Below are 123,601 nucleotides of genomic sequence, written 5' to 3'. Positions count from 1 at the left end.
AAAATAATTGGTAAATTGAATGTTTACAATATTTTTTTTGTTTAATTGTTTTGTTTGACTTTTATCAATAATTAATTAATATTTTTCTATCTCTAATTTATCGATAATTTACTTTTTTTTTCAAAAATTTTAGGAAAAACTTATAAATTATTTACGATTACGAGTAAAAACTAAATTTATAACTAAAACTTAATTATTTTATTATTAAAAGTTTAAACTATAAATAGAAAATTAGTTAAACGAGTATCATTTTATTAAAATGATTATTTTTATAAAATTTTTTTTTTCTCCTATTGTGTTTTTTTTAAGAATTTATTTGAAGATTAAATTACACCATAAGAGTTCTAGAGTAGATAGCAACAATATATATCTAATCAATATATTAATCAAAGTAAATTCATCTTTTACTTTTTTTCTTGAATTATTCATATGCTTGCATGTGGGGAGAAATATGTTTGTATGTGACTTTTTTTGGTTTAAGATAAATTTCCACTTGTCATTGCTCATTATAATGCATTAACATCTTTGATGTGATTTTTTTATGTACATAGAACATACAAAGAGTTTAAATATGTGGATCTCAATAGAGATAAAAGTCTAGGTAAAAGAAATTAGTTATTTTGTTATTCTTTTGAAAAAAAATTGGCTAATTTTAGTTGTGTAAATGAATTTGTCAGAATGTACGATAAATTAACAAATTAACGTTATTTGAAATTGACATGTTGACTATTATATTAATTTTAAGTTGATATGATGAATTAAACGATTATATGTGATTGAGATTTGTTGTTTAAATTTTGATATATGGGATATTTGAGTTATTACATGAGTATAAATCTTTGAGAAATATTAATTGAATCAATTGGTTCTAATTGTGGTAAATTTTGACAATAAAAAATAAGTAAAATCATACGAATAGACAAAATATCAACTAATATATACGTGAGATTTCTACAATTATGTAGGAAGAGTTCTATGCGATAAGATAAGTACGTTAGTTTAAAACTATTTGGATTAAGATAACTTATTTTAGATCTAGATTATACTTTTTGTAAATGATTTAGAATAAGGTGACTTATTTTAGATATGGATTATTGAATTTACGTGGAAAAATATATTTAGATGGTTCGAATTAATGAAGATTATTTAGAAGAGCCATATAAAAAATGATTTTATCTCATTGACAGAATTAATTTATAAGAAATAATAAAAAATAGCAAAATTTCAGGATTATGTAATTAAATTTTTTTTTAATAAAGTAACCTTATAACATTATCCAATTTTTTATTTTTTTTTTCACACTGAATTTTTAATGGATTGCTCTAAAATGTGTAATCAATCATCTGAAGATGCACGTGGTCTCAAACAATGACAGCAAGAAAAGCTGAACATCCACAATAAAATAATAGCAAAAGTCACTCTGAAGATAAGCGGAACAAAACAACATTTCTTAGTTTTTTTTCTTTTAAAAAATAGAGCAAAACTGAGATACGTTGTTAGTTTCACCTTTCATCACTACTAGGTTATGATTATAGAAAAAATTATTTACAGTGAAGTAAATTGCAAAAATAATAAATTAGTAATAATCAAATCCTATATTTAAGTATATAAAGATGAGAGTTTTACATTAAGGAGAAATAAGTAAATAAGATGCACCATGTATAACACAAAAAACCATATCAATTTGACTGAAGCTAGAAAAAAAAAACGCAAAGGTATTTATTTGCGTGTGAAAAACAAAAGAATTTTAATATTATCTTTTCCAGAAAGGTGATTGAGATGAGGTTGACGCTAAGAGAATTTGTGTGACGATGGATCATTATTTTTTTATTCATATAACCTCTATATAGATAAATCTTACAAATAATACGTTGGAGACAAATCAAGTAACGTGTGTGTCTATATCTCTTTATATCTCTATATATTATTTTATTTATTTATTTAAGTTTTAAATTTATCATAAATTTATATATTTTTTATAAGTCCTTTTAATTTATTAAATATTTTATGTTTTTATACTTTTTATTTGAGTTTCAATTTTTTATTAACTGAATAATGTGATTTTTATTTTATTTATTACTTTTTTTACTGTTTTCCCGAATTAAAATATATAAGATTTTGTTATTAATATAAAAAAAGTATCATAGTTAATGTAAAATAATTAGAAACTTTAGTATTTTTATTAGGAAATCCTTACGTACATCAAAGTTGTGATGAGAGTCTCTTAACTATTATAGATAATAATATAAAAGTTGAAACTTACTAAGAGTATGACAATTTCGTATTCATTTAACTAAAGTTATTTATTTCTTTTATCAATCAAAATCTTATTCTATATTAATTATAAAATCTAACATTTGTAATACATTGAGATTAGTAATAAGAAAAATGTCAAAACAAAATAATAAATGATGTTTGGAACTCAAATCCAAATTTACTTTGCATTGAAAGTCACAAATGATGTTCGACAAATTTTTGTTTTGTTTTATTGAGCTTCAAAGGTGGGTTGCTTTCAAAGCAAAACCATAAGGTTTCTCCATTGAATGAAATATTCAGTTTTATTCACTCAACTTTAATTTCTCTAACTACAATTCAAATACATCCCATGGTGAGTATAAAACTAATTTTCATTTTGTCAAAGAGGTTTTCTTCAATGCTCTAACACTACTAAAAATTCTCATATTACATAGTAATTTTCTTACAAATTTGTTAAAAAAATTTGCAAGAAAAGACTTTTTCCTGCTATTTTTTATAGGAATCTTGACTGGCAGGTAATTCTTTCGTAGATAATTATTTCCTGCAAAATTATAAAATTCACAAGTATTTCCTACAAAATTTGTTGTGAAAAGCGTTTTATACAAAATATTTTGCAAAAAAATTGACAGCAATTTCCTACAATTTTTTTTCATAACAAAATTTATAAATATTTTCTACAAAAAAAAACAAAAAATTAGCAAGAAATATGAGTTTTTTTAGTAGTGTAATATGAAACTCAAGTTTTTTCTCCCAAATTTTTGTTTCAAAATTAACTTTCCTTACTTTGTGTTTGGATGAAGGATTTCAACCATTTCAAGAAATTGAAATACTTAATAATTGAATTACATGCTTTTGAATTCTCTTCATTTCTTAAATAATCTAACTTCACTTAATTTGACCTTCAATTCGGTATGATTAGCTTGACTTTTGGTTCAAGTCGACATTCGGTGCGACTCGACTTTTGATATGGACAAATCCATCTTTTGGTTCAAGAAAAAATATATCTAGTGTTGGTTAATTGATCAATTTCATAATCGTATTATAATACTTGAGTTGTTATGCTCTTAAATAGAAAATTATATATTGATTATTAGTTATTAGTTTTGGTCTAGTTGTAAGAACTAAATCTAACAATTGGTATTAGAATCAAGATTGCAACTTTAATTCCTAATGGGGCATCCTAATGAGATAGTTTACTACACACTTTTTATTTTTTAATTTCTTCTTATTATTTGGCTTGTCATGAAGTTAATTCGTATTTCTAAAATATTTTTCGTCTTATCACAACTTTTATGCAATTATGTTCAAATGATGTATGTCAATTAAATATTTTTTTGTCTCATATTTGAATATTTCTACTATTTTTTAATATTTTTATTTATTGTACATCTTCTTTCCACATGAGAATGTTTAAGAGTCTCAATTTAAGTATTTAATAACATAAACATTTCATTTACTAGGAAATATAAAAAAGTTATCTTCTTTATTATATTATTATTAATTTTTGTTTCTTTTTGAAAACTCATTTGTTTCACTAAAACACTTTAGTTATCTCTTAACTATCGACTAAGTTGATATTTGAAAAGTTTGCTTATATCTATACGATATTTTTCATCTTATCATGTCCTTAATTATACATTTATTTTTCTTTGTGCGATTTCAATCTCAAATTGTTTTTAAGACACATATTTGATAATTTTTTGTAATATTTTTATTTGTTGTTTATTTTTATCCAATAGAATAGTATTTTTTAAATTTTTTTAACTATTTTTATTTTCTAACTTATCATACGTGTAACTTCATCACTACATTTGTATAAATAAATTATATTTTTTTTTATCCATCACATTGGTCTTGGTTTCTATTTGCTCTATACTTCCATAAATTTCTGCACTACTGATTTAAACTGATATTGCAATACTTAATTGCTGATTTGATTTATGGCTGTCTGCACTCTGATGTTAACCTGTGCTACTGATTTCACCTGCTGTGTTGTTAGTATTGTCATACTTTGTATGCCTACTGTGTTCAAATTGTGTAGCTGCTTGCCTAACCTTGGCCTTAATCCATTATCGTGTTCTGTCTAAAGCTTAGTCTATGTTAAGTTCTGCATCACATAGTTGCTACTTAATTTCTCAAAAGGAGCCCGCTAATCCATTATGCGAAATTGTTATGCATTCTGGTTGTTATCCTGGTTGTTATGCATTATCTCCTGCTGCATCTCTTACATTGCTGCGCTGTTTAGATACAATTTTCCTGTTGTCCTGTATTGCATCCTAAATCTGTCTGATTTTTTTTGCTAATGTCCAAAAAGGGGGAGAATTTGATATATTGTTGGTTTATTGGTAGGGGGAGTATGTAATGAAAATGATATATGTTATATGCCTATGTTGTTGTTTGTTTTGTGTGCTTGTACTGCTGTTGTTGTTTGCTTAATGTGCTGCAGGCAGGCCTATCACAGTCCATGTTTTGGACATCATCAAAAAGAGGGAGATTGTTGGTAGGGGGAGCTATTTCACCTATGAATGAAGAATGATTTTGATGATGTCTACTGGTTTAGAATAAAACATAGCTTGGTCTAGTTAGGATATGCATTAGGCATGTTGTGTAATCTTGCATATGATTAGTTTTTTAACTAATGGATTAGCTGTGAGTATGGCACAAAGGAAGTGAAAATATACTCACGATAATCGATTAGGTAAATTGCTAATCAATTAGTGACAACAGAAAACTCTGTATAAAAGCTGTTTTTAGAATCTGTTTGGAGGCAAGAGAAAATTGATAAATCACGCAGTTTTTCCTTCTGAGAGAGAATCTTCTGATAGTCACAGAGAGATTGAATAGTCTGGAAGATCACTCAAGTGCAGATCCAAGAAGATTGATGGTTGATTCTACCATGATGGGTCTTGCTTGAATCAAGGAGCTTTTTGTCAAATCTGCACAACATAGGTGTATTCGTTTCTTGATTTTGTTTACTGTATTTCTGATTACAGTTGCTTCAGTGTTTGAAGTGTGGACCTAGGTGCAATTGTGTGGATGCATTGCTCCTAGGGGGAGTTCTTGATTGATAGATCAAGTTCTTGGGTTTTTAGGGTCTAGAATTATATAGGTGTGCTTATAATTCTTGAATCCTATCTGTTTAGTGAAATCCTCCTAAGTGTGTTACTTAGGAGAAGACTGGATGTAGATTCGCCCTGAATCGAACCAGTATAAATTGTGTGTCTTGCTTCTTTCTTCTCTCTCATAATCTTTCTTGATTGATTTAAACAGTCCATTAACCCAGAACTGTGAAATTGATTAATTGAGCTTTAAAACCTAAAGATTCATTCAAGATTCATCTTAAACCAAATAAAAGTCTATTAATCAATTCAGATCCCTTTGTGGTTAAGATAATTAGACAGATCTGATTTTAACATATTGAAGTTCAGAAGATGAAAGATCTATGTTAAAATTCTATTATTATTATTATTATTATTATTATTATTATTATTATTATTATTATTAGTTAATCTTTATTTTTTTTGTGATTTTGATCAAGTGATTTATTACAACTTTTATTAGTGTATAAACAAAGATATTTTCATTATAATTTAAAAAAAGTTAAAGTAAATAGAAATTGAAAATATTTTTTTAATTTGAATTTTTTTTTCCTTTTATATTTTTTGAAAATATTTTAAAATTTTATCAACTAAGTTTCATTAACGTTTGCAAATTTAATAAATATTTTGACTCTTATGAAATTTTATTTGGTATTCTAATTTGAAATATACACAATTATAATTTCATTTTAAATATTTGATATTGAAGAAACAACACTCCTTTTAATATTGAATATTTGATAATATTATGATTTCTTTACCATAATTTTTTATTATTTTATACAAATTAATTTATTGATATTCAAACAGTAAAAAAATGAGTATAGATACGAGTATATACTCGTTATTTAGTGAAAATATGAATAAGACAAAAATTTGATATTTGTTGAATTTGAATACGAGAATAAGAATAAATTTCTTATTATGGGATAATAGTTATTATCTCTGTTCATGTGCAATATTTAGGTAAGAAAGGAGAACTCATCTTCTTTGTCTAACTCTACAATATTTAATGAATATCTCGTTTAGTTAAGTGCCTAATTATGTTTTAGGTTGATTAGTATAAGAAACTTGATTTTTTTTTGTATGAATTAAAGATCAAACACACACACACACACACATATATATATATATATATATATATATATATATATATATATATATATATATATATATATATATATATATATATATATATATATATATAATTGAACACAAAATTAATTCATAAGATTAAGTAAGTGTAAAAGCTTGCATATAAGAATAAAACAAGAATAAGGATACAATACTCGTAAGTTTGCCACTAGACACAAATCTAACCATTGACCTTTAGTAGTTGGATGAAATTTGTACAGGTCCTTGGAGAAAAAAATAATAATTCAAATTCAACTAAAAGAATTAAAAGAAATTCCTCCATTGGTCCTAAATTGAGAATATGTTTCTCATGTTTTAAGTTCATCCTTCCTTCTTTATTTCCTACTATATTCCCACCCTCTTAACTTATTTGGGCTTAGTAAGCCCAATTAAGAAAATTGCTAATTGTACCTATTTTCCAAAGAAATAAAATAAAAGTAAATTTTTAATTTCTAAAAATTTTAAACAAAATACTACTCTAATTTATAAACATTTATTTATTTAAAAATATTTTAAATTCCTCCATATTCACGCACTCATCATAATCAGTCTTTTGCATTGAAGGCTTTGAGAAATAGAGACTTCTTGTGCTTCAGAACATTCACTGGCCAATCAACTTGTTTTTCTTCTACTGGGACATGTTGAAGTTCTATCTCCTGAATTTTGAGGTCACCTCTTTTAGGGTAACATTGTCTAGGTTTTTTTGAGGCATGTGAAATTCTCACCTAAGTTCTCCAATTTTGAGAATCAGGCCAAATTAATAGTAGTTATCATAATTTCTATTTAGAGAGAGAATAGTCCATTAACGTTATGTATAATAAAAATATATATTTATTGTAAATTTTAATAAAAAAAAAATGTATCCGATATGTTTGTGATATAGCAAATGCATATATGAATCCAGAATACTGCATGGATTGACCGAAACATCATGCACAGATAGATGGTGGCAGAGTCGTTAGATTTCCAATCACAAAAAACAGCAGTTCTCGACTTTTTCTTGTCTAATTACATGAAAATTCGACGAATCCTAGGTTTAGAATAATCTTTATTTGCTAAAAGAGAATCACACCAACTCTGTTTATAATTGGGTAGAGAGAACCCTTCTCACTAGTTAAATAATTCAACAAAACATATACTTTTCTTTTGAAATAGTAAATTATTGGTTTGAACTTAAGTATAATCTCTTATATCAATTACGCAAAAACTAGTCATTACGTGAATATAATACATACGCATGAATTCAGAGTTCTTGAGATTCTTTTTTAACCAAATTAGCCAATTCCGTGCGTAATTTATTCAATTAATTCAGTTCCAAACTCTTAAAATTCTTCCATCACCAATCCAATTTCACACAGATTCGAAAGCAGCCTATAAACGATAACCACAAGGAACAATTACTAAATAATTAAGTTTAACATATACATCATTGTCAAACAAGTACGCGAATTAAGGAAACAAATAATCACTACCTTAAAGTATCCAATTTCCCTTCCACAATATACAAGGTATTTTCCTATAGTAGTTGGTATTTCTGGTTTCATATATATGCATATTTATGATCAGAAAATAAAACCATCATTGGTTTTCTGCAACAATAATAATAATAATAATAATTCAGCAAACGTAGCATCTTCTGCACAATTTAGCAGTAGGTCGATTCTCCATGAATGTAGTCAAGAACTGCGATGACTCCAAAAACAAAGGCTTGATCCATCCCAGGTTTCACCACCACATTGTACAGATCCTTGCTTTCCATCAATTTCTCCACTTCTTTATTCACCCCAACCTTTGTATAAACGAACCAAACACATTAACAACTTATACTATAATGTCATGTTAACATGTTCCAGTTTCTGAAAGAGAAAAAAATGAGACTTGAAAAATTGCGTACCTGGGCAATAACGTTGCCCCTAATGTCAACAATGCTACAATTCCTATCAGGGAAGTAACCCCTGATCTCAAAGTCCCAACCTTTATTACCTGCAGCTCTGGGCTCAATGGAGATTCTAATCCCATTGTTCTTCACAAAACAAGAATTGGGTTCTTTCAAGCTGAAAACCAGGGTCTGTGATCCTTCATAGTTCAAGCTATATCCTTTCCACTTCTTGTAAATGCTAAGCGCCTCAACCATGCCTCCCTGAACATCACACAAAGTTATAACTTCATGTTCATAGCAAATCAATCACAGAGAATATATACGTTGCATGCACAGTATATATGAGAAACTTGATAAAGATTAGGATTAAATTTTCCCACACAATATATATACCTTTCGACGCATGAGAAGTAAAGCATCTCCTTCACCATCTCGTAGAATTAACTGATCCTTTGTGCCATGAATTCCACAGCCATCAACCTTGAAAACAACCCTCTGGGCACTACAATCCGTGACTACAAATCCCCCTCCATTCACCACATGTGGCCTTCTTCTGACCCCAAGCACCTTCTGAGAAGATGAACAGTACATTTTGCTAATAACAGGCATCATCTTCCAATTTTCTTTGTGTGTTTTTGTGAGTAAAATACCGTAAAATTCTGAGCTCTATTATTCTACGTCCTTACACTCTTGTTGGGTTTCCTGAAAGACCACCCGTTTAGCTTTTATAGATACACAAAGCATTGGGGTCTATCATTGCGAGAAATAGTATATATTAATGAGTGAGTAATGAAAACAAGGTTTTTCTCACTTGTGTGACTAGACTTCTCTGGCTTACCCTTTATAGGTTTGGCAAGTTTTGACGTATAGGAGATAGAAGAATCTTACAAGGCATTATTGATTTAGGTTATTAGTTGCTTGTGGATGAGATTTTGAAGCTTGAGTATGTTCACACACATCAGGATCATTGCTTAAAAGTTAAAACCCTTCTCTCTCTCTCTCTCTTCTCTTTGTGATAAATTATTAGCTCATTTCACAGCATGCGTTGGCGTGTTAGAACTGCTCTTTTGGTTATGGCAGATTGAATTTCCATAAGGGGTTTTCAAAATGCCAAAACCTTCAGATTTTCAAAGTCTCAGGGCAATGCTGACAAAAAATGAGGTAGGTTAGATGGTAGTTTTCAAAATACTGTTCGCAAGGTTTTGAATTTCGGTAGAGCTATGTTTGAAACCTGAAATTCAAAGAGGAATATTTGAAATTTTGAAATTTTGAAATTTACACATACGAATCTTATGCTTTTTGATGGAGAAAACCCATAAATAAAAGCACGTTGGATACCTGGATAATTATGATTCGATGCTTCACCAAAAGTTTATTAATTTTGCTGCATGGATAATCGTTATACTACAATATCTCCGACAAAGCATTGGTTAACTCTAAAAGCTTGTTTTAACAAAAGGCTTACATAACGATATATATATATATATATATATATATATATATATATATATATATATATATATATATATATATATATATATATATTTATTAATTTCTCAATAATAAATTACTTAAATATAAACTAAATAATCTTCAGATAATATTTTTGAGTGACGCTAATATACAAAAGTAATATAAAAGACCTATCAAATTTTGAACAAGTATCTCAAGAATGATCTCAAAACCAAAGAGTTTAATGGATTTGGTTTAGGTAGAATAAGGTAATTAATGAAGTATTAATAGAAATTTGGCATGAGGTGATAAACCTAAATGTTGCTTGATAAAATTTAATTATGTAATAGTATTTGGTTGACTTTAGTACCCATATACAAGAGTGTAGCATCGTACGACATAGTTGTCTATTTGCTGTCGTGACACGTGGTGGGCAGAGGACGAGACTCGTGGAGACGCGGCCAATAGTAATTGTTTTCAAACATTTGTAGAAGTTTAGAGAATACGTATGTGGCTGTAGATTTCTCATCTTACCAATTTATTCATACAAGCCAAAATACAGACTTTTTACGTACATATTTGTTTACATGTTCTAACATTGGAAAAAAATAGTATTATTAAATATTATAATTAAAAGTTATAAGAAATAAAAATAACTTCTTTAAAATATGTTAACAATTTGTCTTCTTTATTTATTAGATGTAGAAGTGCTTTCGAAATGCTAATTCTTTAAATTGAAAGTAAACCGCTATACGTTCCTTTTATTTGAGTTAATAATGATAAATCACTTTGAATATGTTGAATTTCTTAAACAATGATTAAAATCGTGTCAACAAATATATATTATATCAAAGCACTCAATTTCTAAAATCAAATTAAATAACATGTTTTATTAACTTCATTTATTATTTTTATAAGGATACGAAAATCTTTAAGTATTAAAGTTTTTCACAAAACCAAATTTGTACTAATAATAATTTAGATTTCAAATCAATTTCATTCTTTCAAAAAATTTCTTAAATACAAGATTATAAAGAGAAAAAAAAAAGTACAACAATGAAACAAGTACTATAAAAAACAAGTAGATATTAAAATTTGCTAAAACATTCAAAATAGACAAGCAAGAAAGTCAATCTATTTGAAAACCAAGTGAAAGACAAATTTTTTTTTCTAAATATTTTATAAGTATAGTAAAACATTACCACTACTTCAACCTATTTAGCCTTACACATCCTACAAATGGTATATTTCCAACTAGAATACCTTTCTGTTTGAATACAAAACAGTTTCGCCTCTCCAAATATGTGTAAAAGAAAAAAGGTTGTTTGACACCATTTGACAACCATCTGACAACTTGTATAAGGTTGAAATAGTCTTAACAAAAGTTAACTTTTATGTTTTTAGAAGAAAGAGAAAGTAAATAATTATGAGAGATAGTGTCAAATTGTAGTAAAAAAAATAGTGTGAAGATACTAGTGTCCTTTGTAAAGCTATTGTTGTGTCAGTTTCATGTGTAGTATTACACCTTCAATCAAACATATATTCCTCAGCCGAGTTTGTTTTCTACAATTGAGGTTCTATATTGCATTATGTCATCCAAATTCATCAAATTTGCTTCGTTGTGCCATCACTGAAAGCATTTTAGGGATTGTGGCAAATAGAATGTTTCATTTATAGACGTCCATGATTGTGAATTTGAGAGTTAGACAATCAAGTATAAACCTAACCTTGTTGAAATATTTATAAAGTGAAATGTTTATAGGAGAATATGATTTCATTAAGCTATCAAATAAGCATGTGATTTTAAAAAGGAGAGAGAATAGTGGAGCTTTGATATTAGACTTGAGTTTTATAAAAGTTACACTATTTAAGAATTTTATGGATATTTGGATTTTATTTAGTGAATGTAAGAAATAATAATAATTTTGACTACAATAATTCAAAACACAATCTCCAACACAAAATACTATGTAGCATGTGTGGACTTAGACGTAGTGAACATACTCTAAGCTTTTGACTAGTTATAAGGACTAAAATATATTAAATGACTAAGAAAAAAAAAGTTATTTTGTAATATGATAAAAAAAAATGTCTTTTAGTTAGAAGAGTAAAAACACATCTAGTTCTAAAAGTTTTAATTTACTCGTTGGTAAAGAAAAAAATTAAGGGCACTGATAGTTTGAAAAATAAAGTTTGAGGACAGAAAAGTAAGAGGGATAATGAAAGAGATCATTACACATGACTTTGGCAAACACAGCATCACCAAAAATCAATTAACCTCGCAAAGCTTTTTGAGCTCATTGCCTCCTTCATCGATTTGAATGTTCAAAGAATTCTTACTAAAATCCCTTTTGAACTCAGGAATATTACCCTCTTTTTTCCACGCCATAACCCCTGCAACAGAGATGATGCAGAAATGTGATCGTCATGTCCTATCCTTATTATTTGCAACTGTCAATCAGACATAAAGTGTCTTTTCCTTTCAGACCCTAAATTTCCTCAAGGACTCAAAATGGTTACCACACATTTTTAAATAACAAGACACAACTTGTACTGTGGTCGAAGAACTAGATAATGCCTTCACTCGTCTGATTAATTCCCACCCATGTAGAAGATAGTGATAAGATTTTCCATTTTTCCAAAATTAGCGATTCAAATTTAGAAAATGAAGAACCAGATAATAGGTTTTTTGTCTGCATAAAAATTGAATATGTTTAATACTCCTTATATTTAAAAAAGACAAGCTAGGTTATATATTTAGTAAACTAGGTTGGACCAAAAGGAAAAAGGAAAAGAAGATGAAAATTTATGAATTTGACTCTATTGTACTTTATGAAAAACAGAAGGCTGAAATTTTGGGAGTGAACTGAAGTCTGATTCTTAAGGATAATTGGCGTAGCCAGTGTTTACTTTTTATACAGAATCACCAACGCACAAACTTAACATCAGTTTTACTTGGTACACACACAACTAAACCATCTCAACTCTGTTTTTTGTCTCACGAGAAAAAAATACACAACCTTCTAACTGAACTGAAATGTCCAACTAAATAATGTTACAGTGTTGGCTGAAATCAACGAATGCCTTACTCAGCAGCATTTATGATTTTTGTTGGGGTTGAAACAATGGTTGTGCTGACGAGAAGAGACTCACAAGAGAGTCCAAGAAAAGGCAACTGGGCTTCTCACTTGGTGCTGCGCGTTGCTCCACATGATGCTTCCGAACCCATACTTGCCGGAATCACCGCCACTCTTCTTCGACACAAAGGTCACCGTATACCTCCGTCTTTCCCCCACCTTCCCAAACACAAGCCTTGCGGGCTTCACCCTCACCTCCACCGTCGAGGGGGCGTCAACGGTCACATCGTAAATGGAGCCAGCCTCGCCCACGTTGGTCAGGGTGCGCGTGTACCTCACCACCCTCTTGCCTCCGAAGAGGATGGAGAAGGAGGGGTAGTTCAGTTGGCCGGGGTCAGAGAATTTTCTGGTGCAATTAACGGCGTGGCGCTTAACTATGAGTTGAATGTGGTCGGGGGTGTAGTCCAAGGAGCAGAGGAACTTTATGTAGTCACTGGTGGAGGCGTCGTAGACAAGCCCGGGAGAAAGGGCACGGTGTGGGTTAACGTGGCCCGCACCGTGAGCCCACGGCGTGGAAAAGGCACCACCTGCGGCGTCGCGAATTGGGGACTTAGTGTTGTCGTGAACGTACGCTGTGGTCATGAGTGCAGATTTTATCGCGCTGGGACTCCATTCTGGATGCGCCGCTTTCAGCAACGCAGCCAACCCACTTATGTGTGGACAAGACATCGACGTACCTGTGATGCACACGACACAACACAACAATGTTATGTTACAACAATCGCACCCAATCCCAAACATACATTGGTAGTGAAACACCACATACCTGACATGATGTTGAACTGCGTCTTGCGCGTGTCATCCGTCAACCCAGAGGGCCCAATAGCATCGGACCACCCGGCTAAGATGTTAACCCCAGGCCCAATAACATCCGGTTTCAGAATCTGTCGGGTCACCATGTTGGGCCCTCTCGAACTAAACGCTGCCACCACTGGTGAAGGTCTAACGTTCAAAACCGTTCCACGGAAACCGAGAACTGCCGTTGGATTAGGATCTGACGAAGCGTATTTCCTGATCTGGTCCCCCACGATTCTCCCCACCGCCACGGCCGGTAGAAGGTGGCTGTCCGCTACTAACTCCTCCCCACTCGCCTCCGTGTTCGCCAGAATCATCCCCACCCCACCTGCGTCACGCACCACCTTGCCCTTCTCCACGCGCGCGTTAATCCCTCTATCGCAAACCACCACTTTCCCACGAACCAAACCTGGGTCGAGCGAACCGGGCATGCACACGCTTCCGGACTGGTTCAACCCTTTATTATAAACCAGCCCCACCGGTTCGGTCCCCATTCCGGTTCCGCTGTAAAGCGAAACACCGGAGTACCGTTTTTTGTCACCGAGCACGGCGAAGGCGGGGAAATCACGGTCCAACGTCCCAGCACCAACAGTCATTATCCAGGGTGCTACATTTGCAAGGGATGCCTTCTCGGGGCCGCTGTTCCCAGCGGAGCAGGAGACGAAGATCCCCCTTGCCACCGCTGCGAACGCGCCGACAGCAATTGTGTCGCGAAAGTACGGCGCGGAACCGCCGCCGAGGGAAAGCGAGAGCACGTCGACGCCATCCTGGATGGCGCGGTCCATTCCGGCGAGAATGTCTGACGCAAAGCAGCCGTCGGTCCAGCAGACTTTGTAAACCGCAACACGCGCGGTCGGCGCCATCCCACGTGCGGTTCCGCTCGCGTACCCGAGGAGGCTGGCGTTGGCCACGTGCGACCCAGCCGCTGTGCTCGCGGTGTGGGTGCCGTGGCCGTCCCTGTCGCGTGCCGACGCCGGCTCCTTCTCCCGGGCCCCAACCCCAGAGGCCATGTGGAACCCTCGCGAGAAGCTTCTCGCGCCGATGAGTTTCCTGTTACACACACTCGGCGAGAAATCTGGCCCGGTCTCGCACTCCCCGCGCCACCGCGCCGGAATCGCAGGCATACCAGCGTCAGTAAAGCTTGGAGATTCGGGCCACACTCCCGTGTCTAGCACCCCCACGATAACGTCGTGCGAGGCTTGGTTGAGGTCCTGCGCGGTGTGACCCTCCCACAGCCCCGTCTCTCTCTCGAGCCCCAAAAACTGCGGCGTGCGCGTGGTGTGCAGTTGGTACACAGTCTCCTCGTACACTCCAAGAACATCCTCGGATCTGAGCAGCTGCTGCGCCTGGTCCTCGGCCAGCGACGCCGCAAAGCCGTTGTAGGCATCAGTGTAGGAGTAAAGCAATGGATCGGAATCAGTGGTTAAAGATTGAAGATTTGCGGTGTACCAGTCGGTGTGAGTGGGGTAGATTGAAGGCTTGTTGTGGTGTTTCATGTGAACTATGTATGTCTTCTTGGGCAATGTTAGACACCAGCAGCATTGTGCCACAAGCAAGAGAGAGAAAACGAAGGTGAAAAGGGAAGCCATGAACTGAGTGAAGGTTTCTAATTTAGTGTCAGAGAAATTGTGGAACTGATGTTGGGTTTATAATAACGTTGGGCGTTGCTAAATACGACTTTCTTTTCCACTTCATTTACCTTTCTGCCATTCCCTCTTTTTTCTTTCGTTTTCTTCGTTTTCTTCTCTCACTCGTCTTCCCTACCGTTACCTGTCTTTCTCCACATTGGACTTCAAATTACATCCATATAATATTAATAATTTTATCTCTTATTATTCCTTCCATCAAAGTTATATTCTTTTATATGAAAATTCATATTTCTAATGTAGGGAGATGTGAAGCTTTGATGTTTTACTTTTCCAATAGTTTCTGCAAACTACTTACTTTATTTAATTATAATTATTTGTTTATATAAGAAAAAAAAACATGAAATGTGTCTTTTCCAACACAGTGATATTAAGCAGAACAGCATCCAAGAAATTATGCACTATGCCCATCCTTCACTATCTTAAAAGAAGTATATTCTAACTATTAAACAGTATTTGTTTAGAAAAGGTACTATATGCCAAATATAAAGATCCATGATATAAACTTCGATTTTGGTTACATATTTTTCTCTTATAATTATTTATATCCGGTATTCTAAAATATTTTATCATACTTATTAATAAAATATTTAATTTATAAAACTAATATTTTTATCACGATAACAATTTATAGTTTATTATATTAATATTTTTAATATATATAATTTAAATTTACACTAATAATTATATATTTTTAAGAATCACTATATAGTAAAAATATATATTACTTATAATCTCTTATTATTTCTAAAATAAATGTATTGATATATTGGATATATGTCTTGTCAAATATTAGTGTTAGATGTTTAAATGTTTGAATTATATCGATGTTTTTTTAGATAAAATATAGATTAAATATGTTTTTAGTCTTTAATTTTTAATAAATTTTAGAATTAATTTATTTCAAAATTTTAAATTAATTTAATTTTTTATTTTTTTAAAATATATAAATTTAGTCCTTTTATAATAAGTAAATTTTAAAATACCTAAACCCTAAATTTAGTCTTTTGAATCGATGTTAACTATGGTCGGTTTTGTTGATTAGTTTTTACATTTTGGAAGTTAGAGAAAAGATAAAAAGAAGTTTGAGAAAGCCTAAATAGGTGGCTACAGGGAATGGTAAAGGTCCACTACTCTGCCCTTTTGTGTGGATGAAAGAGGATATCATGGACCAACTTCTTTTCTATATATTAATATATTATATAACTAAACATAATAATAGGTTCATATTTGAGGTTAAATAATCTGTTTTATTTTTAATTTTTCCGTTAACGTAATTATATCACATATTACTTAAGAGTTTATTTTAATAATATTTAAATTATATATAGTATCTTGCTTGTTGTGTTTAAAATTTCAAAATAATAAATAAAACTAAAATAGTTTGTATATATCTAAATGTTATATATTATATTTATTTAGGAACTTCCAAGTATTTTATACAAAGTTATTTAATATGTAATTAGTGTGTGTCCTTTCCAATAAAAAAAATGATCATTCTCAACTACCCAATCAAATCTTCTTTTCTAGATGAGCATGGTGCAGTGCCAGAAACTGGTATAGTATTTTGAGTGCATGTACTAATTGAATATTTTAATCTCCACCCACAAAAAAAAATATCACTTTTATATTTATAAGCATCAGATATTTTCAACACAACATAAAAGCATAATGCATGAAAATAATTACTTTATGTTGGGGGTGAATGGACAAAATCATTAGATATTTCTTTCAAAAAAAAGTTGGCTGCATTCTTTTGAAGTGTTCTTCATAGTTTCTTCATCTTTACATCAAAGGTTCAATAATCATGTTTATTGATAAAATATTTCATCTCCTTATAATAGCAAATGATAAGGGTTTAGTTTAGTGGAGTTTTGAAGTTGCATTCAATTTTCATGTGCTAAAAACAAGTGTACTTATGTTTTAATTGGATCAACAAGAACATTCATAGATCCTCACAAAAAGTTCTATGTAATGGAATCCATATCTTGATCGAATCATTGTTAACAATATTAACAAGAAGTGGGTTTTTAGCTCAAGGTTAGGTTTCATGTAAAGAATATTTTATTATGTTCTTAAGTGGTATTGGAATAAAAGATTGTCAAGAATAAAAAATTCTGAACTTAGCAGGTAAGAATCAATTTTTTGGAATAATTAAATGTAAAGTTAATTGCCACTGAATATATTGTTCTTAAAAAATATATTAAATAGTAAGGGAGTATTAAACACATTTTACAAACTTTTAGTTGTTGAGAAAGTTGCCTAGTCGACAATATATAGAAGATTCTCAACACCAAAAGTAGCATGCATTGTTTATTTAGTATTTTAATTAAATTATTTTAATGATAATGTGCTCTTATTAACTTAAATTACTTTTAAGTTAACTAAAACTTATTTGTTTAACATAATATTTTATAGTGTACAAAGTATTTATTTTTAATACTGTGATTATAAATATTATTAAACGACTAATTTTAGTGTCTAATGTTTAAAGTCTATTTTTTAATTAGAAATTTATTTAAAATCAATTTTTTTATAGTTAAGATCTTGATAATTAATAATTTATAATAAAAATTATTATAGTTATCAATTTAAAAATTAATTATAATTTTTGAAACTATTTTATTTATTAATAATTTTTAATTTATAAATTAGTATTTAAATTAATTATTATACGAATTAATTATTTTTTATTATTAAAATTAATTATTATTAAATATTTCTTATAATGGTAAACCTTTCCCTATGACTAAAAAATATTGTTAATTGTAAAGTAGAAAAACATTTTCTATATACTAAAGAAGAATTCTCCTAGGTATAAATTATGTATCGTTAAAAAAATATATTTTATAACTTGATTAAATTATTAAAATAAAATAAAATAAATAATTTATATATATATATATATGAAATATGAGAATTCTCATTATATTATTATTATTATTATTATATTGTAAATTAGAGACAATTGTCTTAGTTTTTAAACGTGACAATGATAAAAAAAAATTGTTTACTTTAAAAATAAACTAATTTTGTTTTGTTTTTCAAAGATAGGAGAGTCGGTTTATTTTGTAAAAGGAAGTTAGAAAAGCATCAACTGGGCTTAAGAACGTGTTTTACTTCATATTTGGGATACATTATTTCGCATATTTTAAATATCATTTCATAATATATTTTAGATATTAACTATCTCTAAAACAGAAAGTCCATTAAAAAACATTAATTAAGAAAAAATAAGTTTGCAGAATACTTGGGAACTAAAATAGCAGCATGTTTTCGAGAAATTTATAACTAAAGTTTAAACTTGGGAACTAAAATAACAGCACTGTTAACTATTAAATGTGTCTTTATTAAAATCTTAAATATCGTCCTTTTCTTTACACTTTAAAATCTTAAATACAGTCAGATTGATATGATTTTTAACATTCATACTAATATTTGATACCATAATTTTCACCGCTAAAAATTGAGATTTGAATAGAAATCAAAACTTCTAATTAATAATAGTTTAAAATTATTTGTTTGGATTATTGTTTTTAAAGATAGACTTCTCATAACATAAATCGTGGTGTAATGACACTACAACAAAAGTACTAAATAAATTAATTTAGAAAGTTAACAATTAATTAATTAATTCATTATTATTATTATTATTATTATTATTATTATTATGTCAATACATAAACTAAAAATTAGATATATCTAACGTAATCTTTATTATAAATAAAAATTATAATTAATTTAAATCTTACTTTTTTAATAGTTAAAATGTTGTAGTTAGTGTTAGAGATAATTTAAATTTTAATGAATAAATTCATCATAATTTTTTATTCATAATATTAGAAACTATTTTAAATATGATAATTTTTAGTTTTTAAATTAATATATAAATTGGCAATTACATTAACTAATTATTATTAATTTCTAAATTTTTTTGTTATTTAATAGTTTTCTTGTAATGTCAATATAGTTAATTATCAGAATATTGGCTCATACAATATGATGATAAATATCATCATGCTTGGAAATATTCTATTATAACGACTGTTGTTTCTAGTTTTTTTTTATTTTATTTATATTTTATGGGGTTTACTTCATTTAATCAACATGTATATACCAAAAATTAATTTTAGGAATATAAAAGATAAAAACAATATTTTATATAAATATTGTAAATGTCAAAAATTATAAAAAAAAATACTAAAAGAATTAAGAATTAAGAATTCTAAAACTAATATAATATGTCATCTACTCTAATGTGTTATAAATAATAATAAGATAGGTAGTTTATATCAATATACTTAAGAAATTATTTCAATTATTCTAACTCTTTTACGTATAATATGATTAAATATATTTTAGTTAATGTTTATAATTAGATCACTTTTATTTACGTATTACAAAATTTGTCTTATGAGATTAACTCATATATAGGGTTGAGTACATTTTGAAGGATTCATGAATGAATATATGATAAATAAACAATAGAGAGATCATAAATGCATGTATATACAATGTAGTATTTTTAATACTTCAAATGATTGGGAACAATTAAATCACACACATATATATTTATATCTAATGCGACATTTGGACTAAATTTGCATTCTAAGACAACTATTGCACCTTTTTTGCCATTATGGAAAAATGGTCAAAGTTGGTAATGGATTGTACTTTTAATAGAGTCTTTAATTTGTAATTAATGTCACATTCTTTCACGAAATTGGTAAATAAATATTGTGTAGTTTACCCTAAGTATTATATCATGTATCTTATAATAATTAGGTTTGGAGCAATACATTTATGGTAACAACACTAAGTAAATACATTTATTTATAACAAATATTAACTCATGTTAATTTGAAGAAAAAGAAATGATGAAAAGGGAAAGAATAAGAATGTGTGAGTGAGGTAGATGATAGGTGGCATGCATAATGCATGGTGAAAGTAGAGAAAGAAGAATAAAAGTGCAAAAAAGGTTCTGTGGTGGGGGCCGCAGGAGAATAATGTTATCTTTTAAAAAAAGTGATTAATTGGCTGCTGAAATTACGCCATTATAAGCGCTTTTCTTAGGTCACCTACCCAACCCTACCATGCTAATTGCAACCTCATATTCTCACTTGTGAACAAGAGACATGGAATTAATTCTATGTTTTTAATAATATTCATATAAGGGTTAAATATGTTTTTTATCCCTTTCCTTTCAACGAATTTTGGAATTACTTTATTTTGAAACTTTATATCAATTAAATCTTTCATTTTTCAAAACATATGAATTTAGTCATTTTAATCCAATTTTATTAGGTTTATTTGATGATTCATACGTATTTCAAGATTGTATTTAAGTTGTTTAGACTGATTGACACATTGTTGTTTTAATGTTAAGTCAAATAAACTTAATAAATTTTGATTAAAAAAGACTAAATCTATATATTTTGAAAAATGAAAAACTAAATTTGTTTAAAATTTCGAAATAGATTAATTTTAAAATCCACTGAATATTAGAGAACCAAAAACATATTTAACCGTTTATATAATAAATAAATGATTTATGATCTCACTGTCATTGCCATTGTAAAAGTGAGTCATTTAAAAACTACAGTTAAAGTTATGAAAGAAAAATAATAACAATAATTATAGGAGATATAACAAAGTATATATATATATATACACTAGTGTAAACACAGGCGCTATCGCGCCTGCGTGTACACATTTTTCGAATTATATTTATAATTGATGATATTGTAATGTTATTAAGTTAATGAACAAAATAAAAGTATATTTATAAAAATTAAAGTGAAATGTATGGAGAAAATATGAAAAAAATAATTGTTGATGAATAATATGAGAAAAAAGAAAAAGGAGATAAATAAATAGTTTTATAAAAACTTGTAAAATTAACCGTTAATTTTTAAAAATTTAATAAATAATTAAATTGTAAAGGGTAAAATTGGAATTATGAAATGTGGACACAAAAGAGGGAATCCCCTTTATATATAGTTATAGATATATATATATATATATATATATATATATATATATATATATATATATATAAAAGTTATGGATACATTATTGTACTCTTTTTTTTTTTCTCTTTAGCGTACATTCAGATCATATCCATACATACGGTAAATACTACACATTTAATTTTTAGATTCATTAATAAAATGTATTTATAATTAGTTTTCATAAATGACATAAAAGTTTAATATGTGGCCCTCTCGAGAAAAATTAAATAAAACTTAGGTTTTATTCATTGTTTGACGGCCTTTGATCCCTTGTTAAAAGGAAATCAGTGAAAAAACAAGCTTTTAATTAATTATATAAAGTTTAATTATTTTTTGAGTACATGATAAATTTTTAAAAATTTAATTGAATTCTTAATAAATTTTTATGATATGTTGAGTATTCAAAAATTTTCAATAAGTCTTTACAGTTAAATATGGTAGTTAATATTTTAATATAACAGTTATTTTGTACGATCATTTTTCAAAAATATCAGTCACATAATATTTTATTATAAGAGAATATGATAAGAAGATTTTACATTTTTTACCTTATCTAAATATATTTTGAATAAATAATCAAAATAGAATTTCCAAAATAACTTATGTAAAATCTATTAGTAATAGTGAAATTCCAAATATGAAGGATAAAGGGTGTTGGTCATCATTTAATTTGAAAATAAAAAGTCATGCAAAAGTAACTAATTGCTCTTAAGACTTGATTGTGCATGCACAATTGGAACCTTCATATCTCAAATATCTCAACCAATTCAATAAATGACTAGCTCATTCAACTAATTATTTAGTCTATGTTTGACTTAATTTATTTCAAACTTTTTTTTAATAAGGAAAGTTGTACTAAATATGTGATTATTCGAAAAAAAAGGCATTATTCTCATAAAAATAATATGTATGTCCATCTGTTTTCATAATCGGTTTTGGAGCTGTTTGGGCAAATATTTGTATATAGAAAAAACTCTAATTACTTTATTTTTCTTTACTTTTGGTAGATTTCAAATAATTTCTTTTTTCGAAATATCATTATCCTATTTATTAATACAAGTCTAATTATCATGCTCAAAGTACAAATGAAAGGTACGTAAACGAAAACAATGATAGAAAGAAAAGAAAATAAAAAAAGAAGATTATTTAAGTGCATAATGAACTTTGACTGAAGTTGAGAGTGATTGATGGCATGCAAAGTTACATCATTGTCAAATATGCTATAAATGATTGTGTAACCAAAAAATATCTACCCGTTAGATTCCTTAAATTGCGTACGCTGATGTTGTGAAAATAATGTTATGATTTAATTGTTACAAAAAAAAAAGCATTCCTAATCTATAACTACATTTTTATATATAATTTAAATTAAAATTAGAATTTTGAGAGTCACTATGGCGTTCCTATATTATCATATTTAAACTAAATAGAAGAAATAGAATGAAAAAAAATAAAAATCATACATTGTGCTGGCACCATGTATTTAAAAATCTGACTGGAATTTGGATTCTCTGTTTTATCTTTATTATGTGGGCAAAATATAGCAATTACTATGTTTATGTGTGCAATAAGTGTATTTTCACTTCATTTTGATTCATGACATTTGCATTATTACAATTTTCCTCTAACATTTCCTTTATTGCTTTAGGAGTCGCCTATTTATCTTTTGTTTGTGTTTTTTAGAAAAAAAAAAAACTTTTAGTCGTTATAATTTTATATTAAATTTGATATTGGATCTTTTTATTTTAAATTGATAAATTTATCCTCTACTTTTTTGATAAATATAAATTCAGTTGTAATTATTATAAATATCATTACTTATATATGTACACAGTTAATTATTTAATTTTTATTAACTCACATAATATATATATATATATATATATATATATATATATATAATTTTTCACTTGTTGAAAAGTTTTGGTAATTGAATTTTTGGTCAAGTGCAATTAGTGACGAATTTTTTCTTAATGACGGAACTTTTGCTGTAGTGATAAATTTTTGCTATACTAATGGAATTTTCGTTTCAGCGATGAAATTTTACCGTAACAAAAATAAAGTAAAACTAATGATTAGTGTCTATAATCTACTATGATTTGTTAAGTACAATTTGAATTTATTGTGGTGAGTTATGTTACAACAAATTCAATGAGATTTTATGTTCTGTGGTATTCAATAACATAAACTAAGGTATTAAGTAGTGATGATATCATGAAAAATATTAGAGACAGGTTTTGAGGTAACAATAAGGTTGACCAAATTAAAATAAGATTAATGGAAGTTTTACTTTGGTAAAAATCCAAAAACACTTACCCAATTGAATTATTTTTCATTCTAAAAATAAATCAAATAATAAAATGTTTTTTACTTTATTTTTACTCAAACTCTCACTGAAGCAAAAATTTTCAAAGTTATTTTTTTAAGTTTATCTAAAGCTGTCGTTAGAAACAATCACCGTTACAATTCTGTCTTTAAAAAAAGTTTAGAAAGGTGAAGGAAGAAAAAAATATTTAAACTTTATTTGACATCGACTCCTAAATAATGAGACTTATTAGGTATACCAAAAAATTTTTTTGCTGTCAAAGCAAATATTTGTCACTAAAACTAATTATCCCTAATTTCACTTCAACATAAACTTATAGCGGCAGAAATTTTATCTGAAAAGAAAAAACTCATTACCTTAAATCACATCAACAACCACAGTTTTGGTTGAACAAAAATTACATTACTTTAAATCAAAAATTACATTACTTTATACACATTGCTTGAGCGAAAAAGTTAGGTAAATAACGATGAATAAGCTTGTTTTTATAAAATATTCTGAAAATAGAGGCTGCTAGTTTGCGTAATAATGCAGGTGTTAGATAAGCTAAAATATTGTGAATTTAATGTGAGTGGAAAGTTGGCATAAAAAATTGAAAGCGAAGCCTGAAGCAATGAGAGTTGATATTAATTGGTGTTGATTATAGAAAATTATACATAAACCAATTGCAGCTGAAGAAAACAGAGTAAAGTTTTAATATATATTATATTATATACATTCCTTAACTTTTGCCTGGAAAGTAGCAACACAGTATGGCCAAAATTCAAAACTGTTTCTTCCACATTTTCTTGGGAATCACTAGTTTATCTAGATTCAATCATTTTATTCAAGTGCCATTTTTTTTATTACTTTAAAGTTTTTACTTAATCAATCAATTGGAATTTATATTTTAATGGATTTGCTTATTCTTTTTATTTCTATTTTCCTTTTACAAACTGATCTCACTGGTATATTGTGTCTGATGAAATTTATACACAGTAAGAATTAACGCAGTTCTTATTGTCCGGGGTTCAGTAATTTATTATTTTATCATCATAATTAAAATATAATAAAAAAAATAGTGGTAATAACTTATTATTATTCTTATCATAACGATTATAATGAAAATATTAGCGAATTTTACTGTTAAGTATATTTAATTAATAATTTAATTTTTATTTACCTTTCTTTTTATATTTGTTTTATTTAATTGGGTTCAACTTTCAACCGTTCTTCTGTCAAATTCACCTTTACAGAATAAAGATGAACACGAGTAAATCTAATAAAATATTCAATTAATAATTTGGCTTTTATATTTTTTTTTACTCAATTGAAATTTATATTGGCCATTTATAATAATTAAACTTGTTATTAGATTGATACATACTAATCTTTCAAACTATATTAACCTCAATTTAAGAGAAAGACACATTGAATTTATTTAAAAAAATATTTTTAATTGAGTTAAAAATAACAAATAAAAAAGTTTAATATAGAAACCATATTATTAATTAAGTCTACTGACTGATTATTCTTAAATTTGTGTTAAAAAGAAATTACATGATGAAGAAATTAAAACATCTGTAATTATTTTTAGTAGAGAGATGACATATATTTATTTATTTATTCTTTTAAAAGTTATTAAATTATATATTTAAGATAGTTATAGAGCTGAAGATATTGTAATTTAAAAATGAAATAAAAGTATAAAAATAAAGAAATAGTTAGAAGAAAGTACATAAGTAAAAATTTGGAAGGTGTGAATGAGAGAATGGGTGGGGTGAGGAAATGATGGTGTGTGTCTGCTAATTTGAAGGCGTGATAAAGGATTGAATTGGTTGAATGAGTGAAGTTGAAAATAAAATAAGCACTTTAAAGAATAAAGAGAAGTTGATTCACAAACTTCTCTGCTTCTCCTCCTTTTAACTGTTTCCTCTCTTAGCTGCATTGCACATGCCCACAAATAAAACTCTTTTTCCTGTCCCTTCTCTCTACTGTCATACTTTTTTTTTTTAAATATATATTTTTTTCTCTCAAGTGTAGATGAAGTTTAGAATTACTTTTTTTTTTAACTTTATATCAATTTAATCTTTTATTTTTAAAAATACGTAAATTTAGTTTTTTTTATCAAATTTTGTTAAGTTTATTTGACATTTAAACGTATTTTATGATTATATTTGGTTAACATTGAAGCGAAAATATATCAAACGGGGTAAACAATTCAAATACTATCCTGAAATGTACTTAAATAAACTTAATAAAATTTGGTTAAAAGATTAAATGTATATTTTTTTAAAAATAAATAACTAAATTGATCAATAATTTTAGAAAGAGACTAATCTAAATTTCACCACAACTTGAGATACAAAATTATATTTAACCCTATTTTTTTTAACTAATTCATTAATGTTAGCGTACTAACTGATGTAACTGCATAAAATAAAAATATCAACATAAATTAACAAAACTACAACACTGTGTTACTTTAAATTTTTATATTAGGATATATTTAAGAGAGTTACCTGAACTATGAGTTGTATTTAAGAATAGATCCATGTTTGTAATTTTTTAATATGTTCCCGTATTAACGTAGAATCTCATATTTGTTTCCGTATTTAATAATATTTTAATATTAAATATTTAACAATATTAAATATTTTTTATAATACACATATTTTTATAAAATTAAATTAATAATAAGAAAACAGATATAAATGTTGCATGGATATATAGTTATTCGATCAAGACGGAAATGAAACAAACACTTTATATCGGAAATGTTGTATGAATATGAATTATTGTTTTTTTTAGATGAAAATAAGATAATGAAATTAACTTTTTCTTTATTATCATCTTTAACTGTAATTATGAAAAGAAAACTGACTTCACCATGAAAATAAAGTTTAAGATTCATGATGTGTTTGTTTGAGGTAGAGTGGCAAAGCAAAGATGAATTATGAAGTTAATTTTATGTTCGTTTGGTAGGTTTTAAGAAAAAGGAATAGGAGTGATCAGCAGGATAGAGCAGGAATGCAATCTCCTTACTTATGCGTTGATTTGAATGGATTTACCGGCTTAATGACAATTTTACCCATCCATAGTGTGAAGAAGCTGAACGTGGAGAGTTGAGTGTGTTTAAACAAGGGATTCGATCCCACAAGAAATCTATGTTAAGAGAGAAAGTAAGAGATCTGATCCCCATTTGAATGGATGAGATCTAAGGTTTGAGGGATTCAATCCCATTTTGAATGGATTGGATCTGGGGCGAGAGATTCAATCCCATATCATAGAATGGATCTGTTGGTTGGTTAAAGTTGAGAGATTCGATCCACGTGCTTGGTTTCTGAACAATAATTTTTCTTTATTAATACAAATATATACTACTTATTAAATTAAGGACAAAATGGTAATCTCATCTATAATTTTATGAAAACATATTTTTTATTAAATCACATCAATCAAATTTTTCACAAACTTTCACAAAAATTACTTCTAAATTTTTTCGCAATCATTTTTAAATTCCTTAAAAAAAATAACACATAATTCACTCTTAAATCTACTTAAACATATCTACTCACTCTCTCTCAAATACTCTCCCTCAACTAAATACAATGTTAATGTTGGTATATCTTTGATTCAATATAAAACTTTAAACTTATATTAAAATTCTCAAAATGAGTTTGCTTCCACTTATTCTATGTTCATACAAAATAAATAGTGTAGAAAACGGACCATTTGGCTCATTTGAAAAAAAAATGAAGAAAAAGTTGTGAGATCCACGATTCTTTACTTTTTCCAAAGTAGTGTAAAAAAACCTGGAATAATAGATTGGCTTTTGCAAATGTCATTATTGTGTTTGTATTATTATTATTTGCAGTGGTGCAGCTATTATTCATGAAAGTATTTAATACTCTGATACAACACAACTTAGTAGATGTGACCCAAAAGCCAACTCTATTACATTTTCAACCTTCTTCCCTTGCATTTTTATTATAATAATTATGCTGAATACATCGGTGTATCCTGGTTCTAAAAGTTGAAGGTAAAAATAATATATTTAAAATTTATATATTTTTTAAATATTTAATACGAAATTCTTCTTTTATAATTATAATTCTTTGAATTTTAAAAAAAGTTTTCTCTAGTTCAAAATTAAAATTTATATATCTTCCTAAAAATTAATACAAAATTCCTCTCTTACAACTATAATTATTTAAATTCTAAGAAAGGTTATTTCTAATTAAAAAATTGAATCTTTAGTATACTATCTCTGAACGTACGTGAAAAACAAAAAATGTGAAGTAAAATCTATTTTATTTTCATCTCTATAGATATCTTCTCTTATCATTCCTAAACAATAATCTATTTTTTTATTGTTCATCTATATACTTATCTAAAAAAATAAAAATAAAAATTATGATAATCACGTCACAAAACAAGTTATGAAAAAACATAGTACATCACTTTTTATTCTATATTCATAAAAAAATACATAAAAAATTCATAAAATAGAAAATATTATTTATTGAACTAATATTTTTCTATCAATAGACAAAAGAGAGTTACCTTTTCTATTATAATATGTGATAAATCAGACTACAAAGGATGAGTTTGTATCTGTTTAACTTTCTACTCTTTTTTTTTCATAAACAAAAAAATATAGAATAGAAAATAAACACAGTATGTGACAAATCATAATGAGAGAAAATATACAAAAATATTTTAATAAATTTGTTTATTTTTTATTGCTTAATTTTATATTTTATTATTTATTAACTTTAAATATTATAATTCATAAAAAATAAAAATATATATAATTTAATTTTTATAAATAAAATATATTGCATATAATTTAAAAATAAATAATTTTTTTGGGGACTACGGATCAACTGAGATCCGCCTCTGGCTAAATAAATATAATTTAATTTTAACTAGTCATTTTACTTTTTACATACATCTTATTTTTTATATACAGTCAACAAGCATGGAACTAAATTCCTTAATATTACTAATTATAAACAATCATTTACCTATATATGCCTTAGAGTAAACAATTTCAACTCGATCCAAAATATACTATTTTATTAACACCTATCCAATCAATTATATAATTTGGATTTATAAATCTGCATAGTTTAGCACTTAGCAAACCTCTCTCTATAATACAAAGTCCAAATAATTCTTTCACTCTAAAGCGATTTTCATATTTAAAAATTAAAAAAAAAAAAAATCGACCGCCTCACGAATTGCTTTTCTGCAATGCCAAGAATCGCAGGTGCAAGGAAAAAAAAATAACAATAATAATATAACGAGCCCAATTATAAAACTTTCGTGGCAGTAAAATAATAAATAACCCAATATCATGCTCTCAGAAGCCATTTAAGGGCTATAAAAAAGTATCAACATCACTATTCTATACCTACTTCATTTTATAAGTCAACTTGATAAAATTAAATTAAAAATTTATTTTTTAAGATAACTCATATTAGAGTTATTCATACTGAAAAAAATTTCACACCAATTATTTAATAAATCCGTATAAAAAATTAAGCTTTAGAAAGTGAATTTGTGTGTTTTTTTTTTCTCCTGTGTTGTTCACATTATTAGTTTTTACATAATGTGAAACTCCAAGTTATCATTGAATATCCCTAAGTAACAAAATGTGTGATTCTCCTTATCTTACCCAAACTTACGCATGAATTCTGAAAAAGATGTAACTTTTGTAAATACTAGTTTTTGGTCCCTTAATTTTATCTACATGAAAAAAAAAGTTAAATATGTTTTTGGTCATTTAATTTTTAGTGAATTTTGAAATTAGTTAATTTTGAAACTTTGGACCAATTTAATCTTTCATCTTTCGAAATACGTGAATTTAGTTATTTTAATCAAAATTTGTTAAGTTTATTTGACATTTCAAACACGTTTTATAATAGTATTTGACCTAACATTGAAGAAAAAATGTGTCAAACAGTATAAACAACTCAAATACAATCCTAAAATGCGTACGAAACATTAAATACACCTAACAAAATTTGATTAAAAAGATTAAATTCACGTATTTTGAAAGTTAGATGACTAAATTGGTTTAAAGTTTTGAAATAGACTAATTTCAAAATTCACTAAAATTTAAGAGACAAAAACATATTTAATTCAAAAAATAAACTAAATATAGGTGTATAAAAAAATAATTAAAAGAGTGTGGATTGATTATTGGGTGTAATCCGTTTGTTTGAAGTTAGCATGAGTTATGGTGCAATATAGGTGCGAAACACCTAAGATTTTGGAATAGATCACATTATCACTCATTAATTTGCATTACGTGTATCTTGTTTTATAAGAAAAATACCGTTTGTTGTCTCTTGTGAGATATACACAAAAACTCTACCTTTTCTGTCTCTCATATGCTTCCAGCACAACCTCACCTAAATAGATATTATATCTTCTCATTCATCCACTCTTGCAATATGGAAAACGCGTCTAAGATTTCAATAATGTTACAAATTTTAATATCAATTTTACATTAATTAAAAAAATAATAAAATTTATCAAACATATAAAAAAAATAATTTATACAAACTATTTATTATTTTCAAGTTTTAAATTAAAAATAATATTGCAATATTCAATTCATGACTCGTTAATATTGAATATTTTCAATTATAGGTAAATTTGTATAATTTTGTAATCATGCTATGAAAAAAAATTAAACAATATATATAAAAATCACTAATGAGACCATGACCAGCTCAGCACCTGCTAACCCAACCCAGGTCTTCAAGAGAGTAATCAAAAGCATGGAGTTCTTTCTCTTTTCTATATCACAGGAGGTGTAAATAGCAAGTAAAGGGTTGTCATTAGCCTAGGAGTCCAAGAGCCGTAAGTAACACACAACCAGCTACCTTAGCCAATAGAGAGGATATACAAATGACTTGGAGAGCAAGGAAGGAAGAGTAAGTCTTTAATTTAAGTGGCATCTCTTCATCACATATCTTGGATAATCATGTTAGTTTTTGATTCTAAGTGTTTCTAATAATTTGAATGATTTTTTCATAAATAATCGCATTAGACAAAAGTATTTAATTCAAGTGACAACTCTTCGTAACTTATCTTGAATTATCATGATTGTTTTTGGTTCTAAGTGTTTCTAATTATTTGAATGAACTTAATAATCTATAATCTTAACAAGTCTAATTTATTATGAGCTGGATTAACTTAATATAGCAATGCATCCTTCTATTAAAATCATACTTGTCGGCGTCCATTCAAATTCAACTTGTATCACATATACATATCAGTGTGGGACTAGACATTAATTGATGGTTCAATAGTAGCTTGATAGTAAATGACATAATAGACCTAACAAATAACAAATATTTTGTAACGGTAACACAATAACCAATAGACAACACATCTTACTATAATAGATTTCAAATTAGTATAATATCATGTTAAGTAGTTAACTTTAAATCTAATTCAACTTAAAAAAAGTATTGTAAAATGATTTTTACACTCAGTTATATATTATACTATTAATTTGTCTTATTTAATCAATATGAAATCTCCAACAACGGTTTAAATCAATAATTTTTCAAAGAAAGAAGGCGAGAAGCATGGATTGACCTAAATTGAATGTTTTTGTTGTTTAGGACGAGTGATAAAAGGGTATGACCATTATGAATGGGACTTGTGTGAATACGTTAAAAACTAATCTCTAAACCTCGATAAAGAAAAAATGCATTAGTTATTATTGTGGAGTTTGAAGTTGATGACATAACTTAGCATGATCTCATCTTTGGCATGTTAAAGATCCAAGAGAAACGGCGAAAGAGGATACAATAATTTTTTGGAATCTTTTGATTGTGCTAGTTTTCAGAAATCACCACTGCATCATGTGTGCTACCAGCTATGGCGGAACTATATGTACTATTATGTATTACAATAGAACCAAAATAAAAAATAATAAAATTATTTTCTATTACAGAAAAATGCAATTTTTATATAAAAAAAATTATACCGGTGTAATGATATATATTATATATATTTATTTATTTATTTGGTTGTATAGTGTTTAAATGAATGAATATCTGATTGCTTAATCACTTTCTGTATGAACATAATTTCTTCTGATAATGTTTGTGTGAACAACTGAAGCTAACACACAGCATTGAGCTGAATGGAAGCAATTATCTCAAATCATCACATGCGATAAATAAATTATGCATTTGCTTACAGCTCACAGGCTCATTCCACAAATCATTTGTTGGTTATGATCTATTTCAATACTTGCAATATTAAATAATCAAAACCATATGTTTATAATGATAGTTAGTAATAAAAGAAAGTTAATTAATAAAATAAAAAACTATACATTAATTAAAAGAGAATTGTACTATCCTATCGTAGAAGACTAACTCATACTCAAAGATGGATAGAATACCAATTTAAACATATAAATATCAACTTAGACAAGAGAATATGAAAATACAACAAAATTTTTAAATTCATAAATTTGACCCAAGTTTTGTACAAGGTTTTGATTTAATTAATATATCCTATAATATAGAAAAATAACTTTAGTTGATATTAACCTAAATACTTATTGTTAATATTAATCCAAAAACAATTTCAATTAACCTCAATCAAGAAAAAACTTAATCAATATTAGTTCATTTTTTACGAGCTTTAATGTAAAAATAACATCGTACAAGAAGTCAAAATAAACTAACAATGTTATCAATATTAATAATTTAAATTAAATATTTAAAAAATGAAATAATTTTAATAGGTTATATGAAATTCATTTTAAATATAAATTAGTTAATTTAAACCTGCATCTAGTCTTTGGGTTTAGTGATCTATTAGATGCGAGGCTCCTTTTTCTCTGCACCTCCCTATTTTCTTCCTGGACCCCATAAAATTGAAAATTTCGACTTTACCCTTAACCTAAAAAAAATCTGTTGGTTTCTCATGTCCAAATTCTTTTTAATCACAAATCACTTAAGGTAGCTTATTCTTGTACCTCCGCCAATTTCTTTTGTTTATATAATCTGAATATAAATTTTGTATTTAAAAACGTATAATTCAATATATATTTTTTATCTTATATTATGTAATATATAATCTTAGATATAATTTTGTATATTTCAAAAATACAATTCTAAATAAAAATTTATTTCAAATTATATAATCCAAAATATATTTAGATTTTAGATGATGCAGTTTAAAATATATTTTTTATTTTATATTTTAGAATATACAATCTAAAATATACAAAATTATATTTTGGGTTATATTTTCTAAAATACAAAACTTTATGAAGTTACATGTTGAAATTATAGAGGACCAGGAAAAAAGGCCTGGATATTAAGAACAAATTTTCAACCCAATATTTTATATCCAATCCATCAGAGTACATTTACGGTTGTTATTTACCACAAGGCCTGGTTTTTTTGCGTTGGCCGAACTAATTAAAGAAGCATGCATAATGATTTGCCTATCCTGTGTAAAAAAAAAAAATTTAAGGTCAATTTTATCTGACTAAAAATATATTTTATATAAAAATAAACATTTGTTTCATAAAAGATATTGTAAATTTTCCTTTTAAGTTGTTGAAATCAATGAAATAATTTTTGCACAATTATATTCCATTTTCTAACAACCCTGTAACACAAGAGAGATATATTTATTTAGAATATATTTTTAGTCCTTTAACTTTGACCTAAACTTAGAATTCGTCCTTGTCCGAATGAATATAGTCATTTCAACCTAATTACGTTTTTTTTTATGTGTCGAACCTTTTTAGGTTAGTATTGTAGTTGTTTACACTGTTTGACACATTCTCGGTTCAATATTGGTTAGAAAATACATTCGACACCTAAACAAAAGTTAACATAATTGGGTTAAAAGGACTATGCTCATTTATTCTTATTGTTTAGAGATCAAAATGTATTAAAGTTTCAGATATGGACAAATTTCAATTTTGGATTAAAGTTCAAAGATTAAAAATATACTTAATCCATTTATTTATCTCTTTCTCTTTCTATCTCAAGAAAAGAAAAATACATTTAAACATCTAAGAAAAAAAAATATTACTCTGTATGAAAAAAAAATCTTTACTATAGTTCCTCTCCCTTATTCATTTTTAGAGGAAGAAAATAAATCATCACCTTTTTCAAATAAAAATACACATTTTATCTAACTTACATTTTTCTACCAAAACCGCACTTCACCTTTTGTTTCTCCATTTATGATAAGGCTATATTATGAGATAAAAGATGAAAAACAAAATTAAGGATAATACGATGATTCCAAGAAGGAAGAAACAAAAGCCAAGCACTTGACTATGGTGGCTGAGTGCTATATTTCCACCATCGTTGTTTCTTCTTCTGCCACCACGTCTTCGAAGTTTCACTGCTTTATCTATGCTTTTGTCTCGGTTCATTCTTTTTCCTTCAACAAAGGAAAAATCCTATGATTTTGTTGTTGTTGTGAACACTACAAAACCCTAATGAAACTCCTACGTAGGTTTTCTAGCTTCTATATATGGAGACATAGATGATCACGAAGACCATTTAATGGGGCAAAACCCTAGGTGGGTGACAACAACGTAAGAAATTCCACCAAGTCATTAAAAAAAATCTTAGTTTATTTATTTTTATTTTTATTTTGCGTAACCCCATTTTGGTTTCATAGCTTTTTCTTGGGTTTTGGTTCCAACATAGTACGACTCGTGCTTTTATTTATTTGGGGTTAATCCTCGAATGTTTGAGACTATTTTTTAGAAATTTTGTTATTGGTATAATTTAGACCAATTTAATAGAATTTTCCCTCTTAATTAATACTTTATTATTCACAAACCTTAAACCGGAGACACTAGGGAGTAATAAAATTAGAAAAAAAGGTAATCAACCACTGATTATAATTTAAATTTTTATGTAATTTAATCGTATATTTTTAATGTCTATATAGATAATAAATAGTGTATAACATAAAACTAAGACTTACAGGTCCAAAACCACTTGAAAATGTATTATGGTAGAATTTAATAGGTATGGAACGAAATGTTGACAATTTCAAAAGGAAAAACAAAAAATAATTGACCATAGTCATTGTGTGACCAACATATTTCTAAGTACTTGCTTGCAAGAAGAGCACTTTAGTTTTATGCCTTTTAATTTTCGTTCTTAGTAAAAAAAAATTCAATTAAAAAGTGTGTATAAAATATGTTGTATATGTTTATATAAATAGTTTCTAAAATAAAGAGAAAACAACAAATATGTTATAAAATAAAAGGGAGAGAAGGATAATAGAGAGTAAAAACTGATTTTCTGTGATATAAAAGTTAATCCAAGAGATACAACTAATGGTTATAATACTAAAGATAACATCAATAGCAATTAATTATAGGTAATTACTAACAAACCAATGGACAACTATAAATTTCATAACAAAATATATGTTTCTTAAAACCTTCATTAATGTTTTCTTGTTTGATTAATTTCTTTTGCAATGGCCAATTGAGCCTATGTATAAGTGACATAATTGATACGTGTAAAAAATTAAAATTTAAACTAATATCTTTTTGCAAAAGTATTTTTTACTTTTATTCTGATATTCTTATTTCTTTCTAATTGATATTCGTTGGAGAAATTGATTTAGACCCCCTTAATTTGGTTTAGAAAATGACTAACTTTGAAGTTACATTAGTATTATGCTTAGATCCAAAATTGGAATTAGTTTTTTTCTAAACTTTAATACATATTAAGTTTACAACAAATATAATTTCTTTAATCTAATATTAATTCTTTTAGACTTGTATTGGTTTGCTTTGGTGTTGAGCTGTTTTAATTTTCCTGCTTGCACGTGTATCATCTCACACACAATCGCCTTTGTTATTGGGCTAGACCTTTGTTTTATTATTTTGCAACTCTTTTTTCATTATTCACACTTCCACCCTTTTTATTTAGTTAGATTCCCTACTTTCAAATATGCATAATCTTTTTAATATCAAAAACACATTTTATATAATAATAGTAAAAATAATATTTCTTTTAAAATAACTTTTATTAATAAAAAATTAAAAATTTAAAAATAATTTTCTGTGTCTTTTATATGAGTACTCGTGTGATCATTCGCGTCGTCCTAATATTTAATATTTTTCTTTTCAAATAATTGAATTCTTTTTAAAGGTATGAGTAGTCCTATGACTATGTGCAGTACTTGATACTTTTCTTTTATTAAATAATTCAAAAATACATTATTCTTTTAGATATCTGTATGACCATTTGCATCTTCTGATATCTCTAAAATAAATATATACAATATATACTTACTTGTTTGATCTTTGTGTCGTCCTAGTACCAAGTACATCTCCTTTTTTTCCAAAAATATAAAAAATACAAAACTTTAAATATAGCAACATTTTTTAAAAAATGGTTTCTCATTAGAAATATGTGATCCCTAATTGATTTTTCATTGCGAATGGAGATATGTAGAGCGAGGTTAGTTCTTGCCGAGTTCACTATTCTTGTCAAACCAAAAAACTTAAAAAATATTGTTGTTTATGTTGAGTATTATTTTCGAGAAAAATTAAACATTTTAAAAATTACATCAATCTTGTACATTTAATCAAAGGTATCAACTTCAGACGGACTTTGTACGGTACTAACACCTCCCTTACGCATATTTCCAAATTCAAAATACAATTTTCGTAAACCTTATTTTATCTTTACTATTTTCAATAGTTTATTTAGGATAAACTATGATAACGATTCTAATTTATATTTTTTAAATTATCTTATTTTGACCTAGTTAAATCATGTAAAATAAAAATTAAATCTCTATTAACCTATTTTGACCTCTTGTCCTTTTCATAATCTTTTTACTGTTTTTTTAAGACTATTCAACACAAAGGATAATCTTAAATTGTATTTAGTAGCCAGCGTTTTTTTTTTTCCAAAAGATTTTTTTTTTTCAAATTAATACATATGTTTTTTTCTTTTTATTTTTCAAGTTAGTTTTACTTTATCATTTATTATTATTATTGTCTTGAAAAAATTTGATGTTGACACTACCTAAAATTTTATTTCTCTATTTTTTCAACAATAATATATGTAACAAGCGATCATGGAACAATTGTTGTCACCAACAACATTTTTCATATCTATTTTAATAATAGTATTATTATTCAATATGACTAAAAAGAATTCGAATATTTATGAAATTGATTTGTTTTAAAAATTTATTATTGTCGTCAACAACTGTTAAAAAACGAGAAAAACTTTTTAAAGCTAAAACTAACAAAAAAAAATATTAAATAATTCCTTTCTGAACTCTTATCATTTTATAAATAAATATTGACAGGGACTCGTGGCTGAACATGATGCTCAATCTAGAAGGAGTCTGTTGTCAAAATCAATATAAATATTATATCACATGATTTCATCATGCTATAAACAATTCATTAAATATTTCTTTCATATTTTTCATTTAAAAGAATAGTTTTGATATAGAAAAAATAGCAAATTAACAAATATATATTCCTCTATAATGATATTTTAATTAAACAACTGATATCAAGTAGATTCAGTATTGAAGAACTCTTACATTGAAAGTGACGGAATATCTATTATTTTGTATTATTAAGATTCTGTCAATGTCCAATTAATAGGGAAACAATTTACAGTGACAATATTTTTATAAATTTCAATAATTTGAGATATGTGTCAGTAAAAATTATTTATAAACATATTATAATACCCATAATTATTTTTATAAATACTGATACACCTACTAACAAATATTTTTGTAAAATTAATACTATATAATAAAAGTTACAATAATATTAAAACTATAAATTGAAATTGTTTTATTCATAAGCCAAGTCACACTGATTAAGTTAGAACCTTTTACTCAAATTGTGATCTTAAAATGAGTGTAGTACAAAGTTTATTACAACACAGTACACGTATACTAATTTAGAATTATAATATATATATATATATATATATATATATATATATATATATATATATATATATGAATAACTCTCTATTCATATTACTTATTATATTAATAATTTATTTTCTTTTTTATTTCTATCAGTACTACATGTCAAACTGGATCAATAGGTTACATAGAGCAAAAAAAATCTAGTACACCAATTAAGTATGTAATTAAAAAAATTCACAAATTTGGCTAGTAGAAAAAACTGTAGAAGAACTGAAAAATCAACAAAAACAGTCAAAATCATCCCATTGAAAGAGTCACACCATGATAATAAAAATATTATTTTAATTTTTTCTTAGAAAATTAAAAGTCAACTTCAAATGTTTATTATTTCTTTATTTTACCTGCAACCCGGTAATTTTTAACAGACGTTATTCTCTCTCTATATATATATATATTACTGACATTTAGTATAAGTATTATGATTTACTTAATTTAAAATTACAAATTACGCTTTAATTTTATTTTTTATTGTTATAAAATTACGATATTTTTAATTATTCAATATATATATATATATATATATATTTATTTGTATTATTAAGTGTTTTGGATTATAGTTATTATATTTATGGAACTTGAAATCAGTAATTTGAGTTGTGCAATTAACAATTCAATTTAAAAATATTGTGTGAAATATAGACTAGTGGAGCCACCAATTAATACTTTTTGTTTCTCTAATCGTTCACCCCACCCTAATGATTATCTTTCGTCAAATAGATAACTACACGTTTGTTATTTATCCATCAAGTACACATACATTTATATAAGGGTTCCTTGCTGTCTCCACTATCTATGATAAAAACTATTATAATTAGCATCTAAAATGAGCTTAATTACACACTGGAATGTTATTCAATATAATATATTACTTCATGTTTGGTCAAACCTCTTAGCTGTAACCATTGTTGTTGAAAGATCTTTATATGTTTGTTCAACAACTAATAAGTAGTTGGTAATTCTCCATTTTTATTGAACAAGTCTCTTCATCCATCCACAAGAAAACTTCATCACAATATTTATATAAGCACATGCAATTTAAAACAATTAACTCTCTAATCCTCCCTTAGTTTAACAAATTAAATTACTATAATAACTCATGCATGCTTTCCATGTTTGGACCATGTATTAATCAATTCTTGCACGCTCACTCTGTGTTCTTTTTTGCTAGGGCCCACTACATAAAACTGAACAATTCTGTGGAGAAAATCAAGTGAAAATATCTATGTATATACAGTATATATGATGATTTTTATGTATCTATATATCAGGTAACAATTCCAGGCCTTTTCACATGTGATGGAGGAGAGTTTGATCCACTTCCTCTACCATTTCTGTGTCTGTTGTTGTTGTTGTTGTGATCGTTATTCACTGAACGTAAATGTGTGTGTGATTGTGGCTTAGGGCTCTTCGGGGACTTCAGAGGATGATGTCTGTTAAGGTTGTGGTTCCTACGATGGTGTTGGCCGTTGTTGCTGTTGTGTTCCCTCCTTCTAGGTGTTTCAAGCTGATCCTTTGCATTGTTCTGCACTTCGTTGTTGTTATGATCTTGTGGAGCAGTGTAAACAAATGTTCCTATTGGGATGTCATCAAAATCCTGAAGTGGCTCAAGGGTCTTAACCACTGTGCTCATGGAGGGTCTGCTCCTAGGTCTGTGGCTGAGACACTGGTAGGCCAATGCAGCTGCTTTTTTGGTCCCCATTTCAGAATACTGCCCTTCAAGTCTAGGGTCCATTATCCTACCCAGTTTTCTTGAATCATTCAGCATTGGCCTTGCCCACTCCACTAGGTTCTGTTCCCTTGGAGGACGGTTCTTGTCCACTGACCTTCTCCCTGTCAGCAACTCCAACAGCACTACCCCAAAACTATACACATCACTCATTGCTGTCAAGTGACCTGAAAAAACCAAACAAACACATTCACATAAACAGCTAATACTTCCACTTTTTAAGGTACAAAACCAGTAATTAATGTACTTAATTGGTACTACAAAAGTGGATTAGTTGGCATTGAAAACTAATCAAGTTAAGTTACCTGTCATCACATATTCTGGGGCTGCGTATCCATGTGTGCCCATTACTCGGGTTGAAACGTGGGTGTCATCTCCTTCGGGACCGTCTTTTGCCAACCCAAAATCTGATAGCTTTGCATTGTAATCCTACAACAATATTAAATTACAAGAGTAAGAATCACAGTAATAGAACATAAAGTATACCAAAATTCCTTAATTAGCAACAATAATTTAATATTTCATGTTAACTATATCAAATAAACACAAGTTATGAACTTGTTTATATGATTGAAAAAGGAGATATAAACTAGGGACACTTACAGAATCTAACAAGATGTTGGAAGCTTTGAAATCTCTGTAGATGACTGGCTTCTCGGCTTCATGAAGAAAGGCTAGACCCTTGGCAGCCCCAACAGCAATTTTCATTCTCGTTGACCATGGTAGTGATGCTGTGAATCCTGGATTAGTTAATTAATCATCAAGGTTAATTAGTTCTTAATAAGGCTTATTATGGCAAGAGTTAAAGATAGTTAATAATGAATAAAAACCGTACTTCTAAATAGTTGATTCTCCAAGCTTCCTCTTGGTAAATATTCATATACCAAAAGTCTGTGTTCTTCTTCACAACAGTATCCTATCAGCTTCACCAGATGAGGATGCCTCAGTTGCCCCAGAAAAACAACTTCAGTCTGTCATCACCACACACAAGTCAGAAAAACCTCGTAAACAGATCTGAAAAAACACTCATTTTGTCACAAATTTACGAGGAAGAAAACAAAGTACTTACCAACCACTCTTTGTGGCCCTGCGAGCCATCCAAGTCCAAGAGCTTAACAGCCACGGGTTGAGCCTTGAGGCCATGCCTGAGCTTGTCATCAATGAACCCTTTATGCACGGGTCCGAACCCACCTTCTCCTAGAAAGTTGCTGGAAGAGAAAGACTGCGTGATGATCTTGAGCTCAGCAAGTGAGAAAACATGGAGGTTGGTCCCCGCTAGGGAAATGGAGAGATCCTCTGAAAGAGTCGTGCTTGGATAACTCAAATCCGTGACAGAAATCCTGTGAGAAGAATTTGGCTTTGTAGCCACCACCTTCTTTGGCTTCGGAGAGGGATACTCACCCTTGTAACAACCCGGGAAGATGGATTTCCATATGCTTTTCATCAGGGTCATTCTTGATCAAGACAGAAAAAACTAAAGCTCGAAACTTTAACTCTTTGTGGTGATGATAAATGAATCTACAATCTCATAGCTGATGAAAGAAAGATGTTTGTATAGAGATATATACTCGAAGAAGGTTCAACTTGTTGAGATATTTGAATGTATTAGGTATGAAAATTTAGAGATAGACGGTGGTGGAAATGGAAAGGGAAGTGAAAGGTTATTCCAAAATCTTCAACTGCTGAGAGAGAAAAGAGGTTTTGAGCACCCTTTTATACGAACACAATGTTGATTTTTTCCTATAAAGGTTACTTTTGATTAGTTGTCTAGGTCCTATATGCCATGGATTTCTTCTTTTTGTTCATAATATATATATACACAGAGAGAAAGAGAGGGTTGTTTGGCAAGCAAGAAATTGCGAAATATTATGTGAATAAATATGTATTTGTTTAATAGGATTTGATAATGAGGAACCGAGTATTCCAAGTCTAAGATGTTGGTTGAAGGCAAATGACGTAGCTACCCCCACTTGACTTTCATGCACTCACGGTCACAAATTTGGAAATTATTGGCTTTGACTTGTCATCGTGTTTCGAATATTTTCAATTGCGAAAGCAGCACCTTCCACATTTTCCTTTCACTTTCTAGTTTCCATTTGGTAAAGACTTCCACAAACTGCTGCTCGTGATTTCATACCGCTCCATTCAGTACAACCCTATTTTTCTTCTCTGCTTTTGTTGGGTTTTCGTTGACCTTAAATTCCGTAACTCATACTAATGCTTCAATACGTATCTATATCTACTCCTCTATTCATCACCACTAAAAACATATTTAACTATGTAAATAAATTTTAAAGTTATAAAATTTCGATTAATTATGTATTTTATGTAATGGTAACAGTAAACTTCAACAATAGTGTAAACACAAAGCAGTTTCTATGCAGATAGAAGAAAATGGGTATTATGTCAGACGATTTTACTATTTATTTTTTGGTGCGTGTTTGTTCTTCAGATATTGAAAATTGTACTCGGTTGGTATGGTTTCAACCTGAATTGGATAGGTTTCTAGAAGATGTAGATAGAACATAAAATAATTCAACATGTTGTTTATACAATGACAAAGCAGCATTTAAATAAATGAATTGGAAGGATATGCATATCATCAACCACAAACACAGGGACTTGTATTATAATATATAGGTCTGAAAAATACACATCTGAGAATTAATTCTAGTGGAGGGCAATGGAAATGAAAATGTTAAATAAAAATGCTAAAATAGATTTTTTTTTTTAATGTGAAAGATGTTACAATATTATTGTATATAATATAAGAAAGAGAGAGATAGTAGTCATAGACTTAATTAATATTATATGATTCAGAATTGAGGTTAAAGAAATTTCAAAACTTCTGGGACAAGCCTCGTTCCAAAGTTTTTGACTTTTTGGTTTGTAGTGGAACAAGAGGGGATTCTATCACTTCCAAAAGAAACTTCTATAGGTTTTAGTTTTTCTCCCTTTTACATTATTGTTCTCAGAGTAGCAACTACACAGATAAATCAAATAATATAAACAATTAAAAATAAAACCTATGAGGCTAATATCACCTAGCGCGTAGAGCAGTTGGTATAATAAAACAATTTCTTTATGTTTTTCTAATTATTTAACTATATATGTGATATTTTTACATTTTGAAATAAATATTACTAATAGAACTAACTCTATGTATAAGAACATAAATTTGTTGTTCTCAATAATAGGTGAATCAAACAGAAAAATATCATCTTGTTACGAGGTGAATTGAAAATAAATTAATTTGGATTTTAATATTTATATTGTATTCTTTACTATCTTTAGGTGGACAAAGCTAATAAATTCAGTAGTTTATAAAAAGTGGAATAATCCATGAAAAGTCCTGCAATGTACGGCATGTTTGATTACTGAGGATTGTGATAGATTAAAATAATCAGGTATCTGCTCTTGATTTAACCGTTCTTGAAACTTCTTGCAGGTATTTTTATGATTTTTCCTTCACTATTTAAATAGGAAGTCATTTTTTAAAAATAGAAAGAAGATGAATTATTGTGCAATTTGAAATTTCGATAATTTTTAGCTTTTTGGATTCTATATATCTGTTTTATTTTCAAACTATATTAGTTTTAATATTTTAAAATATATTAAATTTTTGTAATACATTAAAATCTCTATTTTAAAATCCAACACAAAAAATTTAGTAAAACATCTTAGTTACAAATGTCAAAATATTTATAATTCATGAGTCAAATTTAACAACATTGGTTCGAATAGGTTGAATTGAAAAAAAATAATTTTTTAAATATAAGTTGAATTAAACTTGCTTCACTTTATCAATATATTAAAAGAGTTTGAGTCGGATCGAAGGTAAGTTGATTCGTAATTTACCAACAATAATATTTTATTAGTTTTTTTACAATTTTTTAAAGCTTTTTATTATAATTATTTACTACATTTGATTGAATATTTTCAAAGTTTGATCTTTTTAAATTTTAAAATGTTGTTCAATAATATGTTTAAATAGTTTAGATGTTAAAATTATTTGTTTTGCCAAATTATATACGTTTGTATTTTAATTTTGAACTACCATTTTTATAATAATTCTTGAAGAATTAGATGTACACTTTGATCAACACTATAAAAAAGTAAATCAAGTCAAGACGTTCATTGTATTTCAATAAATATATAAAATATTACAAAATAAAATATGTATAAGTGAGTCAACTCATCAATTTATGGTGAGTCAAGTCAGATTATAAAATTTTTTACTATAAAAAAATAAAATGAATCGAATCAAGTATTTTTAATTTAATTGATGATGAGTGAACCCTTATAAGTTAATTTGACTTATTTTACCATCCTAATATGAACTCACCGTTAATTCTATAAAAACCATAATCTTGTTAGTGTATTTAACATGAATGCTTTGAGTTATGTAATAAGGAATCAGTATCTACTCAATGAGAATATATTACAATCATTGGGGGAGCAATGAAGGGACAGGGGGAAGCTGTGGCTCCTCCAACTTTTTTGAAATTTTTTTATTTATGTTATATGAAAATTGTTTTATTTTTTATTTTTTAAATTATGTATAAGAAATTTGATTTTTTGGAATTTTTTAAATAATAAAAATATATACTGGGAATTGATAAGAATTAAAATATGTATCTTTTTATTTATTTTATAAAATATAACATTTAATGCTAATAAATAATAAAGCATAAAATTAAATTTAATAAAAAATAAACAAATTTATTAAGATATTTTTTATTTTTTCTTTCACTATTTTTCGAGTTAACGTATTGTACCCACTTTAGACTTTTACTTGTTTTGTTTTCTTTTATTTATGAAGAAAAAAAGAAAGTTGCACACAAATTCATTATTTTGTGCTCTCATTTTTGTATGCTTTCTTCTATTATTGAAGAAAAAAATAATTCTTTTTTTCTCAATTGATAATGAAATATTAGTTTAATATATAATATTATTTTTTATCTTACGAGCATTTGGTATATTCATTTTTATAAATATATATGAAAAAGCAATGCACTAAGTGTTTTTTAATAACTGGTTTTTAATCGTGACTTGATTATCATATATTTTTCTTTTATTAATTACGTATCGCAATTTTTATTTAGATTATGATAAATTATCTTTTAGTATTTTTTTAAAACATAAGTATATTGATGAAGAAATAAAAGAATAAATTAATTATTTAAAAATGATAAAATGGAAGCTACCGTGACGAAGAAAATAGACAAAATCAATCTTTGACAAAAATAGGAAGTCAATTACATCTACTTGATTGATTTTTTAATTCATCTCGTCTTATTTTAACTCTTCTTGTTTCTACAACTATATCAAAAAAATAATTTTCTACAATGAAAATTCTCAAAATAAAATTGCAAAATAAATCAGAAGATGAATTTTTTTGCTGATGATATGATTATTTACATTAAAAACAAAATATAACTAAAAATTTTAGTATTGATTAAATTATTACTGAGTTCAATAATCTTACGAATCCATAATTAAATATATAAATTTTAAGTATATTTTGGCATCTCCACAAATATTGAGTAAGATCCATCACTAATTACAATGAAGATATAATGTTGACTTTATTGTAGAAAAGAAGGGAGAGAGGAAGGTTGATATTGTTGCACTTACCTTAGTTTTTTTCATTCACATTCAAGACATTGTATTTTGAACTAGTTAAGATGTTTTTCACGTTTAAAATTTTGTTTCTAGAAGGCTTTTTCGTAAGTAATTCATGCATTGTATTAATTTAGTCAAGGTTCTAAACTTTATGAAAAGACCCTTAAAAAATGTGTAAGATTTATTTTTATGTGTTATTTATTGACGCCAGATTCTTGTTAAATTAAAATTGTGTTATATCAAATACCGAATTATATTATATTATTTTTGCATAAATTATTTTATATTAGTAACATTTCTGTGCCCATTCAAATTGAAAATGATAGATTTCTAGTCAAAAAAATTCACAAGCGGTATTTGTTTTATAATATAATAAATTCAAAATATCTATCTTCAAATAAAAGATGGGACACTTGTTTTCTGCCACGTATATAAGATTAGGGAATGAAAAGTAAAATTATACTCTCGAAGACATAATAAAGACTAAATATGATAAACTTTACATTATAATTTTTTTTAAAGAGAGTTATTTTATCATCTACTAACACATTTACCGTTAGATTTATAGAAAGGGTTTTATCGGTAAATAAAACACTAATAAGATTTGGGCTCAACCATATAAGATATTAACTTAACTCTCAACCCAAAATCTTAAAGCAATGAATATATGGATCTTTATCATTATATGGTGCTCCACTTTCTCATTTCTATCCAATATATGACTTAAATTCACGTTTGAATTTCTAACGATTACACTAGGATTATTTTTCACCTAAAACACGTATTAAAGAATAAACATTTATCATTCTTTAATTTATACTTGATCTGAAGTAACATCACTGATCCTGATCTTAAACTAGTTATGTAAAGTTAGTAGGTAAATTATTTACAATTGCATGAAGGGGAAATAAGTGGAGAGAAGGTGGTGGTTGAGAATGAGGTAAGATTAGCGTGGGGAAAATGTGTTTGGAGATAGAGCGTAGGGTTTTAGTGATATAATAATCACCCGTATGGACCAATCTATACACCATATCCCTTAATTTCCAAACTTATTGGTTGGAGCATTACTCCAAACACCTTGGACTCAAACTTTGTGTGCGCTCAACACAAAACCGCGCTCGTTACTCAATAACGACAAAGGATGTGCCCAAGGAGGACACTCCCGTCAACACGTACGGGAGTAGGTTACGTGGGGCCACGCCACGTGTCCTTTACATAGAAATTTAAATTAAGGACTTTGTCAACACCGCAAAACCTCAAAATTCAGAATGTCACTTCCCATGCAGTGGAAACAAAACCCAATATTATAGAAATCTGAAAAATGGATAACCATGGTAATCTCACTTGTGCATGATTATTCTAAGATGCTTTCTTCATTCCATTATTCTAACAAATATTTGATACGGATAGTTAAACAAACTCATGTCGTCACTTAATTCTTAATTAATCTAGCTTGGATAAGAAGTATGTACAAGCTGCAATTTTCCTAGTGCAATTTCATCTCATATGTGTACTTTTCTTAAATATTTATATATATGGAGAGAGAGGTGCTATGCGTGTGTATGCATAAAATTCATTAACAAATTGAATTTAAAAATTTGGGGATGATTATAATAAATGGAGGTATTGATCACATTAGGATTATGTGTGTAAAAGAGAAAGATAAAATGAAGTAATGAAAGAAATGGATATTATTGTTATGAAAAATATGTTACAAAGCAAAGGGTGAATACATTTATATAAAATATGCATGACACTAGTAAGGGATTTAAGATCCTAAAGTCACCGCAAACAATAAGGGGAGACAAATATATAAGATTAAGGAGAGCAAAATATGTTTTTTCATATACTTAGAAATAATTTCAATAAAACCAGAAGGTGTGCTTACCACCCTCGTGTACATGTAGGTTCGCTACTGCATGATACATGCATACGTACATAAGTGAAACTAACATAACAAAAATAACAAATATATATATATATATATATATAGCAGCGATATCTCCTAACATTCACTTATGGATGATGTGAGTATATTTTAAATTATTTCATATTATTTATGCAGCTTAAGTTTGATGACAACAACCATTGTTGTAACTAATATCTATATGACAATGAAGGTATGTAAATGAAGTGATTATGAACATGGGGAATGTTGAAATCAATGGTTTTCTTAACCAGTACAAAAATTTGGGAATAGAAACATGGAATGCCAGACTTACATTCAACGTGGTTTAAACAATCCCGAAAGAATATTTACGTGACATCTTTTTATAATGCGTAAGTAAAATTCACTTTATGATACTATGTAAGAGAGAATGGTGAAAAAAAAAATAATTAATGAAAATATTGTAGGATGTTGAACCTGCAAAGAGGGTGTGCACAACACAAAAAGGGTCTTCTATGAAAACAAGAAACACAGTCTATGGAACTTATGCTAGTGCAAAACTAACATATTACAACTAAATACTATGTTAGTTTTCTCAAAAAACGATGTAAAAAAGCTATTATTTTAAACATGCAAGATGTCTTTGAAATCATTGAGGGTCACCAGATGTTAAACGTTTAATATTTTTTTTATTATCGAATAAGCACTTTCGGTTAAAAATCCAACGAGAGTGGGGATACCTCATAAGTTATCAAGTTTAACTTTGTTTTCCCAACTACTCGTCAAATCATTTGGTAAAGTTTAGAAGAGAAAAAGGAAAATTTAATCCAACTCGTTTTCATAATTTGTCCATGAAGTTTTACCAAACATGTTGCTGATCATGTTTTGACTTGTGATTTTGTTGTGTTCGTCATTATGGTTTTTATTTTCTTTTAAGAATAAGAATAATTAACCGGGTTAGATAAAATTTACAAGAACAACCACAAATTAATCAATTCATATCATTGCATTAATAACAAAATCAAATAAGAGATTATTTAAACAAAAAAATATATTTAAAGTATTTAACGGAATAACTTTTTTTTTTATGAAAATACCTTGAGTTATAAACTAGACAAAATTTAATTCACATCCTTAAAATGAAAATTTATTCACGAGTGACGCATAACTGATGTCTGTTGAAAAAGTCAAAATTCAATTCACAGTAGTAACCGGTGACACCCTACCTGGGAAAGGGGTTTTCGGCCCTTCTAGATTTCATTTTTCACAACGTAATTTTAATTATTTTATTTTTCAAAAATAAGAAATTATTTGGTTGAAAAATTGCAATAGTACAGAAGATTATAACCCCAAATTAAACTTTTGCAATTAAGTAATTGATCTTGTAACTTTTTTGTGTAATTAAACTTTCAGGATTACTATAGATATGGTCAACTCTTTTATAGGTTACCCACACGTGACAATGAAGACCGAAGAGTACGGAATAACTCTTAGAGTATTTATAACTGTATAATTATATTATTTTCTTTAATGTATATATATATATATATATATATATTACTTTTAACATATTTTTATTTTACGTAAAAATTTATTTATATATTTTTAAAATAATCATTAACTAATTCTTCTCTCTTGCCACTTATATTTTTTTACATGTGATTTATTATCTCTCCAACTTATCACTTTGAGTTCTTATAATCTTAAAATTTATATCTTTTAAATAATATTTTAAAATTTTAAAAATAATATAAACATAATAAGTAATATATGTTAAATTTAAAATTCATGTGTGTGTTCTTCTTAAACGGTCAAGATTTATTGAAATATAATACTTGTTAGATCGTTGATTTTGTATCAACGATGTGTTTTTAGTATACTAGATCAGTATAGGTGTTAAATAATCAAATTTCGTTTAACATATTAAATTTTAATTTAATAGAAAGAAATAGTAGGATAAAACTAAAGAGACACACGTTCACGTTAACGTGTATATTTTCGCATAATGTCTATGCGTGTTTTTTTTTTTTTGTTAAGATTTTTCTCTCTTGTTTTCAAGTAACGTGTTCGAGGTTGAAAACTAAACTATAATGTATGTAATAAAATAATAAAGTACACTAAATGTTATTCGTTTAAAATTACTTAAGATTGTATCAATAGTAAATGTATACTTACTTTCCCATTCTTCATATTTGCATACTTCAAAGTTTTATTATAATTAATTATCCCACTATTTTATAATTAATGCAATATTTATTATTTCAAATTTGCATTTCCATGTTCCTTACTTAGAACAGATCCCAAACAAATTTGATTTAAACTTTCCCGCGTAAGTTTTTGAAACAAGGGAGTATGAAGGTAAAATAAATTGAATTTCTCTTTTGAACTAAAATTGATATATCCACTTTAATTTTTGTAATTAAATATTATTTTTATAAAAAGTTAAATAATTCTTGCTTGAAAAGCTTCTGCATCCCACCTCTTCATAATTTTGGAAACCTATCCAACTTATAGTACACACTCTTTCTGAACTATTCTCTTTTATTGGTTTATCGAGTAAATTATAACACTTTTAAAATTACACTTATATTTCTTGCTTTATCAAATAGAGTTTACTTCAAACAATATTCAAAATGTTTCACATATGAATAGAGTAAAAGAAAAATAAATATTAAAGTATTAAAAAAATCATATACAGAGGTAAAAATTTTATTATTAATGGATGAGCACTTTATACCAAATCATAACATAACATGGGTGATTATTTATGTTTTTGTAATATAAGTTTAATATTATTGCATAAACTAGCATAAAATATCCGCTTATATTTTTTTAAATATAGTTTATGGCTATTACGCGATAAACAAGACAACTAATTTCTTTTCCTTTTAATACAGTTAAATGTTCAAGTTATACTAAAGTTTGATAATTTAATTTAGTAAAGTGTGATACTCTAAGGAAGTGTTCAAAATAAATATAATATTAAAAAGATAAATAATGCTTGTGAAAAACTCGTAAGTGAATTATTTAAAAAAAAAATCACTGCAAAGCACCAACCTCACGGGTAACACTGATAACGAGTACCATGTGCTATAATATCATCACCAACTTTATTCATTAGAACAAGAACGATATTAATATAATATTATTATTTTCACAATTTATACTTTACGTAAGTTTAAACAATTATATCATTTCGTTTATATATTGATTTATATTTTTAACGGATCTATTTTATATTTTTTTGTATACCATTTATATTTTTAAAGAATATATCCTATAGTTTTGTATATAATTTATTCTTTATATTTTATCAAAACATATTATTTATATTTTTATAAATAAATGAATTTTTTAAATTAATAAATTATTTTTCACGTTGATTTTATTCAAAATACAACTTTTTTTAATCTTTAAGTCTCTTTTAATAAGACACAAACCATCATCATCTACGTAATTAGTTATTCTAATAAAAAAACTACTGTTAGCTAAAAAAAGCGCAGTTTTTTGTAAAATCCAAATAAGTTATGAAAATCAAATTTAAAAAAAAGAAAAACTATTAGGTAAAATTTTTGAAAATGGTCGGTTCCTTTCAATGCTTTAAATATAACGGTCACATAATATATTATTGTTTAAAATAAAACAACTAAGACAAAATTATTAAAAAATCTATAAGGATTTGAAACACTTTTTTTTAATATCTTAGTGAGAGATAGTTGTTGTTTTGGATAAACTCAAATAGCATTTTTTTTAAACATGAGTAAAAAAAATGATTATGGAGGATAAAACTAAAATTTTTGTGGTGTTTTTAAAATTTGAGTACGTCTTATAATTATTTTTAAATATTGGAAAATAGAATAAATGAATTTAAACTCATCCTACCAAAATTAAAAGTGAACGGACATAATTATTGATGTGTAATAGAATTTTGAATCGTCACGAAAAAAAGAAAATTTTCTGCAAAAATTCTAAAAAACAAATTAATTACGAATTTTTAGTAAGTCTACGAGCAAAAATAATTATAAGATAAAAATACTTCTTATGATAATATTTGTAAGACTCAATATTTTCTGCCCTAAATTAAAAGGGGCTGCCCCATGTGAGTTGGGTCTAAGGGTTGGCCCAAAAGGGGAATAAACCCTAAGTTTGCCTTAAACCTCATTCCTCTCACTTTGTTGAAACAGATTTTCTAACTCCCTTTGAGTAGCCGTCACCTTCTCCGATAGGGTTCAGCCTTGGAGCTCCCTCGCACTTGTTCGAACCAGTTTTTCCGCTTCTCTTCATAAGCATACCCCTAGAGTCGTGGTGTCCGTGTTTGCGGTTGAATTCCTGTACTAGCATATTCCAGGTAAGGGAAGCGAGAACCCCCTTGTCTGGTGTGATTGTGATTTGTACCATTTTAGTTTCATGATTTTCGAGTTTGATAATTGTCTTGGATGCTTGGACTGGCTGGTTTTCCTATTTGGTGTATGTTTATGTGTGATGCAGGCGTGAACAGTGGCGAGCACTGATAATCTCGCCCAAGCGAGCCTGTCTCGCCCAGGCGAGATGAGCAGAGGCTCGCCCAGACTTTTTATGCGAGGGGTCGCTTAGGCGACCAACTCAGTTTTGAGCGAGCGAGTGTCTCGCTCAGGCGAGGGGAGTCTCGCCTAAGCGAGAATGCGCAGAGGCCGTTGTGGTGTATGTGTCGAGCTCTCGCCTAGACGGAGGGAGCTCGCCTGAGCGAGAGTCCTTCTCGCTTGAGCGAGACCCTCTAGCCTGAGCGACGAGCTAGGCGAGAATGCGTTCTGATTTGGGTTCCCTCTGTGCTTGGATATTTAACTGGTACTTGTATGAGTTATTGTATGATGGCTTAATGGGAATGATTATGCATGATTGGGAGAGGGTCTTATGTGTGAATCATGAGTTTAACAAAATCTTTATATGAATTATACTCGAGAGGTTGAATATATGTATATATGTGGTCACGAGTTTGACAAGCAACAATGGACATGATGGTTGGTAATCCAGTGGCATGGCTTTGGTATGTGGAGGAACACTTTACTCATGGTTGGGAATGACAAATTGGTATTGATTCAAAGTATGAGAAATAAGGATTGGTTACGAATGAGGGGATGAGGTTCCTATGTATGATATATGTATTTATTACTTGGTTGTTGGTGTGTGTTTGTCATGTGGTCAGTACATAATTCCTTGAAGTCTCAAGGTGGGACTTCAGGGTCTTGCTTCAGTGGTCGGGACGTAATTCCATGGCCCCTGATAGTGGGTGTCCATGGTGGTGCCCCATTTATATAACTTGGTAAGGATTCAAGGTAAGGATCGCATCCTGACACTCTAAGGAGTCAGTTAGTCTCACTTAGAGCGGACTGGCTCCTGTGGTGAGAGTAGCAGGAGGCTTGAAACTCATTAAGGGCTAACCTTGTGGTGAGGGAAATTGATTCATTGTAACACTTGTAACACATAGCTCGGGGGTGAGCAGCTTGGGGGTGAATAAAGGTATCCACCACAAGTGCAGGCATCCGCTGAATCCGACCAGGTTATATGTATCCGGATGAGTCGAGTCGAGTCGTAGTGTATTACTTGGGAGGTCGTAACATGCTTGTGTGATGTATGTATAATGGACTGTGAATATGTATCTGATTTCATTGATGAAATGATTTTGGTTCTAGCTTACCCTTTGCTTGTTTGATTGTTTTGTGTGTGGTTCTTCTCTTTTGCAATGACCATCAAATTATTGATGTGAGCAGAAGCGAGAGATTCTCGCGGTCAACAGGGGAATGGTGACTCCGCTGCATAGTCCATCTGGGCTGGAGCTGATGTTTTATTTCTTTTTGTTGGGCTTTTCTTAGGGCCACGACCCATGTATTCTGTTTGACTTGTGATCTCCTATATTCCTTTTAACTTCATATTTGGTTTTTCCTGTGGTACCGTGGTGTGCCTTACGTTGTAAGGAGTGGGTTTAAACTCCAGGACTGCGCTACGTTATTATTCCAGTGTGACGCTTCTTTAATTACGTTATTAATTAAATGGGGTGTTACATTAATGGTATTAGAGCAGTTCGTCCTTAGGATGACCTAAGGTTGTGGGTTTGTCGTGCCTTGCGGGCGTAAGTAGTCATGTTTCGTCGAGTTTGTCAGTGAAACCAAAAGTTTTAGGAACAGAAAACGCCTTGATAGAGTAATGAGGGTGCACACTCATGACTAGATTAAAGGTTGTTTTCCTTTCTTATTCTAATGGTTCAGGAAAAGGGGGTGACAGACAAAAAGGGGTTCGTTGTCTGTAAGTGATAGACTGTTGCTTGGTATGATCTAGTTTGTCTTATTGTGCCTCTGTGTTCTGTGTCTGGTGTCTATAGAAATGAGGGAATGCAAATCCAATGTCAACTTGGCCTGTTTTCCTTTACAAGTGTTGAATGAGGTCTCTAAGATAACTTCTTGCCTCGGAGATGGGAAGTTGATGTGTGATGTATACCGTTGAATAAGGAAAGCTAAGTTTGGGTTAATAGTTTGAGAAAAGATGTTGAAGTTTAGCAACGATTGGACTAAGGGAGCTTTAAGGACAAGTTTGGGATCAAATACCGCAAGTTTTCCAAAATGAGTTGAATCTAGAGGTTAAAACATATGGGAGATATCAGTGCATGCAAGTGCCACATCGTTTGAGGAAAATCAACTTGATTCTACATCCCGACAAGGTTGAAGTTCAGAGTCATGCAAATGCATACAGTGTTAGGAGAAGTGTCATTGAATACAGTCATATGGTCACACCTAGTGCTTCTTGGAGAAGTGGAAGAGGAACAATTGGCAAATTCTAGGCTGCAGCGAGTGGAGAGATTGCTTTGCAACGAGCAAGCTAAGAAAGGAAGAGACCGTGAAGTGCAAAAAGATGGCAAACCTCTAGTGAGAGGCTGAGGTGGATAAGAGGTTCATACTAGAATTAACAGTCAACAAGTGGAGAGGGGTCTTTTCAACTTTGTTAGTGGGATGTTTCAAGGAAAAATAGTTCCCATGAGCAAGTCACTTAACCTTGGGTATAAAGTGAAAAGTTTCACGCACCAGGAGGAAGGGTACACCTTTAAAGGTTATTCTCGTATGGAAGGACAACCCAACTGATGTCATAGCACAATGATGGAGGGAATGAAAAGAAAAGTTTTAAGCAGTTGACATGATGTCTACGATGGTTGATGCTAAAATGGTTAGCACGAATATATCTCACCCAGAGATGCACCTTTCGAAGTGATGTTTGGACTAAGAGCTGGTTTTCTTGGAATCGTGTACTCCTTGATGTCGCCAGTATGGTACAGGAATCATGGTTACCTTTAGGAAGGGACTAAGGTTGAGATGATGGTTTTGCTACAATTGTGACCAAGTGGAGACTCGCTCGGGTGTGTGGTGCCTTCGCGGTGATCAAAGTGTTTAAATTCAAAGCCAATTTGAATTATTCCCTTTATAAGGTTGGGACATGATCTCAAAGGTGGATTGGTTATTTTCTTAATCTCATTCCTAGGAGATGTGATCTCCAATGAAGTTGTATCCTTTGATTTGAAGGGATATGTCAGTAGTGGTGTAACAAGTGTGTATCAAGCTGAAAGGTGAGGGCAGGGTGTCATGTGAATCAGAGTTATACGACAAAGGCAAGAGAAAAATAGACGCAAGGAATCTCAGTGGTAGAAGAGTTATAGAATTGTCCTGAAGTAAACATTAGAATTTTCGCTTTGGAGTGGTGAAGTTCCCTTTTGCATTTGGGTCTGAAGTCGAACTTGTGCTGATAGTTTCTAATTGGAGGCTTTATGCTAGGATTGTGAAGTAAGAGAAACAAGTGAAAGAGTTGTTCGAGACATAATGGTATAAACTTAGTATAATCACCAGGATGACTACGAGTTTGGGGAATCTTTAAAAAGAAGTTATGGTGTCAAGCCGTTCAAGAAGAGTATTGACTAAGGTTGGAGTGACCAATAAGGAATATGGTTTTAAAAGGATAGGTACATTGTTGAGAAAATGGAGCGTTAAGGCTATCAAAAGAGGAGTTTAAGAGGTTCTGCAAGTTTGGTAGGGGTCTCGAGGAAGATTTCTCAACAATGATTGCTTCCTTGTCATGACGGACATGAAAGGATCATTATTTGGAGTAAACAAACAAGTGAGTTTGGGTATAAATCAAAGTAGCGCAGCGGGATGGTGGCAGATGATGCTTAGAAATGGTAATAGGTGCGCGAGAAGAACTATCTTATTCAAGACCTAGAGATCACTACGAAAACCAATTCCCTAAAAACATCAAAGGTTTCGTCCTTGTGAGTGTCAGGTAAAAGTGTGCAATGATCATTCAGAGTTGGAAGTGTAGGGTTGCACAGAGGAAGTTGGACCAAGGAAATGAGAGGTGGTTGAATTATGTTTTCAAGTTAGGGTACCGACCTTGAAGTAAGGAACTAAGGGTAGGTGTTTATTTCTAGAAGAGAATTCAAGATCTGGGCTCGACGGGGTAAGGGTTGGCGGAGAGGTAAGTGTCTAAGTTGGGAGGAGGAGATGTGACAAGATTTTCTTGGTCTACTTATTCGACTAGAACAAGTAAGTTTCTCAAAGAGGTGGGGAAAAAGCCAAATCGGACAATCTTAGTTCGAGGTGTATCGTAGGGTTGCTTGGTGCAAACCAGACTTGAGATTTGGAGTCAATGGAAGTTATGGTACTGTGGGTTGGTGGAATGATGGTTACGAGTTGAGGGATAAAAAATGAGGATAAGATACCAAAATGACATGGCGATGGAATCAGTTGAGAGTTTTAAATTGGAAATGGAATAACTCGGTAGGGGACTTTGTTGCCTTGGTTGAAGCCAACAAAGGAAGTAAGATGTTATGAGTATCGTTATGCGTAAAAGGGGTCAAGAGTGTTGATGGTGAGGCAGTAGGCCAAAACTCAATAATGATCTAGTCAATGGAGTGAGGCATAAAGGAGTAAACAAGGTGATGCGAAGTGATAACGAACATGTTTTAGTTTGAGACTTAAAGTCATCAAAGACTTTGATAAAACCTACAAGAGGTAGTGGAGAGCATATGGTAGACGAGTCGGTATATCAAATACAAGTTGGTTGGGGAGGTAAGGAGGAGCGTCCCAGTTTTAAGGTTGCAGGTCGAAAGTTACTTCGAGAGTAGTGACTAAACTAATCTACACAGTTGAACACATATTGCTTAGCACAGAGGCAAACTTTCCAGTGACTATAGGTGTTAGAGTCGTTTTATTCGTCATGTCTAAGTGGTGGTTGTCAGACGAAATGGGGGAAAACGTAGTTTCCTTCCCATCTCGTCGATGAATTTTCAAGGTCAAAAATTTTTGTTGTTGGGGAGAATGTAAGACCCAATATTTTCTGCCCTAAATTAAAAGGGGCTGCCCCATGTGAGTTGGGCCTAAGGGTTGGCCCAAAAGGGGAACAAACCCTAAGTCTGCCCTAAACCTCATTCCTCTCACTTTGTTGAAACAAATTTCCTAACCCCCTTTGAGTAGCCGTCACCCTCTCCGATAGGGTTCAACCTTGGAGCTCCGTCGCACTTATTCGAACCAAATTTTCTGCTTCTCTTCATAAGCATACCCCTAGAGCCGTGGTGTCCGTGTTTGTGGTTGAGTTCCTGTACTAGCATATTCCAGGTAAGGGAAGCTAGAATCCCCTTGTCTGGTGTGATTGTGATTTGTACCATTTTAGTTTCATGATTTTCGAGTTTGATAACTGTCTTGGATGCTTGGACTGGCTGGTTTTCCTATTTAGTGTATGTTTATGTGTGATGCAGGCGTGAACAGTGGCGAGCACTGATAATCTCGCCCAGGCGAGCCTGTCTCGCTCAGGCGAGATGAGCAGAGGCTCGCCCAAACTTTTTATTCGAGGGGTCGCTCAGGCGACCAACTCAGTTTTGAGCGAGCGAGTGTCTCGCTCAGGCGAGGGGAGTCTCGCCTAAGCGAGAATGCGCAGAGGCCGTTGTGGTGTGTGTGTCGAGCTCTCGCCTAGGCGGAGGGAGCTCGCCTGAGCGAGAGTCCTTCTCGCTTGAGCGAGACCCTCCAGCCTGAGCGACGAGCTGGGCGAGAATGCGTTCTGATTTGGGTTCCCTCTGTGCTTGGATATTTAACTGGTACTTGTATAAGTTATTGTGTGATGGTTTAATGGAAATGATTATGCATGATTGGGAGAGGGTCTTATGTGTGAATCATGAGTTTGACAAAATCTTTATATGAATTATACTCGAGAGGTTGAATATATGTATATATGTGGTCACGAGTTTGACATGAGCAACAATGGACATGATGGTTGGTAATCCAGTGGCATGGCTTTGGGATGAGGAGGAACACTTTACTCATGGTTGGGAATGACTAGTTGGTATTGATTCAACGTATGAGAAATAGGGATTGGTTACGAATGAGGGGATGAGGTTCCTATGTATGATATATGTATCTGTTACTTGGCTGTTGGTGTGTGTTTGTCATGTGGTTAGTACGTAATTCCTTGAAGTCTCTAGGTGGAACTTCAGGGTCGTGCTTCAGTGGTCGGGACGTAATTCCATGGCCCCTGATAGTGGGTGTCCATGGTGGTGCCCCATTTATATAACTTGGTAAGGATTCAAGGTAAGGATCGCATCCTGACACTCTAAGGAGTCAGTTAGTCTCACTTAGAGCGGACTGGCTCATGTGGTGAGAGTAGCAGGAGGCCTGAAACTCATTAAGGGCTAACCTTGTGGTGAGGGAAATTGATTCATTGTAACACTTGTAATACATAGCTCGGGGGTGAGCAGCTTGGGGGTGAGCAGAGGTATCAACCACAAGTGCAAGCATCCGCTGAATCCGACCAGGTTATATGTATCCGGATGAGTCGAGTCGAGTCGTAGTGTATTGCTTGGGAGGTCGTAACATGCTTGTGTGATGTATGTATAATGGACTGTGAATATGTATCTGATTTCATTGATGAAATGATTTTGGCTCTAGCTTACCCTTTGCTTATTTGATTGTTTTGTGTGTGGTTCTTCTCTTTTGCGATGACCATCAAATTATTGATGTGAGCAGAAGCGAGAGATTCTCGCGGTCAACAAGGGAATGGTGACTCCGCTGCATAGTTCATCTGGGCTGGAGCTGATGTTTTATTTCTTTTTGTTGGACTTTTCTTAGTGCCACGGCCCATGTATTCTGTTTGACTTGTGATCTCCTATATTCCTTTTAACTTCATATTTGGTTTTTCCTGTGGTACCGTGGTGTGCCTTACGTTGTAAGGAGTGAATTTAAACTCCAGGACTGTGCTACTTTATTATTCCAGTGTGACGCTTCTTTAATTACGTTATTAATTAAATGGGGTGTTACAATATTTATTTATAAATGTTTTTAAACTAAAAAACTATATATCTATATTCGAATATCGTATTTTCCTTACTTTAAAGAGATTATATGAATCTCATAATTTCGAATTATCTGTTTACCGAACCATTTTGGAGTCGCGAATAATAATAATGAAGTTTATATAAAAAGGAAATGCATTTTAGTCCTTTGAATTTCTTTATGTAAATTCTTCTGTAGTACTATAGGCTGTAGTAAGAAAAAGTTTAGCCTGAAAACTCCTAGCATGGACTGAAAAGATAAAACTTAAGTTGGGCTTTTGTTTTTTACACGTTCGTAATTTCTTCTTCACCTCCCCATTGAAGTGGGATGGGGAACACAACTTTTTAACATCTAAGACTATTTAGAATGTATTAAAAAACTTTTAAATTATATATTCCGACCATAATTAGAAAAAAATTGTAAAAATTATTTTCTCCACGAAATTCTTTCAATTTAATTAATACATTTGTTTCTTTTCTTTTATTTATTTGTATGCTTTTTTTAATAGAGAGTCTGAATGCGATTTTTTTTCTTGAAATGTATAATTAAATTAATATTAAAATTTAAAATGTTAAGTTAAATATCAAAGTGTTTTAACTAATATTAAATGTAATTAATATTGTACATATTTGGTCCAATATATGATGCTAAGTAATACAATTTAATAAGATTTAATTAATCTCATCACAGAAAAATTATAAAATATCCTAACATACATCTATTGAGGCAAATATTCACATATTAATGGTAATTATGACAAATCTTAGAAGTTTAATTACATATTACAAAGTTTCTGGTATATCAAGTAATGAGTCACATTATTCTTACTACATATTTCAGATAAGTCATTTTACTTATATTGGTTGATACATTACCTATTACATGGATCTAAGATCCTATAAATATATATAGTATTCTCCGATACACACTCTTATGCTCATTATCCCTCACTCTAAAAATCCAAACTCTCTTTGACTTGAGAGAGAGCCTCAGAGAGTCTTTTGCAGATCAATTTTTAGATTTTTTCATGTATTCCAACCATCAGAAACATAAATCAAGATTCTTCAATTCACTCGTTCCTTATCACCTATTAAAAGGTTCAATATAAAATTTTGTTGGAAGGTTGATGTTAATAATTCAAAATTTATGATTCCGTACTAAATCTGGTATACTGTTACTTAATTAATGGCATTTAGTTTTAGCTTAGCTAACACTAAATATATTTTCTTGTAATGAACATAAATTATATTGTAGTTTGAGGAAAGTCATAAATAGTTTTCCACATAATCAAAATATAACTAAAGGTCTTTTAAATAATTATAATGGCTCTCGCTTTATGAAAAAAGATTGAAAACATGTTTTCTCTTTTCAACACACGAGCATTAATTTATAATTAGAGCGTATTTGGGACAGTTATTAAAATAAGATAATGTTAGTACTTAAACGTATAATTGATTATAATAAAAAAAAATAACTCTTACTTTCCCATGATGTTAAGGATGCATATTTTGTCTATATTATCTTTTGGGTGGAGAGCCATATATCGATGATGTTTGCATATAGAAGAGTGTCAGAGTCAGGTAGGAGTTAGAGTATTAAGGGTTATCATTTTAATTTATGATTCAAAAATTTATCTATTTGCTGGAAAATAAATTAAATTACTACATTTCATATGAGATATCATAGAGAATTAATCACTAAATAAAGGAAAGAAAAAAGAGGGAGTGACATCAATACAATACTATGCATTGAACACAAATATATACAAAACAATATTATATTTAAAGGAAAAATAGCCTCTCTTTTTTTTGGCTTTATTATTTCCCTTGCATACTTAAGTTTGTAAATTGTAGTTGTTCCAAAATGATTACTAGAAGACTATGCCATGTGCTTGTGGTCAATGTCTTCAATAAAAGCGAGTAGATTTTATCCAATAATGGATAACTGTTTCCCAAATCCATGAATGCTGAAGCAGCATAAGTGCAAAGTGAAGACAAGCCCAATTAAAACCCCAACAATTATTACCTACATCCCATGACCTAGTCACATGCTAGCTCCAAACCCTATTACAACAAAGATTTTTTTCCTCTTTTTATCAACAACCAGTATGAGACCCGTTCATATGCACACGAGTATTTTTTTTGTTTTTGTGTTAGTGTTGTTATATTTTGTTTAAATATTATATATTATATCAGTTAAAAATTAAATTAAAGTATTGTTATTATTAATATAATTTATTTGGATTTGTAAATATATCATTTAGATTTTAGCTAACTATGATAATCTGCTTCATTATCTAATTATTCAAGACCATTGATTATGTTCATTATATATTGATATAATCTATAGTTACACAATACATAATTTATAATTATACTTAATTTATATTGAAATATTGAAATGATTACATTTGACGACAAGGTATAGTGTCTTGTGAACTTTTGTTCCATGCATATGTACATTGAGTTATATATTATATTGAAATGAAATGCATAAGTACATATTGTTGTTAAAATAAAATATAGAAATATTGAGAACTTTGGTCTCATACAAAAATAATGTCCACACATGAATAATCAACTTAAAAAAAATGCAAACATAATGTAAGACTGATGTTAACATTTTTAAACAAAAATAAATGCAGGTATTGTTATCAATGTAAACATTAAATTTATAATAACTAATTCTTGATGGGTATACACATTTTATTTTATTTTTGTTTAAAATATACGTTGAGTTATATATTATATTGAAATGAAATGCATATGTACATATTGTTGTTAAAATAAAATATAGGAATATTGAAAACTTTGGTTTCGTGTAAAAGTAATGTCCACACATGAATAATCAACTTAAACAAACAAAAATTCAAACGTAATGTAAGATTGATGTTAACATTTTTAAACAAAAATAAATACAGGTATTATTATCAAAGTAGACATTAAATTTATAATAACTAATTCTTGATGGGTACACACATTTTATTTTTATTTTTTTTAAATGTACATTGAGTTATATATTATATTAAAATGAAATGCATATGTACATATTGTTGTTAAAATAAAATATAGGAATATTGAGAACTTTGGTCTCGTGTAAAAGTAATGTCCACAAATAAATAATCAACTTAAACAAAAATGCAAACATAATGTAAGATTGATGTTAACATTTTTAAACAAAAATAAATGCAGGTATTGTTATCGATGTAGACATTAAATTTATAATAACTAATTCTTCATGATCAAACAAAAAAAAGTGTGAAATGTAGATGAGAGAAGTAAATGTATCTTTTGAATTAAGTGTGAAATGTGAAGAGAAGTAAATGTATCTTTTGAATATTTTAATCTGAATAAGTTGAATCATGAAAGCGTGTTGGAGATGAAACAATAAATGAAGCAGTTGAAATATGTGGACCAGTGCAATGATGATTATCTTAAGCAGTGCAAATAATAATGAAAAAATATTTATACAAACGTGCACCATATTCGGATATCAAGAGAGATTAATGAATTACTTCAATAGTTGAATCCCAATCAATTGAATCAGCAGAACGTTTATTCCGAGTAGTTCAAATTAATGGAGCAGTTCAATTATATAGACCAGTGGTGCGATGATGATTATCTGGAGCAGTACAAATAATAATAACAAAAATTTATACAAATTTATTCATATTTCGTATTCATTATTTAGACGTTATACAAATATATTAAAAAAAATTCATTGGAAGTTGTGCATGGTTTCTTGAGTAATGATAAATTTAAATTTCCAATGCAATGATAAATTTAGATTTTCATTGGAAGGTGTGCAGGATTTAATTGAACGTAAGATTTATTGATAGAGTAAGTTATTGCATTAGATGGTCTTAAATAGTAATTTATGTTTCCCATGCTATTAAATGGTCTTGAATAGTAATTTATGTTTCACATGCTATTAAATGGTTTTGAATAGTAATTTATGTTTTCCATGCTACTGATTTGAAGAGACCGAAACATTCAGAGGTTTCATTGAAGAAACTTTACCACATAGTGTTGAAGAAACTTAACTAAGCAAATCATTCATCTTTTCAAAAAATACAAAGTATTCAGTTTCAAGAATTTGTTTCAGAACCTCAACTACATTCTAAGTATAATATTTATTGAACAATAACGTCGTCATATAAGCCAAACAAATTATAATACACAAAATCCATATAAAAAAACTTTCATGAATAACGTACAAATCCAACAACAGATCTTTCAAGTTTAACCTTGTAGACCCACATGTGAGGAACACCATTGGAACACCACTAGGAGGATGGGTTAGCTAACAAAACAAAAATGATTAAAATCAAACTCAAAAAATGGAAAAATAATAAAAATCAAACCTTTTAAAAATAAAACCTCTTAATAATGATTTTTCATCCTTCTGCTTGAGAACTTCGTTTTGGATCTTCAAAAATCTTTGATCTTCTTTTTAATATAAAAAGAAAACATGAAAGAACAAAGGAAAAGAAGAAGCTTCAAAGAGAAGCTAAGAGTGTGAGGAAGAAAGAGTAGAGGAGAGAGAATAGAGAAAAGAAGTGTAGCAGAGTGGTAGGTGAGTGTGTGAGTGGTGCTGAAGTTTCTGGAGAAAAGTTGAGAACCTGAAAAACAAAAAAAAGTTTATGAAAACGAAATAGAAACACACAAAAAATACATTCAAACAACAACAACACAGACAAGAATATATATGCAAGATGAAGAAGAAACTAAAAAACACTCGAAAATTATTACCTTTTCTTCACCTAATAATAGGTCTACGAAACTCCTGAAAAACCAATTTTTTTTTATGAAAACGAAACTGAAACAACAAAAAACACCTTCAAACAACAACATGGGTAACAATGCATATGAAAAAAGAAGAACAAAAAAATTGAAAGTTATTACCTTTTGATCAGCCAAAAATAGGTTTTGAAACACTTGGAAAACCAAAAAACGGTTTATAAGATGAAATCAAAACAACAACAAAAATACCTTCATACACATTTAGTTTGGCGGTGGAAAGGAAGAAGAAGCTTCAAAGAGAAGTTGAGAGTGTGAGGAAGAAAGAGGAGAGGAAAGAGAACGGAGAAAAAAAGTGTGGCAGAGTGGTAGGTGAGTGTGTGAGTGGTGATGAAGCTTCTGGAGAGAAGTTGAAAAGATTTAGTTTTGGGTCGCGTGTTGAAGTCCAACAATTAAACCTTCAAGGACGAAAAAACCAAAGAAATGACATGTGTCAGAAACTTAGAAATGGGTGTTTAGGTAATATCCAGAAGGAAAAGTTACCAAAAAACCTGGAAATTAGACAGGTGTCACTTGTTTAAATTGGGGTATTTGGATCTTTTCCAGATATCATTATTTTTTTATATTTTAGATGAACAAACATGAATCTACGACCTCTTATCTTATTTTCTAACTTTATCACTAAATTAACCTTATATTATCTACTCAAGAAAACTCAAGAAAACTCATGACATTTTTAGGTAGTTAGTTCATAGTATAACTACAATTTCTTTTTTTTTATATTTAGATTTAATTTTCAATGTTTTTTATTATATTACTTACATTTTTTTTTTGTAATTATTAAATTTGCAATCAAACTTTTATTAGAACCAAACATTACATATTTGTGAAATTATAGACTAAAATACATTTAAACCAATAATTACAAATAGGCTTAAGTAAAGTTGTTTTTAGATTTAATTAATTTTTTTTAACGAGATAAAAAGGATATTTCCATTATTATGCACAAGGTCTCCTTTTAATATTAGTGATATATTCTCAAATCTTACCATCAATAATAAAGAGAAATTAGTCCATGTTTTTGTATGATCCTGATAACTTTCTATAACTGAGAGTTTTACAAAATCTAAAACTTAAAAGTCATTGAAAGAAATTTATGGACGAAAATAGTTAAAACAAAACTTATCAAGATACGAGTTCGACTTTACCTTATTTTAGCTTTAGAAAACCGATTTTCTTGTCTAGATTCATTGTACCAAGGTTCCAAAAGGGACATAAATTATTATTATTATTATTATTATCTTCAACTGAACCCCTTTCACACACAGTGTATATGCATTGGTACACTTGGATGGTTACCACAGTTTATTACTGTTTCATCTGGTGATGGAAGCAATGGATATCTTCCATAACTCGACAAAGTTTGGTTACACCTATAGAGTTGCTTCTACGACTAAAACAACATTATTTGGGTCCATCAATGATGTTGAGAACAACATAATATCTCGAAAACCACGTCAGGGAACACATCATCAACATTTTTACAAATCAATAAATAAAACACTCATGAATAATGCATACTTATTAAAAATCATTTTTGACTAAACTATACTTTTATCTTCTTTTTAAGAATCATTTTAGTATTTTCTTTTATTTTATAATGGAACTTTGCCATTACAATATGAAATTTGTATTATTATATTCATCTATGTGTAAATAAAAATAGTTATATACAGACTGAAATTCAGATTAAAAAGTACTTTAATATTGAAAAATATAAAACCCACTTCTTCATAATAAAATCATTAATTCAATATTAATTTATCTAAAAAGGTATCCATTTCAGTAATTTCAAAACCTACCCAACCATCTTGCATACGTCCTCAGTGATCCATATGATTAATTTTTCACGTAACTTTCATAATGTTCATAATTTTGTTTTTAACCAATTCAAAAATAGAAATAGTGTCCTAAAATCAAATTAGATCATTGGTTAACCCACTTAAAAAAATAAAAATAATAATACTATAGAAATTAAAAATAGGGTCCCAAGATATTTTAAATGATAATGGTACACTTTAAATGAGTATTGGAATAAAATAGGGACAAAAAAATATAATCCACGCAAATTAAAAATATCTTACACTCAAAGATAGAAGGTGCACTAGCGTGGTCCCAAGATACTTAAGCTTTGATGAATACAAATACAGCTTATCGCCATTGAAGATTCCGCAAGAGTGGGAGTGATAAGAAAAGAGAGAGTGGAAAACATGGCACGATTTGCAGTGGTGTGGTGCGCGGTGGCGGTGCTATTGTGCGCCGTGGCGGGCGGGTCATGGCTGGAGGATGCGAATCCGATTCGGATGGTGTCGGACGTGGAGGGGAAGGTGATTGAGGTGATAGGTCAGTGCCGGAGCGCGGTGTCGTTTGCTCGGTTCGTTGGGAGGTTCGGGAAGAGTTATAGGAACGAGGAAGAGATGAAGCGGAGGTATGAGATATTCTCGCAAAATCTCAGGCTCATCCGCGCCCACAACAAGAAGCGTTTGCCCTACACTCTCGCCGTTAATCGTATGTATCACTCACTCAATCTTCGCTTGTTCTTGTTTTTACCCTTTTTGCCGTTTGATTTTTATCAGATTTGATCGGATTCTCATAGCTAATCATGCTTCTCACTGTCTCAGTGTTAATATCAAGTTTTGGTGCTTTACTTATTTATCACCTAGTTTTGTTTTTTAAATATTAACTAAGAAATATAAATATTTTACTTTTGAAGAACTAGTTGATTGATCCTTCGGACTCACTAATGGATCCATAATTTTGGAGTAATAAGAGAAGAAATATTACTTGTTTACTAAACACAAGAAATCGTTTACATAATCATCCTAAAAGAATAATGGATGATTTTATCTCTAAAGGGTTATTCGGAAACAACATAATTTAATTTTTCATTTTAAATTACAGTACAAAAATGCTTAGCAACAAAACACGTAAGAGTACTATTTAAATTAAAAGACACTTTTCTATATTACACTTTGGACGATTTTTTTGTAAGTTATTTTTAAAAGGGAAAAATAAAAAGGAAAATCTATATTGGTTACTTCGTCACCAAATTAGTTTATACAGTAATTAACTGTAGAAACTTAATTCTATAATTTTTCTATTTTTTTTAATTTGGAAATAAGCTAATTTTAATTTATAAAAAATATTTCGTATTGTTTTCTTTTTAAATTAAAAGTGCTTAAGAAGAAACTCTTTGGAACAGGCCCAAATTAGCTCAATGTACTTGTGCCATTGGTTGAGTTTGATAAGTAAAGTTGACTAATGGGTTGAACTAGTTATCCAAGAGCTAGGTTAAACTCACTTTGCCACGAAATCATATTTATTTAACATTAGTGGGAACATAATAATGCTTGTGTGTTTGTATTTTTATTATCTTATCTTATTTTGTTGATTTAAAACTTAATTATTGTTATAATTTTTATTATTTTACTACATATTAATGTATATATTAATTTTAATGTTTTTTACTATATATTTATTTAATATAGATACTTAATTCTCAAGTCCAGAAAAAGAAAATATAGATACTTCTGTGATTCATCACATTTTAATGGTATTTTGCTGTTGTGTTTGACTGTTTATGCTTTCTAAATTTCAAAAATGGAGTGAACTTTTAATATTTTCCTTCATCAAATAATAAATAGCATGTTTTGACGTTATTTATTTGTCTTATGAAACAGATTTTGCTGATTGGACTTGGGAGGAGTTCCAAAGCCACAGACTAGGTGCTGCTCAAAATTGTTCTGCCACTCTCAAAGGCAACCACAAGCTTACCGATGCTGTTCTTCCTCCAGTGGTACGTTTTCAAAATTCTACTTAACTCTACTGTTCCATACAACATAAATTTAGCAACACCTCTCGTGTTCACTGTCAATCACTTTTTAACACATCACGTGAATGTTTGACTAAAATGTGGCAGTTAATAATGATAATGTTAGAAACTAAAAGCACAATCATTCGAAAACAACATATTAAGACTAAATTGACTGATGTTCGTGACTTGAAAAACTAATTGGATGTATTGTTTTTTTTTTCGTCCTATTCACTAATGGGAAAAAATTTAATTCTTGAATATTTGTTTTGCTTTTGAGATTTAATGTTTGGGTCTTTTTTATTCAATACCTTTTAATGTTTGGAGGATATTGTGTAGCATTACTCAGATTTGTATTCCATTGGTGATGTGTACAGAAAGACTGGAGACAAGAAAACATAGTGAGCGCAGTTAAAGACCAAGGTAGCTGCGGATCATGCTGGACATTCAGGTTACTTTGGGACCCTGAAACACTCTTTGAAATGAACACCGAGTAAGGTACATCTTTTAATTTGTCATGATTCTAACCATGATATCTGCATAATGCAGCACAACTGGGGCTTTAGAAGCAGCCTATGCTCAAGCACATGGAAAGAGTATCTCTCTTTCTGAGCAGCAGCTAGTGGATTGTGCTGGTAATTTCAACAACTATGGCTGTAATGGTGGGTTGCCATCACAGGCCTTTGAGTACATTAAATACAATGGTGGGCTTGAGACAGAGGAAGCATATCCCTACACTGGTAAAAATGGTGTCTGCAAATTCTCAGCTGAAAATGTTGGGATTCAAGTCCTTGATTCTGTCAACATCACCTTGGTACTCACTTCTCTGATTTTTCTTCAAAATGACTTGTAATTTTTTGATTCCTATGTCCATAGCTTAAAACCAGTGACAAAAAAACTTTTTATTTATTTCAAAAAAATTGACATCAGTATTAGTGTTGAAAATGCATTTTTTTTTACTTGGTCTTATATGGTGTTTACATTAATTTTTTTTATCCTATGTTTTTACTACAGGGTGCTGAGGATGAATTAAAACATGCAGTTGCATTTGTTCGACCAGTTAGTGTGGCCTTTGAGGTGGTTAGAGACTTCCGATTCTATGAGAAAGGAATTTACACCAGTCAAACTTGCGGTAAAACTCCCCTGGTGAGTCCTACAAATGATTACCAGCATTTAGATAATCAAGAAAAGAAAAAAAAAATGTGTAATAAAATTTTCAAAACAAATGGTTTGCTACAACAAATTTATGCCTTTTGACAATTTCTATCCAATATATGGTATGTTGTTTTTCATAACGTACCATACACTACTAGCATCTCAAATGTTAGTTAAATGTTTTGATGTGTTCCAAATTGTCCTAGTTACCTTGTATCTTACACATTCATTTTGGTAATTGAACTGATGTCAAAATCCGAATTTGCTTGTCAGGATGTGAACCATGCTGTTCTTGCTGTTGGGTATGGAGTTGAAGATGATGTCGAATATTGGCTCATTAAAAATTCATGGGGAGAAAACTGGGGTGACGATGGCTACTTCAAGATGGAATTGGGGAAGAACATGTGCGGTGAGTATCCATAAGACCTCAGTTCTAAATAAGGAAACCCCTGCAGATCATGCCCCAACGAAAACCAAACTTAAAATTAGGAGTGGTCATGGATGGATTGAATTTTTAATGATCCAATCTATATCCATTTTCTATCTAAATAATTGGATCAAATTTTCGATCAAAATCCATTTTTTCAAGAAAATTAGTTTGGATTTTTTAAAATCCAGATCAAAATTTTTGAATAAAGATTTAAATTCAGTCCAAATATTTGGATCAACTTCAAAATTCAAAATCCATTTTTTATAAAAGAAATCTAAATTGAATTTTCTAAAACTTGTGTCCTTAGGATTGACACGGTACAATTTGGTTAGAGCGGTCAATTTCAGGGTTGTCGGGCCTGTTCGACCCTTCAGGGTCGTCGGGTCCACCCGACCCTTCAAGGTGGTCGGGCTTGCCCAGTCTATACAGGTCGTCGGACACGGTCCGTCTGAGTCTGCATATAGCCTATTCTATCTCAACTTTTAACATAACCAAACTAAAAGTTTAAATTAAAAATTTGGATTGAATTTTTTGGATTATCCATAATTGAAAATTTAGATTTAGAGAATGAATATTCAATCCATACAATATATAAAATGTAAATTAGATTGAAATCTAGATAAAAAAATGGATTTTAAATGGATTAAATTTTTATTAAAATTGATTTTAAATAGATTGGATCAGAACAAAAGTGGATCGGATCAACAAAATTGGATTTTTTCTCACCCCTACTTAAAATGACCTCAAATTGAAATTCTGAGTTTGTAAATTCATGATGAACTGATTTTGTTAACTGTTCATTTTCAGGTGTTGCAACTTGTGCTTCTTATCCTATTGTGGCCTAAATTGCATAACAAAATGGTCCCTGGTTTACCACCTGGCTTGTCATGCGTCAAAGTTTAGAGCATCTGACGGTGGTATTAATGATTAAAGATACGTGCCATTGTATAATGAAAATTACTCCTAGTTGGGTTGGCACGATATAAAATAAGCTAGAAGTTGTTGTAAATGCTTAAGAATATCATGGACTGGTTTGTGTGTATCACATACTTTATAATCATCATAAATTGTTAGTTATCGTAAAAGTTGCTGCAAAAGCTGTTTCTAATGGCAAAATAAAATGAGAGGAATGAAAAATATGTATGTAATATAAACACTTACCAAACTTTTGCTCGTTTGCTAATATCAACAGCTTATTTTCTTATTAAGAGCTTGAGAAATCGTAATTAACATTATTATAAGAAAATCTCTATACATTAATTTCGAAAAAGACATAGTTTGACATTAATCAACAAGAATAAACACTCAATTAAGATCATTCTCAAGTATACCTCAAGTTGGTTTTGCATCATTTAATTTCTCGTGTTATATCCTATTTTAAATAGTAAAAGTTTAGTTCTTCCAAGAACGAAAATGTAAGGAAAATTATCTTGGTATATTTTTTTTTTTTTATGTTTTCCTATTTGATTTCGCATTCGTACACATATTTTATAGTTAATTAGTGGGGGTTTAAGAAGGTTAGATATTTGATGATTTACTAACAAAATAGGTTTCTAAATAAAGATAAAAAAAACGTTCTTCAGTATTATTTTTGTAGATGTCATATAATTCTTTAAGCTTATTTATATAAGGTGAAAAGATGACGAGGTTGATCTCATAACTTGATATAATCTCTTAATTTTAATAGAATAATAGTATTTTGATATATTTTTTTGTTTATTTTTAATTGATTATTTTGATCGTTCTTAGATCATCACATTATATTATTAAAAAAATCTAAATAAATAATTACAAAGTGATTGAAAAGATAAATTAAAAGTGGATTAAAATATTATTATTTATTTTAATAAAAAAAATCTACAAAGTGAGAAAATATGTCCTAACGAAAATAACTTTAAAAATAAAACAAATGAAATTATTATTTTTACTTAATGTACTGGAAAAATTCTATAGACAAAAGGAGCATAATTATATATTTAAGCAAGTAAGAAAATAAAGCAAATGAAACAAACATAATTAACAATTTATTTTTTACAAAAAAAAAAAAAGTATTAGGTAAACACGAGAATGTTTGAGTCTGTTTGGGCGAGCAGGGGATCAGAGAACCTCTGTTACTGAACCCTGGAATCGAACCCTCTCTTCTCTTCTCCTCTGTCATGGCGACGGACAGAAACGCTTCTCCACCAGCCACATCGCCGGAGGACAACGCTCTGTGAGTCACGCACACAATACTCCGATCACTCTTCATTTTCTGTTACCTAGTTCCGCGATGCATAACAAACATACTTCGATTTCGTTTTCGTAGCTTTCTCGATATTCTGCACGAGGCTCCCCTTTTTGCTCACCGCAAGCCTGCCAGGGTCATCGGCAGCGTCTTCTATTGCATACTATTGGCAAGTTCAATTCCTAATGGCTCGTTTCGCAACATGTTGTGGTGATTTTTATTGAATTCAAATTTTGCATTGATTATGGTGTTAATTGTTTTTTTATTGGTTGGTTCCATTTTAGGCAGGTTATGCTGCTTTCGCCATTGGAGCTCAGTGGATATTTCTTCCCGTGCAAGGACTCATCTCTCCCGTGCTCTGTAGTTGTGATGTTCTTCTTTTGCTGTTGACAGGTTTGGAACTGTCTCAATTAGGGTGTCTTGGTTGTTATCTCTGGATAAGCTGGTGCATTTTATGAACGTGTTGTTGAATGAGTGCCTTTTGCTCTGGGTCTTCAGTTCTCTCTGCTTGTTTGAACGGTCTTTCTTTACTCGTTGCGCTCAGTTTTGCTGCTTTTGTGTCCACTGCGACCTTCAGAAGAATGCCAGAATTTCCTTCTTATGTTGATATGGCTACTACTACTACTAGCTAGAGCGTAGTTGTAAATCACTTTTTCGATCGATTGATTTAATATATGGTGTACAATTGTATTATGATGAAAATCATACGTAAAACAGTATGGATTTTTTTGATAGAGAAGTTAGTGATAAGGAGAAAAAACTTATGACTTCACTAGTAATTTTCATTATAGCCATTTTGTCAAAGATTTGAACATGAGAATCAATAACCTTCTAAAGTAAAGAGTGGTGGCTATGAATTTAAGACTACTTTTTTTAACAAGATTTCCTCGGAAAGAGGAAATAGATATGAGAATGTTAAATCTGAAGCAATCACCTCCACCCTCAATGATAGAAGAAGTTAAGCTTGGGATTCATCTTTGTTGCATGCTTCACTTTAAGTACATTAATGTTTTAGGAACCCAAATCAGATCCCTGTAGAATACTGATTTGTTATGCATTATATTATACTAGTTAAAGCTGATTTCCAATGTAGCCATCGTGAGGTTTGTTTGACCTAATAACTTCAAGTGCAGAAAAATTGATTAAATGAATTAACAAAATTAATTAATAGTTTGTGTTTAGTTTTTTTTCTTCTATTGATTGATTTTATATGGTGTAAAATTGTATTTCTGGTTTTGGAAATATATGGGTGGTGAATATAAAACATAACAGAGTATGGATTGTAAGAGAGAAGTTAGTCATAAGGACACTTATTTGGCTTCACAATTAATTTTCATTACTGCCATCTTGTTCAAGATTTTGGACATGAGGGTGGATACCTCTTAGAAAGTAGATTCATGTCTAACCTAACCATAAAAAACTTCTAAGGGTATGTTTGAACCCACTTATATAATATAATTTAGTTATATCTTTAGTCAATGTGGAGTCTCAGTACATTCTGTCACACCTAGTTCTGGACATCTTCAACTTGAGACTAGATATTTGTGTGTGGTTTGATAACAAATGACATGATACCATTTTCAATAGTTGATTTATGCATAACTCAATCCTAGGAAACAAATCTATAAAGTGAAGTTTGCATTCACTTATATACTATAATTTGGTTATATCTTTAGTCAATGTGAGATTTGTAACAATAATTTTTAGAAATAAAGAGTGGTACCTCATGAATTTGATGACTACTCTATGACAAGATGATATGGGAAAGAGGAAATAAATGTGAATATCCAATCTGAAACACCCCGTCCCACCAAAGCACAAAAGTGTTCATCCCAATCCACCGCCCGTTTGCTGCATTGATTTTTAAGAATCCAAAGCAGATCCCTATAGAATACTGAACATTTTTTGTGTTAACACATCATGACTAGTTAAAGTTAAATTTTAGTATAACAAACTTGAGGTTTGTTGACGTAATAGAATCTAAACTCAATTGGAGACAAAAGCTTTGGACTTTATATTTTTATTATGCTCATAAATACTAATGTATAAAGTTAACAACATTGCTTCTAGCTAAATAAACATTAGTTTAATTTTACTAAGCATTATAACTTACAAGCTTCTTCAACTTCTACTCAATATTCTCTGTATACAGTTTTATTATATTTAATGGTCATATTTTTTTCCGTTTCAGGAATCTTTCAACAATACCTGGTTTATCAAGTACAGAAGATACGCTTGCAGGTAATTCTTTTAATGAATTTCGTTGTCACAATAGTTTCTGAAAGTTTTTGCAATGTCATTAGACCTATAAGACTAAATAATTACCACTACAAAATTTGCTGCAAAGATCTATGAAATAATGTTTGAATGTATTTCCTTTTATCACCAACATGATTTTTCAGGGCTACTATAGTTTCAGCCAGAAGTTGAAATTTCTTGTGCGCATACCCTTTTACATTACAGCCTATGGTATGTATTTCAATGTTTAAACTTTTCTTTCGGATTATACTTAACATATGATGTCAAGAACTGACTCAAGCCCAAAACATAAATTGTTTGGTGGATGCACGTGAATGTCTTGATATTTTTAACATTTTGGATGGTTTATATTGTTTGAGTTGCTTATTATAATGATAGTGTTGTCAACTATTCAATTTTATGTCAGGAACTGCTGCAATGCTACTTGTTATAGTCTGGAAACCTTACACTGGTTCCCTGTCTATCTCTGTAATATTGAGGTATATTCTCCATTTGGTTGTACTTATTCATTTTAGATATTTTTCTTGGCTAGATTAAATTGAATTAAAAAAAGTAATATTGCAAGAGTATGCAATTTTTAAATATGAAGGACTACATACTTAATCTGAATCTTGTCATCAATAATAGGTGCCAAGTACAGGGAATTGACATTGAGGCTTTTTTGTCATGTTTGGTCAAATGAGTATGCTAAACTTAAAGCCGTACCTTTGGTCACATCACAGCATATAGCATGTATTTGTTTCCCTGTCCCCTTCCCTTTATCTAGATGAGTTCACAGTTGAATTTCTGGGATGGCCATGATCTAATGAAATTTTGTTGTTCACAACTTACAATAATTTCCTCCTACATTATTACGCTTATATCTTTGAAGGTTTGGTTTTTACCTAATGATAAATTGTTCACCATCAAGCTCTTGTTCCATGTGTCATATTTCTTCACTCTGCCATTTTTCTCTTGCGATTGACTGGAAATTTGTTGTTCGCTTGTACTCTACTAAGATTTATTGTCTCATTTTGGTTGACTTAAAATTCTACAGGATTATTATGGTAATTGAAGCAGTATCTGCCGGATGTTTTATGAGTCTTTACATTGGTAAGTTTATGTAATTTTATGGGAAGGAGGGGGGAAATGAAGCTACAAATTTCATTTTATGATTTGTTTATATTCACGGGACTAAGAGCGTGTTTGGTAATGCCAATAAGCTAGATACTAGCTGATAAGCTAATTTGACTAACACAAAAAGTCTTTGGTACCTCAAAGTAGTTTATTTTTGGAGCTTCTAGACTTAACCTACAAGCTACTTCAGCTAGCTTGTAGTTTATTTAATTTTCCTTCATTATTATCCTTTATGTTTTAATACATTGTTGATTTTTTTTACCCGTTATTTTCTTTATTAGTTTGGGTTAATATAGGAATGTAATTGAAAAGATATTGAACTTTTTTTTTTTAATTATTGCACTATTTTTAGTATTTGCTGGGTTACTTCTAAATTTAATGTAGTTCAAATTAAAAAGGATTTAACTTATAAATTGAAGTAACTAATGTTTTATTACATGATGCTCTGTGAAAATTAGTTATAATGAAATTTGTAAAAGGAAACTTATTTTGATAGCAGTTTAGATTTAGAAATAAAAAATAAAACTAAATAAAAAATAAATTTGATTGGTGTTCATTAGATCAAGTACTTTAAATAAAATTACATGTAAAAAAAGCATATACAATTTTTAAAAGATAAATAGAAGAACTAATAAGTCAAATAAGAATTTAATTATTTTTTAAAAAAATCTGAAATTCTAAATACATATTAATATTTTTGTCTGGAAAACACATTTTATTTATATATAAAACTTATATTCTTATGTTCTTTTATGTCATTTTACATTTATCAACTATTTTATCAAACACTTCGAATGCATTAAGTTAGCTTATCAGCTCGGAACTTATATGCTGGGAACTTATTAGCTAGCTTACAGTTAGGAATTGTAGGGATGTCTTGTGCTTTGGGCAGACTGTGTCCCTACCTGTCGACTATAATTATAAGATCTCTTTGTATGTGGTAGAAACAGTACTAGTTTTATCGAACTACATTTTTGCTGCAAACAGGTTACATACACCAGTACAATTCATTAAACTCACACCCTGATGTTCTGAAGTCCTTGTATTCGCCACTACAACCATCAAGTTCTCTTGAGGGTCTAAGGTAAACATTTTGTATTTTAGTTTGTTTTATGATTTACTTCGTGGTATAATACATGTTTGATTTTCAAACCCAAAAGTAAAAATAATAAATAAACTGTTCAGCAAAATAATATTTCTGAATGCACGATTTATGTTTGCCATTTATAAGATCACACCATGCCAATAACACATTCAAAATCATGTCTATAAACCCAAATGAAACTGTGGGTTCTTGATTGTTAAAGATGATATCTTGATGCAATAGGTACCATGAAGGTAGGCTCTCTGATCAGCAAATGGCTTTGCTGCAATATCAGCGTGAAAATCTTCATTTTTTGAGCGAGGAGGTATAGAAAGAATTGAAGCATTCATTTACTATTTGGTTATATAAGCTCTAAATGATACTTACAGTGTAGACATTCCACCGATGATTTCATTTAATTAGTTCATCAACATTTGGTCTTGCAGATTCTTCGATTACAAGAGTGTCTGAGCAAATATGAAGGAACTGATGATCGGAGCACACCACAGGTAATAATTAACACAGATAAGAAAACCTTCCTCGTTTTTACCATTATGTTTAATTTATAAATTCTTATATTGTCACTTTCAAGTTACAACGGACACGTGTCGTGGTTGTGTGTGGGTATAATATTCAATATAGTATTTTTTATAATCAGAAATTAGCAAGTTATGCAATAACAAATATCTTTTCTGATTCAGTACAGTTGAAGTTCAATCTGAATTCTTATCGAGATGTAAACCAGTAGTATCCTGTCAATACCTATTTAATTCTGTACTTTATTCAATTAGCATTCAAAATCCTCCCTGCTATAAAACAGTTCTTTGTGTTTCCACCGCCACAACAGCATTTCCTTTCACTTGAAGAGAATTGTACTGGTGTTCCAACGTGAATCACGTCTTGAGGATTTCTACCCCAGTTTGCATTTTTAGAAATCAGAACGATTTTGTTAATATGATTCCTAATATAATGAAGTGCAGTTAAATAGCCCAGGATTCTCATCAGAAAAATCTATACCTTGCTACAGCTCTTTTCTATCATAGGTTTAATGGTACTTACTATTTAATTCCTTTCTGGTACATCAACAGTTATCCTAGGTAGTTTTTGCTTTTAACATTTATGCTTCGTTGCCTGTGGGTTTCTAATTTAATTTTTAACTTCTTAGAATTCTTATTCTTGAGTCAATGATCTGAGGCTGATAGTAATACCTATTCTGATAATATTATTGTACCTCGGTCGAATTTTGATCTTACTCTTGTCTAGTAATATCTTTGGTAGGATATCTATAGTTGAGGGACGTAGTTAATCTTCTTTCAATTAACTTTGGGCTTAATGGCTCCTCCATTTTCTTGAGAATCTAATTGAAATATTAGTTTGACAACGTGTCTAGTTGCAATGATTATAGTTGAGTTGAAACTAGCTTGAATTCTGTTCCATTTGATGTTTAGGCTAAATTACTATGAGCTAGGCTTGAATTGTAAGCAAATAACTTTAACATAATTGTAAAACAATATAGCTTATAGCCTTTAGAAACTCATGAACTAGCTTGACTAGTAAAAAATTTACCCTTGGATATTGGTATCAATAAATATTATTTGCTACCTTCATTCCTCTTGGTAATAAATTGTTTATCTTCTTACAGGTTGACCTTGCCCACCTTCTAGCAGTACGTGATCAAGAATTACGGACACTTTCTGCTGAGGTAATTCATGTGTCATAATAATGATTAGTCATTTTATCCTTTCGGCAAATGTTGATGGTTAGTGTCCCCAAGTTTAGGCAGTCATCAGATATGTTTGAACTCCACACCTTCACAAACTTGAACGACTATTAAAAAAATTTCAGATGAACCAAGTGCAATCTGAGTTGAGGCTTGCCCGGTCCTTGATTGCTGAAAGGGAGTCAGAGATCCAACATTTTCGCACGACGAACAATCAGGTATCTTAGCTGGTTTTTACTAATATTAAAAGGGTTATGTGCTTACGGCACAATTCTTGTTATAACCAGTATGTTGAAGAGAACGAGAGACTAAGAGCTATTTTAGGGGAATGGAGCACCCGAGCTGCCAAGGTATTACTCACAATTGCAATAAATACGAACAGCTATCAAATATTTAAAAATGCCTTTTCTGCTGAGACCGTTTTATAATGACTATTAAAGCTTGAGCGGGCACTGGAGGCTGAGCGGATGTCAACTCTTGAATTACAAAGGAAACTTTCAACGCTAAGAAGTCAATACACATCAGCAGCAGAAGCCACCGAACCTGAACCTTAATAATTCACACTTACAGGCAAATATGGCACATATCCACTCCACGATTCAGCATTTAACCTTCTTCCCAGTTTAAATGAGTACGTAGTAGTCGTCACTACTGTAGAGGGATTCCATGTACATAAAAGTAGTTCCAAATAGGGTTTTGAAATGATGTAATTTGATTGTGTTATTATGCGCCATTGTGCTCCATACTTCTTACATATGCCATGAAAAACCGGGTTGCATTGAAGGTAAATAGAAACCAAACGAAGCGACAGAAATTCATAAACCATGCGAGACCACAAATTATAAAACTCTTGTTCGGTCACAAAAATACAAAAATACTGAATTACAATTGACTAACTTGTGAAGTTCCATTCAAAAAGAGACACTTGAACACATTATTGAAGAAATCACAACCTTTTGCAATGCCTCCCTCTCCAACCACAATATCCATGTCATATTTGCAAGCTCTTGTACAATCCGGGCAATAAGTTACCTGTAATAAAAAAAAAGGCATGTTTCACATAATTTACAAGACCCTAGGATTAAAAGGAACCCATCGTTTCATTTACAAACCTCTAGTAACTTGGGTTGGAAAGAGCCGTCCAACATGACATCAACACCATACATTGCCCTTGATGTTGGATTGTGCATCTCAGGATGAGCAACAGCAGCTGCCTCAAATACTGAACGAATCATTTTCCTTACTCTTGTGTGTATATCCAACCATTTAACTGAAACAGATACAGAGATGGGAATTTGTATTATGTAGTAGTCATTTGAAAATGGCAGAGGATAAACATGAAGAAGTAGCCATTACCTTGATGTTCTTCCTCAAATTCCCTTACAAATTCATTGGCATTCTTATGATTTATGGTTCCGCGATAATTCTGTAATCCATGAAGTGACTGTATTAAAACTTGTTGAAAAGAGGAAAACATTAAATATTTCAATCAAGTTTTCATCCGAATTTCTTGTACTCAAGACATACCATTACAGTGAAATGAGTTTCATACTCAAACAAACTACTTCTGGCCAAAGAATATTGATTGTTGGCAATCCTAACCTGAAAATGAAATATAAAACCTAATTCCATTAGAACCTTTTAAGAGAATAGAAAAATAAAGACTTGAGAAAGTTTCTTCACACTCAAAAGAAGAATAAGGGTACCCAGAAACAATCTGAAAGGAATATCTCCAGAGGATGCATGCTCCGAACCAGTACTATGTAACGGAGATCAAACTTTTTCCCCTGGAACAATGCAGGCTGTTCAATATACTTCTGACAAATCTTGGGACCAGTTTCCATGAGCCGGATTATTGCAGGCAAATTATCAGTTACAGTAGTATCAATGGTTCGGGCCATGTTCCAGGGTTTTAAGATCCAAAGATTGTCTAGCCCTTCCCTTTTGCGAACACAATAGTCACCAATAAGTTGAGATAGGTGCGTTTCGAGATTATATGTAGGCTGCAACCATTGAGGAGATCCATGTGCCTGTAGCAACGTAAACCATCCCATCACCACCCCAAGAAAAAGCTAAGGTTCTAAAAATGCCTCAATTAGAAAACAAAATAAATGCTGCATGCTAGTGACACAGGTCAGTCATTTAGATGTTAGTTAACTATTATCACCTTTTGAATTGTCTCTGCTAAATGATGCTTCATAACAAGACATGCTTCAAAAGGAAATTGATTAATGTATTGCTGATCCGTTATTCCAGTAGCTTTCTTCATCTCCTCATCTACCTGCATACTTGTCCATATTATATCTGCATCTTTTGGTTCATTTGCTGTAGGCATTCAAACATTCAAAAAGAAGGTCAACAATACAAAGTATAACATTTTATACGTGATGCCAACCATAATAAAATCCAACAGAATTTTCTGACAGCATAAAAAGGTTAAAATCAATAATGGAAAATCCAATTTAGTCTCTTCACATGAATTGTCAATATGTTCCAAGTCACATTTAACCATTAATTATGAACTGCAGCAAAGAACGAATGCAAAATAGAGAGAAAGTTCAAACATGCATGCATTAAACTTACTGATTGCAAACTCGGGATGTGTCAAGTATTCCTCTACGTGAGGTATATCTGTGTAAACAAGCAATGGACGCCCACCATGTTGATGAATACTTTGAGTCGCAGAATACTGAAAGGTGGGAGGTATTAGACTTGTGGACAACAATTTCTGATGGTGCTTCTCATATGCCTGAAAGAAGGAAAGTAATTAGCTCCAAAACTTCCTGATACTGTGTAATAGATCTTTAACCACAAACTATCTTAGCAATGGGAGAAATACATGGATAAAGTAGTTTTCTGGAGTGTGGAACCAGGCAGTAAGCCTGGCAGAACGTTGTTTATCTTCCCCAATACCAAGAAGAAAATCGCGTGTGCACTCATCACCTTTCTGAACATTCTGTGTTGGCCATAGAATAGAAAAGCTGGAGAAAATGTGAGAGTTAATCCTTTGATTAATTTTAACACGTTACAAATCTAGAGGTCATGCATAAATCCATGTAATATGGGGAGGGGAAGAAGAGAATACAGAATTCTCTAACAAAAACCATGTTGGAAATGAACACATAATACATCAATGAGCAAAAAACTAGAATCAAAACTTATAAAAGGATCTTTTATCATACCAAAGGTGTTGAATAATACGTGAAGTAGCAGATACATTTGTAACGCACGAAAATACGACTCTATCAAAGTACAAATAATAATGAAAATATAGAAGATAACCTCACAGCTGATGCTAGATTGCCCTCTGGCATGAACAAAAATGGTGCCACTCTGAAATTTGGCTCATCACTATGTCGCAAAGCTGAACCTAGCTCATCCATCACATACCTGAAAAATATCCAAAAGAATGTGCTGTTCAAGTGGGAAAACCAACATGATTCATGTGACACTTCAATTTTGTTTATCCCATTTAAAATACTAAACCCAAAAAATTGAGTAGTCAAGCATGGATCCAAGGATCCAAGTTGCGTGAAAATATTAAAGCATAAACCCAACAACCTTGATGAAATGAAACAAAATATTAGAAAATCCGTTTATTGACCAAAAGAAAACTATATGCAGGTCATACCATACTGATGTTTCGTCTAACTTTTCTTCATCTGCAAGTCTATATGTCATTAGATATTGCCACATTGCATTTATAATACGATCAGCAAGCGGCTCATCAGGAGTCCATTCAGGAATACGAGGAAGAAGCATTGAATCATTAACATGCTTTCCTGGTTGCAATATTTTGGATGCATCGATACCATTTAGCTCAGAAATGTTTGGAAGAGATTCAAGAATATCAATGGCCCTTCGTCCAAGTGGACCTGGAATATCAACCTGAAAATTGCTCAAATTATCAAGGCCAAAACACCAATCACAAAGTGTGTAAACAAAGAACCAAATAAATAGCAAAGGAAATTTTGAGGCATAATAAAATGTGACAACGTAAATCAAATCAACCTCCAACGACCGCAAGCAAGGGAATCTCTGCAGCAGATCTAACAAGTCACCAACTGAGTTTTGCTCCAATGGATTTCCTTGAATGTTCAAGTACGTAAGAGATGGCAAACAAATGGGTGTAAATGCCTGCGAAAATAGGAAAATCACCAAAACATTTGGAATGAAAAAACAAGCAATGAATGGGTGTACAATATCAATTATTAACATCTTTAATTGATAAAAAAATTCGTTTGGCATCTCCTGGGTAAGATATGAAATTCCCAGATTTTTTAACTCATACAATCAATTTTTATTCTAGGGAAATAATGCATCAAAGTCCCTTGTGTTATCTAATGAAACGCAGGTTACAAAGAAAAGGATGTAAAAAGCATACAGAAAAATAAGCATAAGAAACTGTTCAACCTTATTCTTTAAATTGTGAATGTTCCTATTTGAAAGGTCAAGAGAAGACACAGTGTGAAGTGAAGTGTGAGCTTGATCAGCATTTACAGGGTTATCCTTTCCATATATCCCTGCACAAAAGCCCAACGCCCACTCCCCAAAATTGCTTGTGAAACTTGAATTATAAATTTCAAGTTCAGGCAACTCCTTAAGAATCGCCCCTGCAAGCTTACCATCACTGGAAGAGCGGTAAAGTAATTTAGTTCTCTTTATAAAAGGAACACATGGTTCAATTATCAATTTTACGATATTAAAAGAGTTACCTATTGTTATGAACTGGGTTACTTCTGAGCCATAATCCTTTGAGATGCTTAAGTTTGATAACTTCCTGAACAACCACTTCGGCGCTATTGAGCTTGTTTTCAAGTAGGCTAAGTGCCACTAAATCCTGATACAGTGAAAGGGGATGAAAGTGTGTGAGTATTCAAATTACGAAATGATTGACCACGACTTAAATGAAAAACAAGAACTGAGATCATAATAGTAATAAAAAAATAATAATACATAACATTAAAGTTTATATATCCTGACGTTTACCTGATTAACCAATCTGAAGTGATAATCCATACTTCTATACCATAAAGGAAATAACCACTTTAGGCGTCAAAGTTCATTAGACAATTTTACCTTCGAATAATTTATTAACTTTCATTATTCCTCTTTTGAACGGTAGTAACTGTTCAGTACTCTTATAACCAGGGTTGTTTTTTTTTTCGCTGCCACCTTTTTTTTCCTCTTATATTTTATTTTTATTTAAAAATGTTTGGAAAAAATTTTACTTCTATGCCCTACAGTCACCCAGAAATCTCAATGAAAAGATAAACGTTTTTCAGTCAAATACATTACTTGTGAAATACGTCTACGTCTGTCCTGGAGATCTACCGATTGTTGATTGAAAACTAGAAACTGATATTCCAAAGAATTGGTAGCTTTATATTCTATGGTAATTATATTGAGTGTTGCCCAACAAATTATTTATATATGACAAAGAATATGAACCTTCAACTTATATTTGCATGTGTATATACACACACATATAAATGTATAAAATATGATAGACATTATTAATTTACCAAAGTATTTTCCAGTATGAAAAGGTAAAAAAAGAAAAGAGGGTTACTAACCGGAAACCTAGTTGGCAATGCTAGAGACACAAGCATAGCATCATCAATGTTGAGCCCTTCAAGCTCCAACCACCGTAACGTCCCATCTCCGTTCTCCTTTGCCGCATCAACTTCCATCTCTATAGTTTCCTCAACACCAAGCTCATCGTTCCTTTCATCTTCACCATCATCTGAACTCACATCAGCATCCACACACATTAGAGAACCCATCCTCTCAGTCAATCCTGGAACCTCACGCAGCTGCAACACAAAACACCAATAACGTCAAGACGAACCCTAAAGCAAGGAATTGTAAGAAGAAGACGAAGAAGAAGATTAAGAAGAAGACCTGCTTGAATGCGTCGGAGAGTCTGAAAGTCCATGCATGATCAACGAGGAAGACGTCGGAGTTCTTTTCCATCGACGCCGACGTAAGAACAAGGCGCCGCTGACAGCCGCCCTCGCATGGCTCGATCTTGAAGTGCTTGCCGCCATCAAATGACTCTCCGTAGAGCTTCTCGAAGAGACGCTGGTGCAGACACTCCGGCAACCCCGACGCCGCAAGTAGCAGCGCGTGAACTTTCGCGAACTCTTCGTATGTTTCGATTTTTCTATTGGCAGTGGTGGCCATGGTCACCATTGCTGTGTGGCTTGGTGGTGCTGCTCTTGCAGCTTGTGCTTGCTCTTTCGGATTCTCACAAACTCGGAGAGAAAGGCGTTTAATAATTGGGCTGGGCCTGTTGCTCGTAAGCCCAATTTCTTTGGTCCATGCTATTTGCACCCTAAACCCTAAGCATTTCCTGCATTTTTTTTTAAACACTCTTAAAAGAAGATATTAATTAAACGTGGTAAACTAAATATTTTTACATAAATTAATCACAAAAAAAATGATAAAACAAGTTTTCGTAATGTAATATTTTATAATATGAAAAGTATTTTTTGTAAGAAAGAGATTTAAAGTCTTTATGACTTACAATTTGCTTGCAGAAAATCATGCCTTCTACACCCTAAAATTTCAACTTAATAATTAGGTGAATATCTTGTTAAGGCATAAATATAGATCTATAATAAGACATAAGTTTTAATATTTATGTCAAGTTATTAAAGGAATAAAATAACTTATTCTAAACTTAAGAAAACAAAATTAAATTTTTATATTTTATTTATTTCTTGAAGTATATGTTATATATAAATAAATATAACATATAAACCTCATACAGATAAACATTATGGGGCAAGATATTGTGACCCCATCTTATCCTTCTTATTTTTCTTAGGATAACATCAGTGTGGATATAAGTTTAAGTGTATGATTATGAAATGATGTTTAGCTTTTATGGATTCAATAGATGGTTTAGTAATAACTAATATGATATTTACTAGAATTACATCATACTGAAATTAATTTTCTGTTGAATCTTTAAAATAAATATCATAAATCTGTTTTAAAATAAATATTGCGATAAAGATGGTAATTTTAATTTTTTTCGACGGGTGAAATAAAAAGGAAAAAACTAAGCCAATTATTATCAAGAAATACGGATTTTACATGCCATGCTAACTAATTTAAATTATTTTGTTAAATTGTTAAACACCATATATTTTACACTTTAAAACAGTATTCAATAATTAACTAGTAATATGACCAGCTTTGAAAAATATCATATGACGAAACAAATCAGAATCAAACACTCAACGTTGTTTTTAATATTTCTAATTTATCATTGAATTTTTTTTTCACAAAATTTGTTAAGAATTAGCTTCAAAAAAAAATTGTTTTAAAGGATTGTTTCATGCATCACACTTTATGAATTGTTGTCTTAAAAGTAAGTTTATATATTTTTTGTTTTAACCCATTTATAGTGTCGTTTAAATTTAAAATATTTAATGTTTCTTCAAACGATAATTGAAGTTTAGTTGTTTTGCACTTTTCATTTCACAATCATGAAAATATCCTAAAGTGTGTGATTTTTCATACTTATTCAACATATTAGTACAAGAAGTCCAAAAATGTAGATTTTTTTTTCAAATGGCAATCTTTCATTTGTTAGTACCATACATACAAAATAAGTTTAATTTTTTTTCCTAATAACATGTTTAGTTCTTGACAAATAATAAAGTTTCACTAATTGATTGATGTGTATAAATACCTTTTACAGGTGGATTAAATTTAACCCAATTTACATATGTATTTTAAATATTAAATAATGTAATCTATTGCAAAAATATAATGCAAAATGTTTTTATATAACATAAAATTTAGCATTTTATAAAAATATTTTCACTATAAATTTGTCCGGAACCTCCTTTTTAGACTTCTAAAGAAGATGAATTATTACAAGAATAATTTTGTTTTGTGAACATTGACAGTAATAACATATAAAGTCCTTTGTTAATACAAAACCTTATATAACAAAAATATATTAAGGTGCATGCCTTGTCATACCTTGATCTATCCAAACAAACACAATTATAACCGAATAAAAAGTACATTTTATAAGAAAAGATTTCCCTAGATTTTTTTTATTGCACCAAAAATAATTATTTTAACTATTAAATTTTGAAGTTTTATCTTACAGTAATATTTTTAAGTGATTTTGAAATATTAAAAATAAGAAAATGAAAAATCACTTAAAAAATAATAATAATTGTCAAAATTTAATAATAAAAAAATTATTTTTTAATAAATAAATAAATCTAATTAGCTCCTTTTGTAAAATCAATACCTCCAAATTTTTAAAATAAAATATATCTGACATGTCTTTTTTATCATCTTTCTAAAAAAGAATGCAAACGTTTTAATAAGTTTACAAATAAGAAATTAAGACAAATATAAGGGGAAGAAGGATAATATTTTTAAAATGGTTCAGGTAAGATATTTATAATTTTTTTTTTGGAATGAATTGTTTGATAAAAATGAAACATATGTTTGTTTGTGCTTTTCCGAGATGATCTGTTTATTTAATGAACTAAAGTAGATCTATATTTCTTATATGTGTGTTTAATTTTTTAAAACAAGTGGTTTTAGTAAACAACGTATTATCTGTCTTTGAAGTAAATGATTATCTTAAAAATTGTTTATATTATATGTTTAAACAAACTTGTCCAATATCTTATAAATTTAATTTCAAATCTAATTTATTTTTCTGCATATCCAAATATTATACTTTTTCAAAAGTTATTACTTTAAAATTCATTGTATCATCTTTATAACTGTGACAATCTTGAAACCTAAAACGTTTAGCTTTCCAGCTTTGACCCAACTCATCAACTATGAAATTAATCGGAATTCCGGTACTTGAATATCCCTTTGATTATTTTAGTTTTATTTTTTTTTAATTTATTCTATTAAAATTGAGTCCTCCAACATTGTTTTTTTATTCGGTAAAGGATAGAGACAAAAACAAAGTTTAGTGACATGTTTATCTTAACCTTGATATAATTATCATCACCTAATCTAATCATAGCCAAAAACAAAAATCTCTAAAAATTAAAAAAGGGAGAAAAAAATGGTGTTATCTTAATCATGAAAAGAAAAAATAAAATGGATAGCCATATCCATTGTCCTTACTCATGAGTCTCCAGTCATAGCATACCCCACCACACATCCTCCAATAACATCATCAATCCAAAACTGAGTCCTTGGCGTAGAAGCATCATCAAATTGTCCTCTCCTCACCACTAATGCCAATTCTCAAACTTTGAGAAACAAGAAGCACAAACATGTAATTTTCAACCTATATTTGAAACCACAATTCTTCACCTCTCTCTTTCACTTCAGTTCTCTTACATGTTGCATCACTGCCATATTGAAACATCAAAAGGGGTTTCTTCCTTTTGAACTCTTGGACTTAAAGATTCTTTCTTTTCATTCTTTTGGGGTTTTCATAAGCCCTTGAATCTGGAAGAGAAACATGTCTCCCATGTCAACTATCCCAATTCATAGACCTGAATTTGGGACCTTATTCTTCAATGGGTCTCCAAGCCCTTATAAATGCTTGAGAGTTAACTCCTCATGGACCATGTGAGCTTCAATTTTCTTTTTGATTTATTTTTTAGTTTGGGATTTTTTTTTATTGTATGATTCCTAGCTTCTAATGTTTTATGTGTTTTATGTTTGACATGAACAGGGCCATGGATTCAAAATTTTCTCCCACAAAGAAGAATAGTATTAATAATGATTATAGTATGAAGAAGAAGGAAGAACTCTCTAGGCAGCTTTCAACTCCACCCATTTCCAAAGTGGAAACTTTAAACTCCAACGATCTCCAATTTGATCGGTTGCAGCCATCGGATCAAGAATTGGGTCGTGTAAATAGGGTTGAGTTTGGGCAATTTGTTGCACGAGAAGCTGTGCTTGATGAAGAGTATTGGGTATGCTATGATAATTTGTATGACAGAAAAAAAAAAATGTGAAGTGTGTGTATTGTCATCTATAATTTATGATGCTGTTATCTTTCTCAAATATTTATTTATTTGTTTTGTTTAATTTTATGGTAGACAGCAGCATGGTTGAGAGCAGAAAGTCACTGGGAGAATCGATCATATGAAAGGTATGACATGACACACATCAGGAAAAGGTCAAATGTTCTTTTATAGACATCTTTTAGTAGTGATAAACATGGGATGTGAAACCATATTTTGGTTTCATTGACTTCAGCTTTTACTTTTTAGCATGGTGTGTTGTGTAACTAAGCATGTTAGCAGATTGAGTAACATTTGAATCAGGGACAATTAATCAGATTAACATGTCCCATATTTAGCATTGATTTAAAGATAATTTTTGGCTTTTGTTCACAATAGATGATGAGTGCAAATGATTTTCCTTCTGTTTTATCCAGATATGTTGATAACTACAAAAGGAAATTTGCTGAGCAGGTAGGAGTTGATATAATATAACTGCTGTGTATGTACTGTATAGCTAGAGTGTAGTTCATAAAAAATCTCAACAGGATTTCCTATTGTTTAGGAATTTCATGCATTAAAGAGACGGTGCAAGGTGCAAAACGGTGATAGCTGCGCATGCATCATCACGGTAAATCAACCTCATCTTAGATTCTGGTTTAGTTTAGAATTTAGGTTATAATATATACTTGAAAGCTCTGATTTAATGACAAAAATGAGAAGAAACCTGTTAGATCACTAATAGTTTGATGGTTGATTGTCCTTAATGTTTCAACTTATGGTGTTTGGAGTCAAGTTTAACAGGTGAGGAAGGAGCAGAAGAATGCAAAACACTCGATATTAAAAAGTGTTGTAGGAACCCTTGATTTGAACATCCGATATTTGCTTCAAGGGGAGACTTATCCTGGGGTATTGCACATTCTATCTCACTTTGTTGCTTTGTCTACTAGACTATTGGTGTTGATGCATTCTGCAACTTGATCATTTCTTCAGGAACGGGTAAAGGCTCCCCTGTTTTGCTGCATCAACAGAACACCACCAAGCAGATATGGTTACATTGCAAACTTGTGCGTTATCAAATCAGCTAGGCGCCAGGGAATTGCAAGTAACATGTTGTCTTTTGCTATTGGAGCTGCAAAATCTAATGGTAATACAACCAAACATTTTAGTGAGAGTAGTTTTCCTTTGTCTGATGTAATTTACCAAAAAAATGACTGAAAGTTCACAATTCCTGGATTCATTTAGCAGGAGTGACACAGGTGTATGTGCATGTGGACAAAAAGAATAGGCCTGCACAAATATTGTACCAAAAGATGGGTTTTGAGGTAATATTGCTAGTTCATGTGCATTTTCCACCGTCTACATTGGATCGAATAAGTTACTAATGTGGTCCTCAAACTATTAACCTCTATCCCAATTAACTTCTAAAGTAATGGAACTATATAAGTTATAAGAAAAAATTGGTTGATAGCTGGGTTTCTTAGTATATTGTGAAGTGTTCTATATCTGACTATGTATGAAAAGACTTTGTTTGAAGAGATAAGACTCACTTTTGTGATCTCTGCATCTAAAAAGGAATTAGCTTCCAACTACCAGTCTAGGATATCCTTGGTTCAAGAAATAAAAAACATTGTATAAGTTATTCTGCAATTATTAAATATCTGAGTTTAGTCCCCATTTTGATATATTTTACTTATAGAATCAATTTTGATGAATTTCTTAATATTTGAAAAACTACTTGGAGGATTATTTATGCAATCTTTTACTTTTAGGACAACTTAGGAGAGAGGATATTCTTTTAAGGATGAAATTGATGGTTCATTCATGATGTAATTTTTTCTACTTGTGAGAAGCAATAACTGGCAGTTTCCATGCTCTTCTCAGATGGTTGAAATGGCAAATTCCCAGTTGGTGGAAGAAACATACTTACTGCGATTACAGACATAAAATACTAAGGATAGCTTCAGAAAAGTTGTGAATTTCAGAATTTAAGTAGTTCCTGTAACCATCATAGAGGTGTAAGATGTAAATGCATGTAGGTGTCCATGTTTGTACCTAACTAAGGTAACATATTTTCATTGTTTCTCCTTCATTTTCAATGCGTGGATATTTAATTCTGTAGCTTGTATAGGTATCATATATTCTTCCTGAAATTATATGTATTGGAAAACTTGTGGGTAATTTAAGAAACAAACTCAGATGTATTGGATTCAAAAAGGGTGATTTTTATTGCAAGAGTCTCAGTCTCTTCTTTTTTGTGGTTAAAAGTTTGTTTCTCTATTGAAGTGCCTTCCTTTGCGCTGATTTACTTAATTTATGTCAGGAAGAAATGTTACCATCTGTATCTCTCTATCTATGCTACTTTTGTCTCCCTCTCAGAAGTTGTTTTTTTGGTTATTATGTGTTTATGAATTACGTCCCACGGTACAAACTGTAAATAATACAACAATGTGTCGGATTTCAAGATAGAAGAATGAATCCTAAAAATTATAGGAAAGTGAGGCTAAGAGGACAAAAACAAATTAAAGGTTAAAGTTTGAAGAAAAAAGAGAAGGATGATGAGAAGGAAATGAGAAGGATGATGAGAAGGACAAAAACAAATTAAAGGTCGAGTTTTAAAAGATTGAGAAAGGAAATGAGAAGTTGGAGTTTTGGAATAAAGAGTGAAATGTAGAAGGATGATGAGATAGGGTGAGTGAATAGGAGTTTAAAAGAGAAAATATTAAAATTTAATTTATGGTTTAATCAGATATTTTTATAATTTTAATTTGTATATACATTCTAAATAATTCTATTATTAAATTAATAATTATGTTTTAATTTAAACATTACATAAATATATTAGAAAATATCAAAGATGATATTGCATTTCTGAGTAAAATAAAATAGTTTTAAAATTATTTAATCATTTATAATTCAAATTATTCAATTAGTAAAATAATTAAATAACCCGTGCACAAGTTCGGCAACACACATGACATAACATGTATAAATTATATAAAATTAAATAAAAAGAGCAATGGTACAAATAAGATTACAAAGACGAGCTAATACACTCTCTTGCTTCTGTTTGCCTAGATTTTTTAAAATTTGAAATGAACTTTTAATGACTCACCGAGAGAGCCTGTGTTTGACAATGCGAGAATTTGTAAAATGCATAAATACGCTGAAAATTAAAAATTAAATATTGGGCATTAGTTAAGATTTAACAGATATACAGATAATGTGATGCCCCTAGAAGGCCAGCTACTAAACATTTATAAAAATCTTCCAGATCGTGGACTGATGATGAAACCAATCCTGAGAAACTTCGGGCATTGACATTAGATGCAAATTACCTTATCTTCCACCCTCAAAATGATAGGCTTGGCAAAAGATCATACTTCAAATATCTTCGTAGGCTTAGTTATGCTAAATGTCTGCCACTACATATTTTTGATTTTGACACTAATGTTATACCAAATCCGAAGAGACTGATGAATAATTCAAAGCACCCTGATGAGGATCTGGAACTTTGACATGTTCTAAAACAGGAGACATTTTTAAACCAATTATCTGTATCTGTAGGTTTGAGTGACCATTAAGAAATGCATCTGTAACCTGCAAAAATGCACAAAACATTTCTTTATAAAAACCCCCGTGAATGATGAAGAGTGAACTAGATAAATTTATCAGAGATATACATATACCTGAGTGCATCCAAAAAGTTTGAGTAACCTCAGCGCCAAGCAGCTATCCACAATCAAACCCAATGCATTATCTGTCAAATTTCTGCACCAAGATAAATCTAGAGAGTGCAAATTTTTAGCATGGTTTGCAAGTGATAAGGTTGTGTGGTAACCAACCTGTATCAAACAAATGAGGCACTCAGAGATGTACCAAAGAATTAGAATGCAGAAATTAGACTTACAACAGAACCCAAATGATATGCATTTAGGGACAATAGCATTGAATAAGAAAAAAAATGATATCTTGATGATATATCATGTAACCATGTTCTGCAGACTACTGCTAAAGCTCAAAAGTAGGTTTGTTATTTTTAATAATCACAGCACCTCTTCCGGTATGTCACAATGTTCAAGAACTATTGGTATGAACAAGCCTAACTGTATATAAAATCATTGAGTTCCAGAAGACAAAGTACCTTCTTGATGTTATTAAGTGACAGTTCCTTCAGGGACCCTCCGGTGGTTTCCACAAATGCAGCAATTGCTTCATCACTACAACAAAATCCAGAGTATTATTCGATCCCAACGAGATCCACCCAAACATACCATACATGACAATACCACGGAATAATTAATCTCAAATCCAGAATATCATGGAGCAACGGAAATTAATATACAAAACATATTACTGAACACGTGATAATCTACTTGTTACAAAAGATATCCTAAAGAAGAGTAATCTCTGCCCACAAACTGCAGTAACTTATTTTCAAAATATATCTGCAATTAGGTTAGTTATTACTTTTACAAGTTTCATTATTATTTTCTATCAACACTGTCATCCAGCCAATTCTTCAGTTGTTTCCTATGGCTAGTATAGGTTTTCCACGTGGATTTTTTTAGTTTTCAATCAGTTTTGTTAGGATTTGAGTCCACCACCTATCCCCTTCCTCCCATACACTTTTACTACCAAGCCTACTTTATAGCTCCACATTTTCCACATGGATGGCTTGCCAAGTCTGTATACCAGTGAATCTACCTTATTTCCATCAGAGTACAAAATGAAATATTTGTAACCAATACTTGTATTCAAGTAGGGAATCAGTCAACAAAAGAGAATTGTTTTTCAAGACAGTTAATGTTGAAAAAAGTATCGAAATTTCAACTTCTGGGAAACAAAACAACGCTTAGGGCATCGGAACGAAAGATAATCATTAAAAATCCTATTAAAAATTCAGAACTACTATGACTTGATTCTTGCATGGACTAAATTGACCATAGACAAACAATCAAGTGCACAATCAAAAGTGAGTGTAGCACAAGTCTCTTGTGGTAAGGAAATCTAGAAAATGAAGAATAAAAAAACACCTGAATGGATTTCGGCAAAGCTTCAGGGTATGAAGTACGCGGCAACTATTGGTAAGATATCCAATGGATAAATCTGTTAATCTGTTCAGGTTCATAAGATCAAGTACCCGCAATCCCGGACAATGCTCAACAATAACTTTGATTGATGAATCGGTCAAGTTTCTGCACATTAGAAACATATATCAACGGACAAAACTTTTGAAAATGAAAAAAACCGGAAATTACTATATCAGAAAAAATTGTGCCATTTCAAATATAGAACTAACTAGCTTCACAATTCAACCATGTCCAAAGAATGATTAACAACAAGTTTTGGACACTTGATCAATTAACCAAAACTAATATCACATCCCAATTTGGTTTAATTTTTTCTTTAACTGAAATTTTGATCACCAAACATTCAAAGAAAATACTTGAACGTCTTAAGGAGATTCCCGACATGAAACAGATAGCTACAGTGATACTTACATACAGTCCTTCAAAACGAGCTCTTTCATGTTTTGGCCACGTGCAACAATGTAATTCTTCACAAATTCATCACAAACAGTTTCAATACCAGCTACTGACAACACTTCTAAATGTTCAAGCTCAATCAGTGCTGGCACAATTAGTGCAGCATCAATGCCATGGCAATCATCAAGGAACAACTCTTTCAGAAGATATCTTAAAGATTCAGCCAAAATATATATACTAGCAGATGTGAGAAGGGAGCACTGGCTTAGATTTATCGATCTAAGTGCAGGAGCTGAAGAAACCAGCGCACGCAAACCTCCATCTGAAAGTCGGCATGCACCACGGAGTGATAGAGTAGTCAACCTATCCAAATTCCTAGGTGACCGTGCCAAAGTAGCAACTATTACAAAATCAGGCAAACATCTCCCACACTGGTCAAGTTGCAGTACCTACAACACAAGTAAATAAACAACTAGATGTTGGTTAATATAGGAATTGAAAAACAAAAGCCGACAAAGAAGCTAATCAAATTTCAGAAAGAGAACAAAAAAAAAAACTGTAAGCTAGAAAATACACAATTAAAATTGAGCATAGCAAGAAAAGAACGTATAATGCATCTACCAAAAATCTCTCCTTAATGCATTTATTCTTAAACCCTTCTCGTCTAATATATTCGTTCATCTAACAAAGAACAATCAAAATATACAAGTGTATATCACACAATTTTAATGAAGATTTCAAAAGGAAAACAAAAATATTAGAAATTCCTCTCTTAAATTCAAATCAAAGGACCTAGATTAGATTCTCGACGACAAAAATAATATTGTACTAGCTTCAGGACAGTCACCTCATCCTCTCTTTTCCGTCTACGTCGAAGAAGTGTTGCTTAACATGTATAAAAAGAAATTCAAATACACGTAATAGTACTAGTACTGGTACTAGTAACAAACCCGGGCACATAAAGGGGTAATCAATTTCAGCCACTAAATACAAATCAAAATCAAGCAAAGGAAAACCATGTTAAATTACACCTACATATATAAAGTGCCATTCAGTAGAAAAACATGAACATACAGTAGACAATGCAGTCCATAGATCATACAATGAACAAAATGCTGTAAAGCTAAATACAGGTACCGTTTAATCAGATTTCTTGTATCATACAACCATCTTAAATAATAATATCTTACCTTAAATATCAACCCACATACCTCCAACAAGAATAGAAACAAAAAAACCAGTTAACTTCGTGATAATCAGGCAACAATAGTAGCTTATAAAATTCAACACTCCAGTTTCATATGCACCAAAAATAGCAAGTAATACCAAAAGCCATCAAATATCTTAGACCACATACCAACAAATTCTCCGTGTTACACGTTCGAAAACACTCGGTAAACTGTTCCTCGGTCAACCACGAGCAGTCCCTTAACCGAATCTCCGTGGGAGTTCCACGCACAAGAAGCTCTAGAAAGTGACCATTAATTCTCCTCGAGTCACAGAGCAACTGGCTAAGCCGGTGTCTCAGTGCATCAGGCACACTCTCGAGCGATGCAATCGCGTCAACATTCTTCACAAGAATCTTAAAGCACATGTCTTGCAACGAAGGAACCGATAAAACGCCCACATCCCCCTTCTTCGCCTTGGGAACCCACTTAATAGACTCACACAAGTTCGTCTGCGAACTTGTTTGAGCGTTCTGAAGATTCATCCCTCGGTCTCTGATGATTTTCATAGCCGTAGAGAAAGGACCAGGCCAGTCCTCAATTTCCTCATGCGCCGCTTCGGGAACCGGCGGCGACCGGTCACCATCTTCCTCTTCCGGTGCGAAGAAAGCAAACCGTGACGCATTTTCCCGCGCAATGTCGTGGAAGCGCTCCATATGATCATTCCTCCTCAAACCGGAACGGCGCTCTCTTGCATTTGAGTTTCTAGAACGTTCTCGAACTCGCGCAGGTGCATTATTCACACCGGAGTTCTCCGTTCTGGATTCCGGCGTTGTCACGTCACCATCAACCGCCACTGCCACGTCACCATCGTCATCAACATTACTATTATCAGCATCATCGTCATTTGCGTTATTAACTTGTTCTTTGGGATCGAAATTGATTGTTCTCCTTAAAGTCTTCTTTCCCGACCTTAAGTAGAGAAACTCCTCGTGTTCGGAACCGGCTGAGTCACTCTTGCGCTTCCGGCTCCGGGTGGAAACCCTAACACCGGAATCATCTGCTACAACATTGACATTGACGGCTGAGGTAGTTTCTCTGGTGGTGACATTGACATCAACCGCCACTGCAACGTCATCATCTTCATTGTTTGCGTCATTACCTTGTTCCTCTGCGTCGTTTGTCATATCGCTCTTGAGAACCCTCTTTCCCGATCTTAAGTTGAGAAAGGCCTGGCGGTTGGAGGCGGTGGAAACCCTACCGGCAGGGGAGACGTCGGAGAGAGAGGCGAGGCGGCGGCTGCGGCGGGGAGGAGGGGGAGAGGCGGAAAGGGAGGAAGGTTCGCGGGTTTGGGCCGGCGTGAGTGGGTGGATGGCGTCGGGTTTAGAGGGGTTTGTGGTTTTGGTTTGAACCATTTTGATGAGAAATCCGAAGCACTAAATACGATAATAGGGTTTGGAAGTGGAAATGAAGTGACTGAAAATGTGAGTGAGATCCAGAGAAAGTGGTTGGAGCAGAGTGAGAGGGAAAATGAAGAGATTTGGAGGGAAAACGGTGCTGTCGGCGTGAGAGAGGCTATTTATTCTGCAAGTCTAGAACATTGGTGGGACCCGCAGTAACAGAGAGAAGACTTTTCCCAAACTTCTCTCGCACACCACTTCACCGGAATTCACGTTACATTTTCCCGCCAACCCATACCAGTCTTTATATTTTCTTTTTCTTCTTTAATTACAAAAATTGTAATTGCTTCACTTTTTTTTTTCATATTTTCTAATGAATTATAATATTCGTTTGAAAAACACTGGAAATTTTATTGAATTTGACAATTTTCAACTAACATTTTATTTGTTTTTTCATGTTAACCTATTTCATTATTTGACACTTTCTAAGATCACGTCAATGGATGTCACTGATTTAACTATCATTTCTTTTTTAAGCTATTACTTAGTTTTTAATTTTAAGCAATTGCAATAAAAGAATGTATTTATTATATTACAAGTAAAAATGCTATTACCATTTTTCAGCAGTTTTAATGAGTCTAGCTTTAGAACTTTAGGATATTATTATTATTATTATTATTATTATTATTATTATTATAATTATAGGAGCTTAAGTTATAGTTTCCTTACTAGCATTACATGCATAAATTGGTCTACTGTCTTCATTTAATTTTGAGAGTTGTAGAAGGATTTTAGGTTTAAAACTCTTCTTAGGTTAATAGATCTTGTTAAAAGTCTTTGAAGACTTTTTTTTTATTTTAGTTCTTTTTTAAGATATTTTTCTTTTCTCACTCGTTTATATTCCTCATTAGACTGCGGATCCATTCCTTTAAAACAGTTTATATTATATATAAAATATTAAATTTGATTTATTACAATAAATAACATATAATTTGAAACATTAACTTTTTATATTGTGTTCTTTGATGAGCCAACCCATCATCTATGGTAAGTAGAAGCTATGTTTTACGTTTCATTTTAAGAAAATATATTTTTGACATCATTATACTAGTTGACAGCTTTTTTTTTCAAAGATAATTTAGTAATTAAAAAAATCAACTTTTTGTATTTATAAAAGAAAATTAAAAGATAAAATAGAAAATAGAAAATTTATGAAAAAAATTGTTAAATTTCAAAATGATATTTACCTTCATTCTAATTATGACAGAATAGAAGTAGAACAAGTCAACATAATATGTTTTGATTGTGACAAAATAGTAGAACAAGTCAACAAACAATGTACTGACACATTCTTTTCACTGTGATATGTCTAAAATTTATGTAAAATATTAGAGAAAATGACATTTTCCTTTCTCAACTCAAGCCATTATTGCCCATCATTTTACGCTGTCTAAAAAATTGAAAACAAATATCTAAAAAAAATACAAAAATCAACTAAGTTGTTGGGTTGATTTCATGGTATTTTTCTCTATGCAAATTAACACACTCATAGGATGAATCCAAAGACATACGAACTAGTTATTATAAATTAAGATAAGAGACCAAAATTTTATGTTAAACCTCTTTTTTTTTTTGTCTTTACATATAATTTATATTGATATCCAACGTTAAACACTTAATTTCCCACCTTTATTTACTCTACGGTAAACATAGACACTATTACGTTTACGTGTATTTATACGTTTACGTGTATTTATGATTTTTTATATATACATGATATTATATTAATAAATAATAATATTATAATGTTATTAAGTTAATATATAAAATAAAATTATATTTATTAAAAGTAAAATAAAATATTCTAGAAAAAAAAGATAAGGAAATAATAGTTAATAAACAGAAAAAAAAACAGAGATAACGATTTCATAAAAATTTACAAAAGTAGCAGTTAATTTAATAAATAATTATATTATAAAAATTAAAATTAAAATTTTGAAATGTGAAAAAAAAGTAAAAATAATGATAAATTTTTAAAAATTTAATAAATAATTATATTTTTAAAAGTAAAATTAAAATTTTGAAATATTATCGTAAAAAAAATATATCTTTTATATATTATAATAGATATGATAAAAACTTCTCCTGTACCACAGATCACAAATGCAAAATAGTGAGGTTTTTTCCAGAACAAAAACAGATTACAAAGCAAGAAGACATTTTCACTGATCATGGTCAAGGTAGAAAACATCAAGCTAAAAGAAGAAAAAAAGGAAGTAGTAGAGAAAGGTTGTTGGAATTTTCTCAACTAAATTTTTGAACATTGACCACACCTTCGGGCAATACTAAGCGAACTTACATTTTGTTTTGTGGACATGAATCAGAGATAAAAGTTAACTGATAATGACTTTAGTTCATAATCGACCAGGAAATTAGGAATTAAATTTTTTACAGATTAATTTTCTTCGTTTTGCCTCTTTCCGTCATTAAAAAATGGTTGAAAATGACAGATACTAAGTAACTGTAAACCATGAAGACTTGACTAAGCGCCGCGTATTATTCAGATTCAGACACGCATCAAGAAGAAAAGAAAAGAGAGAGAGAACAATCTGGAATAAAAAACCAACACTCACTGCTACTTTAATCAGTGGCAGCAACAAAACCACTTTGTGTGAATAGTGATAACGTGCCATGGCGCACAATAGCAGCAACAGCACCGCCGCAGTGGATGGCGGTCCACACCGAGTCAACAGCCCGCGTTACTCCGGCTCCATGACTCGCCGAGCCCACTCGTTCAAACGCAAGAACAACAACAACAATAACATCAATGAAATTGAGCTTCAAATCAACTCGCCCAGATCCCCCTTGGCTCCTGCTGAAGGGTCTCTTTTGAAAAGGAATAATCTTCACCATCACCACAATCATCATTTGAGCCACAAGGAAAAAAGGAACAAGTTTGGGCAATGGGTGTTCTTTCTCTTCTGCGGGGTGTGTCTTTTTGTGGGTCTTCTCAAGATTTGTGCCACTGCCTGGTGGTTCCGATCTTCAGTACACAGTACACGTGAATCCGTTCAGGTTTCAGTTATACCGCGCCTTAATCTTATTATGATGCGATGAAGTTGATGATGCTTGTGGTTTAAACATTTGCTGAGAGGAAAACTTGTCATTGAAAATCTTTTGTGTGATGCTATTTGTTGATGATAGATTTTGCGCACCAAATTGTAGAAACCGAGGACAAAGCTTAATTAAGGGCAGATCTTAAGTGTTTCTAGTTTTGTTTTTCCATCATAATTGGAATTTCACTTTGATGGTAGCATATATTAATGTTTAAATTATCATAGATTATTGAAATGAAATTTCAATGATGCATTTCTTAAGTGCTTCAGTGATGAATTTCACTTTGATGACAATATAGGGTTATTAAGTTGAATAACAATACGATAGGTCACACTGAGTAAATTACTTCACCCTCTTATCAGGAACTATCTGACTCCATTAATAATCGAAATCTAATGGATCAAAGCTCTCATGGTTATGCACATAGGGAGGGAGCAAATGAGGTTGAAAGAACTCTCAAGATGGTAACTGCAGGAATGATTGACAGCCACACTGACATGGCTGTAGTAAGCCTCTAACCTATATCTCATCATGTTCAGTGTGTTATATTCAGTTCATTATGTTAGGTTGTCAAATGAAATTCCAAGGAATTTGGAATGAACGGCACATGTTGTTTTATTTGTGTATAAATTCTCAGATGTATTTTCCTTTTCATTTATTAGCATTTCCTTTTTGTTCAGGAATCAGGAATCTGGTTTAATCCCAACTATGAGAATTTCACGCAATGTATAGACCTGCCAAGAATTCATAAAAGTGTGTTATTTTAATATCAAGTATTTTCTGCTATACATTTTTCGACATTTCTCTCTGCTAACTTTTGAATTCTATTTTGCAGAGCTTGATGCAAAGACCAATGGCTACATTCTTGTAAATGCTAATGGTGGCCTGAATCAAATGAGATTTGGGGTCTGGATTTGTTGGTTTCTAATGAATTTGAAAAAAGTTAGGCTGGCTACAAGCATAATCTAACATGTCAATATATTTTGAATGCAGATATGTGATATGGTCGCTGTTGCTAAGATTATGAAGGCAACACTTGTTCTTCCTTCTCTTGATCACACTTCGTACTGGGGTGATGCAAGGTTGGTTTACTTTTACCTCCTCTGGTACTGTGGTATTGGAAAAATGGATTGATTGGTTTGTTTTGATGTGTTTGCAGTGGCTTCAAGGATTTGTTTGACTGGAAACATTTTATTGAGACACTGAAGGGTGATATCGAAGTAGTTGAGAGATTACCACCTGCTTATGCTGAAACTGAACCTTTCTCCAAAACTCCAATATCTTGGTCTAAGGTCAACATAATTGTCTATTATTTCTTGAAGTTAAAATGATATGTTTGATTAATTGATTTATTGCATTCTTGTGGAAGACAAGCAACCCATATGATGTTTTTTAGTAGCAAGTTCAAGTGAATATCAAATAAGATTATGAAATGAGAGACATATTTGCTATCCATATTGATTGAGTCTCCTTGTTCACAGACCAGTTATTACAAGAATGAGGTTCTTCCACTCCTAAAGCAGCACAAAGTGATCTATTTCACCCATTCTGATTCCAGGCTTGCTAATAATGGAATTCCAAGCTCAATACAAAAACTAAGATGTCGTGTAAATTATAGAGCACTGAAATATTCCTCTCCAATTGAAGAATTTGGAAACAAATTAATATCCAGATTGCGACAGAATGATGAAAGTCCTTATCTTGCGCTTCATTTGAGGCTAGTTTCTGTTGATCTGAACTGATAAAATATATTTTTTTCTCTGGACTAGAAGTATTCAATTTAATATTTGGTCTATCCCCTTTTGTAACAGGTATGAGAAGGATATGCTCGCATTTACAGGCTGCAGTCACAATTTGACTGCAGAGGAAGATGAAGAACTGCGACAGATGCGACATGAAGTTGGTCACTGGAAGGAGAAGGAGATTAATGGGACTGAGAGGAGATTAACAGGGGGTTGTCCATTAACTCCGAGGGAAACTTCCCTATTGCTCAGAGCACTGGATTTTCCATCACAAACCAGGATTTATTTGGTAGCCGGCGAATCGTATGGTAGAGGAAGTATGAAATATCTTGAGGACGATTTCCCCAACATTTTCTCTCATTCCTCTCTGTCTTCCAAAGAAGAGTTGAATCCTTACAAGAATCACCAGAACATGTTAGCTGGTATAGACTATATTGTTGCACTTCAGAGTGATATATTTCTCTATACTTATGATGGGAATATGGCAAAAGCAGTACAAGGTCACAGGCGCTTTGAAAACTTCAAGAAGACCATCAATCCAGACAAGTAACATGTTCTTCCCTCATTCTTACTTGTAGATATTGACTGTTTGATCATGTATTCATATTTACATTACTGCTGCAACGTGAAACTGTTGCTGTGCAGGGCAAATTTTGTTAAACTGGTTGATAAGTTGGATGAAGGAAAAATTTCTTGGAAGAAGTTCAGGTCCAAGGTAAAAGTACTTCACAAAGAGCGAATGGGTGCTCCATACCTTAGGGAGCGTGGAGAATTTCCTAAGCTAGAGGAAAGTTTTTATGCAAATCCTATGCCAGGTTGTATATGTGAAACAAAACAAGATTAGATAAAGACCTCGCAGAAGGTTGTCTTTCATATGATGCCATGTTGAGAGTTGCATGAACAGGGCATTGTGGCTGTTTTATAGGTTATTTTGAGTACTTCTTCTGTCTTGAGAAAGCAGAATGTGATTGTTCAGAAGCTTGAGTGCTTGAGAAGTTGTACATGCTTACATGGGACCAAGAAAAAGTGGTAAAAACTGAGCTATTCTGCTGCTGCATTTCAAATTGAAGGATCAAGCATGAGCAGGTCAAGTATACTATATACCTACCATTCACAACAGATGATAAACCTTGAGGGAAAAACCTCATCCTTAGTCACACTTCTAATGAAAAAGGTTTTTTTTTTTTTTTTTTCTTTTTTGTATTTTTAGATTTTTAATTATTCAATATCTTTTCATGTCATGAAAAGATGCTAGACTGAATAAGCTGTATTGTTGTAGTTCATTATTCAATAGTACAAAATTCTCTGGTTTTATGCACTAGCAATTGTTTTAAGGAGGTGTTCTTTGATGAGACTTTAATGCTGCAAATTTTTTAACCCTTTAACAGAAACTTTCTGCTAATGATTAGGGTTTTGATACAATTTAGCGGAATTAAAAGTCATGGAAAAACATCATTTGTTGGTATTCCAATACAGGCATAAAAGATAATGGTTAACAATTTAGTGAGCCTAGCATATTTCTACCAAGGTCTTGGAGTTAGACACAAAAGACAAACTTTGTAGAACATGTTCAAACCAATGGAGAAGTTGAGAACGCAAACAAATTCATTCTATTATAATTAAAGAAGAGGATAGGAATATAAAACTTCAGCTTTAATCATATAACTTCTTTATGACTCGAGTTTTATTTTCATCATAAATTTTGGTATGTTTAGTATTTAACATATATCTTCATGATAAAATAAAGTAATTCTGTATACACAAAATCACTAGAAAATGCAATTAAAATTTTTAATATGAAAATGGTAGTGAGAGCTTTTTTTTTTGTTGTTGAGAAATGGTAACTATTTTATATTACAATAAAAAAATTCACAATAATACTTGAAATTTAATTCATACAAATTTTGTATATTATAAAAAATTAAAAATTTATAAGTTATAATTTCAAAAAATATGTAATTAGCGAATATTAAGATTTGAATTAATAAGTAGTGGTATTTTCACTTTTTATTCTGCAACTTTCAACTAACTAACGAATTAGTTTTACCAAACATTTTTTTGTTGTTGTTAATTACCTTTCTGGATTAATTCTACCAAACATAACTTCAGATTTAAAGCGTTACATCGATAATCTTAATAATCAAAGTTGATTTAGATATCGATGTTTATTAATAAAATAAAACTAAAACGACACAAACAATACTTACGATGGATATATGCCTTTTTCCTTAGAAATAATATTTCCATGGTGTTATTAATATGATAGTGGGGAAGAATAATATAAAGGACTTGAAAACATCTGTTAGAGAATAATACAAGGGGTTGAAAAAAGACTTTTCATTTAGCAAGTATTTTTACAATGGCACAAAAATTGTATGGCCAAGATTCCAGTGTTTAACCTCCCAAAAAACTATGGAAGAAAACATCAATAACACTATAACTGAATAATAGATTCAACAAGGTCCTCAAGAGGTGCCAACTCTGCTTTGTCGATCAAACGGAATTCCTGCAACACAATACACCATATCAGCCACAAAATCTAAGTCACAAGGCAAAACAGGAAGAATTAAGTGTAGCAATGAATTTTTCTCTATCTTTGTAACAGTCCAGATACTCTGCTGAGTTTTTACGTAATGTCATCTGCTGAGCATTAAATATACTAGTGTTGATGTATTAAATTTCTTTATAATATATTTTAAAACATCAAAATCAGTATCCACATGTGTATTTTGCTGAGTTTTTACGTAATGTCATCTGCTGAGCATTAAATATACTAGTGTTGATGTATTAAATTTCTTTAAGCATTAAATATACTAGTGTTGATGTATTAAATTTCTTTATAATATATTTTAAAACATCAAAATCAGTATCCACCTGTGTATTTTGAAAGCACGGCATATAATCAACAACAACAAAAAAAATCCAGTAGAGAATCTAAATTCATTTGTAACTCACTTACCCAAGTAAACAAAACAAAGTGCTTGAAGCAAGTATTAAGGTGAGCTTCTTCTTTCAAACTCACTATCTTCTGAAAATGAGAATGGTAAATGTGAGCATATACACGGAATAATCGCTTGAAGATTGTCTTGACAACATCTCGGAAATTAGATGGAAAGGGAGCCCCTGCAGAAATTAATAAAAAGTGTGTTATGATGCAGAAAATTCAGAAAACTAGTGAATAACAGTCTAGAAAATTCAGCTAACTGAACCATTAGCTTTATCAATATGTTCAACATACCCAATCTTTGAGGGAATATTGTTTCATCATCTAGTTGAGATTCAATCCAATCCATCAAGTACTCAACATATTTTGGAGCAGACACCTCTATTGGTTTCTTTATAGTAACACCATCAGCCCATCTATACTCATACCTGTAGAGTTAATAATTTTTACATTAAATAAATGTGTAATATATATGTAAAATAATGTTGTTTACGATGATTTAGATTCTCCATTTTAGGATATGAAGCTATGGATAATTGACTAACTAGACCATGAAAAGGTTAAGGAAAAATGGCATAGAAAATGTGAAAAAGGGTGCTGCAGTCTCAAGGAACATGGTATGCTCTTGGTTGAAATCTGTTTCCTTTTATCCCTCCTATGCATATAACTCTATAAATCATCTTAGAAAATGTATTTAGCTATGAACTGCACATTCAAGACATGAATCTTCATAACTCCAAACTACTCATTCTCAAACATTCAAAATGTTCAAAAAAGATAAACATAGTAGCCTGTCTAATCTAGCTGCAAAAATGCTATGTAAGTAAATTAAGAAGAGTTGGTTGAAGGATGAACAATACTTTGGTCCTGCAGACATTGTAGGGCAGTTATTTGCTGTGCAGAATTCAGTAAGTGTACCAAACAGGATATTCACTTGATTAAAGAAGTCAACAGCTGCACATAGAAACAAAATATAAATAACAATGTGCAAAATTTCTCAACTTTCCCATGAAATATAATCACCAATGATGCATAAATAAAACACCAAGCACTGTCAATTTATAGTTAGAAACTAGAGTACTATCTGCAAAGAGCCAAATATGAAAGATTCTTACTGTTTACAGCTAGCCACTCGTTGATATCTTCACCAGGAGGCAGTTTAACTGCTTCCCTCAAGTTTCCACTACCCAACGTGGCATCGATGTGTTTTTGAAGTTGAGCACCCTACATTTTATAACGAAAATGCATAGAAGGTTCAATTGGTTGAACATTAACCATAAACAAAATGCAGAAGTAACCATTCGACATGTAAAAGTACCAACCTTACTTCCCGATGGGGCACTCTTTTTTGGACGAAAAGTTTTTTGGTTTCTGCATGGATCAAAGTTTGATTGCATGAGTAGTCATTTATAGAAACAAAACAAAAGTACACCACAACACTGAGACAATAACATAAAAAGAGACAATCATTTCACTTTCAGAAAAAGTTGCAGATTGGAGCAATTTTTGTCATATAATGGTTTATATCAGTGATCTACACCCAATAAATGCGTATGGATTCAAACCAGAAGCAACTAAAACTCAAAAAGAATCCATGTCCCACAAATTCAAGTATGACCAAATTTCTGCCAGAACAAAACCTAGTAATATCACTCAGTTTAGAAACATTTGTTATATCAGGAATTTCACCCCTTGTTCGGTTCAAAATATGTAAAGGGCTAAAATTCCTTCCTTGCAATTTTGCCTCTCCCCCAATAATGGAAGACTATATTTTTCATCCTCCTCTATCCTCTGATCTAAACATCCCTTATTACTTTAATTAGATACCTATTTGAATTCTCTGTCGTGAATAGCTTGATCAATTCCTACTTTCACCTTCAGAATGTGGCAAACCACCACTGTATAATATAATAAAAGCAATAATGAAATTAAAGCATATAAATTTCATAGCCATGTTATTAACATAATCAGTAATCATGATGTCTGTTATAGTTTTATCTATCAGATGATCAACCATCCCATTTACAGAACACAGAAGACAATTTACGTACAAACAGATTAAGAAAACTCTAAGATCAAACAAAGGGTATAAAAACACATCTTAAAACAAATCAAGAGCAGCCTCAAAATCAAAATCCAAGCTCATCCTCAAAAGGGTATAACGAGAACACATAAAAAGACAATTTTTTTACAAAAAAAAAAATCACAGAATCATGATGAAAATATCAATCAGAAGAAATAGGAGAGGATGTGAAATGAAGAACCTGTTTCCAAGACCGAAGAGACTCATGGTGACTCAATCCCAAGTGTCTCTTTTTCTTGAAGATCCAAATACCAAAGGGTCGTCCTATCACAACTACAAACACTAAAATTTGATGAATTAACAAAACAAATTTATATATATTTATATAGACACAGAGACAGAGAGTGCTTACCCTCCTTGTTGCCAGTCTGTCATTTCCTCCGTTTCTCTCTCTCTCTCTTCCCCCAAAATAGAGAGAGAAACCCAAAAACTCCATTTGCCAACCTGCATTATGCTTACCTGGCTGGCTCTGCCTCATGCTCCTCTTTTTTTCTCCTAATTTTCTACCTTTTTCTTATCCCCTTTTATTTTTGGCATATATTCTTATCCTCATTTGGTTATTTTTCCTTTTTAACCTCTTTCAATTTTAAGAGTTTGATGAATGAATGATAAGCTTCAATTCAGATATCCTTTTTTATTATAACAGTTGCACATGAATTCAGGCTTCAAATTAATGGTGAATCAAAGCATTAAAATCAAATATCCTTTTTTATTCCTCAAGAAAAATCTATGGTGGTGGGCTTAAGTTTGAAATGTTCTCTTCAAAATATACTAATTTAAATCTGTTCAAGTTGTCATAATTTATTGTACAACGTTAAATATAATATTTTACTATATAAGTGGAAAGATAAAGAAAAAAAAAACTATAACAGAAGGAAAAGGAAATGGATTAATTTTCAAGTGGCTTTCACAAGTTTCTTAACTCACGAGTTCTTCTTTTAAAAATACATTACTTTTTTTAATTTTCTTGGCAGAATATAATTGTCAAAATCATGTTGAAGCTTCTCTCTCATCCAATCATTTACAGCTTGATGCCAACTTTATATAGCTTACTATATGTTTAATTTATAAGTATTAATTAATTGGAATGAGATCATCCATGATACTTTACACATAATAATAATTGGTATGTCCACTGTGAAAAAAAAATTATAAAAAAAAAAAAAATATATATATATATATATATACTCAAATGTTGTTAAAATTTAAACTTTTGTATATGGGTGTATTACTTGTTATATGTTATGAGTCATTTTCCTATATAAAATTGTTACTGTTGCCTGTCAAATATTTGCATTTTATATCTTCATTTCATTCATACATCAATATTAACATAATATTTATTTTTAAAATATACATAAATTATAAATAATTTGATATTTTTTATCGTTAAAATTTCACACAAAAAAAGCACATGATATGTTTAATATAAAGGTAAAACTCAATGGTTTAAATCATATAATATACCTAGATTATTATATCATTCCATAATTTTTAATTCAACAATTCTTTTATAACAAAAATTTATTATTGGATTGAAAAATGTAATTCAACGCAAAATTATTGACACATAATTAGAAAGGAACAAAACACAAAATTGATGGTAAACTTTTGCAAAATATTCAGAGTTATAATAAAATATAACCGTTTTAGATAAGCAAATAATACAATACATTTTGTATTCACATTTTCTTCAGATAGGTTTAGTCCCTTTAAAAAGAAAGGTTCACTAGTAAATATTATGAGTATTTTAGAATATGTTTTTTTAAGTGACTTCATTAATGATTTATATTTAAGAATAAAATAACATTAATTTTAAAAAGGGTTTAATAGAATTATAAAGTTTTTCGCAATTTATTTGTACATAATCTAATCAGTGTTTCCTAAGGTTTATAAATTATTTAAATAGCTTCTTGTAAGACTTTTGTATAAGGATTTAAACAAGATACACCATCTACATAAGAAATAGAAAATGAGATAAACAAATTGTTTTATACTAATTTCATTCAAATTGAATTACGTTTAACTCTCTTTTAACTAAATTTTAAAATATTTCATCATAATAAGTAAGCAAGACGTTACAAAGAAATATCATTTTATTATTACTTTTAGCTTACACAATTAATTATATAATGTAATTTTTAGAAAATTCTTTCTATTTACCTCTAAAAAAAAGAAGAAGAAAAATATTAGTTAATAACTAAGGTACAAGATCTTGTAGGATTTAAGATCTTGGTTTGTTTGTGATAGAAATATCAAACATTTATTCATCTTGTAGCACAAATTTCTGAAGTGCTTAGTCACCGGCCTCAAAGAAGCTTAAAGTACTTGACATGACAAGAAGAAATTAACATTAATATAACCAAAACCAAATCACAGGTGGTCTGGTTACTAAAGAAGAAGAAGAAGAAGAACCTCGTGCATGCGTTTACATGCATGCAAGCACGCTACATCCAAGACGAAAATCACACAAATAATTAAATTTTAACAAAAATGACACAAACCCTTGAGTACATACTCCTATGTTTTTTTCATGGATTGTTCAATTTAACCTGAGCCTCCAAGAACAGCCTTGAGCTTCTTGACGACAGCAGCATCAATGAAAGTGGTCTGGGTGATGAGTTCAGTGGGGAAGTCACTCTTGAACAAAGCGAAGTCGAGAATCTGGAGGCCAGGGTTGGCACTGCTGAAGCTCACAAAAGCTAAAGCCTGGGAGTTACCAGAGTTGATTTGGAAGTGCAGCAAGCCCTGAGGGAAAACCATGATGTCACCCTTTTCGAGGGTTTTGAGGTAGACATTGTTGCCGGAATCAACGAATCCAGCACAGATTTGACCTTCCACAACCACCAACAGTTCTGAGGCTCCAGGGTGTGTGTGGAGTGGGATAACCCCATCTGGTGCCAAGTCCAAACGTGCGGCAGAAATGCCGAGGCCATTGACGCCGGGGAACTGAGCATCAAATGCTGGAGTCACTGCAGCTTTGATGATGTTTGAGGTGTTGCCAGCAGTGGCGAGGCCAGAGTAGGCAAAGTCATTCGCTGTCACGTGTGCAGGGTTCTTGCATGAGTAGCCTGCAGGGCCATTGGGAGCTGTGAAATCTGCCACGCAGAAATCTACCACAGAAGCGTGGGAGAGAGAGAATAAACTCAAGAAGATGATGCTCAGAACTATCTTCATTGTTGTTCTTGATGAGGTTGTCTGTGTGTTATATCGGAGTGGCTAAGGTGGGAGATTTAGTTCTGTTATATATGAGTGGAAGTGTTGATATAGATATTTGTTAAGTGTGGATAGATTTTTGTTACATGTCTTGTACGTGGAAACGACAGATTCTGAGCTAAGTCCGGTGCATGTGAATGACAACTTTTTTCTTCCAGGATAACAACAAGAAGTGTCTTTTGGCTTGAAATGGATGTGAAAAACAGTAACTTCTAACACTCTATAATTAGACAGTAAAAGATGTATAGAGTGGAAATTTGATGCATTGTTGGTGGATTTTGAGTGAGGGAAAAGGTAAAGAAGATGAGGGTGGTGGTGGTCCATGCAGAAGCACATGGCATGGGGAAGAAGAAGACGTTTTGACAGCTAGAAGGAGCCTCTGCAAGTCTTGAAAACTTACATATCTGTGGTCATCTTGAATTCCCCATCTTGCAGGGAACCCAGTGTTCTACTTTACCAAACCATAAAATTTGTCTGAATAATTTGTTTTTCTCTTGAGGTGAAGAGGATCATTCTGCACATATTCTGCCAAGTCTGCTATAGGAACCTCCTATCCCTATATCATACAAATTATGTTGGATGGACACTCTGCAGCAAAGGATAAGGCTTTCCTTCCAATTGGCCATTCGTTCAAAATGGGTGTGTCATTCATGTCACTCTCATTGTCATCAAATTAGCTTTTCTATTGTCAGTGTACGAAGTGTTACCGAGAACCATCATTCTTAACCGTTGCATAACTTCTCGAAATCACGGTTTGAGGAGGTGTGTTGAAAAGTTGAATACTTTGATGAAAAATAAGTTAAAAATCTATTAAGGATAAAATAATTTCAATAATAATATATAAATATGAGAGCAGATCTTATTTTATAAACTAGCTTTCGATTAGTCTTAAAATCTATTTTTTAACCTAACTCTTGGATTCTGAGATATTTTTGAATCTCAAAGACGTGTCTAGAAAAAGTTGCAGATTGTCATTCACATTTCTGCACAAATTACAGCTGCACTGCGCTTTCCTAATTTGTAAACTTTCTCATATATATATATATATATATATATGTTTCTGTATATATATTCCGACTATAAATGATAAGTTATAGACTGGTAAATAAAGAAAGTATTATTTATGGAAGAGAAAATTTTGTAGAAACATGTCACTTTTTATGTGAAAATATTACCACGACGCATTTGTGAAAATCTGGTGTACAATTCGTTGAATTGCAAGGCAGTGGAAAACGACTACTCTGAAATGTTGTAATTTTTTTTTTCTTAACTCTAAAACAAGTCAACATAGTTAAATATTAAATTCTAAAATAAATATTAATTTTAGATTATTTAGTTTAAATTTATCATTCTAGAAGAAATATTTTAAAATATTTTCGGAATGCATAGTTTTTTATTTATTTTGGAAAGTACTTTCTGAAAAATGTAAAAATGCTATTTTTCTCAATGTGATAGGAGGTGTACACAGAAATTGTGAAGGTGGAAAAATTAAAGGCCCGAACTTTTCGGGCGTCCAGTCCATTTTTAGTTCTTGCTTTCTGCAGTTACATCACTACTAATTGCAACCTATACTGACAAAAAAAAGTTAAAATACTACCTCTCATTACACTAAATTCCAGAGAGAATATATGTTGAGAAAATAATTATTTTAGATAATATTATATATATTTTGAAAATATTGTTCCATAAATTTTATTTCAGAGAACTTGTTTTGGAATTTTTCTCAAAATTTGTATTTCAAACAAAAATCTTGTTTTAAAAATTTTATTCTGAAAATCATATTCCAAAAATTTTAAAAAAAAAATAAAAAAACTTCTGAAATAAATAATCCAAAAGTCATTTTTATAAGAGTAAAATAGTTATTTTCAAAAATTACGAGCTGCCCGAATTAAATTATTGAGATGTAAGAATAAAAAGCCTCCATTTTGATGTCACGTGATTATTTGTAGTCCAAACAACGACAACCCATTAGCGTTAATATAATCATCAAAAAGCCTTTTTTTGTTTTCTTTTTCTTTTCGCAAAAGTATTCTTAATTAATTTGGGTCTATCGAATAGGCCCAATTTTTGTGAAAGAAGGTAATTACGTCGTTTGATCGGTTTATGGTACGTTTTATTTTATCAAACTCAAATTAATTCGACTGGATTAAGAATGCCTTTATTTGATTATCGGATTTCACATTTTACTTTATTTTAGAAATCAGAGAATGTGTTTTATGTTATTATTTCTAATAATCTATATTAAAAAAATAATGTTACATTACAAATACAAGGAAAAAGAATGAATAAGAAGAATAATGGTTATTTTGCATTTCAGGGTCAATTTAATGTTAAATTTGTAAAATATGATCCATTAAAATTTATTTTGTCAAATAGGATCAAATTATGAGGGTGGATGACGATATTATAGGTGAAGTCGTCCTCCACCCAACCGGTTTCTCATGTTTTTTTTCAAAAAAACAAAGTCGGCATATGTAAAGATGATTTTTGTCTATGTGAGAAATGAAATCGTACTCTAAGATAACGACTTCACTTTTTCTTTTTTTAAAAAAAACATTTAACTCGTATGCAACCTCCTTGCCAAGTCCTCCAAAACCATCCAATCCCCAACTCACTCTCTTCACTCCACCCACCTCTCTCTTCTCACCACCCCTCTCACCTACAACTTAGTGCACCTTTCTTCAAACTTCGCCTTCGTCTACAACTTTGACCACCACTCTTGGAGGCACTTTCAGGGGTTCCATGCTTTCCTCAATGACAATTGCCTCCAGCAAGGTACTTTCTTTCACGGCGGCTTGTACTTCACCATCCCGAAACTGTTCTCCGTGATGCGTTTCGATTTGAAGAGTGGCAAATGGAAGAGCAACGTGGCTGAGTTGCCCCCACAATTCACTTCTCAAAATTAATTAATTAATTAAATACTTAAAAAAAAGGAAAAGTGAAGTCGTTACATTAGAGAACGACTTCAATTTTCACATAGGCAAAAATCGTCCTCACATAAGACGACTTTATTTTTTTGAAGAAAATAAAGAGAAACCAGTTGGGTGGAGGACGACTTCACTTGTAATGTCGTCCTCCACTCTCACAACTTAATCTTGTTTAGTAAAAAAAATTAACAGATCCTATTTTACGAATTTAACATCAAATCGACCCTAAAATACAAAAAAAAAATAATACACTAATTCAATACACTTAAAGAAAAACCCTAATTTTGTGAAGTGGGTGGTTACGTGGGAAGAAGTAAAGTGAATTGAGGTATATATGTTAGTTTGGATTGAACGTTTTGAACAGTTACCTCTCTATTTTGATGCTCATAAATAAAAGCATGCATTGGAAAATTGAACAATGTCTACAACACTAAGAGGCATGATTAGGACTAACTTTTTGCCAAAGTGGACCACAATTATCATGTGCATAGGTACCAAACATTGTGGTATAACATCAAAAAAATTAAAACACCAACCTTTGTTATTTGTTTTCTTTTTCTTTCTGTTTTTTACTTATTAGATTGAATTATGGAGGCTATTGAAAAAGTGTTACGTTAATAATTACCGAATGGACCGCATGTCGCAGAAAGTGGTTAGTTCCATGCCATTTTTCAACGCAATGTGCCTAACACTGCATGCTCAAATCAAAATAAATGACGTCAAAAAAGTAATGATCGGTGTGGAGGGATCGTAGGTTTTTCTTTATAAGAGAATTTTTCATTGTAAAAGTATTTTTTGTAGAATCTTAATTACTTGGTGTCGTAGATATATTGAATTTATTTAAAAAATAAAATTCGAAAATAAATGCGGATAATTTTTTTTTATATAAAACTAGTCAACACATATTTTCATATTTTTTAATTTTCAAAAAATTTAAGTTAAGATCAATAATAAATATATAATTATTTTTTAGAATAGTTATTAAATATAAAAAAATGTGTATAAAAATGAATTAAAATAATTATTTAAAATAAAAGAGATTTTTAGAATAATGGTTAAAAATAAATTATTTATAAAATAATTAATTTTTAAAATAATTAAGAATGAAATATGGAAATAAAAGAAAGAAAACGTTTTTTATATATTGTTACAGGTATAAGTTATTATTATTAAGAAAGGGGCATTTAATGTTTCCATATTAAAAAATAATAATAATATTAATAATGATATAAACATAAAAAAGTAGTTATTGTAATGTTGAAAAAGATGAGTGATTTATAATGTGTTACGTTATTGAAATGTTTAAATTTGTAGTTTTTTTTTCACTTTTAAAATAGGTTAAAATACCTTTTTGGTCCCAATTTTTGTCAAGTTTTTTCAAACAAGTCCTAATTTTGCTTTTGTGTTCAAATAGGTCCCAATTTTCGTCAATTTTGTTCAATTGGGTCCTTTTTTGCTAACACCGTTTAAATCATTAACGGCCATGAACAGTGACTGTCACGTGTCACTTCGTGATTTTTTTGAATTTTTTTTATTTTTATTTTTATTTTTTCAATTATTTTCAATTTTTTTCAATTTTTTTTTAAATTTTGTTAATTTTTTTTAAATGTACATGTGTCAACCTAGGAGTGTGCCACGTGTTACTTCGTGGTTTTTTTGAATTTTTTTTGAATTTTTTTTTAAAAAAATTTAAATTTTTTTTAATTTTTTTTTTAAATGTCCACGTAACCCAGTAGCGTGCCACATGTCAAAGTCAATGTTCTAAATTCAATTTGGTCCCTATATTTGTTATTTTTGTTCAATTAGGTCCCAATTTTTGTTAACATTAACCAATTTGGTTCCTCTCCAAATTAAAACCAAATTTAATTTTTATATTAAAATTCATATTTTTTATTAAATATCTTTATTTAATATATTAAAATTCACATCATTATAACTTTGATATAAAAATTAAATTTGGTCACATCTTCTATAGGGACCAAATTGGTTAATCTTAACAAAAATTAGGACCTAATTGAACAAAAATAACAAATATAAGGACCAAATTGAATATAGAATATTAACTTTGACACGTGGCACACTACTAGATTGACACGTGGACGTTTAAAAAATAATTCAAAAAAATAAAATAAAAAATTCAAAAAAACCACAAAGTGACACGTGGCACACTCCTGGGTTGACACGTGTACATTAAAAAAAAAATAAAAAAAAAAAAATAAAAAAATTCAAAAATTCAAAAAAATTCAAAAAAACCACGAAATGACACGTGGCAGTCACTGTTCATGGTCGTTAATGATTTAAACGGTGTTAACAAAAAAGGACCCAATTGAACAAAATTGACGAAAATTGGGACCTATTTGAACACAAAACTAAAATTAGGACTTATTTGAAAAAACTTAACAAAAAATAGGACAAAAAATGTATTTTAACCTTTTCTTAATTCAATGTACATTTATGTAATGCAATTTTATTATTGTCTCTGACTTTTAGATTAATTAAGTTAAGAATATCATTGAAAGAAAAAAGGTAATATATACAAATAAAAAGAGCAATCTTCGTTTTTGTTAAAAATTGATAATGGACAGAAAAATGGAAAGTAGTTATTAAAGCCGAACTTTATTTTAGAAGATATAAGGTCAAACTTATTCTTTATGTATATACGATATTTTGATTATAACCTAAGTTAATGTCAGAATTTCGCAATTACTTCAAGTTCAAGATTAGTCATTTAATTGGATAGATCCAATAACAACCACTAAGACATGCTTAAATACTATATTGAATTTTATTAAACACAACCTAATTAAAAAAATAATAATAGAGAGAGAGAGTCTTATCTTGAACACTAAGTATACATGAATTTTTTTGACTAATTATCTTACACAATTTTCCTAGTTAAATTTACTGTTTTTGTGGATAGATATTTGAATAAATAAAAAGTAAATATGAATAACCATGTATTTTTTACTATTCAATAGTGGTGATTTCAAAAATAAGAATGGTTAAAATTTTTATGTTATATCGGATATGGAAATTAAAATTTTAACTATTTTGTTAATGCTTTTATAAAATGTACTGTTTCTTTAAAGAAAAAATCTATCATCTTTAATTTTTGTTTTAAAAAATTGAGTCGGTTTGTCGTTTTTTTTTTCTTGATTAGACAATACAAGTGAGATGGTAGTGGAGTAATAATCAATTTAGATTGATCAATCTTTTTTGAAGTTCATTTACATATATATATATATTATCTTTTAAAAAATTATACATTAAAAATATTTGAATAAATAAGTGAAGTAATTTAATGTATAAATTATAAAGGTTATTTTAACATGTAAATATAAATTATAATTAAGTTTAATTATTAATTTTATCTAAATTTAAAAACAATAAAATTAGATCATTTTAAAGATAAAAAAAAAACTAAATTGAATTAAAATTTTAAATAAAAAATTTAAATTAAATTTTTTTAAAATTTTTTTTCAACCAAAGAAATATCAAATTGAACTTTTTAAAAAGTTGAAAACTAAATTGAATAAAAAAAAACAATAAAAAAATCAAAAGAAACCAAATCAATCTATCTAAAATTAAATCACTAATTTAACCTAATAAATGTTATAAACGATAAAATTCCTTCGATAAAATTGTCATTTAATAATATATATATATATATATATATATATATATATATATATATATATATATATTATTTCATTTTAAAATTTCATTTATATTTATTATTATCGTCTACTTTTAATATTTTATTATTTAAAAAACTTACAAGTAGTTGTTTTAAAAAAATGTGAGTGTGGAATATCATTTTTCGATGCACCAAGATAAAGGTAAGTTTAGAAAAACTTAAAATAAATATTTTTGTAAATAATTATTTTAAAAAATAAAGTTGGTATTGTTTTTCATTTTATTTAACAAATATTTAACTAAACAAACAACTTTCTGTTGTTTTAATGTGTTTATTTTGAAAACACAGTTTTCTAATTTTAATATGGAAGTTCTATCTATTTATTGAATAAGTACTTATTTTGAAAAAGACTTATTTTAAAAATACCTATTTCAAAATTTAATAAAAATAAAAGAAAAATAATTATTTTAAAATATAAATATTAGGCAAACATATAAAAGATTAAAATATGTAATTTTAAGAAAAAAATTAAAGAACAATAAACTCACCCAAAACTAAGTTAACCCATGTTGTTTGTTTCCGAAACATTTGACAATGATTAAAGACAGCAACACAGTTGCTAAAAACTTCTAGAGTTGCCTCTTTTGACCATGGAAGAAACAAAGAAGAATTGAAAGCATTGAAAATCGAATTGGAATTCGTCACACTGGTTAATGGATTCAACTCAAACTACAACATGGTAAACAAGTAAAATATGATTATACCTATGAAAATTAAAGATGATTGTTTCGAACAAGTTTTAAAAAACGACTTGAACAATATTTTTGTACAAGTACACGAGATTCCTAAGTATGGAAATTCTTAAGAGATGGAGAAAGAAGCGAAACATCGACATTTCAAGAAAATGGACAGAGCATTTAGGATACCATTATGGAACTTCATTATGCTACCTATGATTTTGACCGCTCCAAGGACAGAACATTATTCTTTTTAGTGAGAAACATGATTATTTAATAGTTTTAACAGTAAAGAAATAATAAAAAAAAGTGGTAAAGAAGAAAATTATTAAACATGAATTTTAAGTTTATCTTACAAAACTGAATTGTAATATAATGTTTACATTCACTTATATATTATAAATTGACTCACCTTTTTTATGTTTAGACATATACATTTTTAGTCTCCAAAGTTTCCAACCTAAGACTAGACATCAATAGATATATATTCGATAGTGAGTGAAAATAAACATCAATAAATTTTACTATAATAGACTTTAATTTATAACTCTGACATGTTAAAAAATAAATTTTAAGTTTAATTTAATTTTACAAAATTAATTTGTAAAATTAAATTTACACACACTTATATATTATTAATTGAGTTTATTTCTAATTAACATGACATTTGAAAAATGGTTTCTAATTTCATTATTGTAGTTTACATTATTTTTGTTTTATTATTACTTTTTCTCCATAACCAGCACAATAATAAATTATGTCAATTTAAGTTCATATGTTGTAAATAAAATTATAGTGTTGTTTTTATAAATAAATGAATACATATTATATTCGTTGGAACGTAGACTCGTGTAAAATGTGTGTGTGTGTTTTCTTTTTTCTTTCTTTCTCACATTATGTCATTCTTGTTCAGTCTGGTTCGTCCGGATTTTCGTGTTTATTTGGATCGTTGGACAAGTCCTGGTCATCGGACTCGTTTGAGTCGTTGTGCTAGTTTAGGTCGTTGGGCCCATTGGGCCTGTTTATCTTGTTGTATATGTCCGACTCGTCGGGCCTGTCCGGCACAACGGGCCCATCCCGCTTGTCGGGACCATCCGGGTCGTTGGGGTCGACCTGTCCTGATCGTTGTGTTTGTCCAAGTCGTTTGACCCGTCCGGATCGTCAAGCCCGTTCTAGTTGTCGTGTTCGTCCATATCATCAAGGACGTTCGGATCGTTGGGTCTGTCCGGGTTTTCGACTCTATACGAGTTTTCAAGTCTATTTGGGTTTTCGGGCCCATCCAAGTCATCGTGCTTGTCTGGGTCGTCAGGTCTGTTCGGATCACCAGACACGTTTACGTCTTTAGGCCCGTCTAGTTTGTAAGGTCGGTTCGGCCCGAAACTTATTCGTGCTTCATAACCGTTCGGGTCTTTGCGCCCGTCTGGGTCTTCGAGCCCGTTCGGGTCATAGGGTTCGTCCGGATCGTCAGGACCGTCTGGGGCTTCGGACTTGTCTGGATTATCATATTTGTTTTGCTCGTTGGGCCTTTTTGGGTCTTCAGACTCGTCCGGGTCGCTCAATTTGTTCTTTGACTTTAGCTCACTCTTCATTAAGTTCCTTTTAGGGGGGTTTCAAATGAGGGGCCAAAAAAAATCTAAGCCCCAAAGTCGCCTCTCTAGTGGGTTAGGACTGGCCCATAGGCTAGGTGCCAAATTGACACATCCAATTGTTCTTTTCACCTTTCTTTTGTCACTTCCAAAAAGTCAAAGTAGTGGTTACTAAATCTACGAACGAAAAATATTTTTCTTTTACTAATTATGATTAACTAATTATTTTGTATACTAACTTCTTCGTGTATAAGTTGTAAGGGTACTAGTTTTATTCTTCTTGAGATAAGTTTATTTAAAAAGTTGAATTAAATTCTCTTCCTAATAAACTCTTTCAAAAATAAGTAATTTGCTTTCACGAGTAGTCTTTCTCTTAGCATATTTCAAGTATACAAGTTATTGAACTCTATATTTTTTCCAAAATGTAACTTTTATAGTGGCCCATTTACTTATTTCATGATTAAGATTAAAAGAGGGCGGAGTCAAAACTCGTTTTCGTTTTATTAATGTCATACTCATTCTTATCATTTTAAATTATCACTTGGTATAAATACATGTTTGTGTCAAATATAGAGGTAGATAAATCACTAATGAAAAAGGTAAAATAACAATAACGATTATCAAAATTAAATCAACATTATTAGAGATAATAAAATATATATATAAATTATGCATAATAAAATTATTAACATAAAAATTATAAACAATGGTTTACCTCAATCATCATACAAAAATATTTTTTAAAGTAAAAGACATACATTTGGATAACATTATTACGATAATATATATAAATTAAGACTTCATACCAATCACATGTTCCTTGATAATAATTTTATTGAAAAACAACAAATAAACAAAAATACAAAGAAATATAGGAACGAAATAAAAACTCATGCAATAAAAAAAAATCTATAATAGTATAAGTCAAACCTATTTCTATATAAATATAGTTTTACACATATCATCACAAGAAAATTATGAGATAGTGACAAATTTTGACAAAAAAATATATTTAGAAACTAATTTAAAAACTAATTTTTTAATTAGAGACCAATTTTTTTAATAGTGAAAACATAATATTAGTGACTAATTTAGAGACCAATTCATAATAAAAACTATTTTACTTACCAATTTATAGACCAATTATAGTTTTTTTAACTATTTTAGTTACCAATAATTCTTAGTTTATAAATTAGTATCTAAATTGGTTAGTATAGTAATATAATGACTAATTATTTTTTGTCACTAAAATTTTTCATTAATAAAAAAAATTATTATAATATATATATACATATTTTCAAACCACATACTATCTTGCTAAGCTACAAAAATAGCTCACCTTAATCATTATAACATATTTTATACAAAAAAATATCATTATTTTCTTAAAAAAACCAAACAATATTATCCCTTAAACATGATTAGAACTCTCATTTGTCCACCTAAAGGAAGTCCACTTAATCTAAAAGCTCTAGTAGATAGTTAGTTATACCAAGTTTTAAAAAAATTAGATGCATTAACTCGTCTCAATCAATTGAGTTAGGTGCATAATGTGAGCTTTTTTACACATAAATAAATATTAATCTCTCTCTCACATATACACACATGTTCACTCCTAAATAGCTTCTAATCAAACTTTGTTTTCTCTATAATTATCTATTACTAGCCTAATCAACTATTTAGTTACGTGAATGAATCAAATCCACTCATTAATTAGTTAAAAAAAAAAAAAATCCTTGTGACGTGCCTTTGTGACTTCACCTTCCACATGATTTACTTTCTTAATTACAATTTTTTTTCCCTTAAAGGTAAACAAAGTGTTTACGATACTTCTCTTCAACGTAAAGTGGCAGTGTAACAAATCTCAAGCAACACCGATTAAACAACGTAAAAACTCAGTTTTATTCGTATGTTCAGAAAATAAAAGATTCAAACGAAGAAAAAAAGAATAATAAAAAAAAGAGTGTGTCAAATGTGGGGTTTCCAATGCGGAGTTCTCGATAGAACCCTGATTAATCCGGCATCAACCATGGCACCAAACTTTTGCAGAATCGTTCACATCATATTCTCCAATCTCTATGTTTTTGTAATTTTTTAATTATTTTGACTTTCCGGTTTTTTTTTTTTCGACGAGTTTCTTCATTATGTAACGTAAGGGAGCACCCTCTCCATTTTAAATTGTATAATATTCAAAACAAAAAGTATATAACTTAATCAATGAAAAATTACAATTAATATAAATTTTAAGATTCTCATTTATACAAATTATTAAACCTACCATGTATATAATCAAATGAAAATTTTTAAAAAATAATTAATAACCTATATCTAAAATATGTAAGATTATATCCAATTCGTTTTGAAATAATGAAAAACATAATTTTATATATGAATGTGTAAAACGTTTTACCATTGAGTCCTCTAATAAAATTTATGCGATCATCTTTTGTAAAAATATAATTTTAAAGATCAATTTGATCCTATATCAATACTATTTTATTACTAAAATATAATATATTTAAATATATTTAATTAAACTTTTGTTTATTTGAAGTATTAAATTCATGTAAATTATCATATTCAACCACCCATTTACTTTTTTTTATAAAATATTTCATAGTGTGTTAAATATTTCACATTGATTATTGTTTTTTAAAATTGAGTTAGACCGAAAACATCTCTTACCATATTAAAAGTGTATACAACATTTTTTTTTTTACTTTTATTTTATATTCTATGATCTAAATTTTATTTAATAATAATAATTTTCTAGTTTCTATTCACGAGAACAATTTCAACAAATGTATGTCTTTTGAAATGTATACTTTTTTTTTTCCTTTCTAGAAAATGGTGATATATCAAAGTCACAAGAATCATTAAAGAAGATACTATCACTTCATGACATGCACGAGAGGACCCATACTATTTCAAACACTTGATAATCAAAGTGGTTGGGATCACCATTTCAGTTCTCTTCAGTTCAATATTTATATTAAAGTTTAATTTAATATATATTTTAGATGAAAAAAAAATCCTTTTACATTTCAAAATTTTAAAAAATAAAGTACATCACATACCATTAATGTTATTTATCATAATTACACTTTTATTTTGTTAAACCTAATTTCTCTTCTTGCACATGTTACACAATACAATATAATGATTAAAAATAAAGATATAATAACATAATATATATATATATATATATATATATATATATATATATATATATATATATATATATATATATATATATATATCAGTTGCCCCTTTAATCTGATCCTGCATCATATGTTAAGACTCCCACGCGAAAAAAAAAAGGTCCACATGCCACCATGCATACGAATACACCGTTCAATTATTAAAGACGATGATGATTCATTGTTATTATTTTATAGATTATATTTTATATGAATCTAAATTTCCAACTATTGTTCGTTTAATTTTAATTTAATTAGTAAGATGTTTTTTTAATGTAAAAGTTCATATAAATAAAATCTAATAAAGATATTAAATTAATTTCTTCATAAAGCAAATTTACGTAAAAGTTAAAGGAATACAAAAAAAGAGTCTCGTATTTTATGTTTTTTAAGTTTATACAAAATATAATATTATTTTGTGGTAAAATTCATTTATTTATTTTTTGTAGAAGTGTTAATTAAGAGGCTACTTTAAACAAGTACAAATTATGAAATTCATGTCACAAGAAAACGAGTTTGTATACTATAAAACTTTTTTATTTATTTTGAAGTATATTTAAATTCTGACAACTCACTCAAACTAAAAAGAGGGTCTGAAACTACCATGCCCAGATGCTGAAACAGCCTTTAAATAAATTGAAGAAAGTGTGACAGTATTAAGAGGGAAAGCGAGGGTTCTCCTAACGTAATCAATAATTGTTTTTTATAAGTTAATTTTAATTTGTGTATAAATAGCAATATAAATTTAAAAGTTTAATTTTGAACTATATTTTTTAAATTGTATATTTATGTATATCTAATGTCCACATCATGTTGCGTCATCTTTTGTGATCTCTATCCAAATTGTGGTAAAGAAGAAATTTAAGATACGGAAACATTGGCCACATTAAAGCTACCTTTGCATAGGATTCATAATGGAACAAGATCTTCTATCATACCTAAAATCTCTCAATTTTTTTTTAATGGCATTTAGAGGTGTCAAACACTCACCAACTTTACATTTTTTTCACCATTACCCATGTATTTCTATGCAAACTTAGATGAAATATAAATTTATAGCAGTGGAAATGGTATCAAAATAAGGAAAATATGTAGATTGATTAAGCATCAATTTGGATAATATATGAATTTTAAATGAAATATTAAAATTATAAATAATAAATAAATTTTTGAATTTAGTATCATGATGAATATTTATCAGTACGCTTTAGTGAGGATTAAATCCACAACTTCTTTTACTCTTCTTCTTAAACTTACTTAATTATTTTTATTTATCCAAATTAACCACTAAGCCACATTATCATACCTTATACACTTTATTATGTGTTGAGTTGCGGAGAAAAGTTGTAACATATAGTTTAATATAACTAAAAAATCATGAAAGAATTATTCATCTCATTATTTTTAGAAGATGCAATTTTCACTTTAAAAATATATGAAAACAATATTTACGTGGTGTTAAGTGTCGTTCATTGAAAAAAAAAATCTAAAATGTTTATTGATTGAATTAGTAATTTGGTCTTATATTTGGACATTTGATTCGTTTTAATTCATATATTTGTTTTTTTTCCAGTTTTTATTAATTAGAGTCAATGTAATCACATTCGTAAAATGAATGTTAGTTAACATAGTTTGTAGGTGATCACATATCCAAATCCTCTTATTTCGTTCAAGCCCATATTTTCGACTACACAATGTCATCGAGATTGTCTCATTAGAATCCAAAATTGACTCCTTTAAATCTAAGATATCCATTTTGTCTACTCATTTTGAATTTGTTCTCAAAACCCGTGAAGGACGACACTGATAGAAAAATGACTACACTGTCTCCATGTAAAAAGTACAAAAACTCAACTGAGTCAGGAAAAAAAAAAAAAGAAGATCAAATTACTAATTAACTGTTTTATTGAACTAATATATAGTCACCTCTCAAACTATGTCAAATTAATAAAATAATTACATTAACTATAATTAACAAAAATTAAACTTAAAAAATAAATATAAATACCAAAACAAATACAAACCTAAAACCAAAATAGTAATTAAAAATATCTATTTGACAGAACTTCAGACAAAAAAATAAAATATAAAAATAAAAAGTAGAAGTTTTGAAAAGATCATGATCTTTAATTGACGTAGCATTTATTCAATCCTATAGTTATTAATGACTTAAGTAAGTACGAAAATATTGGAACGTTTTACTTTGATGGTGTGAAATAACTAAAATCGATTAAACAATTTAAAGATTTAAATTTAGATGTAAAATTTTCTCTATATCACATTGGGTTTTATGTGTTTATCATAACTATTCGAATTAAGATTATAATTTATATATTTATGAAACAAAATCAATACATGCATATGGAGTAAGTTTAGGAAAATAGAGGTGTCAAGAACAATTTCTTTTATCATTCAGTTTTTTAAAATTCAAGTTCTGAAAATCCTCTCTCCCTCTTTTTTTTTTCGCTTTCTATTTGTCAACATTTTCCTTTATTTATGTACACAACTCTTGTTCTTAGAAACTTTATCGTCTTCAAACTTACCACTTAAATTAAGATTTTATTTTATCAAATTTTATAATATTTTAAGATTTTTTTTAAATAATATAATTTTATTCTCTTACACTTTACATACCCAAACAGAGCTAATGAATCTTGTATACTTTATTAATTTAACTACAGTTGATTTACGTGACAATTATAAAGACATATATTTTAATAGGTGATCAATATAGTTAACATTTTGAAGTATCATATTATACTGGACCTTCTTATAAATTAATCATGACTATGACTATAATAATGAATATGAGAGCAATAACTATACTAATTTGATTTGATTGTACTGATTATAATAATAATAGCAACCCCAATCATAATGAATAAATAAATAAAAATCACTCGACCAATAGAAAATATGAACGATAATTATTATATTTTTATTATTTTCATAAAAACTCTCCTCCCAAGGAAAAAACATGTTGTTTGAAAAAAGAAATACAATGGAATATAAGATAAACAAATTATATCATGTCAGTATAAGAGAAACATTTAATTACATAAGACTATCTTATATTACATATTGTTTCACGGATATTTAATGATAGATTTACTAGTTAGTTAGTAATTATTAATGAATTTATTGACAACCATCAATGATAATTTTATTTATAGATTTTTTATTGTCCATAATCCACAAATAAACTTAAACTATTAATGTATTTTTTTTATTATTAACAAATATTTATTAGCACTAATATATTTCTGCTTATTAACAGATTTTATTTGTTAGTAATTATAGATTTTTCTGTAATATATTATAATTATCTTTTTTGTATTTGTATGGATTTCAATTATAATGGTCGTGTGATGTGGTGTAGCATGTGATTTTACAGGTGAGGTGAAATATGATAAAAATGTTATGTTTTAAGTTTTGAAATTGATATGTATAAATTTATATATAGTTGTCTCCTTTTAAATTTCTTAATAATTTAATTTTTTAA

The 123,601-nt window shown here is 30.2% G+C and overlaps 11 protein-coding genes across 17 annotated transcripts; 4 read left to right on the top strand and 7 right to left on the bottom strand.

Annotated features, from left to right (window-relative positions):
* Positions 1-7,943: 7,943 nt before the first annotated feature.
* Positions 7,944-9,146, bottom strand: LOC114162933 (protein LURP-one-related 6-like). The gene is made up of 3 exons (XM_028046948.1): positions 8,761-9,146; positions 8,383-8,628; positions 7,944-8,277 (listed from the first exon to the last, which is right to left on the bottom strand). The coding sequence occupies exons 1-3, from the start codon at positions 8,977-8,979 to the stop codon at positions 8,134-8,136; spliced, it is 609 nt and encodes a 202-aa protein (XP_027902749.1). The 5' UTR covers positions 8,980-9,146; the 3' UTR covers positions 7,944-8,133.
* Positions 9,147-12,677: 3,531 nt separating this feature from the next.
* LOC114163341 (subtilisin-like protease SBT1.8) lies at positions 12,678-15,398 on the bottom strand. Its single transcript, XM_028047598.1, has 2 exons — positions 13,723-15,398; positions 12,678-13,633 (listed from the first exon to the last, which is right to left on the bottom strand). The coding sequence occupies exons 1-2, from the start codon at positions 15,338-15,340 to the stop codon at positions 12,969-12,971; spliced, it is 2,283 nt and encodes a 760-aa protein (XP_027903399.1). The 5' UTR covers positions 15,341-15,398; the 3' UTR covers positions 12,678-12,968.
* A 23,271-nt stretch (positions 15,399-38,669) lies between these two features.
* LOC114195944 (serine/threonine-protein kinase RIPK-like) lies at positions 38,670-41,245 on the bottom strand. Its single transcript, XM_028086396.1, has 5 exons — positions 40,519-41,245; positions 40,285-40,420; positions 40,053-40,189; positions 39,755-39,878; positions 38,670-39,616 (listed from the first exon to the last, which is right to left on the bottom strand). Exons 1-5 carry the CDS (start codon positions 40,900-40,902, stop codon positions 38,988-38,990), a joined length of 1,410 nt encoding a protein of 469 aa, XP_027942197.1. The 5' UTR covers positions 40,903-41,245; the 3' UTR covers positions 38,670-38,987.
* Positions 41,246-65,242: 23,997 nt separating this feature from the next.
* LOC114163167 (thiol protease aleurain-like) lies at positions 65,243-69,630 on the top strand. Its single transcript, XM_028047303.1, has 7 exons — positions 65,243-65,605; positions 66,778-66,893; positions 67,286-67,359; positions 67,458-67,722; positions 67,923-68,054; positions 68,337-68,472; positions 69,301-69,630. Exons 1-7 carry the CDS (start codon positions 65,308-65,310, stop codon positions 69,336-69,338), a joined length of 1,059 nt encoding a protein of 352 aa, XP_027903104.1. The 5' UTR covers positions 65,243-65,307; the 3' UTR covers positions 69,339-69,630.
* A 908-nt stretch (positions 69,631-70,538) lies between these two features.
* Positions 70,539-77,685, top strand: LOC114163035 (protein FIP1). Its single transcript, XM_028047080.1, has 14 exons — positions 70,539-70,705; positions 70,799-70,886; positions 71,002-71,110; positions 72,909-72,958; positions 73,120-73,186; positions 73,383-73,455; positions 74,013-74,068; positions 75,080-75,176; positions 75,420-75,501; positions 75,623-75,685; positions 76,819-76,878; positions 77,022-77,114; positions 77,184-77,246; positions 77,337-77,685. The coding sequence occupies exons 1-14, from the start codon at positions 70,650-70,652 to the stop codon at positions 77,448-77,450; spliced, it is 1,071 nt and encodes a 356-aa protein (XP_027902881.1). The 5' UTR covers positions 70,539-70,649; the 3' UTR covers positions 77,451-77,685.
* LOC114163034 (tubulin--tyrosine ligase-like protein 12) lies at positions 77,588-83,238 on the bottom strand. Its single transcript, XM_028047079.1, has 15 exons — positions 82,801-83,238; positions 82,473-82,712; positions 81,612-81,736; positions 81,310-81,526; positions 80,908-81,033; positions 80,528-80,784; positions 80,179-80,286; positions 79,736-79,877; positions 79,480-79,645; positions 79,064-79,221; positions 78,603-78,926; positions 78,424-78,498; positions 78,253-78,322; positions 78,009-78,166; positions 77,588-77,928 (listed from the first exon to the last, which is right to left on the bottom strand). The coding sequence occupies exons 1-15, from the start codon at positions 83,089-83,091 to the stop codon at positions 77,779-77,781; spliced, it is 2,607 nt and encodes an 868-aa protein (XP_027902880.1). The 5' UTR covers positions 83,092-83,238; the 3' UTR covers positions 77,588-77,778.
* Positions 83,239-86,032: 2,794 nt separating this feature from the next.
* Positions 86,033-89,122, top strand: LOC114164366. Of its 4 annotated transcripts, none has more exons than XM_028049012.1 (9): positions 86,033-86,475; positions 86,582-86,825; positions 86,952-87,004; positions 87,293-87,329; positions 87,421-87,486; positions 87,660-87,764; positions 87,849-88,002; positions 88,104-88,180; positions 88,628-89,122. In XM_028049012.1, exons 1-9 carry the CDS (start codon positions 86,366-86,368, stop codon positions 88,655-88,657), a joined length of 876 nt encoding a protein of 291 aa, XP_027904813.1. In that variant the 5' UTR covers positions 86,033-86,365; the 3' UTR covers positions 88,658-89,122. The 4 variants fall into 4 exon arrangements, with proteins under 4 accessions (XP_027904813.1, XP_027904812.1, XP_027904810.1 ...); XM_028049011.1 differs by having other exon boundaries at positions 88,101-88,180; XM_028049009.1 differs by having other exon boundaries at positions 86,034-86,475; positions 88,101-88,180; positions 88,740-89,122.
* A 906-nt stretch (positions 89,123-90,028) lies between these two features.
* Positions 90,029-95,281, bottom strand: LOC114196112. 3 transcript variants are annotated; one of them, XR_003606624.1, is made up of 6 exons: positions 93,702-95,281; positions 92,360-92,793; positions 91,892-92,053; positions 91,000-91,075; positions 90,545-90,626; positions 90,029-90,455 (listed from the first exon to the last, which is right to left on the bottom strand). XR_003606624.1 is itself a non-coding variant. In XM_028086644.1 (6 exons), the coding sequence occupies exons 1-6, from the start codon at positions 94,923-94,925 to the stop codon at positions 90,309-90,311; spliced, it is 2,199 nt and encodes a 732-aa protein (XP_027942445.1). In that variant the 5' UTR covers positions 94,926-95,278; the 3' UTR covers positions 90,029-90,308. The 3 variants fall into 3 exon arrangements, 1 of the variants encoding a protein (XP_027942445.1); XM_028086644.1 differs by having other exon boundaries at positions 90,545-90,700; positions 93,702-95,278; XR_003606623.1 differs by having other exon boundaries at positions 90,422-90,455; positions 90,545-90,642.
* Positions 95,282-97,486: 2,205 nt separating this feature from the next.
* LOC114164634 (O-fucosyltransferase 35-like) lies at positions 97,487-101,094 on the top strand. The gene is made up of 9 exons (XM_028049371.1): positions 97,487-97,985; positions 98,390-98,533; positions 98,708-98,780; positions 98,863-98,933; positions 99,021-99,109; positions 99,187-99,319; positions 99,509-99,744; positions 99,839-100,315; positions 100,415-101,094. The coding sequence occupies exons 1-9, from the start codon at positions 97,602-97,604 to the stop codon at positions 100,611-100,613; spliced, it is 1,806 nt and encodes a 601-aa protein (XP_027905172.1). The 5' UTR covers positions 97,487-97,601; the 3' UTR covers positions 100,614-101,094.
* Positions 101,095-102,045: 951 nt separating this feature from the next.
* LOC114162282 (MOB kinase activator-like 1A) lies at positions 102,046-105,370 on the bottom strand. 2 transcript variants are annotated; one of them, XM_028046111.1, is made up of 8 exons: positions 105,149-105,370; positions 104,978-105,078; positions 104,036-104,084; positions 103,829-103,937; positions 103,574-103,667; positions 103,008-103,141; positions 102,729-102,892; positions 102,046-102,275 (listed from the first exon to the last, which is right to left on the bottom strand). In XM_028046111.1, the coding sequence occupies exons 2-8, from the start codon at positions 105,001-105,003 to the stop codon at positions 102,204-102,206; spliced, it is 648 nt and encodes a 215-aa protein (XP_027901912.1). In that variant the 5' UTR covers positions 105,004-105,078; positions 105,149-105,370; the 3' UTR covers positions 102,046-102,203. The 2 variants fall into 2 exon arrangements, with proteins under 2 accessions (XP_027901912.1, XP_027901911.1); XM_028046110.1 differs by having other exon boundaries at positions 104,978-105,069; positions 105,149-105,295.
* Positions 105,371-107,032: 1,662 nt separating this feature from the next.
* LOC114162328 (auxin-binding protein ABP19a-like) lies at positions 107,033-108,033 on the bottom strand. The gene has a single exon (XM_028046179.1). The coding sequence runs from the start codon at positions 107,971-107,973 to the stop codon at positions 107,344-107,346; it is 630 nt and encodes a 209-aa protein (XP_027901980.1). The 5' UTR covers positions 107,974-108,033; the 3' UTR covers positions 107,033-107,343.
* Between the last annotated feature and the right edge of the window lie 15,568 nt (positions 108,034-123,601).

This window comes from Vigna unguiculata, chromosome 9, assembly GCF_004118075.2.
Source record: "Vigna unguiculata cultivar IT97K-499-35 chromosome 9, ASM411807v1, whole genome shotgun sequence".
Lineage (NCBI taxonomy): Eukaryota > Viridiplantae > Streptophyta > Magnoliopsida > Fabales > Fabaceae > Vigna > Vigna unguiculata.
Note: the sequence above shows the minus strand (reverse complement) of the source record. Positions and strands in the feature narration are given on the sequence as shown.

Coding starts and splice junctions, on each gene's coding strand:
- LOC114162933 (XM_028046948.1), bottom strand. CDS start 8,979: ATGATGCCTGTTATTAGCAAAATGTACTGTTCATCTTCTCAGAAGGTG. Junction 8,629..8,760: donor TACTTCTCATGCGTCGAAAG/GTATATATATTG, acceptor TGTGATGTTCAG/GGAGGCATGGTTGAGGCGCT. Junction 8,278..8,382: donor GGGGCAACGTTATTGCCCAG/GTACGCAATTTT, acceptor GTTTATACAAAG/GTTGGGGTGAATAAAGAAGT.
- LOC114163341 (XM_028047598.1), bottom strand. CDS start 15,340: ATGGCTTCCCTTTTCACCTTCGTTTTCTCTCTCTTGCTTGTGGCACAA. Junction 13,634..13,722: donor GCAGTTCAACATCATGTCAG/GTATGTGGTGTT, acceptor TGTGCATCACAG/GTACGTCGATGTCTTGTCCA.
- LOC114195944 (XM_028086396.1), bottom strand. CDS start 40,902: ATGACCCTGATGAAAAGCATATGGAAATCCATCTTCCCGGGTTGTTAC. Junction 40,190..40,284: donor GGAGAATCAACTATTTAGAA/GTACGGTTTTTA, acceptor TAACTAATCCAG/GATTCACAGCATCACTACCA. Junction 39,617..39,754: donor CCCAGAATATGTGATGACAG/GTAACTTAACTT, acceptor TGGTTTTTTCAG/GTCACTTGACAGCAATGAGT.
- LOC114163167 (XM_028047303.1), top strand. CDS start 65,308: ATGGCACGATTTGCAGTGGTGTGGTGCGCGGTGGCGGTGCTATTGTGC. Junction 65,606..66,777: donor CTACACTCTCGCCGTTAATC/GTATGTATCACT, acceptor CTTATGAAACAG/ATTTTGCTGATTGGACTTGG. Junction 67,723..67,922: donor ATTCTGTCAACATCACCTTG/GTACTCACTTCT, acceptor TTTTTACTACAG/GGTGCTGAGGATGAATTAAA.
- LOC114163035 (XM_028047080.1), top strand. CDS start 70,650: ATGGCGACGGACAGAAACGCTTCTCCACCAGCCACATCGCCGGAGGAC. Junction 75,502..75,622: donor TTCATTTTTTGAGCGAGGAG/GTATAGAAAGAA, acceptor TTGGTCTTGCAG/ATTCTTCGATTACAAGAGTG. Junction 75,686..76,818: donor ATGATCGGAGCACACCACAG/GTAATAATTAAC, acceptor ATCTTCTTACAG/GTTGACCTTGCCCACCTTCT.
- LOC114163034 (XM_028047079.1), bottom strand. CDS start 83,091: ATGGTGACCATGGCCACCACTGCCAATAGAAAAATCGAAACATACGAA. Junction 80,785..80,907: donor CTTGCTTGCGGTCGTTGGAG/GTTGATTTGATT, acceptor AGCAATTTTCAG/GTTGATATTCCAGGTCCACT. Junction 79,222..79,479: donor ACATCCCGAGTTTGCAATCA/GTAAGTTTAATG, acceptor GAATGCCTACAG/CAAATGAACCAAAAGATGCA.
- LOC114164366 (XM_028049009.1), top strand. CDS start 86,366: ATGTCTCCCATGTCAACTATCCCAATTCATAGACCTGAATTTGGGACC. Junction 86,826..86,951: donor TGCTTGATGAAGAGTATTGG/GTATGCTATGAT, acceptor ATTTTATGGTAG/ACAGCAGCATGGTTGAGAGC. Junction 87,330..87,420: donor AAAGGAAATTTGCTGAGCAG/GTAGGAGTTGAT, acceptor CCTATTGTTTAG/GAATTTCATGCATTAAAGAG.
- LOC114196112 (XM_028086644.1), bottom strand. CDS start 94,925: ATGGTTCAAACCAAAACCACAAACCCCTCTAAACCCGACGCCATCCAC. Junction 92,794..93,701: donor GTAACACGGAGAATTTGTTG/GTATGTGGTCTA, acceptor CTTGTGTTGTAG/GTACTGCAACTTGACCAGTG. Junction 91,076..91,891: donor CTTTGCCGAAATCCATTCAG/GTGTTTTTTTAT, acceptor ATTTTGTTGTAG/TGATGAAGCAATTGCTGCAT.
- LOC114164634 (XM_028049371.1), top strand. CDS start 97,602: ATGGCGCACAATAGCAGCAACAGCACCGCCGCAGTGGATGGCGGTCCA. Junction 97,986..98,389: donor GTACACGTGAATCCGTTCAG/GTTTCAGTTATA, acceptor CCCTCTTATCAG/GAACTATCTGACTCCATTAA. Junction 99,110..99,186: donor TCGTACTGGGGTGATGCAAG/GTTGGTTTACTT, acceptor ATGTGTTTGCAG/TGGCTTCAAGGATTTGTTTG.
- LOC114162282 (XM_028046111.1), bottom strand. CDS start 105,003: ATGAGTCTCTTCGGTCTTGGAAACAG. Junction 103,668..103,828: donor CGAGTGGCTAGCTGTAAACA/GTAAGAATCTTT, acceptor TTCTATGTGCAG/CTGTTGACTTCTTTAATCAA. Junction 103,142..103,573: donor ACAATGTCTGCAGGACCAAA/GTATTGTTCATC, acceptor TTAACTCTACAG/GTATGAGTATAGATGGGCTG.
- LOC114162328 (XM_028046179.1), bottom strand. CDS start 107,973: ATGAAGATAGTTCTGAGCATCATCTTCTTGAGTTTATTCTCTCTCTCC.